The sequence below is a fragment of the Ranitomeya imitator genome, chromosome 5 (genome assembly GCF_032444005.1).
Source record: "Ranitomeya imitator isolate aRanImi1 chromosome 5, aRanImi1.pri, whole genome shotgun sequence".
Classification (NCBI taxonomy): Eukaryota; Metazoa; Chordata; class Amphibia; order Anura; family Dendrobatidae; genus Ranitomeya; species Ranitomeya imitator.
The window spans coordinates 130,828,243-130,972,421 of NC_091286.1; the positions used below are offsets into that span (position 1 = coordinate 130,828,243).

Genomic DNA, 144,179 nt, shown 5'->3' on the forward strand with positions numbered 1-144,179 from the left:
ATGTAATTGACGGATATTGAGAGATGTACGGTTCAACATCTTCATCTGCCAAAAGCACAGGCCAATATTTTCTCAAAATGTCAGATATTCCTCTCCACTCAGAGTTGAAGGTGGTAATAAACCATACAGGTTGGTTATCAGAACGTGTTCTAGACATATTATGTCCAGACTGGGCCAAGAGAATTTCTCTTGGCGTGAATTTCGCCCTCCTATACCCAGCACGTATGGCTCTATGATTATACCCTCGCTGCTTAAAGAGTCTGACGGTGTGGACTTCAAAGGAAGGAAATGTGAGTGAGGGAACCAGGGGGGATGACCTGGAAAGAACATTGTGATGAAAGGAGCAAACCAACACCTCCACCCTGTCGGTTCTCAGGTCTGGTGGTATGTGAAAATTTCAGCCCACCAAATGACAGTGCGGCAGCGGTGGTGGTGTCTGAATGCTGGATCCAGGTTTCTGTAATAGCCAGAAAGTTAAGGGAATTAGAGAGGAAAAGATCGTTAATGTAAGTTTGTTTGTTACACACAGACTGTGCATTCCAGAGTGCACAGTGGAAAGCGATAGGAGAAGCCATGCACTGAATGTTAATAAGATTAGCAGGGTTTCTATATGTAGCTGGAAGAGAGTAATGTATGCTGGTGGAGGGAGGCCCAGGGTTTGGGGAGATGTCACCTGCAACTAGTAGAAGGAGAAAAAACAGAAAGAGCAGGTGGTGGGATGATTTGTATGAACGTTTTGAGTGCTGTATGGTGGTAGTGTCTGGTTTGGAGTGGGTAAGAAATGTCAGTAGAGCCTCAGAGTTATACATGGGAGAAGGGAGGGTTGGATATAGAGAGAGTGCCCAGAATGTGTTAAAGGGTGGGCGAGTTGTGAGAAAGCAGAAGTAAAAACAAATAAGAAGCAGATTGATATGATCAATGCATAATTTAGTATGACTGACCAAGAAGCATGATTGTTTGAAAAACTTATGCACCTTACCTGTCTCCTGCCCTGTCCAACTGCCATTTTCTAACTGCCAAGCACTTTAAACTGTTGCACTTAAAATCTGTTGCACACGCAAGCCCGCACGCATGCTATCCCAGCCAGACTACATATATATGAAATGGAGTGACTGCTAGCATCAGAAACCAAATGGCCACAATCAGCAATCAACCAATTAGCATAAGGGCAGAGCATGCGTTACTATGGAGGGTAAACAGCCAATGCTGAACAAGGCCATAAAGCAGTGGGACAAAAGGAAAAAAAATTAGCTTTGAAAACTTTAAATCAGAAACCAACAACAGAAAAACAAAACGAAACACAGGAGTGATGGATAAAATACCATGTGCAAAGCTTGCTAAATATGGTTCAGTTCACACTTGCAGTCAGCAAACAAATGGATGGATGGATAAAATACCATGTGCATAGCTTGCTAAATATGGTTCAGTTCACACTTGCAGTCATCACACAAATGGATGGATGGATAAAATACCATGTGCAAAGCTTGCTAAATATGGTTCAGTTCACACTTGCAGTCAGCACACAAATGGATGGATGGATAAAATACCTGTCACGATCCAATTTTGGATTTGTGGCAGATCTGGTTTCCTCAGTTTTAGACCTATTTTCCTTTCTGGTCATCAGCGGTTAATGCAGTTTTTCCCCCCCGGTGGCCGCTGATGTTATTGCATTGCTGCTGGGTCGGCTGATGTTTCTAGTGACCACTCCCTCCATCCTTTAAGAGGCCACCTGGTTCATCAGCTGACTGTCGCTGTTAGTTCATTCTTCAGCGACCAAGTCGGGAGTAGGAGCTAGTTGGGAGCTATTGTTCTACAGCTGTGTCCGTTGTATCTGGTGTTTCTTCCTGCTGTGCTGTGCCTTGCAGCATTAAGCTAAGTGTGGTTTTCCTTTTCCTTGTCTGTATACTCTGTTATGGTGATATTTATACACTGGTACAGTCCACCTTTCTTGGGGGGAGAGGGGGTCACTGATAGGGCCTGCACAGGAGACAGGGATATGCTGGTGGCTCAGGCCTCCTAACCTTCATAGGTACCCCTGAGATAAGGGAAAGCCAGGGCCCATTATAGTGGCAAGGACAGGTGCGGGTTCCAGTACGCCGTCCTGCCCCTTTAACGCCGTAAACGGCGTGACAATACTTGTGTGAAGAAGAGAAGAGAGGATTATCAGCTTCAATGCCATTTTCTAACTGCCAAGCTCTTTAAACAGTTGCACTTAAAATCTGTTGCACATGCGAACCCGCACGCGTGCTATCCCAGCCAGACTAAATATATTGAAATGGAGTGACTGCTAGCATCAGAAACCAAATGGCCACAATCAGCAATCAACCAATTAACATAAGGCCAGAGTAGGCATTACTATGGAGGGTAAACAACCAATGCTGAACAAGGCCATAAAGCAGTGGGACAAAAGGAAAAAAAAATAGCTTTGAAAACTTTAAATCAGAAACCAACAGCAGAAAAACAAAACAAAACACAGGAGTGATGGATAAAATACCATGTGCAAAGCTTGCTAAAATATGGTTCAGTTCACACTTGCAGTCAGCACACAAATGGATGGATGGATAAAATACCTTGTCCATAGCTTGCTAAATATGGTTCAGTTCACACTTGCAGTCAGCACACAAAAGGATGGATAAAATGCCATGTGCAAAGCTTGCTAAATATGGTTCAGTTCACACTTGCAGTCAGCACACAAATGGATGGATGGATAAAATACCTGTGTGAAGAAGAGAAGAGAGGAACATCAGCTTCAATGCCATTTTCTAACTGCCAAGCACTTTAAACTGTTGCACTTAAAATCTGTTGCACACGCGAACCCACACACGTGCTATCCCAGCCAGACTAAATATACAGTATATGAAATGGAGTGACTGCTAGCATCAGAAACCAAATGGCCACAATCAGCAATCAACCAATTAGCATAAGGCCAGAGCAGGCGTTACTATGGAGGGTAAACAACCAATGCTGAACAAGGCCATAAAGCAGTGGGACAAAAGGAAAAAAATAGCTTTGAAAACTTTAAATCAGAAACCAACAACAGAAAAACAAACAAACACAGGAGTGATGGATAAAATACCATGTGCAAAGCTTGCTAAATATGGTTCAGTTCACACTTGCAGTCAGCACACAAAAGGATGGATGGATAAAATACCTTGTGCATAGCTTGCTAAATATGGTTCAGTTCACACTTGCAGTCAGCACACAAATGGATGGATGGATAAAATACCTATGTGAAGAAATGAAGAGAGGAACATCAGCTTCAATGCCATTTTCTAACTGCCAAGCACTTTAAACTGTTGCACTTAAAATCTGTTGCACACGTGAACCCGCACGCGTGCTATCCCAGCCAGACTGGGATGTTGTTCAGTTTCGGTTGTTCTGTGTACTATGACTGTTCTCACGTTTATTATTATTATTATCATTATTATTATACATTTTTATAGCGCCATTTATTCCATGGCGCTTTACATGTGAATACGAGGCAAATATAGACAAATACATTAAACATGAGCAGATAACAGGCACCATAAGGAGGGAGGACCCTGCCCGCGAGGGCTCACAGTCTGCAGGGGAGGGGTGATGAAACGCTAGGAGAGGGTAGGGCAGGTTGCGCGGCGGTTCAGTAACAGTTCTCATGTTTGTGGATATGTTTCAACCTTATTATTTTTCTCCTACTGCTTTCTCACTAACTGAAGTGTATAATGCCAGTCGGTGGGGTGTACACTGCAGAGGAGTTGACTTTTTTGTGCATAGTGTCAGCCTCCTAGTGGCAGCAGCATACACCCTTACGCCATACACGCCTTATAAATTCTATGCCTTGCTGCTGCTTTTTTTTCATGCACTTATTGACTGATTCATTTTTTTACAGTAATCTATACTCAAAATTCATCAAAACAGGCAAAATTAACTTATTTAATGTGTCCATCCACAGTTTCACTGTAGCATCTGTAGTGGTGGAAGTGGTGGGAGACATTACGCTACTGGAGCGGGAATGACTGCTTCTGAATTCTCAAGTGCTTTATTCCCATCTATTTCTGGGTGCTTCTTGAAGTATGCTTGGGGTCACTGTCCTGCTGTAAGACCCATGACATAGGATGCAAAACAAGCTTTCTGACCCGGGCACTACATTGCGACAAAAAATCCTTTTGGAATCTTCAGATTTCATGATGCCTTGTACATAATCAATTTAAGAAAAAAGGAGCGCACTCAGCTATCTTAAAGGGACACTGTCACCTGAATTTGGAGGGAACAATCTTCAGCCATGGATGCGGGGTTTTCGGGTGTTTGATTCACCCTTTCCTTACCCGCTGGCTGCATGCTGGCTGCAATATTGGATTGAAGTTAATTCTCTGTCCTCCGTAGTACATGCCTGCACAAGGTAATCTTGCCTTGCGCAGGCGTGTACTATGGAGGACAGAGAATGAATTTCAATCCAATATTGCAGCCAGCATGCAGCCAGCGGGTAAGGAAAGGGTGAATCAAACACCCAAAAACCCTGCCTCCATGGCTGAAGATTGTTCCCTCCAAATTCAGGTGACAGAGTCCCTTTAAAGAAGCCAGTGAGCTGTGCATGAGAGCATCTTGGGCATGGAATAGTTTCAGAGAGACATACAAGCAAAAACACAGAGCAGAAAGTGCATTTCCAGGTCTGCACACAAAAGATGTCAGCTGGTGTCATTTTGAGAAGGGGCAGCAGCAATTACTCAGTTCACACTTCAGTATATTTCAGTATTTTACCTCAGTATTTGTAAGCCAAAACAAGGAGTGGAACAGAGGAAAAGTATAATAGAAACACTTCACCACTTCTGTATTTTTGACTCACTATTGGTTTTGACTTATAAATACTGAGGCAAAATACTGACCAAACACTGAGAGTGTGACCACAGCCTAAGGCTGAAAAGTGCAAGATGCCATAATAGAGTGGGGCTATACATGCTGAATAATTAGGGTATGTGCACACGTAGCGTTTCCCATGAGTTTACAGTACAATGTAAACCTATGGGAAACCAAAAACACTGTGCCCATGCTGCGGAAAAAAACGCGTGGAAACGCAGCGTTTTATTTTCCGCCGCATGTCAATTCTTTTTGCTGAATCCGCAGCGTTTTTACATCTGCTCCAATAAAAAACTGCAGATGTAAATCCGCAGCGGAATCCGCAATAGAAAACGCAATAAATCCGCAGGAAAAAAACGCAGCAGTTTTGCCCTGCGGACTTATCAAATCCGCTGCGGAAAAATCCGCAGTGGACCATTCTACGTGTGCACATACCCTAACAGCGATACCCACAAAAATATGAACAATTACAGAACAAATGGTGGCAAGATGGGAAAAACTGCTAAATACACATTTATATTTTGCTACATTACTAATAACAACCAGCAGCTGGCAGTATTTACAATATTTATAACAAAGAAATACCAGCGCTGCCAGAAAACAGAAGATGCCCTTTGCTGCTGGTCGTCAGTGCATGTGCCAATAAAAATAAAATAGAATGATACCGCGCTGAGGGGATATATATACACTACTGATCATGTGCATAAATCAGTAGAAAGTACAAACAAAATAGCCACCACTCCTAATTGTCGGTTTCCTTCTTGGTCCCAGCGCTGCTCCATACTTTTTGTGACGTCACACAGCTAGCACTCCCGTCAGCCATTTTTTTCTGCTCCTTCACTATTTCCAGGGATGCCACCGGCCGGGGCGTTCCTGGTTTCCACGCCTACTCACCGCCTTCCCGTCTGGCTGCGGCCACCCTTTGTTGGCCTCCTCGCCTAGCACCTGTTTCTCAGGACCAGCGTCCCACGAGCCGGACTGATCAACTACATACTTCATATTCCTGGCATCCCCGGCACCACATCCATCACGGGATCTCGGTGACTCAGACTCGCAATGTCCTTACCTGCGGCATGTTAGCTCAATGTTATACCTAGTGCACTCCATTCTCATGTCCTTTAGTACACGCAGCAGGCATTCTATCTGGACAATTAGGAGTGGTGGCTATTTTGTTTGTACTTTCTACTGATTTATGCACATGATCAGTAGTGTATAAATATCCCCTTAGCGCGGTATCATTCTATTTACAATATTTAAATTTGCTAACCTGTTTCACAAATGCCTGCGAATGAGCAATAGCCTAAGGGCTCATACCCATTTGCGAGAAAAAAAAACAGTCCAATTTCGGGACCGAAAAAAAAGGACGAGTGTCATGTGAGTGTAATGCGATTTCCGTGTGATTTTTCCACGGAACATCCGTATGACATGAATATGCAATCTGTATGCAATGCGATTTTAACATGAGGTTTTACATACAGCACTTCTCTGTAACATAGTAACATAGTTATTAAGGTTGAGGGAAGACTTTAAGTCCATCTAGTTCAACCCATAGCCTAACCTAACATGCCCTAACATGTTGATCCAGAGGAAGGCAAAAAAAAACCATGTGTATGTAAAAGCTCATGTTAAAATTGCATTGTAAAATACAACTGTACACCGTTTTAAAGCCAAATAATCTTTAAAACATTATATTATATATAAACAACAGAATATAACTCCAAGTAAATCAAATTTATGCGAAATCAAACTGTCCACTTAGTAAGTAACACTGTTTGACAATCAATTTCACCTCCCTGACGAAGGCAGACGCCGAAACGCGCGTCGGGGCAGGGCGCATCCCGGGGACTCTGTTTGTACAGGCACAAGGTAATCTATTGGGAGGCTTATGGCTTACTTTTGGATGCGATTAATTACACTTTACTTGATGGATGCATACATATGCTTGGTGATTAGCAGTCTCAGTTCAGCCCCCATGTATGATGAATTTAATGTATACTGGTTTAATTCTTGAAATGCCTGTACACTGTTTACATTTGTGTCTCAATTAGATTACATTGCGCTTCCAATTGTTTGTGGCATAATTACTTTATAATACTATATAAGCATACCATGATGTAAGAATTTTTTTCTGGGTCACATTTTGTATATTTTTGTATACTTACATTGAGTTTTATACAATCAGTGTCCCCCAGTTTGCCCCCCTTTTTTCCTTTGGTACCTTCTCACCCCTCTTATTGGTTTATGTATCCTTAAATAAATGTTTTCTTTATTCAAAAAACTGGATATTTTGTTCGGGCTCTTGTTTTTCGTCGTGAACCGTTTTAAAACCAAATAATCTTCAAAACATGCTCAGAAAAATAAAGGGAACACTTAAACAACAGAATATAACTCCAAGTAAATCAAATTTCTGTGAAATCAAACTGTCCACTTAGTAAATAACACTGTTTGACAATCAATTTCACATGCTGTCGTGCAAATGGAATAGACAACAGAGGGAAATTATTGGCAATTATCAAGACACACTCAATAAAGGAGTGGTTCTGCAGATGGGGACCACAGACCACATCTCAGTACCAATGCTTTCTGGCTGATGTTTTGGTCACTTTTGAATGTTGGTTGTGCTTTCACACTCGTGGTAGCATGAGACGGACTCTACAACCCACACAAGTGGCTCAGGTAGTGCAGCTCATCCAGGATGGCACATCAATGCGAGCTGTGGCAAGAAGGTTTGCTGTGTCTGTCAGCGTAGTGTCCAGAGGCTGAAGGCACTACCAGTAGACAGGCCAGTACACCAGGAGATGTGGAGGGGGCCGTAGGAGGGCAACAACCCAGCAGCAGGACCGCAACCTCAGCTTATGTGCAAGGACGAACAGGAGGAGCACTGCCAGAGCCCTGCAAAATGACCTCCAGCAGGCCACAAATGTGCATGTATCTGCACAAACAGTTAGAAACCAACTCCATGAGGATGGTCTGAGTGCCCGATGTTCACAGATGGAGGTTGTGCTCACAGCCCAACATGGTGCTGGACGCTTGGCAATTGCCACAGAACACCAGGATTGGCAAATTCACCACTGGAACACTGTGCTCTTCACAGATGAAAGCAGGTTCACATTGAGCACATGTGACAAACGTGACAGCATCTGGAGACGCCATGGTGATCAATCAGCTGCCTGCAACATCCTTCAGCATGACTGGTTTGGCAGTGGGTCAGTAATGGTGTGGGGTGGCATTTCTTTGGAGGGCCGCACAGCCATCCGTGTGGTAACCAAAGGTATCCTGACTGCCATTAGGTAGATGAGATCCTCAGACCCCTTGTGAGACCATATGAAGGTGCAGTGGGCCCTGGGTTCCTTCTGATGCATGACAATGCTAGATCTCATGTGGCTCAAGTGTGTCAGTGTCAGCAGTTCTTGTATGAAGAAGGCATTGATGCTATGTACTGGCCTGACTGTTCCCCAAACCTGAATCCAATCAAGCACATCTGGGAGACCATATCTCATTCCATCCACCAATGCCACATTGCACCACAGACTGAGCCAAGAGTTCACTCATGTTTTAAACCAGGTCTTGAAGGAGATCCCTCAGGCGTCATCCGCCATCTCTTCAGGAGCATGCCCAGGCATTGTAGGCAGGTCATACAGGCACATGGAGGCCACACACACACTACTGGGCATCATTTCCTTGTCTTGAAGCATTTCTACTGAAGTTGGGTCAGCCTGTAATTTGATTTTCCACTTTGATTTTGAGTATCATTCCAAATCCAGACCTCTACGGGATATTAATTTTGATTTACATTGATCCTTTTAATGTTTTATTATTCTCAACGCATTACACTATGCAATGAATAAAGAATTGTAACTGGAATATTTCATTCAGTGACATCCAGGATGTGGTATTTTAGTGTTCCCTTTATTTTCTTGAGCAGTGTATATTAGATAGATAGATAGATAGATAGATAATAAGCCGGCAGATGCCGCGTAGAGTATAGAATAGAATAGGTTAGAATAGAATAGATAGAATAGATATATAAATATAGTATAGGTGTATATATATATATATATATATATATATATATATATACAGTGGGGCAAAAAAGTATTTAGTCAGTCAGCAATAGTGCATGTTCCACCACTTAAAAAGATGAGAGGCGTCTGTAATTTACATCATAGGTAGACCTCAACTATGGGAGACAAACTGAGAAAAAAAAATCCAGAAAATCACATTGTCTGTTTTTTTAACATTTTATTTGCATATTATGGTGGAAAATAAGTATTTGGTCAGAAACAAACAATCAAGATTTCTGGCTCTCACAGACCTGTAACTTCTTCTTTAAGAGTCTCCTCTTTCCTCCACTCATTACCTGTAGTAATGGCACCTGTTTAAACTTGTTATCAGTATAAAAAGACACCTGTGCACACCCTCAAACAGTCTGACTCCAAACTCCACTATGGTGAAGACCAAAGAGCTGTCAAAGGACACCAGAAACAAAATTGTAGCCCTGCACCAGGCTGGGAAGACTGAATCTGCAATAGCCAACCAGCTTGGAGTGAAAAAATCAACAGTGGGAGCAATAATTAGAAAATGGAAGACATACAAGACCACTGATAATCTCCCTCGATCTGGGGCTCCACGCAAAATCCCACCCCGTGGGGTCAGAATGATCACAAGAACGGTGAGCAACAATCCCAGAACCACGCGGGGGGACCTAGTGAATGAACTGCAGAATGCTGGGACCAATGTAACAAGGCCTACCATAAGTAACACACTACGCCACCATGGACTCAGATCCTGCAGTGCCAGACGTGTCCCACTGCTTAAGCCAGTACATGTCCAGGCCCGTCTGAAGTTTGCTAGAGAGCATTTGGATGATCCAGAGGAGTTTTGGGAGAATGTCCTATGGTCTGATGAAACCAAACTGGAACTGTTTGGTAGAAACACAACTTGTCGTGTTTGGAGGAAAAAGAATACTGAGTTGCATCCATCAAACACCATACCTACTGTAAAGCATGGTGGTGGAAACATCATGCTTTGGGGCTGTTTCTCTGCAAAGGGGCCAGGACGACTGATCCGGGTACATGAAAGAATGAATGGGGCCATGTATCGTGAGATTTTGAGTGCAAACCTCCTTCCATCAGCAAGGGCATTGAAGATGAAACGTGGCTGGGTCTTTCAACATGACAATGATCCAAAGCACACCGCCAGGGCAACGAAGGAGTGGCTTCGTAAGAAGCATTTCAAGGTCCTGGAGTGGCCTAGCCAGTCTCCAGATCTCAACCCTATAGAAAACCTTTGGAGGGAGTTGAAAGTCCGTGTTGCCAAGCGAAAAGCCAAAAACATCACTGCTGTAGAGGAGATCTGCATGGATGAATGGGCCAACATACCAACAACAGTGTGTGGCAACCTTGTGAAGACTTACAGAAAACAATTGACCTCTGTCATTGCCAACAAAGGATATATTACAAAGTATTGAGATGAAATTTTGTTTCTGACCAAATACTTATTTTTAAACCATAATATGCAAATAAAATGTTAAAAAAACAGACAATGTGATTTTCTGGATTTTTTTTTCTCAGTTTGTCTCCCATAGTTGAGGTCTACCTATGATGTAAATTACAGACGCCTCTCATCTTTTTAAGTGGTGGAACTTGCACTATTGCTGACTGACTAAATACTTTTTTGCCCCACTGTGTATATATATATATATATATATATATATATACCAGTGATACACATATATATATATATATATCTTTATATTTCATAGAGAGATAGATAGTAGAATAGCCGATAATTCATTTGTCGGCTACTGCAAAATCATTGCATAAGCTGACAGGATAGGAGAACATGGTTTATATACAGTAAACCATTGCAGAACAGATAGATTTATAGATGTCAGTGTTTAATACTGTTAGTAGTATGTGTGTGTAAGATTTGGGACCTGTATGTATTTAATAAAAGAATGTATTTTTCCACACACAAGTTCATATGAGTTCAGACCGGAAGGGAGCGCAGCTTCGGTGACGTCACCGCTAGTCTCTGAAGCTCTGCTCCCAGCATTTCATTCACTCCCCAGTAGTTTACAGCCGGGCTGGTAGCATTAGCACCGCTCCCGATTGTAAACTGTGTATACCCCAGATATGGATTACGGCATTGGCCTGATTTTATGCCGGACAGGTATGGGTATATTGTTGTTTCTTATTTTACATTTTTTACAGGAGATCGAGGGCGTTGCATGGATTACCTGTAACAATAAAATGGTCAAACAGTGTTTAGTGTTTTATTTCATTAAAAGACTTTATCCTGCATGTGTGTGTGTTTATTTAACGCTCAGTCTCTGCAAGATAAATTATACAGTCGATGTATAGGATGCGGTGAATCACCGCAAGTACAAAAGCTGGCATCTGTTTGGACGGAGCAGTTATCTGCTGCGTCCAAAGCGCGGCGTATCCGAACCGTGGAAACATACCCTAAAAGTACTGTGAAATGTACCATGATTTGTATGACCCATGCGTGGATTTATAGGTGTGCTTCCTAACAGACTACATACTGTACATAGATTGTTTATTTTCCCCTTTAATTAAATCATTGTCATAATGTATCTCAGTCCATACAAGCAGGGGTAGATATAAGGGGTAGATATAAGGGGGTAGATATAAGTGAATAAATTCAAGTGCAATTGAATTATGCTCAAATTATACAAAAATCCACATTCACTAAAATACGGATTTTTTGTAATTCGCTTGTGAGAAGAATCAACAAAATCACAGCAGCCGGTCACCATAATTATAAAACACTAGATTGTGGCCCGATTCTAACGCATCGGGTATTCTAGAATATGCATGTCCCCGTAGTATATGGACAATGATGATTCCAGAATTTGCGGCAGATTGTGCCCGTCGCTGATTGGTCGAGGCAACTTTTATGACATCATCGTCGCCATGGCAACCATTATGACATCTACTTCGATACTGTGCCCGTCGCTGAATCAGAAACGTGGGATTTCTACGTCCTTTATGACATCATCATCGCTGTGCCCATCGCTGATTGGTCGAGGCCTGGCGGCCTCGACCAATCAGGGACGCGGGATTTCCAGGACAGACAGACAGACAGAAAGATAGACAGGCAGACGGAAAAACCCTTAGACATCAAATGTTAGATAAAATCCTTATACCCATCTCTCCTGCCCCTCCGAGTCACCCATGCAGTCCTACCCAGATCATCAGTAGAGTTGAGCGAATTTTTCAAAATTTGGTTCCGATTACGATCAGCGGCGAATATTGTTTTTGAAATATTCACCGAATACAGCCAAACATCAATAGAGATTAGTTAAAGATTTTCTCTATCTTTTACATATTACATTATTAAGTGTGGGGTCCAGGGAGACCTCAAAGCATAATAAGGGACCTTAAATTTGTGCAGCATAATTGCTACACAAATCAAATTTCCTGGGAAAAAATGAGCAAATAGGCAAATTCAAATTTTTCCATATTCACTCATCTCCATTCAGGAATTTGAAATTTTTTTCTAAATTTTCCAAATTTTCTGTCAAGCAAGTTACTTAAGATTTCTTTTTCTAATCACCACATGCTAAGATTCTTGAATAATGTTAAAAGGTAGTATCCTTTTTTGACAATTTTTGGCTATTCTTTGTGGAATTTTTTGCAAATATTTGAGCTGCATGTTTCAAGCCTTTTCTCTACAGGATTCAAAAAATACCAATAAAAAAGCACTTTTAGGCCGGGATCACACATACGCGAGATACAGCCGAGTCTCGCAGGTGAAAACCCAGCTCTGGCGCTGACACTCCAGAGCGGAGAGTGCAGCTCCATGTATTGACCTGCGAGACTCGGCCGTATCTTGCGTATGTGTGGTCCTGGACTTAGGCTCTGTTCCCACGATGAGCTTTTGGTGAGATTTTATGTGGATGCAATAAACTTTATTAAATAAATACTGCAATAAACAAAACAAATAGAATTAAAAAGGAGATGCTAAAACAGAAATATATCTCACTACGGTAGATTATTGTACAAAAAGTATGAATCTGTCATGATCCGTTCCGGAGTTTAGTCTTGTCTGCTCTTTCGCTGGGTGGATCATGTCAAGGGTTAACTTTGCTCTGCCTCATTCTGGGCTCGGGTTTGCTATTTAGCTTCCAGGTATCCAGAGGGTGGTGTCAGCTATAGCTCTGTCTTTGGCGTGTGAACCTGACTCTGGAAGCCCTTGATTTGTCCTACTGTAAACCCTGACTTGTCATGTGTCTGTTATCTCCCCCTGCCTGTCCTTTCCCAGTGTCTCTTTGTTTGTCTGTATATCTGCTTGACTCCCTGGTTCTGATCTCTTGGCTAGGCTTTTTGACTCCGTTTCAGTTTGTCCCTATTGTACCGTATTTTGCCTGTCCTGGTTCACTGATCCCTTGCTATGTCCTGACTATCCATTCTGTCTAAATCCTTTTGTACTGTTGTGCTCTGACTTGCTTTTCCTGACCTCGCTCTCGCCACTAGGTGGCATCTGTTCAGTTGCTCTGTGTGTGCAGTCTGGCTTCCCTATCAGGCTCCCCCTGGTGGAGGTTGCGCTGTACTGCACTGCAGCTGCATGACAGAATCTGATGTTAGTTGAGTGTAAAAATGTATTCCAAGGATAGTTTTTTTCCTGCACAACAGATTTATGACCAATATCATTTACCGTATATGTCTAGGAAGGAATCTATTTTGTAGTGATGAGCGAGTGTACTCGTTGCTTGGGTTTTCCCGAGCATGCTCGGATGATCTCTGAGCATTTGTTAGTGTTTGGAGATTAAGTTTTCATAGCTGCAGTTGAATGATTTACAGCTATTAGCCCGGCTGAGTACATGTGGGGGTTGCCTTGGGAATTCCCACATGTAATCAAGCTGGCTAATAGCTGTAAATCATTCAACTGCGGTGATGAAAACTTGATCTCCGAACACTAACAAATACTCGGAGATCACCCAAGCGTGCTTAGGAAAACCCGAGCAACGAGTACACTCGCTCATCACTAGTTAATAGTAATGGGGCAGCAGTGCAACAACATTTATTTATAAATTATCTGTGGAAAAAATATCTTGCAAAAATTCCTATAACAGAGGGATTGATTTACAGTGTGTATACTCAAAGGCCAAAAAGGACTACAGCCTCTAGTAGAATATATGCTTAAGGGTATCCAGTGCATAAATTTGTCATCTTCCACACATACAGGGCTGCCACTAGGAATTTCGGGGCCCCATACTGGCAAAATTTTCGGGGTCCCCTTGAGACTTTACCCAGGCTCCACCTCAGCTCCGCCTCCACCCCTCGAACTGTCCACAGTCCCACCGCTCTCTCTTGGAAAAACTCCACTTCTCACAAATCACACATTAACAGTTCCCATCACCAGATCACACATATAGCCAGCAGCTTTTGTTTTGGCCAAAACATTTTTTAAGCCACAAAAACGACAAGGTCGGCACTTTCGGCCGGGCTCTACACTATTGTAACTTACTAAACATTTGTTAAAATATCCAATACAGTTTTAGGTATATTTTTATTTACTTTTCAATTTTTAAAATGACCAATAATATTACATACAAGGGACAAATACCTCCGCACCATGACCAGACACCATATTACCACCACATAGTGACCTACAATACCATATACAAGGAACAAAGACTACCACATCATGTCCAGACCTCATATTACCACCACAGTGATCGAATAATGCCACATACAGGGAATAAATACAGTGCTGTACAAATTCATTGGGACAAAACATTTTTTAAGTAAAATCGTAAGTTGGTTACCAGTCAGTGATTCAAACCAGTTTTAATATATAATAAATACATCTTGGTCAACTAGCCAGTGGAAAAAGGTAATTTTCAGAATTAGTTTGTAACAGTGCATTATAACATTTTATTTTATTTGCTTTGTCCCAATTAATTTGCACAGCACTGTACCACCACACTATGACCAGACAACATCTTACCACAATATAGTGACCAAATAATAACACATACAAGGAACAAATACCGCCACACCAATAAAACAGTGATCACCAGTGACATTATACACAGGAGCTCTGTATACAGTGTATAGTGTACAGGTAATACAGTGATCCAGGTGACATTATACACACAACTGTATATATTGTACAGTTTATACTGTGATCAATGACATTATACACAGGGGCTCTGTGTATAGTGTATATTGTAAAGGTAATACAATGATCACTGGTGATATTGTACACAGAACTGCTGTATATAGTAAATAGTGTATAGTGTCAGTGTACAGGTAACACACTGACTCACTGGTGACATCTCTAGGTGAGGTCCTTCATCTTTGCTTTTCACCTCATCCAGCCAGGGCTCATCTCTGCAGGAAATAACAGTTATATAGAGCTCTGCTTGCAGAACACATTACTTAATTTTTTCCCAAATTCTAAACTACATCAGATGAAGTAAATAAGGCGACACTGTCGCTCTGCACAGTAACAGGACCTCCTCCTGCATTTAAAACAGTATTCTCAAAAAAATAAAATAAAAACATCACTGCAGTAATAATATCCCTTAATTAGCCCCAATGGTAATAATATCCCCCATCCTGGTGCCCTTGTGTATCATTCCTGGCTCCAGACATATGTTCTCCCACCCTGCCCTCATGCGTATCCATTCTGCCCCCATGTGATATCCCATTCTGCCCCATCTGTCCCATGATCCTGTCTCATCTATCCCATGATCCTACCCCACCTGCCTCATGATCCTGCCCCATCTGTCTCCATCCTGTCCCATGATCCTGTACCATCTGAATCATCTTGCCCCATGATCCTGCCCCATCTGTCTCTATCAGGCACCATGTCTCCATCCTGCACCATGATCCTGCCCCATCTGTCTCCAATCCTGCCCTCCTGTCTCCAATCCTGCCCCATGTCTCAATTCTGCCCCTTGTCTCCCATCCTGCCCCCTTGTCTCCATTCTGCCCCTTGTGTCTCCATCCTGCCCCCTTCCCTTGTCTCCATTCTGCCCCATGTCTCCATCCTGCCCCTCATGCCTCCATTCCGCCCCATGTCTCCAACCTGCCCCCGTGTCTCCATCCGGCCCCCGTGTCTCCATCCGGCCCCCGTGTCTCCCATCCTGCTTTTGTCTCCATGGTCCATGTGTCTCCATCTTGCTGGTGAAACATTGTGGCTTGCCATTTTCAATAAAAATGTAAAAAAAAAAAAAAACCTTTCTTCTTACCTGGCTGCGCTCCTGCGGCGATGATCATTCCCGGCGAATGACAATGACGTCATACGCCAGCGACGTGCGAGCTGACTTCAGCTATCAGCCTCCTATTGGCTGGCGGCTTTAACTATTGCTGTGCGGGCCCGCACGGCAATAGAGTAACTGAACCTGCGTCTCGGATGCAGGTTCAGTTACTGCATCGGCACTGGGGCCCGGGTCCGATGAGCAGAAGAGACGAGGACCGATGAGGGCCCCCTCTGCCCATCGGGCTCCATACGCCAGTCAGGGCAATAATGCCCTGATGGTGGCCCTGCACGCATACAGTATGCAGGTTAAACAACATAATCAAGTCCCAAATGACATTTTATCCCTTGCTACTTTCTATCACCATGGGTTAAAATGTAACTTGAGATTTGATTATGTTGTTTAACCCTTTAGTGACCGAGCCAATTTTTACCTTAATGACCAGGCCAAATTTTTGAAATCTGATCAGAATCTGAACAGTATCACTTTATTTGGTTTTAAATCTGGAGCAGTTCAACGGATCCCACTGATTCTGAGAATGTTTTTTCATGACATGTTGTAGTTCATGATAGTGATGTATTCGATATGATTTGCGTTTATTTGTGAAAATATCGGAAATTTGGTGAAAATTTTGCATTTTTCAAACTTTCAATTTTTATATCCTTAAACAAGTTTGTCATGCTGTACAAAATAATTAAGAAATAACATTTCCTATATGTCTACTTTACATCTGCATAATTTTTCAAACTTAATTTTCTTTTGTTTGGATGTTAGGGGGGTTTAAAGTTTAGTAGCAATTTCTCATTTTTTCAACAAATTTAAAAAACCTGTTTCTTTTGGGACCTATTCAGATTTCAATGGACTTTGATCGGCCTTTTTATTTGAAACTTCCCAAAGGTGATACCCTTTTAAAAACCGCACCTCTCAATTTTAACCCTTCAGTTGCTACACAAGAAATAATGCAAACTGGAATGAAAAAAAAATAAGCTTACATCCAAAATCTTGAGATAGCTCCAAATTTCTCTCTTTTGCAAGAGGTAATGTAATAGGCCGGCGTCACACTTGCGAGTTTTACGGACGTAAGAGCGCAGAATCTACGTCCGTAAAACTCGCAAAAAATACGGCACAATTATTCTCTATGCCCCTGCTCCTATTTGCCGTATTTTACTGATCAGTATTATACGGCTTTCTACGGCCGTACAAAATCGCAGCATGCTGCGTTTGTCACCGTACTGCGCAAGAAATACGCCAATGAAAGTCTATGGAAGCGTGAAAAATACGGATTACACACGGACAAGCAGTGTGACTTGCGAGAAATACGCAGCGCTGTTAGAGAGAAAAGCCGGTAATTCAGTGTGGTGTACAGTAAAATCACACTGACAGCTTACAGTAGAATAGGTAGAATAAATGTGTACACATAGAATAGGTATATATATATATATATATGTCAGTGAGACACATATATGTATATATATTAATATTTATTCCAGCGCTAGACAGCTTGAAAGCCGGTAATTCAATTACCGGCTTTTTCCTTCTCCTTCCTAAAACCCGACATGATTTGAGACATGGTTTACATACAGTAAACCATGTCTTCTCTCCATTTTTTTTGCAGATTCCACACTACTAATGTCAGTAGTGTGTATCTGCAAAATTTGGCCGTTCTAGCTCTTAAAATAAAGGGTTAAATGGCGGAAAAAATTGGCGTGGGCTCCCGCGCAATTTTCTCCGCCAGAGTAGTAAAGCCAGTGACTGAGGGCAGATATTAATAGCCTGGAGAGGGTCCACGGTTATTGGCCCCCCCCTGGCTAAAAATATCTGCCCCCAGCCACCCCAGAAAAGGCACATCTGGAAGATGCGCCTATTCTGGCACTTGGCCACTCTCTTCCCATTCCCGTGTAGCGGTGGGATATGGGGTAATGAAGGGTTAATGCCACCTTGCTATTGTAAGGTGACATTAAGCCTAATTAATAATGGAGAGGCGTCAATTATGACACCTATCCATTATTAATCCAATACTAGTAAAGGGTTAAATAAAACACAAACACATTTTGTACAATTATTTTAATGAAATAAAAACAATGGTTGTTGCAGTATTTTATTCAACGCCCAATCCAGTCACTGAAGACCCTCGTTCTGTGAGTAAAAAAACATAATAAACCAACAATATACTTACCCTCCGCAGATCTGTAACGTCCAACGATGTAAATCCTTCTGAAGGGGTTAAAACATTTTGCAGCAAGGAGCTGTGCTAATGCAGGCTGCTCCTCGCTGCAAAACCCCAGGGAATGAGGCTAAAAATAGATCAATGATCTATATTTAGCTTCATTTGCGGTGAGGCGCCCTCTGCTGGCTGTTCATAGATCGTGGGAAATTACCTAGAAAGCTCCCTGGCTTTCAGTGACTGGATTGGGCGTTGAATAAAATACTGCAACACCCATTGTTTTTATTTCATTAAAATAATTTTAAATAATGTGTTTGTGTTTTATTTAACCCTTCACTACAATTGGATTAATAATGGATAGGTGTCATAATTGACGCCTCTCCATTATTAATTAGGCTTAATGTCACCTTACAATAGCAAGGTGGCATTAACCCTTCATTACCCCATATCCCACCGCTACACGGGAATGGGAAGAGAGTGGCCAAGTGCCAGAATAGGCGCATCTTCCAGATGTGCCTTTTCTGGGGTGGCTGGGGGCAGATATTTTTAGCCAGGGGGGGGCCAATAACCGTGGACCCTCTCCAGGCTATTAATATCTGCCCTCAGTCACTGGCTTTACTACTCTGGCGGAGAAAATTGCGCGGGAGCCCACGCCAATTTTGTCCGCCATTTAACCCTTTATTTTAAGAGCTAGAACGGCCAAATTTTGCAGATACACACTACTGACATTAGTAGTGTGGAATCTGCAAAAAAAATGGAGAGAAGACATGGTTTACTGTATGTAAACCATGTCTCAAATCATGTCGGGTTTTAGGAAGGAGAAAGAAAAAGCCGGTAATTGAATTACCGGCTTTCAAGCTGTATAGCGCTGGAATAAATATTAATATATATACATATATGTGTCTCACTGACATATATATATATATATATACCTATTCTATGTGTACACATTTATTCTACCTATTCTACTGTAAGCTGTCAGTGTGATTTTACTGTACACCGCACTGAATTACCGGCTTTTCTCTCTAATATATGTGTCTACTGACATATATATATATATATATATATATATATAGACAGTATATATATATTTTCTTTTCTTTTTGGGACACATGGATCACTTCTATAGCGGTATGTTGGTTTTGCTAGCCTGCGAGAAAACCACGCAGTACGGATGCCATACGGATTACATACGGAGGATGCCATGCGCAAAAAACGCTGACACACCCTGCCTACGGAGGAGCTACGGACCACTTTTTTCGGGACTTTTCAGCGTATTACGGCCGTAATATACGGACCGTATTGTTTTACGCTGTGTGTGACGCCGGCCATAGGATGCAGGTGTTGAATATGTCACCACGGAACAGACAGATCAACTGTTGAGGGGTTTATTAACAGGAATAAGGTTCTCCTCGCAGGGAGAAAACAGTGGGATATAAACTAATAATATAACTGTGCAATTATATGGAAAGTAGTATAATTCCCAGACAGTCAAACAGTGTAACAGTAGTAAACAGAATTTCTTGAGAAAATACTTATCAGTCTGATGAGGACTTGCTTGTCGTCCCTCTGTTATCCGTGGGCTGTGTAGTCTCTAGGAACCCACAGCCTGGGATTTAAGGGGTTACTGTGATAGACAGAGGGGATGCTAGGTAAACGGGGTCCCTTCTGCTCTGAGTCTTTTGCTTTAACAGTACAGCCTATCCAGGGAGAATGATGCTCAGTCTATTATTGAGTCTCTCAACAGGAATCAAGGGCTCTGCGCTAATACCGTGGGTACCAGGGGCCACTGTCTCTGCATGGATCACTGTCTCTGGACGGGTCACTGTCTCTGCACAGGCATCAGGGCGAACCTCTCCAATCACAGCAGAGTCCGCTTTCACATAGTCACAAGATGCAGTCTTTCTGGACAATCTCCCTGTATTCGTCCTCCGAGCGGGAGCTCTCTCTCCTCCCCGGAGCGCAGCTGCGTGCTGTACACGCTGCTCTCCTGCACTGCACCCACTGCTCTGCACTCTGCACATGCTGCCCTCACACTAGAGCGTGTGCCATTTTCCTCTCTCAGCCCGGCTTCCTTCCTGTCCCGATCTCTAAGTCTGCCCCCAGGGAAACCTGCTACACAGCTACATGGTTCCAGGCATGGAGCAGAGAAGGTAACCCCCTTACAGTAACACCAAAACGTGGACCCAAATGTCTGTTTCCTCTTTCATATGAGTGTGGTGATACCCCATACGTAGTCAAAAAGATCTGTTTCAAAAAACAGCAGGGCTCGGAGAGGAATAAGCAATATTTGAATTTTGTAACGCAAATTTGGCTGAAAGAGATTGCAGGCAGCATGTTGCATTTGCAGGGCCCCTACGGTACTTAAACAGGAGAAACCCCCACAACTGACCCATTTTGGAAACTACACTCCTCACGAACTTTATCCAGGGGTACAGTGAGCATTTTGAACCCACAGGTATGACACAGAAATTGATAACATTAGGTTGTCATATAGAAAAAGTTTATTTCTTTCACAAAACTTTTGCAAGAGTTGACAAGCACTAAAAAGTCCCACCCCCAGTTTTTTACCCACTTAATGATACCTCACATGTAGTAAAAAAAATTCTGTTTGGACAAACAGCAGGGCACAGAGCGGAAGGAGTAATATTTGAATTTTGGGACACAAATGGGCTGAAATAGATTGCGAGCTAAATGTCACATTTTCAGAGCCCCTAGGGCACCCAAACAAAAGAAATAACTGACCCCACTTTGGAAAGGATTTTATCCAGGGGTATAGTAAGGATTTTACACCTAAAAGTACTACACAAATTGATAACATTAGGTCATCATACTGAATATGTTGTTTTTGGTGTTGAGAGGAACTGTTCACTACTCAAGGCTTCATCGAGTGCTTGGGTATGCACTTCATCGGGTGCTCGAATGGCATACTCGAGCCCCCACCCATGTGCTGATAGACACCCAAAAACATGCTGGGATTGCCCGTGTATGGCAAGCAATCATCACATTTTTTTTCCTGTCAAACAGCTGCAAAACATACGGTTTGGAGACTCGTGCATGTCAGTTGAGCACCCATGATACTCGGTGCATTCCCGATCACCCGGATTCAAACTTGAGTAGCCAGCGCTTGCGCTCAGCACTAGTTGTCATTTCGTCATTAACTTTGGAAAAACCCCTAAACCTAAACCCGACCTTAACCCCAACATTAAGCCTATCTGCAACCCTAAGCCTAACCCCAACCCTAACAATAAGCCCAACCCTAACAATAAGTCCAGGCCTAAGTCCAACTCTAACCCTATAACTCAACCCTAACCCTAGAAGCTGAACACTAATCTTAAGCCCAAACCTAACCCTATAAGTCCAACCCTATCTCTAAGCCCAATCCTAAAGACAAAGAATGAAAGAAATACAAATTATAAAATAAAAAAAGTAATCTGACTAAAGAGATGACACAGAAAGGCATTACATACTAATTATTGGCTTTTAACCCCTTTCTGACATCGGACGTACTATCCCGTCGAGGTGGGGTGGGCCCCCATGACCACGGACGGGATAGTACGTCCAGCGCGATCGGCGGCGCTCACGGGGGGAGCGCGGCCGATCGCGGCCGGGTGTCAGCTGCCTATCGCAGCTGACATCCGGCACTATGTGCCAGGAGCGGTCACGGACCGCTCCCGACACATTAACCCCCGGCACACCGCGATCAAACATGATCGCGATGTGCCGGCGGTGCAGGGAAGCATCGCGCAGGGAGGGGGCTCCCTGCGGGCTTCCCTGAGCCCCCCGCAGCAACGCGATGTGATCGCGTTGCTGCGAGGGTCTTACCTCCCTCCCTGCTTGTTCCAGGCTCGGATCCAAGATGGCCGCGGATCCGGGTCCTGCAGGGAGGGAGGTGGCTTCACAGAGCCTGCACTGCTCTCAGATCGGTGATCTGACAGAGTGCTGTGCACACTGTCAGATCACTGATCTGTGATGTCCCCCCCTGGGACAATGTAAAAAAAGTAAAAAATAATTTTTCAAAATGTGTAAAAAAAAAATAAAAAAAAATATTCCTAAATAATGAAGAAAAAAAAAATATTATTCCCCTAAATACATTTCTTTATCTAAATAAAAAAAAAAACAATAAAAGTACACATATTTAGTAACGCTGCGTCCGTAACGGCCCGACCTATAAAACTGGCCCACTAGTTAACCCCTTCAGTAAACACCGTAAGAAAAAAAAAAAACCGAGGCAAAAAACAACGCTTTATTATCATACCGCCGAACAAAAAGTGGAATAACACGCGATCAAAAAGACAGATATAAATAACCATGATACCGCTGAAAGCGTCATCTTGTCCCGCAAAAAACGAGCCGCCATAAAGCATCATCAGCAAAAAAAAAAAAAGTTATAGTCCTGAGAATAAAGCGATGCAAAAATAATTATTTTTTCTATAAAATAGTTTTTATCGTATAAAAGTGCCAAAACATAAAAAAAATGATATAAATGAGGTGTCGCTGTAATCGTACTATATAAAATAAACCCGGCACTCAACTTATGGTGAATCTCTTGGGATTTATTAACAAGAGAGAAGATAAACGTTTCGGCCAATATTGGCCTTCCTCAGTAACGTACTGCTAATAGGAGCGGTGAATGGTGAGGCAGTGAAATTCTGCCAGTGCTGTGAGTTCAGGAAGTACTCCCTGAACTCACAGCACTGGCAGAATTTCACTGCCTCACCTTTCTCCGCTCCTATTAGCAGTACGTTACTGAGGAAGGCCAATATTGGCCGAAACGTTTATCTTCTCTCTTGTTAATAAATCCCAAGAGATTCACCATAAGTTGAGTGCCGGGTTTATTTTATATTGATATATGGTGTGGGATCCTACCCGGGCACCTTCACAGGGTAGTGCTTACGGTTCTTTTTCCCATAAGCTGTAATCGTACTGACCCGAAGAATAAAAATGATTTATCAATTTTACCAAACGCGGAACGGTATAAACGCCTCCCCCAAAAGAAATTCATGAATAGCTGGTTTTTGGTCATTCTGCCTCACAAAAATCGGAATAAAAAGTGATCAAAAAATGTAACGTGCCCGAAAATGTTACCAATAAAAACGTCAACTCGTCCCGCAAAAAACAAGACCTCACATGACTCTGTGAACCAAAATATGGAAAAATTATAGCTCTCAAAATGTGGTAACGCAAAAAATATTTTTTGCAATAAAAAGCGTCTTTCAGTGTGTGACGGCTGCCAATCATAAAAATCCGCTAAAAAACCCGCTATAAAAGTAAATCAAACCCCCCTTCATCACCCCCTTAGTTAGGGAAAAATTAAAAAAATGTATTTATTTCCATTTTTCCATTAGGGCTAGGGTTAGGGTTAGGGCTAGGGCTAGGGTTAGGGTTAGGGCTAGGGTTAGGGGTAGGGTTAGGGCTAGGGTTAGGGCTAGGGCTAGGACTAGGGTTAGGGCTAGGGTTAGGGCTAGGGTTAAGGCTACAGTTAGGGTTGGGGCTAAAGTTACGGTTAGGGTTTAGATTACATTTACAGTTGGGAATAGGGTTGGGATTAGGGTTAGGGGTGTGTCAGGGTTAGAGGTGTGGTTAGGGTTACTGTTGGGATTAGGGTTAGGGGTGTGTTTGGATTAAGGTTTCAGTTATAATTGGGGGGTTTCCACTCTTTAGGCACATCAGGGGCTCTCCAAACGCGACATGGCGTCCGACCTCAATTCCAGCCAATTCTGTGTTGAAAAAGTAAAACAGTGCTTCTTCCCTTCCGAGCTCTCCCGTGTGCCCAAACAGGGGTTCACTCCAACATATGGGGTATCAGTGTACTCAGGACAAATAGGACAACAACTTTTGGGGTCCAATTTCTCCTTGGGAAAATACAAAACTGGGGGCTAAAAAATAATTTTTGTGGGAAAAAAAGATTTTTTATTTTCACGGCTCTGCGTTATAAACTGTAGTGAAACACTTGGGGGTTCAAAGTTCTCACAACACATCTAGATAAGTTCCATGGGGGTCTAGTTTCCAATATGGGGTCACTTAAAGGGGATTTCTACTGTTTAGGTACATTAGGGGTTCTGCAAACGCAATGTGACGCCTGCAGACCATTCCATCTAAGTCTGCATTCCAAATGGCACTCCTTCCCTTCCGAGCCCTCCCATGCGCCCAAACGGTGGTTCCCCCCAACATATGGGGTATCAGCGTACTCAGGACAAATTGGACAACAACTTTTGGGGTCAAATTTCTCCTCTTACCCTCGGGAAAATACAAAACTGGGGGCTAAAAAATAATTTTTGGGGGAAAGATTTTTTTTTTTAATTTTCACGGCTCTGCGTTACAAACTGTAGTGAAACACTTGGGGGTTCAAAGCTCTCACAACACATCTAGATGAGTTCCTTAGGGGGTCTAGTTTCCAAAATGGTGTCACTTGTGGGGGGTTTCTACTGTTTCGGTACATTAGGGGCTAAAAAATAATTTTTGTGGGAAAAAATTTTTGTTTTATTTTTACGGATCTTCATTATAAAACTTCTGTGAAGCCCTTGTTGGTTCAAAGTGCTCACGACACATGTAGATAAGTTCCTTAGGGGGTCTACTTTCCAAAATGGTGTCACTTGTGGGGTGTTTCAATGTTTAGGCACATCAGGGGCTCTCCAAACGAAACATGGCGTCCCATCTCAATTCCAGTCAATTTTGCATTGAAAAGTCAAATGGCGCTCCTTCGCTTCCGAGCTCTGCCATGCGCCCAAACAGTGGTTTACCCCCACATATGGGGTATTGTCGTACTCAGGACAAATTGTACAACAATGTTTGGGGTCCATTTTCTCCTGTTACCCTTGGTAAAATAAAACAAATTGGAGCTGAATTAAATTTTTTGTGAAAAAAGTTAAATGTTCATTTTTATTTAAACATTCAAAAAATTCCTGTGAAGCACCAGAAGGGTTAATAAACTTCTTGAATATGGTTTTGAGCACCTTGAGGGGTGTAGTTTTTAGAATGGTGCCACACTTGGGTATTTTCTATCATATAGACCCCTCAAAATGACTTCAAATGAGATGTGGTCCCTAAAAAAAATGGTGTTGTAGAAATGAGAAATTGCTGGTCAACTTTTAACCCTTATAACTCCCTAACAAAAAAAAATTTTGGTTCCAAAATTGTGCTGATGTAAAGTAGACATGTGGGAAATGTTACTTATTAAGTATTTTGTGTGACATATCTCTGTGATTTAATTGCATAAAAATTCAAAGTTGGAAAATTGCGAAATTTTCATAATTTTCGCCAAATTTCCGTTTTTTTCACAAATAAACGCAGGTACTATCAAAGAGTTTTTACCATTGTCATGAAGTACAATATGTCACGAGAAAACAATGTCAGATTCACTGGGATCTGTTGAAGCGTTCCAGAGTTATAACCTCACAAAGAGACAGTGGTCAGAATTGTAAAAATTGGCCCGGTCATTAACGTGCAAACCACCCTTGGGGGTAAAGGGGTTAATTACTGGAGAAAAAAAACTTGCTGTTGCTGGGTGCCAGCAGATCTCAATGTTTTTTTTTTCCTGAAGAGGAGGCAGAGGGTTGACAGTGAAGGTACTGGGGGTAGGGAGATTGGGGACATAAATTCCCTCTCCTCTGACATGTATATCATGTCAGAATAGAGAGAAATTACTTTAATAGCGGGCACGCTTTTTTTATTTGATCTCCACTACAATGGTGATCAAGCGATTGTGGACCGGAAAATACATCCCTGATCATGTTCTCCAGGGTCTCAGCTACCTCCGGAAACCCCAGAGATTTTCAGACTCTGGAGGGTGCTATTATCTCATTCCAGATCACTGTTTTAAGACGGCATGAGAGAGTAATACCTCTTGGTGGCCGCCGTGTTAATGTGTATCGGAGGTCATTAAGGGTTAACCCCGAAGCTTTTTTCATTTTCGTTTTTCGCTCCCCGTCTTTCCAGAGCCATAACTTTTTTATTTTTCCGTCAATATGGCCATGTGGGTTCTTATTTTTTGTGGGAGGAGTTGTACTTTTGAACAATACCATTGGTTTTACCATGTCGTGTAACAGAAAATGGGAAACAAATTCCAAGTGCGATGAAATTGCAAAAAAAGTGCAATCCCACACTTGTTTTTTGTTTGTATTTTTTGCTAGGTTCACTAAATGCTAAAACTGACCTGCCATTCTGATTCTCCAGGTTATTACGAGTTCATAGACGCCAAACATGTCTAGGTTCTCTTTTATGTAAGTGGTAAAAAAAATTCCAAAATTTGCTAAAAAAAAGCGCAATTTTCCGATATCGGTAGCGCCTCCATTTTTTGTGATCTGGGGTTGGGTGAGGACTTATTTTTTGCGTGCCAAGCTGTCTTTTTAAGGATACAATTTTGGTGCAGATAAGTTCTTTTGATCGCCCGTTTCTGCATTTTAATGCAATGTCACGGCTACCAAAAAAACTTAATTTTGGTGTTTTGATTTTTTTTTCTCGCTATGCCGTTTAGCGATCAGGTTAATCCTTTTTTTATTGATAGATCAGGTAATTCTGAATGCGGCGATACCAAATATGTGTACTGTAGGCTTGAATTTTTTAAATTTTTTTATTTTTTTTACATTTTTGAACACATTTTTTTTAAATTTTGGCATGCTTCAATAACCTCAATGGTAGGCTAGAAGCATACACTACTCGATCGCCTCTGCTCCATAGAGGTGATGCACAGATAACCTCTGTGCAGCAGAATTGCAGGCTTGCTATGAGCGCCGACCACAGGGTGACACTCTTAGCAATCTGCCATCAACAACCATAGAGGTCTCAAGGAGACCTCTGTTTGTGATATCAATGCACCGATGACCTTCTGATCACGTGACGGGGTCTGCGATGCGAGTACTTCTGGTCGGGTGGCCGGCAGCGCTTGTTAAATGCTGGGGTCAGTTTGACAGCGGCATTTAACTAGTTAATGGGCGTGGGCGCCTATTGCGCGCATGTTGCGGCTTTGAGGTGGGCTCACCTCAAAGTGGGGGATACTGCCAGCTGACGTGCTATTCCGTCAGCTGGCAGAAAGGGGTTAAAAAACGTGAAATGTCTATTAATGCATTGCATTATTAAATGGTCTGTTGGTTACTATCAGAGCAAGACCTTAGGCTAGGTTCCCATGATGAGCTTTTTGTGCGGTTTTGACGCTGTGTGTTTTTGCTGCATCAAAAACGGAGCATCTTACAGTTTTAGCAAAGTTGATGGGATTTATAGAAATCTCATGCCCAATGTGCTTCTTATTAGCGCTACGTAAACTGACCTACATGCATTTTTCCAATCCGTGACATGTCAATTTTTCTTGCGGGTACACTGAGTTTTCTATGCAGTGTTTCCCCACAAACTTGCATTAGATGAGCAAATTCCGCAGGTAAAAAATGCATTTTGGTATATTTCTGCAGCAGAAAAACACATTAAAAATGCTTCTAATCCAAACCTTAGAATTACATCTGAGAATGTCAATTAAAAAAAAACGGAAGTATCAGAAACAGCAGCTTTATTTAAAGCATGACACACCAGAGATGAAAAAACGCAATAAAAATGTGTGTTAAAAATATGCACACATAAACGCAAAGTAAAACGTAAGTAGCCTAATTTAACTAATAGGTGCAGAAATGGAGCCAAAATTCTGCAACATCAAAAATGCACCAGCAGCTCAATGTGGGAAAATAGCTATAGCTTTCTATTCTTTGTTTTCCGTCTATGTTATTAAAAGGTTAGTCCATGACTGGGACAATATTCTGCGGTCACTCGATATGGTTGCAGACAGCTTTCAATCCCAGTATTCCCGACACGGGTGTGTGGTCATGTGACCACATATATGGGATTTGTGGGCAGCACGGTGGCTCAGTGGTTAGCGCTGCAGCCTTGAGTCCTGGGCTCAAACCCCACCAAGGACAACATCTGCAAAGAGTTTGTATGTTCTCTCCGGGCACTCCGGTTTCCTCCCACATTCCAAAGACATACTGATAGGGAATTTAGATTGTGAGCCCTGTCAGGGGCAGCGATGATAATGTGTGCAAACTGTAAAGCGCTGCGGAATATGTTAGCGCTATATAAAAATAAAGATGATTATTATTATTATTATTATACTTGCTGTCACATTTTGAATAGACTCAATTAGCTTCTCTCACTTCACTTCTACTCAGAGAAATGAAGATAACCTAAATGGCCCTTGACTGCAAATATTCGAATTGCATACATGTGGTGACAGCACTCTGTCACGATTCTATAGTTGCATAGAGTGACTGCAGACCTTTGACCCAAGCCCACTTTAAATTGTACTTACAGTGGGGCAAAAAAGTATTTAGTCAGTCGGCAATAGTGCAAGTTCCACCACTTAAAAAGATGAGAGGCGTCTGTAATTTACATCATAGGTAGACCTCAACTATGGGAGACAAACTGAGAAAAAAAAATCCATAAAATCACATTGTCTGTTTTTTTAAGATTTTATTTGCATATTATGGTGGAAAATAAGTATTTGGTCAGAAACAAACAATCAAGATTTCTGGCTCTCACAGACCTGTAACTTCTTCTTTAAGAGTCTCCTCTTTCCTCCACTCATTACCTGTAGTAATGGCACGTGTTTAAACTTGTTATCAGTATAAAAAGACACCTGTGCACACCCTCAAACAGTCTGACTCCAAACTCCACTATGGTGAAGACCAAAGAGCTGTCAAAGGACACCAGAAACAAAATTGTAGCCCTGCACCAGGCTGGGAAGACTGAATCTGCAATAGCCAACCAGCTTGGAGTGAAGAAATCAACAGTGGGAGCAATAATTAGAAAATGGAAGACATACAAGACCACTGATAATCTCCCTCGATCTGGGGCTCCACGCAAAATCCCACCCCGTGGGGTCAGAATGATCACAAGAACGGTGAGCAAAAATCCCAGAACCACGCGGGGGGACCTAGTGAATGAACTGCAGAGAGCTGGGACCAATGTAACAAGGCCTACCATAAGTAACACACTACGCCACCATGGACTCAGATCCTGCAGTGCCAGACGTGTCCCACTGCTTAAGCCAGTACATGTCCGGGCCCGTCTGAAGTTTGCTAGAGAGCATTTGGATGATCCAGAGGAGTTTTGGGAGAATGTCCTATGGTCTGATGAAACCAAACTGGAACTGTTTGGTAGAAACACAACTTGTCGTGTTTGGAGGAAAAAGAATACTGAGTTGCATCCATCAAACACCATACCTACTGTAAAGCATGGTGGTGGAAACATCATGCTTTGGGGCTGTTTCTCTGCAAAAGGGCCAGGACGACTGATCCGGGTACATGAAAGAATGAATGGGGCCATGTATCGTGAGATTTTGAGTGCAAACCTCCTTCCATCAGCAAGGGCATTGAAGATGAAACGTGGTTGGGTCTTTCAACATGACAATGATCCAAAGCACACCGCCAGGGCAACGAAGGAGTGGCTTCGTAAGAAGCATTTCAAGGTCCTGGAGTGGCCTAGCCAGTCTCCAGATCTCAACCCTATAGAAAACCTTTGGAGGGAGTTGAAAGTCCGTGTTGCCAAGCGAAAAGCCAAAAACATCACTGCTCTAGAGGAGATCTGCATGGAGGAATGTGCCAACATACCAACAACAGTGTGTGGCAACCTTGTGAAGACTTACAGAAAACATTTGACCTTTGTCATTGCCAACAAAGGATATATTACGGCAACAGACGGCAACAACCGTGGCACACGCTGCAAACACGTTTCCTGCAGCGGTGCTCCAGGTGCGCAGAACGTCTGTGGAGAAAATCTAATCTACCCGAAGATTTCATCCATTATAAGTTCATGCTAAAGACATACAATTCTGCCCTTCACCTCTCCAAACAAACCTACTTCAACACCCTCATCACCTCCCTGTCCAATAACCCTAAACGTCTCTTTGACACGTTCCAGTCCCTACTCAACCCAAGAGAGCAGGCCCCAACCACGGATCTCCGTGCTGACGATCTGGCCAATTACTTCAAAGAAAAAATTGACCACATTCGACAGGAAATCATCTCCCAATCTCTTCATACCATGCACTGTCCTCCCTCCCCCACTGCATCTAGTTCACTCTCTGACTTTGAAGCAGTTACAGAAGAAGAAGTAAGCAGGCTCCTTGCATCTTCTCGCCCGACCACTTGCACCAGTGACCCCATTCCGTCACATCTCCTCCAGTCCCTTTCCCCGGCTGTCACCTCTCACCTAACAAAAATATTCAACCTTTCCCTCACTTCCGGTATTTTTCCCTCCTCATTTAAGCATGCCATCATACATCCATTACTTAAAAAACCATCCCTCGATCAAAACTGTGCCGCTAATTATAGACCTGTCTCTAATCTTCCCTTCATCTCTAAACTCCTCGAACGCCTGGTCCACTCCCGTCTTACCCGCTATCTCTCAGATAACTCTCTTCTCGACCCTCTTCAATCTGGCTTCCGCTCTTTACACTCTACTGAAACTGCCCTCATTAAAGTCTCTAATGACCTACTAACAGCTAAATCTAATGGTCACTACTCCATGCTAATTCTCTTGGATCTCTCTGCAGCATTCGACACTGTGGACCATCAGCTCCTCCTCACTATGCTCCGCTCCATCGGCCTCAAGGACACCGTTCTCTCCTGGTTCTCCTCCTATCTCTCTGACCGATCCTTCACTGTATGTTTTGCTGGTTCCTCCTCCTCTCACCTTCCCCTTACTGTTGGGGTTCCTCAAGGATCAGTCCTAGGCCCTCTTCTCTTCTCGTTGTATACTGCCCCTATTGGACAAACAATCAGTAGATTTGGTTTCCAGTACCATCTCTATGCTGACGACACCCAATTATACACTTCTGCTCCCGATATCACACCGACCTTTTTAGAAAACACCAGTGATTGTCTTACCGCTGTCTCTAACATCATGTCCTCCCTCTATCTGAAACTAAACCTGTCAAAAACTGAACTCCTCGTGTTCTCTCCCTCTACTAACCTACCTTTGCCTGACATTGCCATCTCCGTGTGCGGTTCCACCATTACTCCAAAGCAACATGCCCGCTGCCTTGGGGTCATCCTTGATTCTGACCTTTCATTCACCCCCTACATCCGATCACTGGCTCGCTCTTCTTACCTGCATCTCAAAAACATTTCTAGAATTCGCCCTTTTCTTACTTTCGACTCTGCAAAAACTCTGACTGTTTCACTTATTCATTCTCGTCTGGACTATTGTAACTCTCTACAAATCGGTCTCCCTCTTGCAAAACTCTCCCCGCTCCAATCTGTCCTGAATGCTGCAGCCAGGATCATATTCCTCACCAACCGTTACACCGATGCCTCTACCCTGTGCCAGTCATTACACTGGCTACCCATCCACTCCAGAATCCAGTACAAAACTACTACCCTCATCCACAAAGCACTCCATGGCTCAGCACCACCCTACATCTCCTCCCTGGTATCAGTCTACCACCCTACCCGTGCCCTCCGCTCCGCTAATGACCTCAGGTTAGCATCCTCAATAATCAGAACCTCCCACTCCCGTCTCCAAGACTTTACATGTGCTGCGCCGATTCTTTGGAATGCACTACCTAGGTTAATACGATTAATCCCCAATCCCCACAGTTTTAAGCGTGCCCTAAAAACTCATTTGTTCAGACTGGCCTACCGCCTCAATGCATTAACCTAACGATCCCTGTGTGGCCTATTTATAATAAAAAAAAAAAAAAAAAGGTTCCTCGCATCATGTTCTCATACACTTTATGCAGTATTAGCCCTCTGTGTCTGTACTGCTACATACTTAGGCAGGTAACTGGTTCATGCAGCTTTACATGAACACCTGAGCCTTACACTATAGCTGGTCCGAATAACTAAAGCAATTGTTACCATCCACCTCTCGTGTCTCCCCTTTTCCCCATAGTTTGTAAGCTTGCGAGCAGGGCCCTCACTCCTCCTGGTATCTGTTTTGAACTGTATTTCTGTTATGCTGTAATGTCTATTGTCTGTACAAGTCCCCTCTATAATTTGTAAAGCGCTGCGGAATATGTTGGCGCTATATAAATAAAATTATTATTATTATTATTATATTACAAAGTATTGAGATGAAATTTTGTTTCTGACCAAATACTTATTTTCCACCATAATATGCAAATAAAATGTTAAAAAAGCAGACAATGTGATTTTCTGGATTTTTTTTTCTCAGTTTGTCTCCCATAGTTGAGGTCTACCTATGATGTAAATTACAGACGCCTCTCATCTTTTTAAGTGGTAGAACTTGCACTATTGCTGACTGACTAAATACTTTTTTGCCCTACTGTATATTTATTTGACACTTGTAAAACAAGTGAAATCCTCAGGCTGGAGCTTTCTATGTGTTGGCAGCAGAATGCACTCTCCAGCAACTACTACGTAATCCGCTCAGTGGGTGTGTGTGAGTGAGAAAACTCCCCTGCTAGTCCCTCACATAAAAAGAAGTGGCTGAGAAAGCTGCTACTTTCCATTCCTTTATACAAGGCAGAAAGATGTCGGAATCCAAGGAGGACAGCAAATCAGCCCGGGAGAAATTCCTAGCAGAAATGAAGAAGATAGTTGAGGAGGCCAAGACCAAGACTCCTGAAGAACTGCAAGTTTCCTACAAGGGGATTTTATACCCCAGCCTACTATGCAGTGAGACCACTTTCGAGGCTATGGAGACTTTGGAGGCCAGGGAAGATGATGTATTGATCATGACATACCCCAAATGTGGTGAGTGGGGAAAGAGGCTGCCCGGATTACTATATTCCATTTACAGAAAAGCTTTTAGGAGTTCAACACACAAAATCTAGATGCATGAACTTTGAAATAATCTATGAGCCCTTTATGGTTCCACGCATGTAGCAGTCTCTACTGCCTTATGTTGTCTCTGATGTGCTGCAATCTAACCAGAAGCAATGCGATTGCACTGTGACCGCAATGCAAAGGGTAAAATCCACATCAAATGTGCTTTAAAATTGGGATGTTGGGCCACATGCATTGAGTATTTGAATCTAAGCGGAATTATCAGAGAAAAAGTAGAAACATGTCACCACTTCTGGTTTTGGCTTACAAACACTGAGGTAAACTCACCGAATACTTAACGTGTGCACGTGGCCTCATACCTACAAAGTTTAAAGTGGATTTGCCTGCGTGAAAATTATGCCACACATTAAAATACATTCTTACGCCACGTACAGGGCTACTGTATCCTGGAGTTTAATCAGAAGCCAGACTTTATTGATGGGTCCGTTTTTTTTTTTTTTCTTTCAATGTGCAATCTGAGGTCTGTATTTAATTTAGACTACAGTCACACTGTCAGTATTTGGTCAGTATTTTACATCAGTATTTGTAAGCCAAAACAAAGAGTGGGTCATAAATGCAGAAGTGGTGATGTGTTTTAATAATATTTTTCCTATCATTTTTCCACTCCTGTTTTTGGCTTACAAATACTGATGGTGTGATCGTAGCCTTTGTGAGCTACAGTATCTGTATTTTGGTACTTGTAGTCTAAATATATTTTTTGATTCAAAGTAATTTGCAGTGCAGGGGGCATTGCCTATGTAAATGAGCAATATCACACAGCTACTACAGAATCTCTCCAATCTTTAGAACATAGAAACTGCCTAATGTGTTGCATATTTATCAAAATGTGTTTATACTGTTGGCATTTTATATTGTACTAGATGGTGGCCCGATTCTAACGCATCGGGTATTCTAGAATATGCATGTCCACGTAGTATATTGCCCAGCGATGTAGTATATTGCCCAGTCACGTAGTATATTGCCCAGTCACGTAGTATATTGCCCAGTGACGTAGTATATTGCCCAGTCACGTAGTATATTGCCCAGTGACGTAGTATACAGCGCAGAGCCACGTATTATATTTCCCAGCGAAGTAGTATACAGCATAGAGCCACGTAGTATATTGCACAGCGACGCGGTATATTGCCCAGCCACGTAGGTTTGTCACAGGTTTAAAAAATAAAAAAAAACCATATACTCACCTTTCCGAGGGAGCCCTTGTAGTCTGCGGCAGCTTCCGGTCCCAGGGTTGGTATAAGCGCAGGACCTGTGATGACGTCACGGTCACATGACCGTGACATCATGGCAGGTCTTTGTAGTGCAGGGCCTGTGACGACGTCGCGGTCACATGACAGTGATGTCATGGCAGGTCCTTCTCGCGCAGGGCCTGTGATGACGTCGCGGTCACATGACCGTGACGTCACGGCAGTTCCTTCTGCCACCGGAACCTGCAACGGAAGATGGCGGCCGGCGCGAGCTGCTACGGAGGGTGAGTATAGCAGGTTTTTTTATTATTTTTAACATTACATTTTTTACTATTGATGCCGCGTAGGCAGCGTCAATAGTAAAAAGTTGGGGACACACAGGGTTAATAGCGGCGGTAACGGAGTGCGTTACCCGCGGCATAACGCGGTCCGTTACCGCCGGCATTAAGCCTGTGTGAGCGGTGACTGGAAGGGAGTATGCGGGCGACAGGCACTGACTGCGGGGAGAAAGGAGCGGCCATTTTCTTCCGGACTGTGGCCGTCGCTGATTGGTCGCGGCAGCCATGACAGGCAGCTGCCGAAACCAATCAGCGAATGAATAACCGTGACAGACAGAAGGACAGACTGAAGTGACCCTTAAATAATTATATAGTAGATAAAATTCTGTAATGCTATCCTTTTAGTTGATTGTCTTGTTCTAACAACGTGTGGTGTTGTGTGTTTTTTTTTTTGTCCCTTTCTTAAGTGCGGTACTGTAGTCTCCTGTTATGTAAGTGACATTGGTACCTGGGACAACAGGTTCTGACATCATGTTGCTGGAGCTCTCCTCTTAGGCCAGAGTCACACTACCGTACAACACGGCCGAGTGCTATGTGATAAAACATTGGTCTAGTGTTACTATAAGGCAGTTCATATATGCGATTATTTTCTCATGCCAAATCGGCATTAGAGAACAAGCGATTGGCAGCGAGACTTGGCTCACTCGCACCCATACAAGTCTATGGGTGTGAGTGACACAACGAACTGCACTCGGATATCACCCGAGTGCAGTGAGATATACTCTGGCAGCAGAGGAGATGGTGAAATTAATTTCTCCACAGCTGTGCTCCGCTCACAGTACGAGAGGATCAGAGCACAGTAGTATGACACTCGGCTCACAGCAGAGCATGAGTCGAGGGTAATTACCATATTGCATCCGATGCCATATGCTGGTGTGACTCCAGCCTTAGCAGAAGCCTGGTGAACATTGTAGTCGTTGGATAGTCTATCATCAAAATGTGGATCATGGCTAGCTAATAGTGTTCAGATAACATGTTATCCAAGTATCTTGGGCGGGCTCGAATAATATGTTCAAGTCCTTGTGTTATGGAAATTTGGTTTGGATAAATCTATCGCTGTGTGTGCTGCGGCCGTTCCCAATTAGACTGAATATTTTAAGCGCTCAAGAATGAAACTGTACACCATTCTGACAATAACATTCCACCAATACTGATGATTTATTGTACATACATGGATTTATAATTGCATATAGAAAGGGGTGGTTAGTTAATTACCATATTGTCAATCTCCTCTGTTATTGGTTATCTAAATATATATAGAATATTGTGATAAATGCACATATGAATGCTGATTAAGCAACTCAAGTGTAGCTGTCTGCATCTAGGACAAAGTTGAGACATCTGATCATCACTAGAGGCTACTTTCACACTTCCGTCGGTACGGGGCCGTCGCAAACTGTCGGCCCGACGTACCGACGGACGTGGGCAGCGGATGCAGTTTTATAACGCTGCCCATTGTGATGAGTGGGGAGGAGGGGGCTGAGTTCCCGCCGCGCATGCGCGGTCGGAAATGGCGGACACATCGCACAAAAAAACGTTACAATGAACGTTTTTTTCTGACGACGGTCCACCAATTACCGACGCATCCAGTGCACGACGTATGGAACGTGTGTCCATACATCACGATGCATCGGTAATACAAGTCTATTAGCAAAAAAAGCATCCTGCGGGCAACTTTGCAGGATGCGTTTTTTGCTCAGAACGACGCATTGCGATATCTTTATAAAGATGGAAGTGTGAAAGTAGCCTAATACATCTGGTGGTGCTCCGCTTTTGGCTGGAGATCCGCGAACAGTGTGTCTGGCTTATATCAGTTTGTTAGCCATTTTAAGAAATTTATTATAGTGTATATATTAGCTGTGGATATAGAAGTCTATATAATTATATAGGAGTATATATGCAAGTGAGATTTATATGATTATATATTTCCATCACAATCCCCCCTTAGATATCACTTGCCCTAATCCTAGCCTCCTGTCCCAAAGCGCTACAACTCTTTCATGCTGCCAGTGAGCTGACGCATGCCTAGCGCATACACCCCCCTCCGTACAGCCTTTTCACAAATGGGCGGTCAGGAGATCTGTCCCTAACGGGGGTTCGTTGCAATCAGTCTTAATCAACAGCATGTGTAGTGAGCGGAGTGTATTCTTTATCAGGTAGGTCATCTATTCCGTCATATATTCCACAACATCATTCTGGCTTGGGTGTCATCCTCTGGTAGGGGAGCTTTCTTGCAATGCGATGCGTAGATCCAAGTGGGTCTTCCCTCCAGTTTAACAGAGGTTGGTGTCATCAGCAGCACCTGGAAAGGACCATCAAATCTGGGACAGAGTGGTGTTCTCCTTACAAACTTTTTCACCAACACCCAGTCTCCTGGCTTCAAGGAGTGGGTACCGGACACTGGATCTGGCAATGAAGAAAAAAAACTTGAGAATGGATGTTAGCAAGTTTCTTGGTGAGTTCAATTACATAAGCAGACAAAGTATCATATTGCATAGTCAGCTGCTGAGGGAAAGAATACCCCTAACCTGGGACTAGACCGAAACAAAATTTCATATGGTGACAGCTTTTCTGGGAGTGTGCCTAACACTAAATAGTGCAATTGGGAATGTCTCATGTCATGGTTTGCTTGTCTCTTAGGCAACTTTCAACACCCTGTTCTTAAGTGTACCGTTTAGTCTTTCTACTTTCCCGCTACTCTGAGAGTGGTAGGGAGTTTGTAGACCTAAGTCTGACCCTACTGCTGATCAGATCTCCCGTGTGAAGTTTGCTGTGAATGCGGGTCCCCGATCACTCTCTATCACTTCTGGGACCCCATATCTGAACATGATCCCTGAGAGTAGTTTCTTTGCAGTAGTCTTTGCTGACTGGTTACTCACTGGGAAAGCTTCTGGCTATCCTGAGAAAATGTCCACGACCACAAGGACATATACGAATCCCCCACTTGGCAACGTCTGGATGTGGGCGACATCTGGATGTGGTGTATCTGGATCCTCTGGAAGGGGTACAGTGGTCTGGCAAGATGATGTGTGGGAACTAGTTAGTGAACTTGGCTGTTAGGGTGGAGATCCCTGGAGCAAACCAGTAAGCACCAATCCGATCATTCATATGGGTCTTTGATCTGTGTGTGGGCCCATGTGCCCACTGGACCACCATAGGGTACATGCTTTGGGGTAAACAGGATTTATAGTCTGTTACGTATACCCTTCCTTCTTCATGTGTTGCTCCCTTCCGCATCCAGTATTCCTTCTTGTCCTTTGGGGCTTGCTCTTGCAGCTTTTTGAGCAGAACTTAGGACATCATCTAATCAGGTTTCTTGTCTTCAGTCGTCATGTAGTAGCCGTCCGTCTCTATGACCTCTCACACTTCTCCATATTGTATTGTAGCACCTTTGGAGTTGTTGGAGGAACCATCTTCTCCACTGTGGTCTTCCGATCATCTGTCAGGTGTTTTGTCTGGTGAGCAATACAGTGTCCCTGGAACGTAACTCGCTTCAGACACCACTGGACTTTGTTTTTTGAGACCTTGCGGTGCTGCTCTGCCAGGTAGAGTAGGTGAGACAAGGAATGGGCTTTACACGTCTCAAAGTCAACTGCACAAAGGAGTAGATCGTCCACGTGTTGTAGCAGGGTTACTTCTGCATGTTTTGTGACCCAGTTGGTGAGGACTGTGGACATTGGTTTGGTGAACTGTGAAGGGCTGTTCTGGGCCTGCTGTGGCATCATTGTCCATGTGTGCTGTGCCCCCTGGTGTGTTAAGGCAAACAGGTACTGGTCATCCGGGTGAAGGGGAACACTGAAGAAAGCAGTTTGCTCTCCAGGAATATTTAAAAAAAAAACACTCCTGTATGCCCATCTTACTCCCCATGACAAAAACAAAAAGCAAACAAGAAAGGAAAAAAAACAACAAAACTCCAAAAAAATTGGTATAAAAAGAAAATAAAAACTGTAAAAAAGTTGGTATGAAAAGATTGGTATAAAAAGCAAAAAAAGAAAAGAAAAACTTTCAAAAAGTTGGTATAAGAAGTTGATATTAAAAGGAAAAGAAAACCGTCAAAAACTTGGTACAAAAAAATTAAAATTTTGATTCAGAATGAAAAACTTCAAAGGGTAAAATGTTCAAACGCAATGACACACACACACACACACACACACACACACACATACACACACACTTCCCCCTTCTTATGCTGCTGTATCTAAAGTCACTGAAATCGCGTATCTAAAAACAAGTAGCTCACAGCAAAAATGATCGATACCACCGAGTTTCACTTCTTCAAAAATTGCTACACTGTAGCTAGCACTTATCTCAGAATGTAGAAACAGAAAACAGCAAAAACAGATGTGACAGTGTGATTTACAATGGATATATCTTTGCTAACAGCAAAAGGAAAAGTGCGGAAAAGAGAAAAAAAAACTTTCCTTTATAACTGTATGCACTTAAAGCAACAGTATATGGCATGAACAAAACAGATACAGACGTCCGGGAGAACCGATGCCCTCTTTATTATTCTGTGACAAGTGCAGGCTGCTCTGGGATCAGACAACTGTCAATCTCACTGAGCACACATATGCTCGGGCTGCCTGAGTGAGAAGCACAACAAGCGGGTATTCTACCACCCTCCGTCCGGTCGTCCTGACTGGCTCGCCGGCTACAGGAATCTGTGGTAGCCCTTTAAGCTATCACCATCCGAGCCTGGAGCCTGGGACTACCTGTCCCGGGACTACTTGTCCCTCCTATGCATGGGAATCTGTGATAGTTTATCGAGCGATTTCCTGCCATCTGTTTCCCAGCCACAACAAACAAAAACAGTCACCGTTCCAATTGCTGTCTCCCGGATCTACACAAACACAGAACACCTACACAGCAGACACCTTGACTTATATCCCAGGGTTTGGATACAGGCTTGGACTTTTTACACTACCTGGGAATGCGGTGATGACCATACCTGACTGGCAAGAGGTATAGACCTGGACTAGGCACAGGGGACTTTCAGGTAAGATGATAACATTTTCTTACCTTACTTATGGAGCTGCGCAGTCTCCATCCCGTGAACCAAGGCCGTGGCCAACACCTCTGTCTTTCCGGTCAGCAGGGTCCCTGTGCGTTTGTCCATTGCCCCACATTGGGCACCAGATGTTATGGAAATTTGGTTTGGATAAATCTATCCCTGTGTGTGCTGCGGCCGTTCCCAATTAGACTGAGTATTTTGAGCGCTCAAGAATGAAACTGTACACCAGGGGTCCCCAACTCCAGTCCTCAAGGCCCACCAACAGGTCATGTTTTCAGGATTTCCTTTGCATTGCACAGGTGATGCAATTATTACCTGGGCAAGACTAAGGAAATCCTGAAAACATGACATGTTGGTGGGCCTTGAGGACTGGAGTTGGGGACCCCTGCTGTACAACCATTATGACAAGAACATTCCACCAATACTGATGATTATTGTACATTTGTACATACATGGATTTATAATTGCATATAGAAAGGGGTGGTTAATTACCATATTGTCTATCTCCTCTGTAATTGGTTATCTAAATATATGGAATATTGTGATTGATGCACATATGAATGCTGATTAAGCAACTCAAGTGTAGCTGTCTGCATCTAGGACAAAGTTGCGACATCTTATCATCACTTAATACATCTGGTGGTGTTCCGCTTTTGGCTGGAAATCCCCAAACAGTCTGTCTGGCTTATCAGTTTGTCAGCCATTTTAAGCAACTGATTATAGTGTATCTATTAGCTGTGGATATGAGTATACACGAGTATATATAATTATATAGGAGTATATATATATATATATATATATATATATATATATTTCCATCACACCTGCGGTTGCATCTTTTGCATCGGTAGACAGTTGCAACACATCCAGGGATTGTCTGTTAGGCAATGTCCGCATGTGTTGTGGCTGACTACTGGTGCAAAACAGCCACAATAACTTGAATCTATTATCCGAGCGTGCCCAAGGTACTCGGATAACATGTTATCCAAGTACTTTAGTCCATCACTACTATCTAAATACAGTATATTTAATGCATGGTTTTGGCACAAATGAAGCTTCCCATACTGTACCAGAGGTGGGCGTGTGCTTCTGGTGCACTGCTGTAAGTGACTGGAGAGACCCGAATCTTCTCTATATCTGCCATTAGGGGAGAATAGAGAGGCTCCATATTTATAAATGGTTGACTGGTCTTATTGAATGTAACAGTCTTGGACGATATTAATCCAATGTGTATGGTTAGCTGCAGTCCTAGCTATTTTATGCAGGGAAACTTCCTGAGTATTGACCCAGCAACTGCACACTACAGACCCCAAAAATCGTATATGAGCTAAGGCCACCGGCATCAGGGGCTTATCTACAGCATTCTGTAATGCTGTAGATGAGCCCCCGATGTAACCTGAAAGGTAAGAAAAACAGGTTATATTATACTCACCCAGGGGCGGTCCCGCTGCGGTCCGGTCCGATGGGTGTCGCGGTCTGGGTCCGGCGCCTCCTTTCTTCATACGATGACATCCTCTTCTTGTCTTCCTGCCGCGGCTCCGGCGCAGACGTGCTTTGTCTGCCCTGTTGAGGGCAGAGCAAAGTACTGCAGTGCGCAGGTGCCGGTCCTCTCTGAAGTTTCACGGCGCCTGTGCACTGCAGTACTTAATAGCCCTACATGTTGCATAACTTCTTAAATAAGTAGTAATATAGCTCTGCATATACTGTATAGATCTGACTGAGACTATCCTGTTTGATTACTTCTGAAAATTGTAGTTCTATAACTTGAACGGGACATTCTGTTACTTGCAGTTCCACAACAGAAGAAGAGTGTGAACTGTTGTGTCCTGATAATAATGCAATCTAAATGAATGGATATGACTCCCCTCACCTGGAGTCACAGGAGAAAGCGTTAGAGCCATGTGACTACAGTCAGAGGTGGGGGTCTCTCTTTTGGCTGTGAAGTGAAGGATGCCTATAGGCGCAACGCATGAAGTAGGAGCTGGGAGCATAGAAGCTAAAGATGTAGTCTGGCTATGATCTATTATACAAGCCATTTCCATTTTTTTTTTGTGACCTGCTTATACACTAGCCTGTGAAGACCTTTTTCAGGTTGATGGTTCTGAATGTCATGTAAACCTGTTGCTAATTGATTGCCGGATGTCACCTGACTGATGCTATGTTCAGTCCCTTTTATGTAGATCGCAGGTGGGGAACTTTTTTTTTTGTCAAGTGCCATTTGGATATTTATACCATCATTTGGGCCGCCGCACAAAATTATCGACTTGAAAATGATCCTGCAATAGTTGTTCAAACAACCAACTTGCCTCTAATGTGATGGCTGGAGCTGCTCTGAAGTTGTTCTGTAAACAGATATATATTACGCAGCAGGTCTTCTCAATGGGGGAAATTCATCAGTGCTCATGATACATTTATAGATCTCAAGCAGTGGGAGGTATGCGGCATACATCTCATAGGAAACACTGAGGTTTCTGTATACCTAACATAGGAGACACCAAGATTGTCGTGCATATGTAATGTGTCATGGGGCAGTAGCCATAAGTGAGGTACTATTCATCTGTGTCATGGCACGCTACATAAAATGGGAGTCCTAGCTGGGTGTATGTGCCTTGTCTACGGGTGCACTACAGCCTTGCAGTTCGTTTGGTGCCGGTGACTTCAGCTGGCCAGGACCAGATGTTGTAAAGTTCTGTGAGCGAGAACACCACTCCAAATAAAATTCTTCTACTCAAAATCAACATACAGAGGAATATGTTGAGTGGATATCAGGTACAAAACTTCCTTGGCATTTCTATTAAAACACAGAATATCTTCATATACATTCTCTTTTCTTTCCTAAACTTGCTCGATTCTGCCTTCACCACCCAGCACAGTGCTTTGGGAGCTTCCCTTGTCCCCAATAACAGCACTACAGTCCAGTCAGCGAGAGTCCTGTACTCCAACCTGTGGTTCTGCACCTTTTTCCCCTTAGTGGGACTACTTGCGCCAATATGGCCTTTACTTAGTTTCCAAGGTGTCGACACCTTGGAACATCCCGCTAGATCTCCTGCTCTGGATCCCGTTCCCAGTAAATCACTCACGGCACTATAACTTTGCCTCGGTCTCTACTATGGCTTTCATTATCCGTTGCCTCAGTCTCCACTTACTTCAGGGACACCCAATTCATGCGGCTCTGTTCGCTGATCAGACCATAGGTCTGCTTCTACTGTGCGCTAAGCCCTATCTGACATTTTACCTGTAAACGCTCCATTGTGCCCAGGCTAAGTTGAGGTTCCCCACCCTTGATGTACACAGTGAGTGGAGTGCCAAGGCCTGGTCTCTGGATTGTATTATCAACTGTGCAGACACGTACAAGATGGACAGTGATCAGGTCTTTTATTTGGGCTCTGCATGCCACTATTTTGGATTTAAAATGAAAAAATTGAGATGCACTTGAAGCATAAACTTTCAGATTTAATTAAAATGGGTTTAAGACAATTATCCTGTGATACATTTAGGAACTTCAACCATTTTTCTACAAAGCCTCCTCATTACATGAGCTCAAAAGTAATTGGACAAATTGTATTTTTTTATGATAAATTAAATGTTCATTTTTGATATTTTGTAGAGTGTGGGAAATTGAAAAATCAAAACAGAATACATAATGACATAACAGCAAGGTCCTCTGCCTCTATTCCTAGGACCTGGGAAATTCCTACATGGACACTCCTCTAATAATTTTAAATCCAAAAGGACATGGAGTAAAAGTACAAATATTTTTTTGCAAACATGTATTAACATTATTAAATATAAAGGCACATAGATTAAAAAAAAAATGTATCAAGACAAGTGATCATATAGAGAGGGATGGATAGAAAAAGCGTGTGTCTCTCAATCTGTATCTGGCTCTACATTATTGCACTTATTATACAATGTGGCCACATTCTGCCCACAATGTGGGGTCTATGGAGTACTCAGATTTTATAAAGCGCACCTTATACTGCATATATCCATAAGTTATGAATTGCTCTTAACTATGATTCCCCAAGATAATTCAGGGGGCCCCCTGAAGAAGCCAACGTGAAACGCGCATTGGGGCTGTTCTCATGGTGTCTCTTTTGGAGAATCATGGGTAAGAACAACTCATGACTTATGGATATATGTAGCATAAGGTGTGCTTTATAGAATTGGAGCATTCCATAGACCCTACATTGTGGGCAGAACGTGGCCACTTTGGCTCTGCACTATTGCACTTACAGTGAAGGAAATAATTATTTGATCCTTTCCTGATTTTTGTAAGTTTGCCCACTGACGAAGACCTGAGCAGTCTATAATTTTAAGGGTAGGTTAATGTTAACATTGAGAGATAGAATATCAGAAATAAAATCCAGAACAATCACATTATATAAATTTATTTGCATTTTGCAGTTAGAAATATGTATTTGATCTCTGGCAAACAAGACTTAATACTTTGTGGCAAAACCATTGTTGGCAAGCACAGCAGTGAGACTTTTTTGTAGTTGATGATGAGGTTTGTCCCCTCCTCTTTGCAGATCATCTCTTAGGCTGGTTTCACATTTGCGTTTCAAAACGCAGCGTTTTAAACGCAAACGCAGGTGGTTAAAAAAAATGCATCTAAATGTGTGCAAACGTTGCATTTTTAGACGCATGCGTTTTTGCACAAACGCGGCGTTTTGATGCGTTTACATGCGTTTTTTCCTGTGTTTGCGTTTTTGAAACGCATGATGAGAAGTGTGTGACAGCTGCCAATCATCAAAATCAACTAGAAAACCCACTATAAACAGAAATAGCTAGGGTTAGGGTTAGGATCCCTAGTAACCCTAGGGATCCTAACCCTAACCCTAGGGATCCTAACCCTAACCCTAGGGATCCTAACCCTAACCCTAGGGATCCTAACCCTAACCCTAGGGATCCTAACCCTAACCCTTAGGGTTAGGGTTAGGATCCCGTTAAGGTTAGGGGGTGGCTTATCAGTGTGTATTCTTGTGTTTTTCTATTGAAACGCATGCGTTTAAAAACGCATGCAAACGCATGTGCTTAAAAACGCATGCGTTTACATAGACAGCAATACGTTTTTTTGCGGCAAAAAACGCCGCTAGAAATAACTACATGTTGCATTTCTGCAACAAAACGCAAGCGTAGAAACGACGCATGTGTCGTGAAAACGCGGCAAAACGCATGCAAAAAAACATGCGTTTTTAATGTTAAGTATAGGAAAAAAAATGCATGCATTTTTTTGCACTAAAACGCAGCGGCAAAAAACGCAAATGTGAAACCAGCCTAAGTCATTAAGATTTTGAGGCTGTCGCTTGGCAACTTGGATCTTCAACTCCATCCATAAGTTCTCTATGGGATTAAGGTCTGGAGACTGGCTAGGCCACTCCATGACCTTAATGTGCTTCTATTTGAGCCACTCGTTTGTTGCCTTGGCTATATGTTTTGGGTCACTGTCTTGCTGGAAGACCCAGCCACGACCTATTTTTAATGTCCTGGTGGAGGAAAGAAGGTTGTCACTCAGGATTTAAGGTACATGGCTCCATCCACTATCCCATAGATGCGGTGAAGCGGTCCAGTGCCCTTAGCATAAAAACACCCCCAAAACATAATGTTTCCACCTCCATGCTTGACAGTGGCGACAGTGTTCTTTGGGTCATAGGCAGCATTTTGCTTCCTCCAAACACGGCGAGTTAATGCCAAAGACCTCAATTTTGTATCATCTGACCACAGCACCTTCTCCCAATCACTCACAGAATCATCCAGGTGTTCATTGGCAAAGTTCAGACTGGCCTGCACATGTGCCTTTTACAGCAAGGGGACCTTGTGGGCACTTCAGGATTTTAAACCTTTACTGCGTAATGTATAACCAATAGTTTTCTCAGTGACTGTGGTGCCAGCTGCCTTGAGATCATTAATAAGTTCACCCCGTGTAGTTTTTGGGCTGATCTTTCACCTGCCTCATGATTAAGGATACCCCACGAAGTGAGATATTGCATGGTGCCCCAGATCGATGTCGATTGACAGTCATTTTGTATTTCTTACTATTGCACCAACAGTTATCTCCTCACCCAGTGTCTTACTTATGGTTTTGTAGCCTATTCCAACTTTGTGCAGGTCTACGATTTTGTCCCTGACATCCTTATAAAGCTTTTTGGTCTTGCCCATGTTGTAGAGGTTAGAGTCTGACTGATTAATTGAGTCTGTGGACAGGAGCCTTTTATAAAGGTGACTATGTAAGACAGCTGTCTTTAATGGAGGTAACAAGTTGATTAGGAGTGTCTAACTGGTCTGTAGGAGCCAGAACTCTGAATGGTTGGTTGGGGTTCAAATACTTATTTCTCACTGCAAAATGCAAATTTATACAATGTGATTTTTTTTATTTTTTTTTTTATTTTATTTTTGATATTCTATCTCTCAATGTTAAAATTAACTTGTCCTTAAAATTATAGACTGTTCATGTCTTTGTCAGTAGGCAAACTTACAACATCAGCACTAGTACTTTTGAAATGATGTATATATTTCTCATGACTGCTCCTCCCACCTCTTTATGTGATACAGTTTGAGAGAGCCACACTTTTTCTATCCATCTCTCTCTATATGATCACCTTGTCTTGATGATTTTTTTAATCTACCATATATACTCGAGTATAAGCCGAGACCCCCTAACTTTGCCACAAAAAAATGGGAAAACTTAATGACTCGAATATAAGCCTAGGGTGGAAAATGCAGCAGCTACCGGTAAATGTCAAAAATAAAAATAGGTACCAATAAAAGTAAAATTAATTGAGACATTAGTAGGTTAAGTGTTTTTGAATATCCATATTGAATCAGGAGCCCCATATAATGCTCCATTCAGTTCCTGATGGGCCCCATAAGATGCTCCATATTAAAAAAATGCCCCATATAATCCTGCATAAAGGTTAATAATGGCTCCATAAGATGCTCCATATTAATAAAATGCCCCATATAATGCTGCACAAAGGTTAATAATGGTCCCATAAGATGCTTCATAGAGACATTTGACCCATAGAATACTGCACAAATGCTGATTATGGCTCCATAGAGTGGGAGTGGAGTCGCATCCATATTCATTATTGTAAGGAGCGGTACCACGTGACCGCTCAACACAGGAAGAAGCTGTCAGCGCCTGGAGACCATCGGAGATGCAGGGACCATGCAAGGAGCAGATGAGTATGTCATAGCAACCGCTCCCCCTCCCACCCCCGGGACAATGGCTCGAGTATAAGCAGAGAGGGGCACTTTCAGCCTAAAAAAAATGGGCTGAAAATTTTGGCTTGTACTCGAGTTTATAGGGCTATGTGCCTTTTATATTTAATAAAGTTAATACGTGTTTGCACAAGAATATTTGGACTTTTTCTCCATGTCCTTTTGTATTTAAAATTGGGAGAGAGTGCTTTGCAATGAGTGCCTGAAGTCAGGGGACCAGGATGGGGCATATCATTATACTGGGGGCGAACACATGTATCTATAGGATCTAGAATTTTGAAGTGTCATCCCTTCAGCTGACAAGCCCTGTGATTCACTTTCTAATGAAGAGCACTGCTTGTCATCTGAAGGCATGGTACTCCAAAGCATCAGCTGGATACATGCAGAGGAGGACAGAAGTCTGATCTTAGCTAGCGTACACAGACAGCTGTTACTGACAAAGGTACCCCCACCAATGACTAGCCCTCCTGAGTTCATCTGATCCCGATTTCCAGACCTGAAGTAGCAGAGCCAGAATCACAACAGAGGAAAATGGCAGCCACACAGAGTTGAGCGTACAGGAGCAGGGAAGGTAATAGTTAGGACATATGAAAGGGGGTGAAATTAGTAGTGGAAAACCTCTTTGTGTTGTCTTAAGCATGTGAACTGCATGCTCGAAGGAATTGAGAACTGATGATTGAATCAGACATTGCAGAATATTCCAATTCTTTTAATTAAAAAATCATGGGTTGCTTTTGCAGTATGTTTTGGTTCATTGGATGGCACTTCATGGTACAGATGGACAATTAACCTTCTGATTGAATCTGATCAGAAAGTATAGCCCTGTACACATCAGAATTCATCTAGCTGCTCCTGAATTTAGTCATCAATAAACACTAGAGACCCAGTTCCATTGGAAGCCATGCATGACCATGCCGTCACACTACCTCCACCATGATTTATGGAGGATGTGGTAGGCTTTGGATGAGCCATTCCAGGTCTTCACCTTATTTTCTTCTCATTATTCTCGTACAGGTTGATCTTCTTTTCCTCTGTTTAAAAGAATGCTTTCACAGAACTGGGATGGTTTGTTTTATTTATTTATTTTTTTTTTTTGGCAGCGTCTAATCTGGCCTTTCTATCTTTCAGGCTGATGGTTTGCATCTTGAGATGAACCTTCTGTATTTGCTCTGAAGAAGTCTTCTCTTTATGGTAGACTTAGATACTGAAACACCTACTTCTTGGAGAGTGTTCTTCACTTGGGTGGATGTTGCAAAGGGGTTTTTCTTCACCATGGAATGATTCTGTGATCATCTACTACTGTTGCCTTCCTGTCATGCTCCACCAAGGAGCCAGACTGCGCACGGTCAGGTGGATGGGAAGGGAAGCACTACCACTAGGGAAAGATTTGAATTGCCATCTTTGACACTTTCCCTGATGTCCTTAGATGGTTTTTTTACCCTGTCTTGCCCCAAGTATGGCCTTGGCTAGTGCGTAAGGCATTGGCAACGCTTGTCCTGCTCTAGAATAAAGTAACAAAGGGAAACAGATAAGGGTAAGAAAAAGCAGGATGGAATAGGTCACTGCTCTTGCAAACCAAATGCAGGCTCTGTCTCTCCAAGTGACAGAATTAAAAGGGGTGGTTTTGCAGCAAGCTTATTCTGTCCTGGTCTTTGGATCATCACAGCCCAAACTGCCACTTCCAGAAAAATGTTCAGGAGAACACAGTAGGTTTGTGGTCCTGAGAGATTAGCTCTCAAGGAGTATAGAACTGAGAGTCTAGCTAAAGGACTCATTGGGCCTTCTTCTTAGCCAGTAGCAGCTGGATTCTTCTTTGTCAAAAAGAAGGATGGTGGATTTAAGGCCATGTCTGGGCTTCCAGGAGCTCAAACAAACAGTATGGGATCCTTATCCTCTTCCACTCATGCTTGACCTTTTAATCAGATATGGTTCTTTAAACTTGACCTTGGGGGGACTATAATCGGATTTGGGTCAAACAAGGGGATGAGTGGAAAGCTGCATTTAACACTCTGGAGGGACACTTACAAAACTTGTGATGTCTTACCAATGGAAGTTAGGTAAGTTAGGGAAGTTTGTAATTCTTTACTTAGATGACCTTCTTATATACTCATGGGATCACAAGTCTCATATGGTACATGTCAGGCAGGTACTTCAAATTCTCAGAGAGAATAAGTTGTATGTTAAACTCGAGGTGTGTATTAACCATACAAGAACTTCCTTTTTTGGGTTGTATAATTTCTTCTTCAGGTTTTTGAATGGATCCCACCAAATTACAAGTGTTCTCTAAGGCATCTCACTCTTGCCTTGAGTGTTCACAGTCAACCTTGGACAGACATTTCCATGGATTGTAAAACTGATTTGCCCTCCTCATCTGGTAATACGGCAATGTTGGTGATTGATAGGTTTTCTAAAATGACACAGTTTTTATGACATGCCAAGACTTTAGCCAAGGTCTTTGTTCGTAAAATTGTTAGTTCCCTTTAATATTGTCTCATACAGAAGAATGCAGTTTATTGCTAAATTCTGGAGAGCTTTTTCTTCTCGATTAGGGATTAAGGTATCCCATTCTTCGGTGTTCCACCCTCAGTCTAATGCACAATCAGAATGTGTGAATAAAAATCTGGAGCTGTATTTACATAGTTTTGTACTGGGGTTTCACCCTTTTTCTGTGTCTATGGTTATCATTCTCAGTTTTGGACTTTTCAGGAAGGAAATTAATCAGGGGTACTTGGGGAGGATAAGTTTGTTAAATCATCATCTTCTTGGGAGAGGGTTCAGCGACATTTGTGAAGCATGAGTACTAAATCTAAACTTTGGGCTGATTGTAAACATATGCCTGGTCCGGACGTGTGTGTGTGTGTGTGTGTGTGTGTGTGATCTGGTGTGGATGCCTACCAAGAACTAGAGGTTGCCAATCCTCTAGTATTAATTATTTTAGACAGCAAAAGAGGGTATTACATGCCAGAAGGCTAATTAAATTACCACAGTGTCCGCAGTAAAAAAAATCTCCATCTTGCTCCAAAAGATTAAATACAAGCGATGAAATTAGGATCCTTGTTTATCACAAGGAAATTCCTAGATACATTAAATTGAGTAGTCCATATTCGAGTCCATTGAAATAAGTGGCAGATCCTTCACAAAATGTTCGACACCACTCATGGGGAAAAGGTGATAACGATCCATGAGGCGACCTTGGAGGGGCATGTCCGGACTGAAGTAGTTCCGTGTTGACCCACCTGTAGATGATAACTTGTTCCTCAAGGTAGACCTCTTTCTTGGCAGGTCACAAGAACTGATGAAGTTGTTTTTCTTTGGCATTCCCATCATACACACACATTTTACTCTTGCCTACAGTCTGACATGAGAGAGAGATATAATTTACAATATGTCGCGACAAAACAATATCTGAGTCAGTGGGATCCGTTGAAACGTTTCAGTTATTACCTCATAAAGTGACACTGGTCAGATTTAAAAAATTTGGCCTTTTCATTAACATCAAAATTGGCCCTGTCATTAAAGGTACCTTCACATTAAGCGACGCTGCAGCGATATAGACAACGAGCCTATCGCTGCAGCGTCGCTGTTTAGGTCGCTAGGAGACGTCAAACATGGCAACAGCAGAACGATGCAGGAGCGATCCAGTGACGTAACGGCGACTCACTTATCGTTCTCGCTGGTTGTAAGCTCCATGAAAAAACATTGCAGGCATCATTGCTTTTGCTGTCAAACATGACGAATCACGCCGACCTGACGACCAAATAAAGTTCTGGACTTCTAGCTCCGACCAGCGATGTCACAGCGGGATCCTGATCGCTGCTGCGTGTCAAACACAATGAGATCGCTATCCAGAACGCTGCAACGTCACGGATCGCTGTCGTTCTCGTTCTAAAGTTGCTCAGTGTGAAGGTACCTTAAGGAATTAACGTACATGCAGATGTTCTATTGCTACAGTTTCCTACTATACACAAAGGAAATGCTACATTGTTTAAGGATCAGCGTGTTAAGGAAGTAATGCCTCCTTCATGGGGACCTTTTCCAAAATGATTGAATCATAAGGTATTTTAGAGTTTTACGATGGAAACATGGGGTTAAATCGCCTTAGGATTTGATTCTGCATTACCATAAGCCCCCTCAATGTGTGTTGCTTTTTGTTTTTTTTCCTCTATATTTTTTTTCAGTTAACACTTATTGTAAAGCTATACCTTATTGTGATAGAACTTTATAATAAGTGCTTCTGAATTTTATTAAGCCAATAATTTGGCCGTTTGTATACATGGGGTTATAAAACACTATCTATTGAATCATTATGACTAACATCAATTCACGTATTTAAAATGTTTAAATGAGTTCCAAATATTTGTTTGGATTTTCCAAGTCCTAAAATAAAGCATTGGCAGGATCATATCCACTGGAAGGTGTGTGTGTGTGTGTGTGTGTTCTGCAGTAGATTGGGGCTACTGTTACCCTGCCATAAAATGTCACACATCTTTACCATAGAATCCACACAAAATATTAGTCCTTTTGAATATTGCAAGTGTTAACAGAGCCAATCTAAGGTTGTTTTGGTGCATATTGATCTATATAGATAAGCTAAAATATATAACTCTTAATAATTTAGTATTAAAATTGTAACGCTGCAACAGACCTAAATAGAATCACCATAAACCTTGGTGTATAACCGCACAAGAAAGAAAGCAAGGGGGGTGGAGGTCAAGTGCCTCACATTATTCTATCACTATCTTGGCCCAGCTTGCCGCGGAAGTTGGCGCCCCCGTTCACAATTGGCTAGCCCTTCTGACCCTAGTTCAGGCGTTCTCACCAACTAGGGCCTACTATCAGATTTGGACCCTGGTGTACAAATAATATCTCAAAGTGCTGAAAGTCACACAAAACAGTTCCTCAGATGAATGCATGATTCTGCAAGGTTACATACTGTATATAGAAGACCAAAATGCTCTTGTTCGGCATGTCAGTCTGATAAAAATGACAGGCAAATTGGTTGCATGAAACCAAATGTATCCATAACTGGCTCATTAAAAGAAACACCTTCTTCTAAATGATATAGCTTATCAAGCCAATCTGTAACACCAACAACCTACACTTACATCCATATTAGGCACACCATCATAAGGGAAATGTCCTCACTACAGGTTGGCCGTACTATCTATTCTATTCTGTGAACAATCCTAGAATGTTAAGAGTTGGAAGAGACATCAAGGGTCATCGTGTCCAACCCCCTGCTCAATGCAGGATTCACTAAACCACTTCAATATGGACAACTATCAGCTAAGTAGTTTACAATACTTTGTACACACAGAGCCTCTGTACTATCAGTAACGTGGAAGCCCCCTGTATTTCAGTTAACAAATGACAGACCTGAGTGGGGACTTGCTTTTTTGTGGATTGAGTTGAAGCTTTTATTGGGAACATTTTACATAACGTTTGGGATCACATTTATCTGGCGCTCTATGTGGACATCGGGGTTTCCATTTAAATCTCCTAATCACATAATTTAGATGAAACCCCTGAGGGAGTCACTCACTATAACAAGGCAGCAGAGTTAGTCTGGACTCCGTCTGGCCTCTGAACAAAGGTGCACAAAACTGTTTGACTGTGCCGAGCCTTACTGAGATCTTTGGGAGGCAAGATGAATAAATCAACATCAGGTTTTATTGATGATTTTTTTTATATCCATTTTGACACTGTTCCTCATGCTGTATAAGTGATTAGATGGCTTTATTCTTCGGGTCAGTGCAATTACAGCGATACCAGATTTTATTTTACTTTTTTTTTTCTCAAAGTTTTTGCATCACCATATATTGATAGCTATAACCCTTAACCTTCATATATTTCTGCCGACAGTCATGTTGGAGCTTGTTTTTTCAGGGATGAGTTGACATTTTTATTTTTACACTCTTGCACACACACTTTTTTTTATTGCTTCCAATAGATTTTTGAGAGGCAGAATGAAAATACAGCAGTTCGGAAACTGCTTAGTGCGTGTGTGTGTATATTATTATATATATTTTTTTCTCCCCCTACCTTGTTAGGGGGTTTTGGCACTTGGACCTAAGTGGTGATATAAAAAAAAATCTATTCCGTGAATAGATAATTCATGATATTTAGGGGACAACCATTTCACTGTCCCATTGGTTTAGTTAAACATAGTTGTCTCTAGAACATCCAAAAAAATGTATTCCTGTATTATTGTAGTAACAAAAAAAAATGCGCAAATAATGGGAAAATGCTTTATGCATTGCATATTTTATTTTGTCATTGCATATTTTATTTTGTATAGTAACTTCTCTTATACATTGATATATCAACAGAACTTTTACATTTTGTTTTAGGAACAAACTGGTCAATAGAGATACTTCACCAAATGCTCTATGAGCAACAAAACAAAGAACCTACCATAGACAATGCTATGCTTGAATTTGGAAAACCAGAAAAATATGAGGTTTGTTACATTCTATTTCATCTAAGGCTTCTTATAAAATTGTCGTTTAAACTTAGTACTGCATATAATATTACTATTAATTAATTTTGATTAGATACATGAGCAATAAATGCAAAAAAATGTCGTCCTAGGCGTCATTTCCATCAAGACAAGAGCCCATAGCACTTCCCAGAATGTATGTTTGTTTGTTGGTGGACACCAGTGATTTCTTTAAAAGCATTCTTCAAGGGGTTGTGCACTACTCAGACAACCCCAGCTCAATTAGTATGTTTGCACTAAAAGAACAACACCTACACTCTGCGTCGTTCTAGTGGTGACCGCTCTCGCTTTCCTGGGGCACGTGTGAGATTGTGTGCAGGCCACGCTGGCTTCACTCTCCCCCATCGGGCATATCAGAGATCAAAAGGAAGTGAGTGGCTAGCTGCAGCTCTGACTTAGGACAGTGTCAGACTGCCATGGCACTGCACGGACTGGCCCAGCACCTCTCCTGACCTGAGCAACACAGCGTGATGGATTACTATGCAGCTGTCCAGCTTGGGTCAGGAGAGCCGACAGCTAGTACGAGGTTTACGTTGCGATTCTCAGACGAGAAGTACAGCAGTCTGCCTCTGCCCATACTCTTTATGTCCGATTTGTCTGAAGGTTGGGATTCTGCTCAAGTGACAACATCTCACGCGAGTTCTGAGAAAGTGAGTGTCGACTCCACTGGAACTGTATCAGAGGTGAGTGTAGGTGGTGGTGTGGTGGTTTTTTTTTGTTTGTTTGTTTTTTTTCTGGTGGAAACATGCTGATTGGGACTGCGTTGTCAGATTAGTGGACAACCCCTTTAGATATACGCCCCATACACTGCCCGTGTTTGGCTGGTCATTCCTCGGCAGAACAAATATTTTCAGACCACATCAGCCATATTGAAATGTATATTTTTTGTAGATGAGATGGGCAATACCTTCCATCAGCCCCCAAAAAATCAATATGTGCAATGTGTGTTTAGCGCCAAAATTAACATTTATAGGATGGATCCAAGCAACAGATGATTGTAAGTTATTTTCAAAATCTGACATTCAACCGTTTTTTGTATGTGTATGGGAAAAGGGTCCTGCTGAACTAGTTATATCTCAGTATTTCAGGATAACCTGAATTAAGTGTGTTATTACTCTGTGGGTGTTTGTCCATGACTTGGACCCATAGACTTGATTCCCCCCCCCTTTTTTTTTATATTCTTACTCAAATAAGTTTCCTCTCTTCCTTACTATTTGGACATTACTGCTTGGACTTTCACTAACGTGTTCCTTATTATATCTTGCTCTTAAGTTCCTGAAGCACCAACCTTCTCCAAGACTATTTGCCTCACATCTAACTTATGAAAATGTACCAAAATCTTTCTTGGAAAAGACAAAGGTACAGTAGCTGATTATGCATAGCTAGTTTTTTTTTCTGAATTACCAGATACTACATATAACTGTTAACATTATTGCATTATCTATATTTTTAATGTATTCAAATGTGAGACTAGTTGAAGCTTTCAAAATAAACATTGTACTTTAAAGGGGTTTTCTAAGTACACCCGATGCTAAAATATTAAACTGAGCCAATACTCCTCATTCCCAGGTCTCGTGCCAGGTCTCCTCCACTGCTCTGGTCTCTATTGACTGCAGTGGTGATGACATGACTGCAGTACACATCACTGCTACAGCCAACCATTGAGCTCGGGAGATTATGCTCTACATTGCCACTGCTGCTGAGCTCTGCAAGTACGAGAGGCAATGAAGTGTCCTCTAGTCATGATGGCACTGCTGCAGGCAGTACGCAAAGATGTGAGGGAAAAGGGGGGATATTGGGAAGGGGGAGTACAATCGGATCCAATGGGATAATCCAAGCAAAAGGAAAAGACTTTCCCTAAGGGATGTGAGATGTATTATCATAACAGCCCCACCCATATCCAGTGCAGGTCACTTTGTGGAAGATGTGAAGTCCGAACACCAGCGGCCGGACTGCTGTAGGCTTTAATTGGCTGCACGTGACATGAACAGCACATCATTTGATGACTTGCTGCTTAAAGTCAACTGATGCCTACAACCAATCACAGGCCACAGCAATCTGGCGGCTGGTGGAACTGTGACTTCACAGCTACTTGACCCTGTACAGGTCAATGGAGTCCCTGTAAAACGGCTCATGCTGCCCGTCATGCAGGTAACTGTCCCAGGACAGGAGAGAGCAGATTCCTTGCCAGCAAGCTACAAGCAGCAGGGACCTCGCCATCTTAGCGCAAGTAGGAAAGGCTCACGGACCTCAACTGGGAAAGAGATTCTCCCATTGCCTCCAAGCCAGCCAGACCACATCACTACCTGTGCCTGGTACCCTGGACTGTGGCCTACTAACAGTAAACCAGGTAAAGACTTTACAGCTTGTGTCCTCCACTTATTCGTCGGCATACACCATCTTTGCCACACACCTTGGGAGCCCTGGGGACCCCGCTTCACCTGTGAGAAGCGTCACCATCCTGCCGCCATACCATCACCCCAGGGGACCCCTTTAAGGGGCATCGGTCTTTACTGACCAAGAACAACAGGTGGCATAACGAACAATAGACTTTATTCACAATTCCCCTTAAAAGACCTTTCTCCTTTAATTGGGCACGTTGTCCGTGTGCAGTCCGTGTGCCATGCAGGAGACAGCGCTACATTAAGCGCTGTCCCCCCACTGGTTCTGAAGCCGCGATTCATATCTTCCCTGCAGCAGCGTTTGCTGTAGAGAAGATATGAATAATAGTGTGTAAAATCCAGATCCAGGTCATCACCCCCCCTCCCTCGCAGCGTCCTGTCCGTGCCGCACCATGTACGGTATGAGCGGTCACGTGGGGCCGCCGATTAAAGCATGAATATGCGGCTCCACCTCCCATAGGGGTGGAGCCGCATATTCATTACTGTAAATGAGCGGCCCCACGTCACCGCTCATACAGTACATGGTGCGGCCAGGACAGGACGCTGCAAGGGAGCCGGAAGCTAGATGAGTATTTTAATCACAGCGGGGGGGGGGGGCGCACAGGGGGTGGGAGGCGGGTGATGACCTGGATCTGGATTTTACACACTATTATTCATATCTTCTCTACAGCAAACGCTGCTGCAGGGAAGATATGAATGGGACTTCAGCACCAGTGGGAGGGACAGCGCTAAACTTTAGCGCTGTCTCCGGCACGGTGCATGTGGTACCCAGTGGGCACACGGGCGGCACACGTGTGCCGCACGTGTGCCACACTGATGTGCCACAGAAACGCACCGGCACACGGACACAGATAATTCCGGTACCGATTTTTCCGGTACCGGAATTATCTGGACGTGTGAGACTGGCTTAAGGAAGTGACAAAGCATGAAATAAGATATGTGTCATGGCTTCAGCTTTCACAAGTTAGGCTACTTTCACACTGGCGTTTTTTATAATACGTCCCAATGCGTCGTTTAGGGGAAAAAACGCATCCTGCAAAGTTGTTTGCAGGATGCGTTTTGCCCCATAGTTACCTTACTGACGCATTGCGACGTTTTGACACACGTCGCAACCGTCGTGCGAAGGTTGCGCCGTGTTGTGGCAGACCGCTGGGAGCAAAAAACTTTAAATGTAACGTTTTTTGCTGCCGACGGACCGCTTTTTCCGACCGCACATGCGCTGCCGGAACTCCGCCCCCACCTCCCCGTACCTCACAATGGGGCAGCGGATGCGCCGGAGAAATGCATCCGCTGCACCCGTTGTGCGGCGCATCAAAAGCTAGCGTCGGAATCTCGGCCCGACGCAATGCGACGGGCCGATTCCGACGCTAGTGTGAATGTAGCCTTACTGTACTTAAAGGAACCTCCTCCTTCTTATTTCATGAACAGGATAATCCCACAGAGCTGCTGTATAAATGACTGCTTGTATTCCAGATAATGTGTTCTTTATATTGGTGACTTACACAGTGAGTTGACCAGCATTAAGAGCTCTGCATAGGTTCCAGTCCCAGGGCCATGTGTCCCAGTAGAGATATTCTCTGCAATCTTTTCATGTACAGTGCCATGAACTAATGTATAAATTTAAGGTATAACCTAAAGCAATATTAAACACAAACAATGCACCCAGAAAAATATGTTTCTCCGGATCAAATGGTTTGTTATTCCTCTACTTCCTTCTTCTCATAAAATTACATGTTTTTTTTTTTTTTATTACAGATCTTGATAATTCTCCGGAATCCAAAAGATGCAGCTGTCTCTTATTACCATTTCTTAAACAACAATCCTGTCCTTCCCACAATGAGCTCTTGGGACTCGTTTTTTGAAGATTTTATAACTGGAAATGGTAACTTGAACAAGAAATGTTTTTATTATATTGAAATGGTCCTTAGAAGTACCTAACCCTCAATGCATCAAATTGATTGAGTCACCTGTAGTCTTCTCCATAAGCCAGAGTTCAACATGAACAATCAACCAATCCCACGAGGGAGACGAGCAAAAAAAACTGGCCATGTCCAGCTTCATTTCAGTATCCCCAGGGCAGCGCAAACCTCCATTCGGTACTAAAATTCATCTTGGGCGCATCTTGTGATTATTGGGCTTGTGATACACGTCATGATATCGCTTGAGGCATTTTGACAAGCCATGGGTCTAGTTATATATGAGGTGCAAAGGATGCCACCATTTGAGTGCCTTATCAGTTGTTTGCATTACCATGGTCTGTCACAAGGTACCAAAGTGAATGCTGGACCAGGGTAGTAAGAATCACTTTGCACTCATCTATCCACCATGTTTTGGTTATTGGTCTTGGTCAGTGGTTATGTTGTCAACAAAATATACAACCATTATTACTTTTTCCATTTGATAAAGGCCTTGCCTCGTAATGAATTGTGGCACTCATTTAGAAGCAGGGGTCATTTGCTTCTCACATTCTCTCCCATTTATCAGGTGCTTTTCAAATCTTAGTTTGCTTATCTTATCTGCGCTCTATCTGCGCTAGCGCGATGGAATGTTGGCACTTGCGTTAACGCAATGTGAACCTAGCCTTAACGTGTTAAAGGGTCCCAAGATGGCCTCGTGAGTCACCCATGGACAGTGGCCTGTCAGCTCATGCTGAGGACAATGTAGATAAGCAAAAAAAGAAAAAATGATAACACAAAAAAATCCAAAAAATGTATTTTATGTAAAAAAAAAAAAAAAAAAATGAACACTTTTTTGGTATTACCGCGACCTTATAAAAACTGTCCTACTAGTTAAACCCCTTTAGTAAGAAAGGCAAAAAATTATACATGCCTTATCATACTGCAGAACAAAAAGTGAAATAAAATGTGATGAAAAAGACAATGTACATAAAAATGGTACAGCTTGTCCTGCAATAAAATGAGCTGCCACTCAGATCCTTCAGCGGTAAAATAAAAAAGTTACAGCTCTCAGAATAAAGCGATGCAAAAAATTACATTTTCTGCAAAATAGTTTCGTGTAAAAGCCCCAAAACAAAAAACTATATAAATGAGGTGTTGCTGTAATCGTACTGACTCGAAGAATGAAGCTGCCTCATTAATTTTACTACACGCTTAACGGCATAAAATAAAAAACAAAAATAATTTCTGAATTGCTGATTTTTGTCCATTCTCCCTCCCAAAAATTGGAATAGAAAGTGATAAAAAAAATCATCTGCCCAAAAATGGTACGAATAAAATGTCATCTTACAAAAAACAAGTCCTCTCTTTGACATTCAGCTATAATTTTTCCATATTTTTGCTATCAAAAATGTAGTAACTAAATGTAAAAACTAGTTTTTTGTTTGTGTTTTTTTGCAATAAAAAGCGTGTTTTAGTGTGTGACTGTAGCAAAACCTAAAAACCCTATATAAATATGGTATCGCTGAACCGAAGAATAAAGTCGGCTAATCACTTATACCGCACAAGGAATGGCGTAAAAAAGAAATCATCACCTGCTGGTCCCCCTTATTATCCAGCAGTGTCCGTCTTTTTAGGCGTGCATAAAAACCCAGTCTACCAGTCTTGTCCACCTCTGAAATCATTGCACAAAAGCCAGACTGAGTGCTGAGTGACTCTGACGCATTATAGTGAATGGATCCCTTCGGGGGGGGGGTCTCCTCTGAATTGCATCACTGGGAGATTTAGATGTACGCAGAAAGCAATAGTGTAGAGTAACCACGCCATGAATATACCCTCTGGGTCAACAAGTAGAATCAGCTGTGGAGGATATCCAATATTAAAACATAACTTTTAATAATCTAAAATTACAATATAATGTACACCGATCACAGACACAAACAAAAACAAAGTGCTCAAGTGAACCAGTGCTCAAGAATAAAAATTGGATTGGTCTCACCAAATGAAGACGGACATATACTGGTATATTTCCCAGTCTCTTCACTGAAGGAACAGGGTCCAGAGCTGTAGAAGGGGGGTAGGGTTCAGTGTTACTATCTACCCTGTATAGCCCTTTGTAACTCCTGTCCTTACAAGGACAGGTCCCAAGTGGACCCTACTATGGACAACCACCACAACAGGAGTGTAGATGAAGTAAGGTTTCCTTTTTCTCCCACAACAGGAATCTAGATGAAACAAAGTTCCTTTTACTCCCAACGCGTTTCAACTCCAGTCCTGGAGAATCATCAGGAGAGTTTGAATAGAAATGTGTGCCAATAGGCACCAATAGTCCAAACAGAAGTCTGTATGTGTCATGGGTCCCTCAGTGGCTGGGTGCCTCAGAGCTAAAATGACTGTCTGTGTCCGCAGTCTACAATAAGTCCTCAACTACGTCTCAAGCAACTCTTCTTTTACACACCAAGGCCCGCCTCTTATTGATGGCGTAAGTAAGATTGTAACCTAAAAGGTATAAAGTCACCTCCCCTGTGTAACGCACGTGTTAGAAACAGGTGGAAGTGTATACTCGCAGTTCGTATAACCATTAATATACCAGCCCGGTGTACATACCCAGTGCATGGAGCGCACGTCTAACGGAAGTTGTAGCGCCACATTGACTATGTCATATCCTGGCCGGCACCTGCCTGATCCCTCAATCTATGCGCTCCGCATAGTGGCCGGATGTGGCGGCGCCATGTTATAGGAGGAAGTGTCCACCAGCAGTGCGAATGTGAGCTGGTATGCCTGCCCGATAATTGCGCCTATGTGAAAGAGGCACACGTATACCGGAAATACTAACGCCATCTTAAATACGTCACATCCTGGCCAATGTATGCCTATTACCCCGGCTTCTGCGCTCCAAATAGTGGAACGCATAAGGGCCGGATATAGTGACGCCATATTGGTGCGTCTTTTCTCATGTGACAACGGTCCCCAATAACCAAGACAATTGGACCGGAGGGCTGGGCCATCGGTACAAACGTAATCCAAACCGGCGGCGCAGCCATGGAGATTGTACAAAAGAAGGGGGAGGAGGGCACCATGTGCTAAATCACCGAGCGGGCAAAAAGGGTGGGGGGAGGTGGGGGCACCTCAGGCAAGTCGCCATATTCACCAGGGCCCAGATGCATGATACATTTGAAACCAAGTCAGATGTGCCATATGGCACCCGCAGATAGGTCCAGGGGGCATAATAAAGCTTGAGTGTATGCCCCACTATGGATTTGTCTGCTTACAGGGATACTGAGACGTTTATAAACAAATTGGTGGGGAGACCACATCAGATATATAAAAGTCGGGTGCCAGCATACATGAGAGTCCAGCATCACAATAATAATGTATGACATTGCAGTCGAGTCAACACTTGATGTAAAGATAAAAAGGGCTATCCTAGGGAACGGCAGTGGCTCGAACCCAAAAAGTCACTGTGGACTGACTCACAATCTTGTTTCCTTTGGTAGTTTGGCCCAACTACAGACGCATGATACAGAGCAAGAGGATACAGTGTTAGGCATGACACATAATTATCGAATAAGAACATATATAGAGAACAGGGGGAGGGGAGGGACACTACAGGTGTGGTTAGAGAGGGGAAAGGAGGAACGGTTCCTATCACAAAAAGCAGACAAAATTAAGCTGCTCATTCAAGCCCCGAGGGTGGCATGAATCCAAGAGGAAAATCCAGCTTGCTTCCCTCTGGAGAAGCATCCTATCAAAATCACCCGCCATAGGAGATATCTGTACTTTGTCAATTCCCATAAAGCGTAGCACTTTGGTATCACCTCCATGTGTGCCATTGATATGCTTTGCGATAGGGGTGTCCCTCTGATTGCGTATGTCGCCAAGGTGCTCACCCACCAGTCTTCTAAATTCTCTAATTGTTTTTCCTATATAGGTCATACCACACACTCACGTGGCACTATAGATGATACCCACAGTTTTACAATTAATAAACTCTCTAATCACAAAGGTTTTTGTGTGTTGTCATTAAAGAATTCTTTTCCAGTGTTAATAGATTCACATGCCACGCAGGTAACACATTTGTAGCAACCTGCTGGTCTCTTAGGCAACCATGTCACCTTCTTGGGTGTGGTGTAGTGACTATGTACAAGTCTGTCCCCCAACGTCCTACCCCTACGGTATGTGATATTTGGTTTTTTACCAAGAATGTCAGCAAGCTCCCCATCCATCCCAAGTATCCCCCAGTGTTCTCTAAGAATCTTCCTGACAGATGTTGCCCCATTGTGAAAAGTGCATATCAATCTGGTTTCTTTAGATGTAAACCACAAAGTGCTCAACGTAGAGTGCTGGATAAATGTGATCCCAAATATTTATGTAAAATATCAAGGGGCTTCCACTCTACTGGTAGCGCAAAGGCTGTGGAAAAGCACTATGGCGCTGCACAGCCCCCCCCAAACAAATTCTGCAAATTCTGCATTCCCAAATCCAAATGCTCCCCCCCCCCCCCCCTTCTGAGCCCCAGTGTGCCTAAACAAAATTTGGTGTCCACATGTTTGGCAGTTCTGTAACCATGACAGCGTGCCTAATTTACGGGTGCGTGTCTCCAGAAGCAACACCTGGTCGCTACCACGTACTGGTGACTGCAATGTTCTGGGGACTACAACGTACAGGCACCACAATGGCAGTTTACAATTTTTACTCGGCAACATCCACTGCTGCTTGTTTCTGGGAAACACCCATGGAGTCAAGTCCTCACTGCACCTGTAGATAAATTCCCAAACTGGTATAATTTCCAAAATGGGGTCACTTGGGGGGGGACTTTGTTCTTCTAGCACTTAGTGGCTCTGAATATGGCGTCCGCAAATTATTCTAGCAAAATCTGCGCTCCCAGAGGAAAATGGCGCTCTGTCCTTCCTGAGTCTCGCCGTATGGCTAAGCAGTACTGTACAGTCACATATGGGGGATTGGTGTACTGAGGAGAAATTGCGCAACAAATTTTGGGGTCCATTTTCCCCTGTTAACCGTGTGAATATCAAATATTTGGGGCTAAACCTTTTTATGTGAAAAAAATTAAATTTTTAATTTATTGCCTTATTCACTTCTGTGAAGGTGCTCATGCAACACCCTCTAGGGCTGTGGGGTGCTCGGAACCGGGTCACACAGCTCTTAAAAGGGTGGTCACGGCAGCGGTGACCCGGTCCATAGCCCTGGGCATGCAATTAAAAGGGATGGATGATGGAAAGGAGTAAAGTTTGTAGAGAATAAAGGGAATGTTCATGACGCCACCTGTGGTACTCTGCAAGGGATGGTCGATGCTGCTTAAAGGGACCACTGGGGCTGTTGGTGTTGACACAGCTTACCCTCATAGATAAACAGTTTGCCCTTCTCCTTCCACAACTGTTGAGCTTCCTGTGGAGCATCTGGATCAGGGTGTGAGTCAGCTTGTCAGTGGCTCCTTTTACTAGGCGGACTGCTGGATCGCTATCCTGCGTCTCTGCCCACTCATGGTGGGGCAATGGGTTTAACATGGCCTCCTGTATGATGCAGCACTTGTTCCTCACCACTTGGGAGCGTTGGGCCACCACTGGGCGGTGGAAGGCTGGTAACTATATTTCTTCGAATGCTTCCGGATCTTGTCACTCATCTGGTAAATTGGGCCTTCTCGACAGCTCATCAGCATTAATGTTCTTATGTCCCACTTGGTACTTGATTGTAAATTTGTTTTTGGACAACCGGGCCATCCACCGCTGTTCCAGTGCACCCAGCTTTACGGTTTCAAGGTGGGTTAGCAGATTATTGTCCGTATTAATAGTAAACTTCGCTGAAGCCAGGTAGTGTTTGAAGCGCCCTGTTACCGCCCAGACTATGGCGAGGAACTCCAGTTTAAAGGAACTGTAGTTGTCTGGGTTCCTTTCAGTGGGACAAAGCTTCCTGCTGGCGTAGGCAATCGCTCTCTCTGCCTTTCTGCACTTGTGACAGCACGGCTCCTAATTCCATGTTGCTGGCGTCTGTGTAAAGTATGAATGGTTGGTCATAGTCAGGATAGCAGGACTTCATCTCCTCTGATAGCCAGCTTCATCCTAGTGAAGGATTCTTCTACCCTGTCGATCCGCTCAAACAGATGACTCTTGTTCTTAGCCTTCTTGGATTGGCCCATTAGTAAGTCTTACAGAGGTGTGGCTAGCTAGGAACTGCTATACTTCATGAATGTTGTTGGGTTTTGGCCAATCCCTGAAAAAAGTGACTTTGTCAGGGTCTGGTGGTGCCACACATTCGGCGCTTACCATGTGACCTAGGTACTGCACCTTGGGCTTCAGTAGGTGCTATTTGGATGGCTTCATTTTCAGGCCAAAGTTGGACAGGACTTCGAACACCTCGGCCAGTTGCTTGAAGTGGTCTTCATAGGTTTTGGAGAAGATGATTGTCATCCAGGTACAACAGAACAGTTTAAAAGTTTTTTATGCCCGAGGCAACACTCCATCATCCTCTGGAACGTCCCTGGTGCATTGAAAAGCCCGAACTGCATGTAGTTGAACTCTGAGAGGCCCAGGGCCGTATTTGCCACTAGGCACTCGAGGGCATGTGCCTAGGGCGGGGATGAGGCGGGGGGCGGCACCTGAGCAAGTGAGCAAGGTGTTTTTTTTTTGGTTTTTTTTTCACCTCCCAACTGCCCCAACCCTCGCCCATCCCCCCGCCCAGCCTCCCACACTCCAGCCAAAATTCCCCCTGCCCCCTCCCCGCCCTCCTTGAAGATGATACTCGCCCTGCTCCAGCGATGCCTGGTCTCAGCTTCTGTAGCGCGTCCTGAGTGAGCGGTCACGTGGTGCCGCTCATTGAGGCTCATCAATATGCACATATTCATGAGCCTTAATGAGCGGTATCAAGTGACCGCTCACGCAGGAAGAGGGTGCTGCGCCTGTGCGCCGGGAGTCGGGACAGAGCCGGAGGGATGTCGACGCGCCCGCTCAGTGTGAGACAGCTGACAGGTGAGCAGGTGAGTATGAGGGACAGAGGACAGGGGGATGAAGGAGGACGGTAAGCCGCCCGTACCATGCAAGATGGGAGAAGGAGCGGGGAGCGGAGGGGGGTGGTGGAGTGATGAGCCATGCATACGGGGGGGGGTGGAGTGATGAGCCATGCATACGGGGGGTGGAGTGATGAGTCATGCATGGCAGGTGGAGTGATGAGCCATGCATACGGGGGGGTGGAGTGATGAGCCATGCATACGGGGGGGTGGAGTGATGAGCCATGCATACGGGGGGGTGGAGTGATGAGCCATGCATACGGGGGGTGGAGTGATGAGCCATGCATACGGGAGGGGGGGTGGAGAGATGAGCCATGCATACAAGGGGGTGAGGAGAGATGAGCCATGCATAGGGGGAATATGAGTCATGCATACAAGAGGTGGGGGGGATATGAGCCATGGATACAGGAGGGCGGGGGGTGGGGTTAGAGCCATGCATACAGGGGGGGAATTACGAGCCATGCATACAGGAGGTGGGGGAATTATGAGTCATGCATATGCGGGGGGATATGAGCCATGCATATGGGATGGGAGGAAGATGAGCCATGCATACAAGATGGGAGGGGGGCATTATACACTATTGAGCATCATGTGGGGTCATTATACAGTATTGAACATCATGTGGGGTCATTATACAGTATGGAGCATCATGTGTGGCCATTATACAGTATGGAGCACTGTGTGGCCATTATACAGTATGGAGCATCATGTTTGGCCATTATACACTATGGAGCACTGTGTGGCCATTATACAGTATGGAGCATCATGTGTGGCCATTATACAGTATTGAGCATCATGTGGGGCCATTATACAGTATTGAACATCATGTGTGGCCATTATACAGTATGGAGCACTGTGTGGCCATTATACAGTATGGAGCATCATGTGTGGCCATTATACAGTATGGAGCATCATGTGTGGTCATTATACAGTATTGAGCATCATGTGTGGCAATTATACAGTATTGAGCATCATGTGTGGCCATTATACAGTATGGAGCATCATGTGTGGTCAATATACAGTATGGAGCACTGTGTGGCCATTATACAGTATTGAGCATCATGTGGGGTCATTATACAGTATGGAGCATCATGTGTGGCCATTATACAGTATGGAGCATTGTGTGTATTTTTTTTTGGTTATAATTATTGTATATGAAACAGTGTGATCAGCAGTGCTAAATGGGTGTGGTTGGGACTTGGATATGGGTGTGACTATTTGTGAAATGGGTGTGGTCAGAGGCATGGCGTAAAATTTGCCGCTACGCACTACGTGCGCCGCAACCTTTTTACCTCTTTCCCTTCAAGAGTTGGGAGGTATGGTACTGCATGTGCCAGATCACAGCAAGTGCCGCAAATCCCATAGGGATTCCCATAGGGAATGAATGAGGCCAAACGCAGTGTTGCCGTAAGTGATCCGTTACGCGGCAGATGCGAAAAAACTGCCCGATCTGCTGCAAAAGGCTATTTTCACAACAGCGATTCTTGCCAAAGTCACTGCCGATAGTGTAATACTCACCAATGGGGGAGGCAGCGCTAAAAGTGCCTAGGGCAGCAGAAACTCTAAATACGGCCCTGGAGAGGCCCATTGGTGTCGTGAAGGTGGTCTTCTCTTTATCCGCCTCTGCTATGGGAACCTGCCAATACTCACTGGTGAGATCTAAGGTGGAGAAATAGTTAGCAGATTTCAGTGCAGCTAGTGACTCCTCAATTCTAGGTAATGGGTAGGTGTCCTTGTGTGTAATGCTGTTAATTCGACTGTAGTTAACACACATTTTCATGGTACCATCTTTCTTTCTAACGAAGACTAACTGAGCTGCCCAGGGGCTACAACTGTCTCTGATCACCCCAGCCTCCCTCATCTCCCATAACATATCCTTGGCTCATTGATGGCCGGTATTTTTCTTTAATGGGCGGATGATCTCCAGTGGGGATATGGTGTTGAACCCTTTTACCTGCCCAAAGTCTAGTGGGTGTTTGCTGAATACCCGCTCATATTCCTGGACCAATCGGTAAGCCCCATGCTTTTGGTGCAAAGGAGTGGAGTCCATTCCTACTTGCAGTTTTTGTCATCAATCCTCCAGTTGTTCTACAGAGCCATTGTCCTCCGCCTTGTCAGATGGGACCAAGGGTTCTGATGCTTGTATCGCATTGTTACTGACAGTGAACAGCTTAGCAAGGGCAGCATATCGAGGTAAATGGACCTCTTTCCCCACATTTCAGGATGTGTATCGGTACTCTCCCCTTGCAGACATCGACTACCCCCCTGGCTGTCAAGACAGTGGGTCTACTATCAGAGTACACTGGTTCTACCAGGGCCTGGTAATCTTGACCCCTGAGGACTATGGCTGCCCTACACCAAATTACACTCCTTGGGGGTACTGCAATTGGGAACGGATCAATCACTCTGAAACTGCCGACTTCTCCACCAGACAGCTCTACCTGTTGTCTCTGCATCAGTGCTTTTGATCTCCTTTTGCAGGACCCATTGCTCACTGGAACCAGCAGTTTCGGCTACCTATAGCAACAAAACAATAACCTCGCCAAGATCGTTTTCTATCACATTAGTACAAAGGTCATCATTAGGTTACATTACATTCTCGTCGATCAATGTCTACAATTATCAGGCCTTGGGCTTTCAATTCTACTCGCCCCACCTTAATGGTCACCTCCTTATACTTCACTTGTGGCAAAGGCTTACCATTGCTGGCGATTACAGTCAGATCATTATCTGGGCCGCTTGTAATATCAGTCAGCCCAGTACCATTTGTAAAGAATATATGGCATAGTCGTCACCTGAGAGCTGGTGTCCAGTAAAGCGTTCATCGGGATTCCGTCAATCACAACTGGGAGGACCGGTCGTCCTCCTCCGTACTTGGCTCACAAGCTTTGTGGGCCAGGTCATCCTACTCCTGGGGGTTGGCACTCTGCCTCAGGGGTTACCCGTTTAAATTGCAGTATCTTGCGATGTGTCCAACCTTGCTGCAGCGGCGACAAATAGGTCGTCCGTCTTGGTCGTAGTAGTCGTTGTCTCTCCCTCTGGTCTGTGGGATCCTCTTCTGCTGTTGCCACGGGACATCAACTGGACTGGAAGCCAGCTGGATCTTCTCCTTTAGGGACACTTGCATGGTTTTGGCTAGTGCAACTATACTTTTTGTCAAAGGTGTCCTTCAGCCTGGCCAAGATTTAACAGTTCTTTTATCAGTGTCCAGCCAGGACTTCACCTCCCATCGCGCTGCACCAGTTAACTGGCCAGTGAGGATGCTGACCTTTTGATTCTCAGACAGGGGGTACACTTCAAACAAACTGCAGAGTCTCTCCTTAAAATTGCTCAGGGGGTGTGTGACTCGCCTGAGTACTGCAGTAACCTGGCTGCTCCCGGTATGTACACAGCATTGATAGCGGCAATATGGAGGCTGTAGCTGCAGCTGCCACTGGATCTGGCCAGTTAATGGGGGCTGCAGCCGCAGCCACCCGGACTGGACATGTCCCCCCCAGTTAACCTCAGCCAGGCTCTGGATAGCGTTACCGTAGTCAGTGGCTGCTCCTCCAGCGGTATGTATTGCGCTACTGTCGGTTACTGGTTGGGGCCTCCGGCTTTCAACCTGCTGATAGCAGAGCATGGAGTGTGGCTTCATTCACGCTCTTTCTCCGGGCTCCGCCCATGATGTCACACCTCCCCTGCATCTCACGCCGCATGGCATGACAATGTCGGTGGTCAAACAGTTTAATAAAATCTATGGCGCACATGACCCAGTTTGCTGGGTCGGTCCATCCTGATCATGACGCCAGAAATGCAACACCCGCTAGGGTACTCGGAACCGGGTCGCATAGCTCTTAAAGGGGTGCCCTGGGCGCACAATTAAGAGGGATTGATGATGGAAAGTAGTAAAGTTTGTTGGGATTTACAGGGAATGGCCAGGGATGGTCGACGCTTCTTAAAGGGACCACTGGGGCTGTTGGTGTTGCAGCAGAGTTGGCATAGCTCCCCACAGGTGGAGTGGGGGGCCCCAGGGCTACCAGAACAGTCTGAGGGGTTGTGGATGTTGGTTGCCAGAATGATTGGAGGACACAGAGACTGTAGTTTCTTTACCTGTAATTATAGGTGCAGTCTGGAGCACAGGTAACAGGTGGTATTGGAGATCCAGGCAGCCTGGAAGCAGTTCAGAATTCACCTAGCCAGGTGAGGTTGGAAGCCTCCCTACTGTGCTGCTCTCTGGGTTCCTGATGCTTGTAGTTCTCCTCAAGTCCCTCTCTGTCTGTTCCTTAAGTGAAACACTACCTGTATGGCAGGCAGCTTGAGCCTGTTCCAAGTGTTACTCCCTCGTGGTGACTTCGGGCTCTAGTCTGCTGCTTTGCTTTCGGGTGTCAGTTGTGGCCAGGAGACCTACAATCTCCTGTTCTCTGGATTCAGTTGCTGGGCATGGAGTTCCCACACAACCACGGACTCCGGTGTCCGGTCTGTTGCGCTCAGTCGCAGCTCCTATCCCCAGCTTCTCTTCACTTTCTTCCTCTCCCTTCACTGTCTCACACTGAACTCTCTAACCCAGCATCCAGGCCAGAACTTATAGGGAAGCCAGCCTGAAACTGGCTTTAGAGCTCCCCCTTCTGGTCTGGAGTCAGGAAAGATGTTGTATGCCGGCGTACCTGCTAAGGGAATCTCTTCTTGCTTCCAGGCATGGCATCACCCCCTGTGAGGGAGGCAATGCCACTGTGGCAGCCGGACTCCTGAGGTGCTACACTCACCACACATCTAGATAAATGAGGAGACTTCTATTTATTTATTTTACTCATTTTTATAGCGCTACTAATTCCACAGCGATTTACCGACATTGTGAGCCCAATGGGGACAGTGACAATCTAGAATCTCTATCAGTATGGATTTTTCTGATGCTGGGGGGCGCTATAGCCTTATTTCTTATCGCCGTTAAAAAGCATCACTGAGAAATAAGTACTATTACCTATTGCAGTTAAAAGGCGCATTGGCGGTCATTAAGGGGGTTAATATATTGAAGTCAATATCTAGTATAATTCTACATCATTGCACAGTCCCTGGCAGCCCAGTGCCACCTGTCGTCAACTCCTGACCCTGCTCCACTCGTCCCCTCCTGACCCTGCTCCACTCGTCCCCTCCGCCAGGGACTTTGCAGTGACTGAGAGTTTTAGTTCTAATGATAACTCCTGCAGAGAAAAGACTTCATGTTTCTACATAGAGCTTAGATGGATTAAGCGAGTCTGTTTTTAATCACATGTTGTCATATACATAATGGAAAACAGAAGCATTAATTGGGTAGAAAGGCAAAATGAGCAATTGTAAGTACAGTGCTATATATTATGATTGAAATATATTAAGAGGATAAAAACTTTGATGGGAGGAGTTCTTCTTTAATATATTGTAATTTCTACTCACAATGCGGACTGATATTTATTAAATGGATTCTGGCAACCGTTTTTTGCTATTTAATCTGAGAGTGGCATAGTATAGGGCAAAGGAGCCTGATTCCAATGATGTTACTTACTGGGCTGTTGTAAATTCAATACAATCAGTGTTTTATCAACAAGAGATTATCACCGCCTGACGAAGTCTCACATGCAGGCTAATCTGTGTAACCCCGACCACCACCACTGATCCGCAGCTTGCCGACCATTCCGTGTACACAGGACGTCGCCAATCAGTGATGTGGGTGGGGTTATACACAGTTTAGCAATATGATCACTGTTGCATCTACAGCAGCTAAAACAGGGATTTTATCAAAACTAAGCCAAGCCATCCAGTAAGTGATAAATCATTGGAATAAGGGTCTCTAGCTGCTCTCTGATTAAATAGCAAAAAAAAACCTGCTGATGGATTGCCTTTAAGAGATGACAAATGTTGACTGACTGTTTTCTCTTTGTCTTAGTAATTTATGGGTCATACTTTGATTATCATCTTGGCTGGGAGAAACATCTGGATGATGGAAATTTACTTGTACTTACATTTGAAGACATGAAAACGGTAAGTAATGTGTTTTATACAAAGTTTAATGTTAGAAATCAGGTCTTTGTGAAGAGACAGTTTTGTATCGTCATTTCTCTTCAAAACATTGCCATCTGGAATCCATCAAAGGTAACGATGCACAGACTTTACACTAGCCACTCTACTTTCAGGTCTCAGAGCATCTGTGATGAGTTGAATGGGAGGGGGAAGATGTGCTGAATTGGAGACCGCAAGATTGAGAAAAGAACATTTTGAGCCAAGAGAGTAGTAAAGGGATGCAATTTCAAGTTCATTAACCCCTTTCTGACATATGACGCACTATCCCGTCGAGGTGGGGTGGGCCCATATGACCACCGACGGGATAGTACGTCATAGCGATCGGCGACGCTCACGGGGGGAGCGCGGCCGGGTGTCGGCTGACTATCGCAGCTGACATCCTGCACTATGTGCCAGGAGCGGTAACGGACCGCTCCTGGCACATTAACCCCCGGAATACCGCAATCAAACATGATCGCGGTGTGACGGCGGTATAGGGAAGCATCGTGCAGGGAGGGGGCTCCCTGCGGCTTCCCTGAGACCCCCAGAGCAACGCGATGTGATCGCTTTGCTGCGAGGATCTCTTACCTCCTCCTCCTTGCAGGCCCGGATCCTGGGTCCTGCAGGGAGGTGGCTTCACTGCGCCTGCTCAGAGAAGGCGCCGGGAAGCCAGGAGAAGTGCACGTCAGATCGCTGATCTGACACATTGCACAGCAAAGTGTCTTATCAGCAATCTTACACAATAACATGATGCCCCCCCCCGGGGCAATGTTATAGTGTAAAAAATAAATAAATAAAAATTCCCCCAAAAAAATTCCCCCCCAAAAAAATATTCTTCCTATAAATACATTTATTTATCTAAATTTTAAAAAAAACAATAAAAGTACACATATTTAGTATCGCCGCGTCCGTAACGACCCCAACTATAAAACTATATCACTAGTTAACCCCTTCAGTGAACACCGTAAAAAAAGAGGCAAAAAACAACGCTTTATTTAAGACTGATATACATAACCATGGTATCGCTGAAAACGTCATCTTGTCCCCCAAAAAACGAGCCGCCATACAGCATCATCAGCGAAAAAATAAAAAAGTTATAGTCCTCAGAATAAAGCGATGCAAAAATAATTACTTTTTCTATAAAATAGTTTTTATTGTATAAAAGCGCCAAAACATAAAAAAAATGACATAAATGAGGTATCGCTGTAATCGTACTGACCCGAAGAATAAAACTGCTTTATCAATTTTACCAAACGTGGAACGGTATAAACGCCTCCCCCAAAAGAAATTCATGAATAGCTGGTTTTTGGTCATTCTGCCTCACAAAAATTGGAATAAAAAGCGATCAAAAAATGTCACGTGCCCGAAATGTTACAAATAAAAACGTCAACTCGTCCCGCAAAAAACAAGACCTCACATGACTCTGTGGACCCAAATATGGAAAAATTATAGCTCTCAAAATGTGGTAGCACAAAAAATATTTTTTGCAATACAAAGCGTCTTTCAGTGAGTGATGGCTGCCAATCATAAAAATCCGCAAAAAACCCCGCTATAAATAGTAAATCAAACCCCCCTTCATCACCCCCTTAGTTAGGGAAAAATTAAGTTAAAAAAATGTATTTATTTCCATTTTCCCATTAGGGTTAGGGTTAGGGTTGGGGCTAGGGTTAAGGCTACAGTTAGGGTTGGGGCTAAAGTTAGGGTTAGGGTTGGGGCTACATTTACGGTTGGGATTAGGGTAAGGGGTGTGTCAGGGTTAGAGGTGTGGTTAGGGTTACCGTTGGGATTAGGGTTAGGGGTGTGTTTGGATTAGGGTTTCAGTTAGAATTGGGGGTTTCCATTGTATAGGCACATCAGGGGCTCTCCAAACGCGACATGGCGTCCGATCTCAATTCCAGCCAATTCTGCGTTGAAAAAGTAAAACAGTGCTCCTTCTCTTCCGAGCTCTCCCGTGTGCCCAAACAGGGGTTTACCCCAACATATGGGGTATCAGCGTACTCCAGACAAATTGGAGAACAACTTTTGGGGTCCAATTTCTCCTGTTACCCTTGGGAAAATACAAAACTGGGGGCTAAAAAATATTTTTTGTGGGAAAATTTTTATTTTTTTATTTTTACGGCTCTGCATTATAAACTTCTGTGAAGCCCTATGTGGGTCAAAGTGCTCACCACACATCTAGATAAGTTCCTTAGGGGGTCTACTTTCCAAAATGGTGTCACTTGTGGGGGGTTTAATGTTTAGGCACATCAGTGGCTCTCTAAACGCAACATGGCGTCCCATCTCAATTCCAGTAAATTTTGCATTGAAAAGTCAAATGGCGCTCCTTCACTTCTGAGCTCTGCCATGCGCCCAAACAGTGGTTTACCCCCACATATGGGGTATCAGCGTACTCAGGACAAAAAGGTACAACAACTTTTGGAGTCCAATTTCTTCTCTTACCCTTGGGAAAATAAAAAATTGGGGGCGAAAAAAATCATTTTTGTGAAAAAATATGATTTTTTATTTTTACCGCTCAGCTTTATAAACTTCTGTAAAGCACTTGCTGGGTCAAAGTGCTCACCACACATCCAGATAAGTTCCTTAGGGGGTCTACTGTCCAAAATGGTGTCACTTGTGGGAGGTTTCAATGTTTAGGCACATCAGGGGCTCTCCAAACGCAACATGGCGTCCCATCTCAATTCCTGTAAAATTTGCATTGAAAAGTCAGACTGCGCTCCTTCACTTCTGAGCTCTGCCATGCCCCCTACATATGGGGTATCGGTGTACTCAGAACAAATTGTACAACAACTTTTGATGTCCATTTTCTCCTGTTACCCTTGGTAAAATAAAACAATATGGAGCTGAAGTAATTTTTTTGTGAAAAAAAGTTAAATGTTCATTTTTATTTAAACATTCCAAAAATTCCTGTAAAACACCTGAAGGGTTAATAAACTTCTTGAATGTGGTTTTGAGCACCTTGAAGGGTGCAGTTTTTAGAATGGTGTCACACTTGGGTATTTTCTATCGTATAGATCCCTCAAAATGACTTCAAATGAGATGTGGTCCCTAAAAAAAAAATTGTGTTGTAAAAATGAGAAATTGCTGGTCACATTTTAACCCTTATAACTCCCTAACAAAAAAAAATTTTGGTTCCAAAATTGGGCTGATGTAAAGTAGACATGTGGGAAATGTTACTTATTAAGTATTTAGTGTGACATATCTCTGTGATTTAGTTGCATAAAAATTAAAAGTTGGAAAATTGCAAAATTTTCAAAATTTTCGCCAAATTTCCATTTTTATATAAATAAATGCAGGTAATATCAAATAAATTTTACAACTATCATGAAGTACAATATGTTGCGAGAAAACAGTGTCAGAATTGCCAAGATCTGTTGAAGCGTTCCAGAGTTATAACCTCATAAATGGACAGTGGTCAGAATTGTAAAAAATGGCCCGGTCATTAACGTGCAAACCACCCCTGGGGTTAAGCAATACCAACAGTCAGAGAGCGAGAGGTCCAGCAGTCCAAGGGTGAATCCAAAGGGTCATCCAGGTGTTAAACAAGAGTTGTGAAAACCATGACTATTGGATATGGGACGGACCCCCACTCCATATTAAAGCAACCATAACTGCAGTAAACCAAGACACTGGAATAAATAGCCAAAATACTTTTATTTCGGGTATTTAAATGGCCACAGCTCTATTTAATTCACAGGATTAAAGCAATCACAGTAGCAGTCAAATGAAATGCCAGGACAGACAGCCATAAAGTGGTGGCACGCACTGGCTTGCCACTCCATCAGTGCCAGTAAACTTTCATAAACTTTCAGGGCACCAATGACCCCATTATCCTCACTCCTGTGCTTAACCACCGTGCCCGCCCCTGATTGACGTTATCATTATGATATCCTTCAGGCTGGCCACCAAAGACAAGTTTGTTCACCACAATGAGGTTTTACATCCTGTACTACTTAAAACTTTTAACACCTTTAAAAACTGGTCTCCAACTTCCACCTAACTCCTAAACCGCCACCAAAGATGTCATTTGATACCTTAAATGCACTCAACCTCCATCAGCCACCCATCATCCATTCTTTAAGGCTAGGTTCACATTGCGTTAGTGCAGTCCGTTCAACGCATACGTTAGACGGACTGCGTTAACGCAAGTGCCGGAAAAGATCGCGTTTATGCAATTGTGCTAGCAGTGACGGACCCGAAAACGCTGCAGACTGCGTCCGAGGGTCCGTCACAGAATGACAGCACATCGCTAAGGCTGGGTTCACATTGCGTTAATGGCAATGCGCTGATGGCATAATCGGCATGCGTTAGCGATGTGCCGTCATTCTGTGACGGACCCTCGAATGCAGTCTGCAGCGTTTTCGGGTCCGTCACCGCTAGCACAGATAGATCATCTGCGCTAGCGCGATCGCATAAACGCGATCTTTTCCGGCACTTTCGTTAACGCAGTCTGTTTAACGTATGCGTTGAACGGACTGCACTAACACAATGTGAACCTAATGCATGCCGATTATGACATGCGTTAGCAATGCGCTACATAATGGCAGTTAATGGGTGCGCTAACGCATCCGTTACATAGCGTTAGTGCCGCTATGTAACGGATGCAGTCAGCGCATTGCCATTAACGCAATGTGAACCCAGCCTTATAAACCTTCAATCCGTTCTGCATGCTATGGAAAAGCTATTCATACAGGTAACCTTTTTTATCTTTATAAGAAAAAAAAAATGATTGTTAGAAACAAAAAATTGTTAGAAATATTGCTGATAAACGTTTACCCTTCTAACTTCCTAAAATAAAAAATTAAATATGTATAATTGTTTGCAAAAATGATGTAAATTACATAACACAAAATGGGTAATAACTGGTTACAAAATGTTCAATTTTCTAGAGTTTCATAAATAAGGAAACACAAATCATATCAACCAGAATTTACCACTTTCATGAAGCACACGATGTCATGGATGGAAAAAAAAAATCAATCACTGGGATATGCTGAAGCATTTCAGAGTTATAGCCTCATAAAGTGACACTGGTCAGAATTGAAAAAAATGGCATGGTCCGAGAGGTGAAAACGGGCTGAGGGAAGGGGTTAAATAACATTTATAATATTTAGATATATTAATTGACAACCTATAGCAGAAAGTCTACAAAGGCATTATTAATAACTTTGCAACTCCTATGTCAATTGGATTTCTGGACTTGATGACCTTCACCCTTAGCCGCTCCCACTGACTCAAGGGGGCCCAGCTTAGGTTCATTTTAATGCTAGATTACTGCATTGTCTCGATAACCACCTTGAAAGAAACGGGAGTTGGTCAGTATAAACAGTCAAAAATCGTACCTCTGATTAGCCTGAGCTGGCGAGACATCTGTGCATCCTGCTCATCACTAGTTGGGACCTGTGGATTTATTCTTTGTTCATTCAGTCATAGCCTCCAGAACTTTCTCCTCTTTATGTAGCTTCACTATGACATCTGGCTTTTTTGGTGTCTGTAAGGCCAGCGTCACACTAGGCGTATAAAAATACGGTCCGTTTTTAAGGCCGTAATACGCAGAAATGTTCCCAAAATGGTGATCCGTATGTCATCCGTAGGAAGGGTGTGGCAGCGTATTTTGCGCATAGCATCCTCCGTATGTAATCCGTATTGCACCCGCACAGCGAGATTTTCTCGCCGGCTTGCAAAACGGACATACAATGGATCTATATATATGTGTGTGTGTGTATATATATATATATATATATATATTAGTATAATGTCAGTGAGACACATCTACTATATAATTGTCTAAGAGTCACTTCCATCTGTCTGTCTGTCAGATATTCGTTGGACGTAGCCTCTGTCTGTCTTGGAAATCCAAGTCGCTGATTGGTCGTGGTAAAACGCCCAAGACCATTGCCACGACCAATCAGCGACTGGCACAGTCCGGCGGAAAAAATGGCCGCTTCTTTCTCCCCGTCTCCGCAGTCAGTGCCCGCTCCATACTCCCCTCCAGTCAGCCCTCACACAGGGTTAATGGCAGCGTTAATGGACCGCGTTATGCCGCGGTGTAACGCACTCTATTAACGCAGCTATTAACACTGTGTGACCAACTTTTTACTATTGATGCTCTGTATGCAGCGTCAATAGTAAAAAGATCTAATGTTACAAATAATAATAATAATAATAATAATAATAAAAAAAAGGTTATTCTCACCCTCCAACGTCGCCCTCTCCTCGGCAGTGCCAGCGGCAGGTTCCGGTGGCAAGGATGCTATGCGAGAAGGACCTTCCATGACGTCACGGTCATGTGACCGCGACGTCATCACAGGTCCTGCGCTCATACCAACCCTGGGACTGGAAGCTGCAGCGTGCACCGCACACAAGCGCCAGGAATACAATGGGCCCTCGGAACGTGAGTATATGTGTTTTTTTATTTTAAGTCTTTTTTTAACCTGTTACATACGTGGCTGGCCAATATACTACGTGGCTGGCCAATATACTACATATATATATATATATATATATATATATATAATTAGAACACCGCTGCGTATTTCTCGCAAGTCACACTGTTGGTCCATATCTATTCTGTATTTTTCTCGACCCCATTGACTTTCATTGGCAGATTTTTGGCGCAATACGGTGACAAACGCAGCATGCTGTGATTTTCTACAGCCGTACAAGACCGTATAATACGGATGCGTAAAATACGGCAGATAGGAGCTGCCCCATAGAAAATCAATGGTCCGTGTGCAATGCGTATTTTCTGCACCTCTCATACATCCGTAAAACTCGCTAGTGGGACGCCGGCCTAAGGCCGTGTTAAGACGTTGCAGAAATACTGTGTTTTTTTTTTTTTTCTGCAAGTGTCCACACCAAACTACACTAACCATTTTCTCTCCTTTTATTTGATGCGTTTCAGTTGTAGATGTAAAGCCTTGTTTTTTAATGTGGTGTTTTTTGTTTTTTTTTTAGTACAGAAACCCCTTTTTGATTCTGCATTCATGTATAAAACTGCAGATACACTATATATTAACATCAAAACTAGGCAACATATTAGCAGGGAATTTAAAGCACTAAATAGCGCTGAAAAAGCCCAAAGCCAAGAAGGCAAACTACAGTAACTCCATATAGATCATTAAGAAGAAGGAGTATAAACGGAGCAAAAGAGTAGTGCAGTGTGAAAGGCTGGTGGAAAGCATGCCAAGACACATGAAAGCTGTGACTAAATATCATGGTTATTCCACAAAATATTTTTTTCTGAACTCTTCCTGAGTTAAAACATTAGTATTGTTGTTTCTAAATGATTATGAACTTGTTTTCTTTGCATTATTTGAGGTCTGAAAGCACTGCTTTTTTTTATTTTTATTAAACTTTGACCATTTCTCCTTTTTAGAAAAAAAAAATACAAAATGTATTGTTTGGAAATTCGGAGATATGTTGTCAGAAGTTTATAGAATAAAATAAAAATTTAGATTTTACTCAAAAATATACCTATAAAGAGAAAAATCATCCAAACTGAACATCTTACAGGGGTCTCTCTTTTTGCCAGAGCTGTATATATGTATATATATTATTGCTTGGACAGTTAAACACAGCAGAATTTTTGTGCAAAAAACATGTGAAAAAAGTCTAAATTTTGGAGCAAAGTGGATGTTATTTCATGAAATCTCCATCCCTTGTGCTCTGAAGATTCTGCTGAACTCTGCAGTTTTTTAGTGCATTTTTTCTCTATACACTTCTTCTGAAAAAGTGCTCTTAAAAATGCAACTGCATTTTTTTCATGCAGTCAAACCTTGTCTGTACTGTTAAAAACTTTGCTTCCTATCTGCCCTCAAATCAGATCAAACATAATGGTATAAAAGAAACGCAGCAAACACGCAATAATCATAGAAGACTGTTTTTGCTTTGTATACTGCGGATACCTGCAGAAGAAAAAGCAGAACACTGCTTCAACATTAGTTTTATTGCAACTTTTTTTTGTCATGGGCTTAATATAGAAAAACAAATCAATCATGCCATTTATTTTACATCATTTACCCCCTTTACTCCTCGTAAATAATCTGATTGCTGTGAGGGTTGTTACGATTTACAGGGACGCCAAATATGTCCGTGGTCTTTGCTGATGTGATGTTCATTATTTAAAAAAAAACACGTTTAGGGTATGACACAATAAAAACGCATTAAAAACGCATACATATGCATCCTATCATTTAGAATGCATTCTGCTATTTTTGTGCACATGATGCGTTTTTTTCCGCAAAAAAAATGCATCGCGGTAAAAAAAAGCAGCATGTTCATTAATTTTGCGGATTTTTCGCGTTTTTCCCGCTATTCTATGCATTGGGAAACAAAAGCAAAAAAAACGCAAAAACAAAACGCATGCGGATTTCTGGCAGAAATGTCCGGTTTTTGATAGGAAATTTCTGCTAAAAAATCCTGACGTGTGCACATACCCTAAAAGTGACTGACTGACTATATATATATATATATATATATATATATATATATATATTTATTTTTTTTCATTATTTGGTACTAATTTTATAAGATGAGAATCTTATTCTCAAATACATACACTGCTGTGTACGATGTATTTTTGTCAATAATATAATCTGCTTCCGGAGTCAGATCCAGCAGTACAGATCAAGTACACAAAATTCTCCCCATTAAATCACCAGAACTTGTGGCTTAAGAGCCTTCCTGCCATGTTAAAGTTGTGGGCTTATGAATTTGAGACCTGGGGAGACTCGCAGAAAAACATTTATTTATTTTTGTTCCCATAAAAGTGGTAAAAATAATAGCAATTACAAAAATCTTATTCTTCTTCCACTTACAGGTACCATGGAAATACATTGTTCTATACAATTTTTATCTATGGACATATATAACCTGCTTCTGGGTTCATTGCCTGCCATAGAGGTCCAGATTACCACAATCTCCTATCTACATCATTGTTGGCTGTTGCTCATTGGTAGAGCATCAGCCTGGAAGCAGTGATGCTAGTTCAAGTCCCAGAGAGACCTGGCCGCATGACGATTAGTGATGAGCGAATGTGCTCAGATAAGGTGTTATCCGAGGCATGCGCGTGTGCTAACCAAGTATCTTTGGCATGCTTGAAAAACAGGTTTGAGTCACCGCGGCTGCATGTCTACCTGCTGTTTAATTCAGGGGGGACATGCCTTTGGGAGGAGTGGACCTTTTATACGGCTATACAAACAAAACTGCAGGAGTTAGACTTTAACCACTTTACGTGTAAGGCCGGGATCACACATGCGAGAAACACGTCCGTGTCTCGCATGTGAAATCCAAGCTCTGGCGCCGGCACTTGGGAGCGGAGCGTGCGGCCGCATAGGAACACATGGAGCTGCACGCTCCGCTCCCAAGTGCCGGCGCCAGAGCTTGGATTTCACATGCGAGACACGGACGTGTTTCTCGCATGTGTGATCCCAGCCTTATAATGGACATAGCACATCATGAGCGGGTGTCAGTTCCTGCTCCATGACATGCTATGTCCATCATGATTTTGAACTGTCAGTGCACACAGCTGTAAGACAGCTGTCAAACAGCTAAGAGGCATTGAAAGAGGTGCGGAGACCCATGCTGTGGGTCCCCTCTCCCAGATCGCTGTACTTGGTCATTCTGACTGACCAATTACAACATGATCGCACAGGAGATGCTGAAATGACTGATCAGTGCAGGATCTCAGCGATGCCAGTGACCGAGCTTCTGGACTACCAGGCAGGAGCAGTGTCGGCGCCGTCCCTGGCTGCTAACGCCCTAAATCAGGTGTCCCCAACTCCAGGCCTCGAGGGCCGCCAACAGTGCAGGTTTTCAGGATTTCTTTAGTATTGCATCGGTGGTAATGTGATCATCTGCACCGGTGATGATTCCAACCCCTGTGCAATACTAAGGAAATCCTGAAAACCTGCACTGTTGGCGGCCCTCGAGGCCTGGAGTTGGGGACCACTGCCCTAAATGGTGCGATTGCAACATTCAGTAGGACGTGAGCTTCCTCTGCCTTCAAATTGGCGCCCCAGCAATGACGTCATGCTGACCCCATGGTGTCAGAAGCTTTCAGTATAGGTGCATTGCAATGCTTTATACCTGCAATCAAAGTAAAAAAAAAATGAATTAACCCCTTCAGTGAACAATGTAAAAAAAAAAAAAGCACACAAAAAATAGAAAACTATGCTTTGTCATCACACCGCTAGAAAAAAGTCTAATAAAATGTGACCAAAAGACAAATATAAATAAAAATGGTACCGCTGAAAACCTCATCTTGTCCTGCAAAAAACAAAACAAAAAAATATAGCTCAATCAGCGGAAAAATAGTCATCGCTCTCAGAATAAAGCAATGCAAAAAGTTATTTTTTCTATAAAAGTTTTTATTGTGTAAAAGCGCTAAAGCATAAAAAAATGGAAATGTGTTATCGCTGTGATCGTACACACCCGGAAAATAAGGCTGCCTTATCAATTATACCACACGCAGAACAGAGGAAAACAAAATTCCTGAATTTATATTTTTTTTTGCCTCCACAAAAATCTGAATAGAAAGCGATCAAAAAAATCATGTGACCGAAAATGGTAACCATAAAAACGTCAACTCGCCCTGCAACAAACAAGCCCTCACATGTCTGTCAGCCGAAATATGGAAAAAATTATAGGTCTCAAAATATGGTGTTGCTTTTTACAATAAAAAGCTTCTTTTAAGTGTATGACAGCAGTCAAACCTAAAAACCCGATATAAATTGGGTATTGCTGTAATTGCACCGACCTGAAAAATAGTCTTCCAGTCACTTATACCGCACGTGTAATGGCGTAAAAAAGATATGGCGAGTTCTTCAACTGCTGTGTTTTGGTTTTGATTTTTTTGTTTTTGTTTTTTCTTCTTTCTGCCTCCCAAATATCACAGTAAGGCTAGGCGCACATTTATCCTGTGCTCTACGGTGAGCTCTTACATCGGGGTTTTCATGTAAATCTCTGAAATACGTGCTGTTCCTCTCGCTAGTCTTTTTAATACATGTGACTGCCCAGCTCACCATAGAGAGCATAGTAATGGCACAGTCACATGTAAGAAAGGAGTAGTCAGGGGAAGGTATAGGTATGATAGGACAAAGCATGGACACATACAGTGTCTGCCATTACTATGCTCTCTATGGTGGAGCTGGCAGTCACATGTACTAGACACTGGTGAGAGGGGAGCACTCGGGGATAGTATATGTATGATGAGAGGCTGCACTTCATGTCAGTGCAGCTATAAACACCCTACTGTGTGCTGACCTGTATGTGACCCACATCTCTGCTATCTACGGATCATGCTGTGTATACAGATCTGATGGTACAGGTTATTATCCTTGCTCTACATATAATAATCTGTACATGACTTCCAGCTCAGTGCTTTATCTCTGGAGATTTGGCAGCCTTTTGTCCTCTTATGTTACGTGCTGTCCTGCCTAATATACCCATCCAGTTTCTTTATATTGTCCCACTCGTATGTTTGCATGACCGGTGTATACCAACCGAGTGCTTATTTTACATTATCTACGATGGTGGATCGTACAGACCTGAGAGGATTACCTGGAGCATTTCACATGTTTTGCTCATATATAAAATTAATGAAATATTTGGGTAGTAATTCAGCACATGGCGGGCATTGATGGGTCACTAATAACTCTGCACATGGCGGGGTGGTGAGGGGTAACTAATAACTGCATGGGTGGTGCGTGGGCACTAAACTATAGGGTGAAGTCCATGGGTTCAATCATATTTTGCATGTCTACAGAATAAATTGCCTCATCTGAGCTAGAAACAGAGGCTGGAGGGGAGAAGAAAGAGAGGTAGGCATGTTTTTCAATACAATCTGTAGCTTTAAGGACCCTCTTTTTTTCAAGTGACTTGAGAATTCTGAGGCTTGGATTTTGACTGTTGCATTGACCAACTCTTGTTTCTTTCAAGGTTGTTGTCAGGACAGTGCTCTTCATAATAGTACGCCGATGTTTGACACCCTCCCTTTGATGTGGGCTGACATGTGCCCGGAACATCCACGGGTGGAATCTTGATCCACCCGTGGCTATTAACCAGACTATTGAAGCATGCCAAAAGTGGGGGGGGGGGGGGGGGCGGGGAAGCTATTAAATATATAAATGTTCAAATCACGCCATTCAAAATAAAACCATAAAAAAATCAAACATGCATATATTTAGTATCACTGCGTTCATAATTGACCGATCTATCAATAAAAAAAAAAAGGATTAACCTGATCGCTAAATGACATAGCAAGAAAAAAGTCAAAACGCCAGAATTATGTTTTTTTTGGTTGCCACAACATTGCATTAAAATGCAATAACAGGCGATCAAAAGATCATATCTGCACCAATATGGTATCATTAAAAATGTCAGCTCAGCATGCAAAAAAATAAGCCATCACCCATCCTGAGATCACGAAAAATTGAGATGCTACGGGTATCTGAAAATGACACAATTTTTTTTTTTAACAGTTTGGAATTTTTTTCACTACTTGGATAAAATAGAACCTAGACATGTTTGGTGTCTATGAACTCATAATGACATGGAGAATCATGATGGCAGGTCAGGTCCGTTTTAGCATTTAGTAAAAAAAGCAAAACAAAGAACAGTGGGACTGCACTTTTTTGCAATTGCACAGCACTTGGATTTTTTTCCCGTTTTCCAGTACAAGATATGTTAAAAACCAAAGGTGTCGTTCAAAAGTACAACTCGTCCCACAAAAAAACAAGCTCTCATGTGGCCATATTGAGTGAAAAATAAAAAAAGTTATCGCTCTGGGAAGTAGGGGAGCAAAAAAACGAAAACGCAAAACCGAAAATACCTCTGGTCATGAAGGGGTTAATGCACTAGATTACTGCAGTGAACCTTATCTGGGTGCCCTTGAGTCCGTGGAAGCTGCTAACTGTAAATGTCTTAATGTGCGTGAGAAACAATTGACAATGGTGTGGCAGGGTTATTAACCCCTTAGCGACCGCCGATACGCCTTTTAACGGCGGCCGCTAAGGGTACTTAAACCACAGCGCCGTTAATTAACGGCGCTGTGGAAAAAGTAAATAGCGCCCCCCAGAGTCGGATTTTCTCCGGGATCTCGGCTGTCGGGGGTAGCCGAGACCCCAGAGAACATGATTCGGGGGTTTTTTAACCCACCCCGCATTTGCGATCGCCGGTAATTAACCGTTTACCGGTGATCGCAAAAAAAAAACCCGCGATCTCTTTTTAATTTCTCTATCCTCCGATGTGATCGCACATCGGAGGATAGAGAAAAGGGGTCCCAGGTAGCCCCCCAATACTTACCTATCTCCCCCGATGCTCCTCGTGGCTCCCGGTGGGCGCCGCCATCTTGAAAATCGCGGGCGCATGCGCAGTGCGCCCGCCGGCCGGCCCCGCGAGAATCTTTGGGGTCTCGGCTGCCGGGGGTAGAGACCCCAAAGAGCATGATCGGGGGTCGGTTTTAGCGACCCCTGTTTTGCGATCGCCGGTAATTAACTGTTTACCGGCGACCGCAAAAAAAAAAAAAAAAAAAGCTAAGTGTAATTCTCTGTCCTCTGATGTGATCGCACATCAGAGGACAGAGAAATAGGGGTATTCGGGGACCCTATCATACTCACCTGTGTCCCTGGATCCTCCTGCTGCTCCTCCTGGCCGCCGGCATCTTCTGGGCAAAAGAAAATGGTGGGCGCATGTGCAGTGCGCCCGCCATCTGTCTCCATCTACCAGCCGGCAGGAGAAGAGCAGTTGGGGCTAAAATTAGGGTTAGGGTTAGGGTTAGGGGTAGGGTTAGGGGTAGGGTTAGGGTTAGGGGTAGGGTTAGGGCTAGGGGTAGGGGTAAGGTTAGGGGTAGGGTTAGGGGTAGGGGTAGGGTTAGGGGTAGGGTTAGGGCTAGGGGTAGGGTTAGGGGTAGGGTTAGGGGTAGGGTTAGGGCTAGGGTTAGGGGTAGGGTTAAGGCTAGGGTTAGGGCTAGGGTTAGGGGTAGGGTTAGGGCTAGGGTTAGGGTTAGGGGTAGGGTTAGGGCTAGGGTTAGGGTTAGGGGTAGGGGTAGGGTTAGGGCTAGGGTTAGGGGTAGGGTTAGGGCTAGGGTTAGGGTTAGGGCTAAATTTAGGGTTAGGGTTGGGGCTAAATTTAGAGTTAGGGTTGGCGCTAAATTTAGGGTTAGGCTTCTTTCACACTTACGTCGGTACGGGGCCGTCGCAATGCATCGGCCCGACATACCGACGCACGTTGTGAAAATTGTGCACAACGTGGGCAGCGGATGTAGTTTTTCAACGCATCCGCTGCCCAATCTATGTCCTGGGGAGGAGGGGGCGGAGTTACGGCCACGCATGCGCGGTCAGAAATGGCGGATGCGACGTACAAAAAAACGTTACATTGAACATTTTTTTATGCTGACGGTCCGCCAAAACACTGATGCAGTGCACTACGGACGCGACGTGTGGCCATCCGTCACGATCCGTCGGCAATACAAGTCTATGGGCAAAAAACGCATCCTGCGGGCACATTTGCAGGATCCGTTTCTTGTCCAAAATGACGGATTGCGACGGACGCCAAATGACGCAAGTGTGAAAGTAGCCTTAGGGCTAGGGTTAGGGTTGGGGCTAAAGTTAGGGTTAGAGTTGGTATTAGGGTTAGGGTTTGGATTAGGGTTGGTATTAGGGTTAGGGTTGGCATTAGGGTTACGCTTGGGATTAGGGTTAGGTTTGGGATTAGGGTTAAGGTTAGGGTTGTGATTAGGGGTGTATTGGGATTAGGGTTAGGTTTGAGGTTAGTGTTGAGATTAGGATTAGGGGTGTGTTGGATTTAGGGTTTTGATTAGGGTTATGGTTAGGGTTGACATTAGGGTTGTTTTGGGGTAAGGGTTGGGATTATCGTTAGGGTTAGTGATTAGGATTATGGATCGGGTTGGGATTAGGGTTAGGGGTGTGTTGGAGTTGGGTTGGAGCTAGAATTGGGGGGTTTCCACTGTTTAAGTACATCAGGGGGTCTCCAAACACGACAGCCAATTTTGCGCTCAAAAAGTCAAATGGTGCTCCCTCCCTTCTGAGCTCTGCCGTGCGCCCAAACAGTGGGTTACCCCCACATATTTGGCATCAGCATACTCGGGATAAATTGGACAACAACTTCTGGGGTCCAATTTCTCTTGTTACCCTTGTGAAAATAAAAACTTGGGGGCTACAAAATCCTTTTTGTGGAAAAATATATATATATATTTTTTTATGACTCTGCATTATAAACTTCTGTGAAGCACTTGGGCATTCAAAGTTCTCACCACACATCTATATAAGTTCCTTGGGGGGTCTAGTTTCCAAAACGGGGTCACTTGTGGGGGGTTACTACTGTTTAGGTACATCAGGGGCTCTGCAAAACGCAACATAACGCCCACAGACCATTCTATCTAAGTCTGCATTCCAAAACGGCGCTCCTTCCCTTCCGAGCTCTGCTGTGCGCCCAAACAGTGGTTTACCCCCACATATGGGGCATCAGCATACTCAGGATAAATTGGACAACAACTTTAGTGGTCCAATTTCTCCTGTTACCCTTGTGAAAATAAAAACTTGGGGGCTACAATATCTTTTTTGTGAAAAAAAAATATTTTTTATTTTCACGACTCTGCATTCTAAACTTCTGTGAAGCACTTGGGCATTCAAAGTTCTCACCACACATCTAGATAAGTTCCTTGGGGGGTCTAGTTTCCAAAATGTGGTCACTTGTGGGGGGTTACTACAGTTTAGGTACATCAGGGGCTCTGCAATCGCAACATAATGCCCACAGACCATTCTATCAAAGTCTGCATTCCAAAAAGGCGCTCCTTCCCTTCCGAGCTCTGCCGTGCGCCCAAACAGTGGTTTACCCCCACATATGGTGCATCAGCTTACTCGGGATAAATTGTGCAACAACTATTGCAGTCCAATTTCTCCTGTTACCCTTGTGAAAATAAAAACTTGGGGGCTACAATATCTATTTGTGGAAAAAAAAATATTTTTTATTTTCACGACTCTGCATTATAAACTTCTGTGAAGCACTTGGGCATTCAAAGTTCTCACCACACATCTAGATAAGTTCCATAGGGGGTCTAGTTTCCAAAATGGGGTCACTTGTGGGGGATTTCTACTGTTTAGGCACATCAGGGGCTCTCCAAACGCGACATGGCGTCCAATCTCAATTCCAGCCAATTCTACATTGAAAAAGTAAAACGGCACTCCTTCTCTTCCAAGCTCTGTGGTGCGCCCAAACAGTGGTTTACCCCCACATATTGGGTATCAGCGTACTCAGAAGAAATTGCACAACAACTTTTGTGGTCTAATTTCTCCTGTTACCCTTGTGAAAATAAAAATTTGTGGCCAAAAAATCATTTTTGTAGAAAAAATGCGATTTTTTTTTTTTCACGGCTCTACATTATAAACTTCTGTGAAGCACATGGGGGTTCAAAGTGCTCACCACACATCTAGATAAGTTCCTTAAGGGGTCTAGTTTCCAAAATGGGGTCACTTGTGGGGGGTTTCTACTGTTTAGGCACATCAGGGGCTCTCCAAACGCGACATGGCGTCCAATCTCAATTCCAGCCAATTCTACATTGAAAAAGTAAAACGGCGCTCCTTCACTTCCAAGCTCTGCGGTGCGCCCAAACAGTGGTTTACCCTCACATATGGGGTATCGACGTATTCAGGAGAAATCGCACAACAACTTTTGTGGTCTAATTTCTCCTGTTACCCTTGTGAAAATAAGAATTTGTGGGCGAAAACATCATTTTTGTGTAAACAAAAGCGATTTTTTATTTTCACGGCTCTATGTTATAAACTTCTGTGAAGCACTTGGGGGTTCAAAGTGCTCACCACACATCTAGATAAGTTCCTTTAGGGGTCTAGTTTCCAAAATGGGGTCACTTGTGGGGGGTTTCTACTGTTTAGGCACATCAGGGGCTCTCCAAACGCGACATGGCGTCCAATCTCAATTCCAGCCAATTCTACATTGAAAAAGTAAAACGGCGCTCCTTCACTTCCAAGCTCTGCGGTGCGCCCAAACAGTGGTTTACCCTCACATATGGGGTATCGACGTATTCAGAAGAAATCGCACAACAACTTTTGTGGTCTAATTTCTCCTGTTACCCTTGTGAAAATAAAAATTTGTGGGCAAAAAGATCATTTTTGTAGAAAAAATGCGATTTTTTTTTTTCACGGCTGTACATTATAAACTTCTGTGAGGCACATGGGGGTTCAAAGTGCTCACCACACATCTAGATAAGTTCCTTAAGGGGTCTAGTTTCCAAAATGGGGTCACTTGTGGGGGGTTTCTACTGTTTAGGCACATCAGGGGCTCTCCAAACGCGACATAGCGTCCAATCTCAATTCCAGCCAATTCTACATTGAAAAAGTAAAACGGCGCTCCTTCACTTCCAAGCTCTGCGGTGCGCCCAAACAGTGGTTTACCCTCACATATGGGGTATCGACGTATTCAGGAGAAATCGCACAACAACTTTTGTGGTCTAATTTCTCCTGTTACCCTTGTGAAAATAAGAATTTGTGGGCGAAAACATCATTTTTGTGTAAACAAAAGCGATTTTTTATTTTCACGGCTCTACGTTATAAACTTCTGTGAAGCACTTGGGGGTTCAAAGTGCTCACCACACATCTAGATAAGTTCCTTATGGGGTCTAGTTTCCAAAATGGTGTCACTTGTGGGGGGTTTCCACTGTTTAGGCACATCAGGGGCTCTCTAAACGTGACATGGTGTCCGATCTCAATTCCAGCCAATTCTGCATTGAAAAAGTCAAACGGCGCTCCTTCACTTCTAAGTTCTGCGGTGCGTCCAAAAAGTGGTTTACCCCCACATATGGGGTATTGGCGTATTCAAGAGAAATTGCATAACAAAATTTATGGTTACATTTCTGTTTTTACACTTGTGAAAATAAAAAAAATGGTTCTGAATTAAGATGTTTGCAAAAAAAAGTTAAATGTTCATTTTTTCCTTCCACATTGTTTCAGTTCCTGTGAAGCACGTAAAGGGTTAATAAACTTCTTGAATGTGGTTTTGAGAACCTTGAGGGGTGTAGTTTTTAGAATGGTGTCACACTTCATTATTTTCTATCATATAGACCCCTCAAAATGACTTCACATGTGATGTGGTCCCTAAAAAAAATGGTGTTGTAAAAATGAGAAATTGCTGGTCAACTTTTAACCCTTATAACTCCCTAACAAAAAAAAATTTTGTTTCCAAAATTGTGCTGATGTAAAGTAGACATGTGGGAAATGTTATTTATTAACTATTTTTCGTGACATATCTATCTGATTTAAGGGCATAAAAATACAAAGTTTGAAAATTGCAAAATTTTAAAAATTTTCGCCATATTTCCGTTTTTTTCATAAATAATCGCAAGTAATATCGAAGAAATGTTACCACTAACATGAAGTATAATATGTCACGAAAAAACAATCTCAGAATCAGCGGGATCCATTGAAGCGTTCCAGAGTTATAACCTCATAAAGTGACAGTGGTCAGAATTGCTAAAATTGGCCCGGTCATTAAGTACCAAATTGGCTCTGTCACTAAGGGGTTAATAATGCGTTAGTAATTGAAATAAACATAGCAGAAAAAATGACGATGTGCAAATATTAAAGTTATTTAATGGACTGTTATAATGTTGATGTTACATTGTGTATAGCTTTTAACTACTCTCTATTTATAATATTGTCCTCTCTATATATACTCGTTACTTTTTGGGTAGTAGTAAGTGGGTTTAAGAAACTATTATGGCACAGCTACTGTACATAAATGGTGGTTTCTAAAAAAAACAGTGAAGTAGTGAATTATTAGAGCTGGCTAAAATACATGCGGTATAATTTTGAGGCATGACAGATGTCATTATACAGGTATTCAGACTGTGGCTCCCCCCTTTGTTATGGTTTAATTTACACATTACCCCTTATGGGATCCTCATTTCAGAATGTTTAGCTGTTGTTTTTTCGCTTTATTTATTTTCATTGCTCTGGAATTGTTACTTGTGTGCACAGTCTTTCCATAGCATGTAGAACTGTCTGATGGCTTTATTAGGCATGGGTGGTGGTGGTTGAGTCCATTTAAGGTGTCAAATGGCCTCTTTGCTGGCAGTTTAGGAGTCAGTTAAAATGAGTCCACCTTAACTTGTCTGCAACTTCCACCTAAGGCCGGTTTCACACGTCAGTGGCTCCGGTACGTGAGGTGACAGTTTCCTCACGTACTGGAGCCACTGACACACGTAGACACACTGAAATCAATGCATCTGTGCAGATGTCATTGATTTTTTGCGGACCGTGTCTCGGTGTGCCAAACACAGAGACATGTCAGTGTTCGTGGGAGCGCAAGGATTATACGGACCCATTAAAGTCAATGGGTCCATGTAAAACATGTACCGCACACGGACATTGTCCGTGTGCAGTCCGTGTGCCATGCAGGAGACAGCGCTACAGTAAGCGCTGTCCCCCAACTGGTGCAGAAGCCGCCATTCATATCTTCCCTGCAGCAGCGTTTGCTGTAGAGAAGATATGAATAATCGTGTGTAAAAATAAATATCCAGGTCCCCACCCCCCTCCCACCTCCTGTGCGCCCCCCTGCTGTTATTAAAATACTCACCTGGCTCCCTCGCTGGCTGGCGCTGCTTCCTGTCCTGGCCGCACCTTCTCCTGTATGAGTGGTCACGTGGGGCCGCCGATTACAGTCATGAATATGCGGCTCCACCTCCCATAGGGGGATGTTGATTTTACACACGATTATTCATATCTTCTCTACAGCAAACGCTGCTGCAGGGAAGATATGAATGGTGGCTTCAGCACGATGCAGGGGACAGCGCTAAACTTTAGCGCTGTCTCCTGCACGGTGCGTGTGGTGCCCAGTGGGCACACAGGCGGCACACGTGTGCCACACTGATGTGCCACAGAAACGCACCGGCACCCGGACACGGATAATTCCGGTACCGGAATTATCTGGACATATGAGACTGCCCTAATAGAGGATGTAAAACCTCCATGGTGGTGAGCAGGCTCTGTTTTGGTGGCCAGCCTGAAGGGTGTTGCAATGGTAATGTCAATCAAGGGTGGGCACAGTGGTTAATCACAGGGGTGAGGATAAAAGGGTCACTGGTGCCCTGAAAGTTTACTGGCTCTGCTTGAATTGCAAGCCAGTACGTGCTGCCCCTTTATGGCTGTGTGTCCTGGTGCTGTATGTCAGACAGCTGGGGGTATCACAGTACTTGCGAATCCCAATGTACTATAACTTCACCTCACTCCCACTATGATTGTTTTAATCCTGTGGTTTAAATTAAGCTGTGGCCATTTTGACAACCAAAATATGTATTTTGTGTATTTATTTCAGGGTCTAGGTTTACTGTAGTTTTGGTTGTTTTAAGATGGAGTGGGGGTCCGTGACATATCCAAAAGTAATTTATAGAGGCCCACCGCAGGATTCTCCTGTGGGCCCATCCAAGCGTGACCATATCCATAGAGGTGTTCTTCCTTTAAAAACAATGTTCTGTACATGACCCTCAAAGTAGCACAGGACTTTGTATTCACTTTCCATACTAATAGCTTTGGTGTGTCCATGAGGTTTGGTAACCCTTTGTCTGAAATAGAATACAAAACCTGCTCTAAAACTGCAAAGCGTGAACTATTCTTTAGTTTAGTGCAGTTTTTGTCACTTGATATTCTACCCAAGATGACATGAGTGGCAAAGATGTAATAAGTTGTTCTTGAGTAGATTTTGTTACCCAAATAACATAGCTGCAGTGGTGGATGAAGGATTTATGAATTGCAGTGCCCAAGCACCAACTGCAAAGATACTTTTACCTGTCCCTGCCTTTAACCCCTTCACGACATATGATAGAGATACATATCATATCTCGTTGTGTCTTCCAGCGCTGAGCCTGCATATTTCCCGGCACATGTCAGCTGATTTCATCAGCTGACATGTGCCTCTAACACCCGATCCACCCGCAACTGTTAACATCCTGTTAAATGCCGCTGTCAATATGACAGTGTTAATTAACATGATTGCGAAGCTCAGATGGGTTTGAATGACAACTTGGGGTCTGTAGGAGACCCTCGTGGTTGTCATTGCTGATCTGCTATAGGCGCCACCCTGTGGCTGATGTTCATAGCAGATGATCGCTTGTGCTACACATGGCAGGGCTTCAGCCCTGCAACGTGTAGCAGAATTGATCAGGAGATGGCAGCTTCAAATCTCCAAAGACTGGTAAGGCAAGTTAAAGAAAAAAAAAATCTAAATAAAACCATTAAATACAGATTTGGTATCACAGTCTTCAGAAATGCCCCATCAATCAAAATATAAAAATAATTAATCCGATCAGTAAATGGTGTAACGAGAAAATTAAAATATCCAGAATTACGTTTTTTGGTCGCCACAACATTGCAATAACAGGCTATCAAAAGATTGTATCTGCTCCAAAATGGTATCGATTAAAAACGTCAGCTTGCAAAAAATAAGCCCTCACCCAGCCCTTCATCCCGAAAAATAATTTTTTTTTTAATTTTTTTTTTTTTTTTTCGTCCACTTAAATAAAAAGGAACCTATGCATTTTTGGTATCTGCAAACTAATGTCTTGGAGAATCATGATGGCAGGTCACCTTTAGCATTTAGTGAATATAGTAAAAAAAGAGAATTTGTGGGATTGCACTTTTTTTTAATTTAACCGCACTTGGAATTTTTTTTTTCCATTTTATGGTTCATAATATGGTAAAATGAGTGGTATCGTTCAAAATTACAACTCTTCCCTCATAAAACAAGCCTTCACATGGCCATATTGACAGAAGAGCAAAAAAGCTCTGGGAAGAAGGGGAGCGAAAAAGGAAAATGGCCCAGGGGTTTTATTTAGTACCTTTTTTTTGTTATTCCTTCTAAGCTCTTTGCAATGTTTTTCAGGATCTCCTTGCAGAACTAAAAAAAATTTCTGAATTCTTTGGGATAATTTTAACTGATGAGCAACTACAGAGAGTTGAAGAAAAATCTACTTTTAAATCCATGAAAGGAAAAGGAACGGAAACACATGGGAACATGGCAAACGTTTTTTTCCGAAAAGGTATTTACTTTAAACTGCACCTCCTATGTTTCTTCTTTCTTAGGCAAAGTGCACACCAATTGTGAGATGTACTGTTAAATGCTAATTACAAACTCTTGACATCTACACTAATGTGCAAATAAACTTTAATGGTCCGTTTTTCCATTTAGTCCCACAGACCTAGGGCCTCATTCAAACGTCCGTTTTTCTCACGTACATTAAAAATGGACCAATTTTATTTTTCTCAAAATGTGGTTTCAGTGTCATCAGTTTTTTTCTTGTATGTAGAGAAAAACTAAAGTTTCACCACCTTCTCTTTTTTGACAATTGGTAAAAATCAGACTGTGCTCAAATGTCATCTGAATGCAGCCATTTTTTTTTTTTTAAATATAGTATTCACTAAAATATAAACATTACTGATGAGTGAGTATACTCGTTACTTGGGTTTCTCCGAGCATGCTCCGGTGGTCTCCGAGTATTTCGGCGTGCTCGGAGATTTAGTTTGTCGACGCAGCTGCATGATTTGCGGCTACTAGACAGCTTGAATACACGTGGGGATTGCCTGTTTTGTTAAGCAACCCCACATGTATTCAAGCTGTCTAGCAGCCGCAAATCATGCAGCAGTGTCGACATAAACTAAATCTCCGAGCACGCCGAAGTACAGTCATGGACAAAAATTATGAGAATGAGACAAATATTCATTTTTCCAAAGTCTACTGCTTCATTTTTTCTAATGGCAATTTGCATATACTCCTGAATGTCAGAGTGATCAGCTTAACAGCAATAAGTCAATATAAGTCAATAAGTCAATATTTGCCCAGATAATGAACTTTAACCCCCAAAACATATTTCAACATCATTGCAGTCCTGCCTTAAAAAGAGCAGCTAACATCGTTTTAGTGATTGATCCATTAACACAGGTGTGGGTGTTGATGAGGACAGGGCTGACGATCAATCACTCATGATTAAGTAAGAATGACATCACTGGACACTTTAAAAGGAGGCTGGTGCTTGGTATCATTGTTTCTCTTCAGGTAACCATGGTTATCTCTAAAGAAACACATGCAGCCATCATTGCACTGCACAAAAATGGCCTAACAGGGAAGAGTTTCGCAGCTACAAAGATTGCACCTCAGTCAACAATCTATCGCTTCATCAAGAACTTCAAGGAGAGAGCTTCCATTGTTGTCAAAAAGGCTCCAGGGCGCCCAAGAAAGACCAGCAAGAGCGAGGACCGTATCTTAAAATTGTTTCAGCTGCGGGATCGGACTACCAGCAGTGCCGAGCTTGCTCAGGAATGGCAGCAGGCTGGTGTGAGTGCTTCTGCACGCACTGTGAGGCGGCGACTTTTTGAGCAAGGCCTGGTTTCAAGGAGGGCAGCAAAGAAGCCACTTCTCTCCAGAAAAAACATCTGGGACCGACTGATATTCTGCAAAAGGTACAGGGAGTGGACTGCTGAGGACTGCGGCAAAGTCATTTTCTCTGATGAATCCCCTTTTCGATTGTTTGGGACATCTGGAAAACAGCTTATTCGGAGAAGAAGAGGTGAGCGCTACCACCAGTCTTGTCTCATGCCAACTGTAAAGCATCCTGAAACCATTCATGTGTGGGGTTGCGTCTCAGCCAAGGTAATCGGCTCACTCACAGTCTTGCCTAAAAACACAGCCACGAATAAAGAATGGTACCAGAATGTCCTCCAAGAGCAACTTCTTTCAACCGTCTAAGAGCAGTTTGGCGCCCAACAATGCCTTTTCCAGCATGATGGAGCACCTTGCCATAAAGCAAAGGTGATAACTAAATGGCTCATGGAACAAAACATAGAGATTTTGGGTCCATGGCCTGGAAACTCCCCAGATCTTAATCCCATTGAGAACTTGTGGTCAATCATCAAGAGACGGGTGGACAAACAAAAACCAACAAATTCTGGCAAAATGCAAGCATTGATTATGCAAGAATGGACTGCTATCAGTCAGGATTTGGTCCAGAAGTTGATTGAGAGCATGCCAGGGAGAATTGCAGAGGTCTTGAAGAAGAAGGGTCAACACTGCAAATATTGACTTGCTGCATTAACTCATTCTAACTGTCAATATAACCTATTGGTACTCATAATATGATTGCAATGATATTTCTGTATGTGATATAAACATCAGACAAGCACTAATAAAACCCAGAGGGCAGCAGATCATGTGAAAATATAATTTTGGTGTCATTCTCAAAAATTTTGGCCATGACTGTACTCTGAGACCACCTGAGAAACTGAGAAACCAGAGTAACGAGCATACTCGCTAATCTATCTATATAATTGTCTAAGGGGTGCTTCCGTCTGTCTGTAACTAACTTCCGTAACGGAAATCCCGCGTCGCTGATTGGTCGCGCCCGGACGGGCGCGACCAATCAGCAACAAGGTTAGTCCGGCCGCGAATTGGCCCCTCCCTACTTTCCTCAAGTCAGTGCCCCTTCCCTACTCCCCTCCAGTCAGTGCCAGTGTGTCGCCCCATCCTGGACCAACTTTTTACTATTGATGCTGCCTATGCAGCATCAATAGTAACAAGATATAATGTTAAAAATAATAATAAAAAAATAAATTGTGCTATTCTCACCTTCCGCCGTCCACCGATGCGCGCGATGCTGCCGCCAGCTTCCGTTCCCAGTGATGCATTGCGAAATTACCCAGATGAGTTAGCGGTCTCGCGAGACCACTAAGTCATCTGGGTAATTTTGCAGTGCATCACTGGGAATGGAAGCTGGCGGCAGCATCGCACGCATCAAAACTGCTTCATTGGACGCCGGAGGGTGAGTATAATAACTATTTTTTATAATTTTTTTTTTTTAACCGGGATATGGTGCCCACACTGCTATATACTACGTGAGCTGTGTTATATACTACGTGGGATGTGCTATATATTACGTGGGCTGTTATATACTGCCTGGCTGCTATTTATTACTTGGGCCGTGCTATATATTACGTGGGCTGTGCTATATACTACGTGGCTGTGATATATACTATGTGGCTGGCTGTGTTATATGCTATGTGGCTGTGCTAAGCGCTACATACATACATGCATACATACATACATACATATTCTAGAATACCCGATGCGTTAGAATCGGGCCACCATCTAGTCACTAATAAACATGCATTTCCAATTTTGATCAAAAGTGGACATATCTCTGACATTTTCTGTGGGCCGCTTGGTTACCGAAAATCGCAAACCTTTTGAACAGGTGAAAATCACAGATGGCACTCATGCAAAAAAAAAAACCTACGTCTGACTGAGGCCTAAGTGTATTGAAAAGAATAGTTGACTGCAGTTCTCAATACAACTGTATATGGCAGACACATGCAACCCAAACAGTTGAAGTGGTCCTGCTGATTGTAAGAACCAAATATGAAGTGAATTTATCTTTTTTGTCAATTAACTATTTTTTTTGTATGTTCTACTTGCTCTTTCAGTGATTTTAATAAAATCTTGTAATATAAAAATGTTACAATTAATCATTCCAGCAAAAGTAGTGGAGATGACTTTATGTACAAATGTATTGGCAAATGGCTGGAACAAGTCTATGACCTGATTGGCCGTATTCACTTGATAATTTGCCTCATTGTGGCTTAGTCATATAATCTTTATGTACGTAGTGGGAGGAGTTACCGGTGTAAAATGAGCGCTACCAGACAGAGCAGGAAGAATTCCAGGGATGACGTTAAATGGATATATACTATTTTTATTAGTGAGTTTCAGGGCCCTATCTGGATCCTTCATCAGGCAAGACTTACCTGATGAAGGAGCCAGATAGGGCTCCGAAACGCGTAATTAAGAATAGTTTATCCACTTAACATCATCCCTGGAATCCTTCCTGCTTTGTCTGGTAGCACTCATTTTACACCGGTAACTCCTCTCACTATGCTTCCATGTGGATCTTTGTGAATCCAGTGGGTGGAGCAGCAACTGACAGTAGATTCCATTCTCGCATGCATCACTATTGTGCCTGGATTGCACATCTTTCATGTGAGTACGCTCGCCGCAGGGACTTGGTCTAACTTGGTTGATCTTTTCAAGGTGCACTCGCTACTTTCTTGTTATCACAATCTTATGTGCATGAAAGTGTCTGGCTAAGCAAATCACTTATGACCCTGAATTCTGCATTTTTCCCACTTTTCACTTTAACTTGAGATGTAACAAAAGTAATAGTTATAGAAGATATCAGGTCTCATAAGTTGCGAAACACTACTTGCATAGAGGCAGACTGGCCAATTGAAACAAATAAGCTAAAGAGAGGAAGTGGAATATGAGTTGATGTGCATGCAGCTAGTAGACGCGTGTTCACACTGGCCACTGGAAAGACCAGACCCAAGATAAAAACAATATTTAATGCAGGGCATTAGCTTATTAATAGCAATAATGCATGGAAATATGTCTAGCTCAAAGGAAAGGTTGGCCACACCTGCAAAAAACTGAAACCAAGGAGTATCCTCCCTTTTCTTTGAGCTGAACATTAAAGGGACACTGTCACCTGAATTTGGAGGGAACAATCTTCAGCCATAGGGGCGGGGTTTTCGGGTGTTTGATTCACCCTTTCCTTACCCGCTGGCTGCATGCTGGCTGCAATATTGGATTGAAGTTCATTCTTTGTCCTCCGTAGTACATGCCTGCACAAGGCTGCATGCTGGCTGCAATATTGGATTGAAGTTCATTCACAATCTTGCCTTGTGCAGGCATGTAGTACAGAGGACAGAGAATGAACTTCAATCCAATATTGCAGCCAGCATGCAGCCAGCGGGTAAGGAAAGGGTGAATCAAACACCCAAAAACCCCGCCCCTATGGCTGAAGATTGTTCCCTCCAAATTCAGGTGACAGTGTCCCTTTAAGTTTGTGCAGTTCCCCATGCCTATGTATCTATTACCAGGGTCTCGATCCTTCTCAGCCCTTATCCACACGCACGTTACTTGACAAATGGTAGTTTTAATACTTGAGCTTGAGACCGTCCTGAATAAGGTCACCATGATGTGGTGGGATGGCTTTTACATTTTTTATTTTCATGCACTTTTGCTATTTATGTACTGCAAGGTGTTTGCTTGTTATGTTTTATCTTGGGTATTACACTGGCCAGTTGGAAGAGTGCACCTTTCTAGGAAAACAGAATGACCAGTAATCTATCAAATAACAATCGCTGGCATATGTAGGAAGTGATGGTATATTTATTCACTTACATAATGTTTAATTCAATATACTGACTATGCCACTGAATTGCAGTAATAACTCGCAGATATTTTTACCTTGCATTATTTTTACTAGTACTTTAGATATTACATTAATTTTATTTTTTTTTCAAGGGGAAATTGGAGACTGGAAGAGTCTTTTCACTGAGGAACAGAGCAAACAGGTGGATGCCAAGTTTGAGGAATGTCTTGCAGGAACAAAACTTGGAGCAAAGATAAACTATTCCAAATATTGTACATTTTAATCAGTCATTTTGATTTAGATTTTGTACTTCTCCAATCTGTTAACAGTTTAATAAAATGTAATGAGTTTTACAGCTACATTGTGTTTTCTACAGTATGTTATTTAAAACACATCAGCTCTAGTAACCGACAGATCATTTAACAGTTACTGTAACTGAATATAAGCTTATCGAAGAGTCAAAGCATTGCATGTCATCTTAAAGTACTGTTGTTGGTTTTTCCCCCTGTCACTTAATATAGAAATATTAATTCAGCTAGTATTACAAACGAACATGTAACTAAGGGATCATCTGATAAATCGATGTATATTTCTCTTCATTTGCTCCTGCAATCTCATGTTGAACCAATTCCCACCCACATCTGGATATCTTTACAGAAACTTCTATCACAATTACTGGTAAGTAGTTAATGGCCTGTTGCACAGTTACAATAAAGGAGATGACTGTTCAGCCTCCCAACTGTAGACTTATAATTTTAGTTTATTTAGGGAAAATATACAGAAGAAAAATCCCATTGTCTCCTCATGCCATGTGATACTATACTGATGCATCATGCGAATGATGGAGCATATATCGTCTCATATTTTTTTGCATTTTAAAGTCATACCAAACCATCTCAATCAGATTAAGGTCAGGACTTTGACTAGGCCAATCCAGTCTTAATTTTGTTAAGCCATTTAGAGATGGACTTGCTGGTGTGTGTTTTAGATCACTGTCCTGCTGCATAACCCAAGTGCTGTTTACCTTGATGTCATGAACAGATGGCTGGACATTCTCCTTCACAATTTTTTTTTTTTTTTTGGTAGACTGCGAGAATTCACGATTCCATTTACCGCAGCAAGTCTTTCAGGTCCTTAAGCAGCAAAACAGCCCCAGACCAGCACACTACTACCACCACCATATTTTACTATTGGTATGATGTTCGTTTTCTGAAATGCTGTGTTACTTCCAGATGTAATGGGACATACACCTTCCAAAAAGTTCAACTTTTGTCTGATCAGTCCACAATATTCTCCTAAAAGTCTTGAGGATCATCAAAATGTTTTTTCTGGTAAAACTGAGATGAGCCTTTGTTCTTATTGCTCAGCAGTGGTTTTCATCTTGGAACTCTGCTATGCAGGTTATTCTTGCCCAGTATTTCTTATCCTGGAGTCATGAACACTGACCTTAACTGAGGCAAGTTAGGCCTGCAGTTCTTTGGATGAGTTGTTGCTGTGCTTTTGGGTTATGTTTGGTCAGCGGCCACTCCTGGGAATGTTCACCACTGTTCCAAGTTATCACCATTTGAGGATAATGGCTCACTGTGGTTTGCTGGAGTCCCAAAGCTTTAGAAATAACTTTATAACCTTTACCAGACTGATAGATCTCAATTACATGGTTTCACATTTTACTACAGAATTTATTTGGATTGCGGCATGATGTCCAGCTTCTTATTAACTTTTGGTTTACTTCACTGCATGCAAAACTGCATTTTGTGATTACTTGTATTATCATTGTCTAATATTTAAAATTTGTTTGGTGATCTGAAACGTTTGAAGTGTGACAAATATGCAAAAGAATAGGAAATCGGGAAGGGGCAAACACTTTTTCACATAGCTGTAGAAGTAAAATATAAAACATGTATCTGGGAATCTAAGATGGAGGTTGACGAGAAACCAGAGAGGAGACTTGATAAGGTAGCCGATGCAGGAATAGGAAAAAAAATTCTGGACTGCTTCTTTAATAAACAGACTTTATTTCTCTCTCTTTACACATGGGTGCATTTAAGGATAAGTTTTCAATTGGACTTCAGCCAGTGTCTGTCTTAGCTTGCATTTTAATCGGGATCCATTTTATTTATTTTTTTTATCTGGATAAACAGCAGCTTTTTTGTCATGCTATACAATATAAAAAGGTTTAACACAAGAAGAAGTTTACAGCAGATGAATTAAAAATAAACCATGGGCCCTGTTTCATTTTCTTTTTTTTTCCAAAGAATTTTTCTTTTTACCATTGCTGCTTTATTTGCCTTTTTGTGTGAACTGTTGTAGCTTTTAGAGCAGTTGAAGACTAAATATTTTACATTTTGGAAAGCCTCAAATGATGAACCATCCCCAAAATATCTGGATGATGAAACCATGGCCGTTGTTTAATAAATATATATATAAAAAAGAAAAAAAAACATGAGCACTCCTAAAACTAGTATGAAAGCCATGAAGGAATAATAGTCAAACTTCCATCTAAAGGGAATCTGTCACCTGATTCATGCTGCCCAAGCCACAGGCATCAAGGATTAGAGCCTAGCTGTGTAATTCCCGTCAGGTATGTATTCCTCTGAAATGCTTAGGTGTTTCAATGAGAGCATAGTTTTGTAGAGCCAGATACTTAATGTTTGGAGACATAGCTAGCTCGGCACCGATCCCGGCTGGTATCTCACCCTCAGCTCCAGCTCATTATCTGACCTTCTCTTCTGTGCACAAATGGACAAGCTCTGTCAATCAGCTGGAGTTGGGCAGAAAAGCCAGCTGGGGACCACATCTGACTGGTCTGGTCTTTCCCTGTGGTACCCCACTGGCAGTTAAAACTTTTTCTCTGAAATCTCATATCAATTCAAGGAAAATCATACCGGATTTACATTGCCTGTCGTTGAGGCAGCTTGTTTCAAGTGACTGATTTTCTTAAAATAAAAAAAATACGAGAATGATTGATTAATTTGGGCCACTGTGTTTCAAGCAAAATAAATAGGGTTGAGCGAAACAGATCGGACAAATTCAGAAATCAACGACTTTCGGCAAAGTCGGGTTTTTTGAAACCCGACCCGATCCTAGTGTGGGATCGGCCATGAGGTCGGCGATCTTCGCGCCAAAGTCGCGTTTCGTATGACGCTTTCAGCGCCATTTCTCATCCAATGAAGGAGGACGCAGAGTGCGGGCAGCGTGATGACATAGGTCTCGGTCCTCACCATCTTAGAGAAGGGCATGACAGTGATTGGCTTGCTTTCTGTGGCGTCACAGGGGCTATAAAGGGGCGTGCACGCCGACCGCCATCTTACTTCTGCCGATCTTAGCATAGGGAGAGGTTGCTGCAGCTTCATCGGAAGAAGGGATATAGTTAGGGAGGGAAGATTAACCCCGAAACTGCTTGTGCTGTAGCGGTTTCCACTGTCCAACACTAACTTTTCTTTGCAGGGACAGTGGAGTTTATTTTTTGTGCATCAGCTCTGTAGCTTATTAGGCTGCCCTATAAGGCTTCCTGATGGCTGCATTGCTGTTTGTACGCTGCTGTGCAAACCAACTGCTTTTTTAAAAGCCAAAATACTGTTGCTCCTTTCTGCACAGTTCTCTTGTTTCTTTGTCCACACTTTTGTGTGCAGCAGTCCTTTTTATTGCTGCCATACTTGTCCTTTGATCATTGTAGGGAGATTGAAATTGTACTACAGCCCTTGTATTTTTTGATATATCTTCCAGCCACGTTCTGCCACTTACATTGTGTATTGTAATACACTGGGCCTGAGTTTTGTTGCAGTCTCCCCCCCCCCCCAAAAAAAAAGGGAGCTTTAAATTGGCACTAAGTGGATCTACGTCAGTTCTGTTAGTTTGTCTTATATATTCCAGCCACGTTCTGCCACTTACATTGTGTAGTGTAATACACTAAGCCTAAGTTTTGTTGCAGTCTCCCCCCTCAAAAAAGGAGATTTAAATTCTCCACAAGTTTATATACACCTTCTACCTTGTTTTACAGTACCATGTAACGGTTGTTATTTTGGTTAGATTTTTCCAAAAATGAGGAAGTCTGGTGGAAGAGGCCGTGGGTGGGCGTTGCCAGCTGGTACTGATGGTTGTGGTGGTGGAGCATCTGGTGGTAGTGGGAAAAGCAAAATAGCACCAAAGGCTCGAGGTGTTGAGCCAGCATCATCGTCTGGCTACACAAGGCCTCGAAGGCTCCCTTATCTGGGAGTAGGAAAACAGGTTTTAAAGCCAGAACAGCAGGAAAAAGTTTTGGCTTTCCTTGCTGACTCAGCCTCTAGCTCTTTCGCCTCCTCTTCAGAAGGTTCGATATCTAAAAGCAGTGAGTCGTCAGTGGATGCTCCCGGTCAGGAACAAGTCGCTTCCTTGTGTCCTTCACGCAAACCAAAAGTGAAGGATGTGGCAGGTGAAACTACAGTTGACTCCATGGGTGCCTGGGTTGGAGAGGGAAATGGTTAAAAGCCCATTACAAGATGAATCGGACATGGAGTGCACAGATGCACAGCCACCGCTAGGTTATTATGCTGTTCCAATGACTCAGATCACTACATTGCCCTCGCAGTGTACTGAGCCAGAATCTGACCCTGATGAGACTATGGTGCCCCATCATGAACGCTATACCACCTTACATGGTGACACAGAGGAAGTTGCACATGAAATTGAAGAGGAGGTGATAGATGACCCAGTTGTTGACCCAGATTGGCAGCCGTTGGGGGAAGAGGGTGCCGCTGCCAGTAGCTCAGAAGTGGAGGAGGATGATCCGCAGCAGCCAACTACATCGCAACAGCTTTCATCTGGCAGGCCCGTATCTGGCCAAAAATGTTTGTCAAATCCAATAACAGTTTTAGGACACCGTGGCCATCTGGTGAAAGCAGCACAGCGTGCAATACCTGAAAAGGTAATCCATAGTAGGAAGAGTGCAGTGTGGGCATTTTTTAACCAAGATCCGAATGATCAGTGCAAAGTTATCTGTAAGAAGTGCTCAAAGACCTTTAGCAGAGGGAACAATCTCCTAAATTTAAATACAATGTGCATGCGTAGACATTTAACCAGCATGCACTTGCAAGCCTGGACTAACTACCAAACGTTCAGTAACATTGGTGCACCTGCTCAGAATGAAGATTGTCAGCAACGCTACATTGCTTCCCTCACAGTAAGCCCACCGGTTAGGACACCAGCAGCAGCAAATGTGGAGGTATCGTTGCAAGGCCAAAGCAGTCCGGGAATCACAAGGTTCTTGGTAGGAAACACTGTATGTAGGCCAACATCAAGAATACCATCACCAACCCTCTCTCAATCTGCCATGTCCACCACCACCCCCGCTAGTTCCACCATATGCAGCTCTCCAGTCCAGCTCACTCTACAAGAGACTCTCGTTAGGAAAAGAAAGTACTCATCCTGTCATCCGCGTACACAGGGTTTGAACGCCCACATTGCTAGACTAATCTCGTTAGAGATGATGCCCTACCGGTTGGTTGAAAGCAAAGCTTTCAAAGCCCTGATGGCCTACGCAGTACCATGCTATGACCTACCCAGTCAACACTTCTTTGCGAGAAAAGCCATCCCAGCCCTCCACCAGCATGTCAAAGACCGCATTGTCCATGCACTGAGGCAATCAGTCAGTAGAAAGGTGCAGCTCACAACAGATGCATGGACCAGTAGGCATGGCCACGGACGTTAAGTGTCCATCACGGCACACTGGGTTAATGTGGTGGATGCAGTGTCCACAGGGGACAGCCATAGTGGGACAGTGCTGCCTAGCCCACGGTCTAGGAAACAGTTGGCTGTAGGCGTTCGCCACTCTTCCTCCTCCAGAAGTGAAAGCTCGTCCACAGAGCGAAGTTGCACGACCACTCCATCCGTAGCTGCCAGTGTTGCACACGAGGTGTCCCATTATGGAACAGCTAGTGGTAAGCGTCAGCAGGCTGTGCTACAAATTAAGTGTTTGGGCGACAACAGACACACCGCGGAAGTACTGGCCGAGTACTTGCAGCAAGAAACTCAGTCATGGCTGGGCAGTGTACATCTTGAGGCAGAAAAGGTAGTCAGTGATAACGGAAGGAATTTTATGGCTGCCATATCCCTTTCAGAACTGAAACACATTCCTTGCCTGGCCGACACCTTGAACCTGGTGGTGTAGTGCTTCCTGAAAAATGATCCGGAGTTACCAGCCCTGCACCTGAAGGTGCAAAGGCTTTGCTCGCACATCCGCCGGTTGCCCATACACTCCAGCCGTATGCAGAACCATCAGCAATCGCTGAATCTTCCCCAGCACTGCCTAATAATCAACGTTGCAACAAGGTGGAACTCCACATGCTTCAGAGGCTGTGCGAACAGAGGCATGCTGCCATTTATTTGTGGGAGGATACACATACACGGGCAGGCAGTTGGATGGCAGACCTGGAGTTGTCTGGTGTGCAGTGGTCGAAGCTCCAAGACCTCTGTCAAGTCCTTCAGTGTTTTGAGGAATGCAGACGGCTGGTAAGTGCAGACGACACCATCATAAGCATGAGCATCCCACTAATGCGTCTGCTGATGCAAAGTTTGACGCACATCAAGGAGCAGGCGTCTGCAGCCGAGGAGGAGGGAAGCCTTGATGACAGTCCGCCATTGTCTGCTCAGGGAACTCTCCTGGACGAGGTGGCGGACGAAGAGGAGGAGGAGGAGGATGATGGGGATGAATATTTATGGGAGGAGAATTCTCAGGGGCAATAGAAACTGGTGGCGTTGCAAGGTCAGGTACAGGGTTTTTGACGGGACACAAGTGATGTTGATTTGCAAGAAAGTGCTCCTCAACCCAGCACAAGCAGTGAATTGACACCTGGAACATTGGCCCATATAGCAGAGTATGCCTTGCGTATCCTAAAAAGGGACCCCTGCATTATCAAAATGATGACCGATGACGATTACTGGTTGGCCTGCCTCCTGGATCCACGATACAGAGGAAAATTACAAAATATCATGCCACATGAGAACCTGGAGCAAATATTGGCTACCAAACAAGCAACTCTTGTAGACCGTTTGGTTCAGGCATTCCCAGCACACAGCGGCGGTGATAGTTCTCACATGAGCTGCAGGGGGCAACATGGCAGAGGTGTTAGAGGTGCACAAATCCGAAGTGGCGTTGGACAGAGGGGTTTTATGACCAGGTTGTGGAGTGATTTCGCAATGACTGCAGACACGATAGGTACTGCTCCATCAATTCAAAATGACAGGAGACAGCATTTGTCCAATATGGTTACCAACTATATTTCCTCCCTTATCGATGTTCTCCCTCACAGGTCATTCCCCTTTGATTACTGGGCATCTAAAATAGACACCTGGCCAGAATTGGCAGAATATGCATTACAGGAGCTCGCTTGCCCAGCTGCTAGTGTGCTATCAGAAAGAGTCTTCAGTGCTGCTGGTTCAATGCTGACCAAAAAAAGGACACGTCTGGCTACCCGAAATGTTGATGACCTAACCTTCATTAAAATGAACCAATCATGGATTTCAAATTATTTTGCCCCACCTTCCCCTGCTGACACGTAGCTTACCTTAAAAATGTCTTGCTTTTGGCCTCCTCTTACTGACTGCTCCAATTCCTCCATTTGCAGCTGCTGAATGTCCACCATAGGCCATTTTTATACCTCCTTAAATGGGTGACTCCCCCCACAGGGCCATGGTCACCACTTGGCGCAAGCACCCGTGCGAGTGCTGTTTGCCTGGACAGGTGTGTGTGCCCACTCTTGGGCGACGGCACTGGCACAGGGTCCCTCATAGTACAATGAAGTGTCTCTGATGGTGGTGGTGCACAACAAACGGCAGACACACCGTCGTAATATGAGGGGCCCTGTGCCAGTACCGCCGCCCACGAGAGAGTGTTCCCTGTTATGCAAGGCAATTTCAGTAACACAATGTACATAGCGATCAGAGCACATACAGTGATCTGACAATAACCCAAAATAATAGAACGAGCTCTGAGACGTGGAAACTCTGTAGACCGCAATTCCTGATCCTCTCCAAACACAACTAGAGGCAGCTGTGGATTGCGCCTAAGGCTCCCTATGCAACTCGGCACAGCCTGAGAAACTAACTAGCCTGAAGATAGAAAAATAAGCCTACCTTGCCTCAGAGAAATACCCCAAAGGAAAAGGCAGCCCTCCACATATAATGACTGTGAGTAAGATGAAAAGACAAACGTAGGGATGAAATAGATTCAGCATAGTGAGGCCCGATATTCTAGACAGAACGAGGATAGGAAAGATAACTTTGCGGTCTACACAAAACCCTAAAGAAAACCACGCAAAGGGGGCAAAAAGACCCTCCGTACCGAACTAACGGCACGGAGGTACACCCATTGCGTCCCAGAGCTTCCAGCAAAACAAATAGACAAATAGCAAAGAAGCACTTAGCTATGCAGAGCAGCAGGCCACAGGAATGATCCAGAGAAACACAAGTCCAACACTGGAACATTGACAGGAAGCATGGATCAAAGCATCAGGCGGAGTTAAGTAGAGAAGCAGCTAACGACCTCACCAGATCACCTGAGGGAGGAAACTCAGAAGCTGCAGTACCACTTTCCTCCACAAATGGAAGCTCCCAGAGAGAATCAGCTGAAGTACCACTTGTGACCACAGGAGTGAACTCTGCCACAGAATTCACAACAGTTCCCCCCCAGCTCGAACAGTGCTCTACCACTTGCAATACTTACCTCTCCCTGCTCCACCACTGTGTAGTCTGTGCTGTTAAATCCTTCAATGGCACTGCCAATACAAATTTTTTTAAATGATAGATGATAGTAAAAATATACAGGGGCCCTGGCCTCCATTTAGACCAGTTCTCCATTTGCGCCAACTTCTACTGTCTACTACTCAGCAGAGGAGCCCACCCCTGTACCTAGCTATGCCACCAGTTTATTTATGAACATTTTTTTGGCTGACATTTAGCCCACTTTATTATTTTGGCCTACTAACTGTCAGCCACTTATTACAGTTGTCCTCTACTGAACAAAGCAATGCCGCCTGTGTACTCCTCTTACCTATTTTGAACTGCATTTAGCCTACTTTTTTATTTTAGGCCTTCTAAGTCTGTCTGAGCCACTTATTACAGTTGTCCTCCACTGAACAAAGCAATGCCACCTGTGTACTCCTGTTACCAATTTTGAACTGCATTTACCCTACTTTTTTATTTTAGGCCTACTAAGTCTGTGTGAGCCTCTCATAACAGTTGTCCTCCTCCGCTGAAAAAAGCTATGCTGCCTGTGTACTCCTCTTACTAATTTTGAACTGCATTTAGCCTACTTACTTACTTGGGCCTAGTAACTGTGTCAGCCTCTCATAACAGTTGTCTTTCCGCTCAACAAAGCAATGCCGCCAGTTTAGTCCTGTTAGCAACTTTGAACTGCATTTAGCCTACTTTCTTATTTGGGCCTACTAACTGTGTCTGCCCCTCATTACAGTTGTCCTCCTCTGAACAAAGCAATGCCGCCTGTTTAGTCCTGTTAGCAATTTTTAACTGCATTTAGCCTACTTTCTTATTTGGGCCTACTAACTGTGTCTGCCCCTCATTACAGTTGTCCTCCGCTGAACAAAGCAATGCCTCCAGTTTAGTCCTGTTAGCAATTTTGAACTGCATTTAGCCTACTTACTTTTTGGGGTCTACTAACTGTGTCAGCCTCTCATTACAGTTGTCCTCCTCCGCTGAACAAAGCTATGCCACCTGTGTACTCCTCTTACCAATTTTGAACTGCATTTAGCCTAGTTACTTACTTGGGCCTAGTAACTGTGTGAGCCTCTCATTACAGTTGTCCTCCTCCGCTGGACAAAGCTATGCCACCTGTGTACTCCTCTTACCAATTTTGAACTGCATTTAGCCTATTTTTTTATTTTGGGCCTACTAACTGTGTCTGCCCCTCATTACAGTTGTCCTCCACTGAACAAAGCAATGCCGCCTGTTTAGTCCTGTTAACAATTTTCAACTGCATTTAGCCTACTTTATTATTTGGGCCTATACAGTTAGGTTCATATATATTTGAACAGAGACAACATTTTTCTAATTTTGGTTATAGACATTACCACAATGAATTTTAAAGAAAACAATTCCGATGCAGTTGAAATTCAAACTTTCAGTTTTCATTTGAGGGTATCCACATTAAAATTGGATGAAGGGTTTAGGAGTTTCAGCTCCTTAACATGTGCCACCCTGTTTTTAAAAGGACCAAAAGTAATTGGACAATTGACTCCAATGCTATTTCATGGACAGGTGTGGGCAATCCCTTCGTTATGTCATTCTCAATTAAGCAGATAAAAGGCCTGGAGTTGATTTGAGGTGTGGTGCTTGCATTTGGAAGGTTTTGCTGTGAAGTAAACATGCGGTCAAAGGAGCTCTCTATGCAGGTGAAACAAGCCAACCATAAGCTGAGAAAACAGAAAAAAACCCATCCAAGAAATTGCTATAATATTAGGAGTGGCAAAATCTACAGTTTGGTATATCCTGAGAAAGAAAGAAAGCACTGGTGAACTCATCAATGCAAAAAGACCTGGGCGCCCACGGAAGACAACAGTGGTGGATGATCGCAGAATAATCTCCATGGTGAAGAGAAACCCCTTCACAACAGTCAACCAAGTGAACAACACTCTCTAGGAGGTCGGCGTATCAATATCCAAATCTACCATAAAGAGAAGACTGCATGAAAGTAACTACAGAGGATTCACTGCACGGTGCAAGCCACTCATAAGCATCAAGAATAAAAAATGCTAGACTGGACTTTGCTAAAAAACATCTAAAAAAGCCAGCACTGTTCTAGAAGAACATTCTTTGGACAGATGAAACCAAGATCAACCTCTACCAGAATGATGGAAAGAGAAAAGTATGGCGAAGAAGTGGTACAGCTCATGATCCAAAGCATACTGCATCATCTGTAAAACACGGCGGAGGCAGTGTGATGGCTTGGGCATGCATGGCTGCCAGTGGCACTGAGTCACTAGTGTTTATTAATGATGTTACACAGGACAGAAGCAGCCGAATGAATTCTGAGGTATTCAGAGCCATACTGTGTGCTCAGATCCAGCCAAATGCAGCCAAACTGATTGTCCATCTGTAGTATGAAACGACGACCAATGACCCAAACCATAATGCCAAAGCAACCCAGGAGTTTATTAAAGCAAAGAAGTGGAATATTATTGAATGGCCAAGTCAGTCACCTGATCTCAACCCAATTGAGCATGAATTTCACTTGTTAAAGACTAAACTTCAGACAGAAAGGCCCACAAACAAACAGCAACTGAAAACCACCACAGTGAAAGCCTGGCAGAGCATCAAAAAGGAGGAAACACAGCGTCTGGTGATGTCTATGATTGCTAGACTTCAGGCAGTCATTGCCAAAAAAGGGTTTTCAACCAAGTACTAAAAATGAACATTTTATTTTAAATTATTGAATCTGTCCAATTACTTTTGGTCCCTTTAAAAACAGGGTGGTACATGTTAAAGAGCAGAAACTCCTAAACCCTTCATCCAATTTTAATGTGGATGCCCTCAAATGAATGCTGAAAGTCTGAACTTCAACTGCATCTGAATTGTTTTGTTTAAAATTCATTGTGGCAATGTCTATAACCAAAATTAGAAAAATGTTGTCTCTGTCCAAAAATATATGGACCTAACTGTATCTGTGTTTCCTCCTCATCCTGCCCATTGCCCAGCCACTGCTAGATGAGTCTGCTGGTACATTGACCCAGACCGCTACATTCCCCTTGCACTCTACAGAGCCAGAATCTGACCCTGCTGAAAGTCAGGTTCCCCTTCCCGCATACTATACCACCTTACACGGGGACAAAGAGGAAGGTGCAGATGAAAGTGCAGGTTCCTTCATCAGGTGGGGGGGCATACTCGTTGGCACTGGCACAGGGCCCCTCATAGTAAGCAAAAGTGTCTCTGGCAGTGGGAGGCACCGCCCGCCATCAAACACATCGCCGTACTATGAGGGGCCCTGTGCCAGTACCAACTAGTAAGCCCTCCTTGCTTGCTCAGGATCACAGCACTTGCAAAGTAGAAATACTTACCTCTCCCTGCTCCACCGCCATGAAGTATTTCGCGTATCCTGGGCCCACGAAAATCTTGAGCCAGCCCTACCCCCCCACAACTTTAGCCAAATGACCCCCAGTTTTCAATGCCTAACTATTATTATAAAGTAAATTAAGATTGACAAGCTTAAGTAATAAGAATTGATGTTTTGGGCATTAAAATGGGCACTGTAGGTGTTTTCCTGTCCTCCACTCACTGCCGACTTTGATTCCCCATTGACTTGCATTGGGTTTCGTGTTTCAGTCGGCCCGCGCTTTTTCGCAATAATCGGCCGATTTCACCAGACCCGACTCGGGTTTCGCGAAACCAGACTCGATCCTAAAAAAGTAAAAGTCACTCAACTCTAAAAATAAACATTTCTTCTATGGATGCTGTCAGCTATGTTTAGTTCACCTCTTCGAGATTAAAGTTAATTTGACAAGCACCAAACATTGCTTGTTTTAAGTCAATGGATGTGCTGCTTTTAATGTCTTCAGTGCAGGTGTACATATAATGTTTACATGGATAGATTATATGGCTGTATACTTTTATTTTATATGGCAACAATGTTAATATACATCAGCCTCTGCTAGAATAGAAATTTACATGACTATCCTAATGCAATTGTTCCTCAAAAGCTTCACATTTGCATTTATATTAGTAAATGCAAAGATTAAACTGCATACAAGTTATGAAGATAAAAGTCTGAGACCAATGATTCCTCACAGAAAATATTCTCAGTGGAAATGAGAAAAATAGTGTGAGATACTAATATGGCTTTGAACATGTTCCCTCATTGTCCATCAATATGCACACACAGGAACCACTTACATTCAAAAAATAAGTAAAATGTGTAGATAGACATTAGAATAAGTTATTAATGTTACGGTAAATGCTTTGTCCTCTAGCAGTTAGGAAAAGTGCACATGGGAGTGATCCATTCTCTGTAGGAAAATCTGCTGGGGCTACTTTCCCACCAAATCTAGCAGATTTTTGTTGAAAATTTGGTCTTAGATTTTATCTTTGCGATGCGGTGGAAATCAGACAATGTAGATTTACCAGCTGAGAACTATACATTTGCACAACCTGGCAATTTAGATGCCTGATTTTTTTTTCTACACAGCGAGTGGATGAGCAAGTAGAAAATCTCATCCATAATTCTGCTGCTGTAATATGTTCTGGAATTTCTGCTCACATATCCAAAGTGAAATTCACACTGTATTTACTACATGGGAACATACCCTAAAGATTAATTTTCATATTAAAGGAGATCTCGGATACAATTGATCTATAATTTTGTGATTCTTTTTATTTCCTATTTGGGGACATTTGCACACTTCATGTTTTGTTTATTTCATGACAGTTTGAGAAATTTCTGCAACAAATCTGCCACATGTAAATTCACCTTTTGGTTTTCACATAATTGTGTCTTGGGCTATCGCGATATCATTCGGTACAAAAGGTGAAGTGGGATGTGTCCTGTTTTACTGCCCAGGTTATTGAAGGTAATGTAATATTAGCTTTGCCATGTGATGTTGTTTCTATGTTTTTACACAAATTAAAATAATGTTTTACTTGAATTTTTGATTTTTTTGGTTCCTATTGTGAAGAAATGCAAATTTATTTTGAAGCGATTGTATTATCTTAATGGGTGATTATCAAAATCTCCGTTTAGGATAGGTGATAAGTATCTGATTTCTGTAGGACCTGCATGATCACCAGGAATGGGGTTTATTGTCTCCTATTTGAATGGATCAACAGTGTATATATAAATATGTATATATATATATATAATATATATATATATACAGTACAGACCAAAAGTTTGGACACACCTTCTCATTTAAAGATTTTTCTGTTTTTTCATGACTATGAAAGTTGTACATTCACACTGAAGGCGTCACAACTGTGAATTAACACATGTGGAATTATATACTTAACAAAAAAGTGTGAAACAACTGAAATTATGTCTTAAAATTCTAGGTTCTTCAAAGTAGCCACCTTTTGCTTTGATGACTGCTTTGCACACTTTTGGCATTTTCTCTTGATGAGCTTCAAGAGGTAGCCACCGGGAATGGTCTTCCAACAATCTTGAAGGAGTTCCCAGAGATGCTTAGCACTTGTTGGCCCTTTTGCCTTCACTCTGCGGTCCAGCTCACCCCAAACCATCTCGATTGGGTTCAGATCTGGCGACTGTTGAGGCCAGGTCATCTGGCGTAGCACCACATCACTTTCCTTCTTGGTCTAATAGCCCTTACACAGCCTGGAGGTATGTTTGGGGTCATTGTCCTGTTGAAAAATAAATGATGGTCTAACTAAACGCAAACTGGATGGAATAGCATGCCGCTGCAAGATGCTGTGGTAGCCATGCTGGTTCAGTATGCCTTCAATTTTGAAAAAATCCGCAACAGTGTCACCAGCAAAGCACCCCCACACCATCACACCTCCTCCTCCATGCCTCACGGTTGGAACCAGGCATGTAGAGCCTTTTCTGCGTCGCACAAAGACACGGTGGTTGGAACCAAAGATCTCGAATTTGGACTCATCAGACCAAAGCACAGATTTCCACTGGTCTAATGTCCATTCCTTGTGTTCTTTAACCCAAACAAGTCTCTTCTGCTTGTTGCCTGTCCTCCTTAGCAGTGGTTTCCTAGCAGCTATTTTACCATGAAGGCCTGCTGCACAAACTCTCCTCTTTAACAGTTGTTGTAGAGATGTGTCTGCTGTTAGAACTCTGTGAGGTATTGACCTGGTCTCTAATCTGAGCTTCTGTTAACCTGCGATTTCTGAGGCTGGTGACTTGGATAAACTTATCTTCAGAAGCAGAGGTGACTCTTGGTCTTCCTTTCCTGGGGCGGTCCTCATGTGAGCCAGTTTCTTTGTAGCGCTTGATGGTTTTTGCCACTGCACTTGGGGACACTTTCAAAGTTTTCCCAATTTTTCGGACTGACTGACCTTCTTCATTTCTTAAAGTTATGATGGCCACTCTTTTTCTTTACTTAGCTGCTTTTTTTTCTTGCCATAATCCAAATTCTAATAGTCTATTCACTAGGACTATCAGCTGTGTATCCACCAGACTTCTGCACAACACAACTGATGGTCCCAACCCCATTTATAAGGCAAGAAATCCCACTTATTAAACCTGACAGGGCACACCTGTGAAGTCAAAACCATTTCCAGTGGCTACCTCTTGAAGCTCATCAAGAGAATGCCAAGAGTGTGCAAAGCAGTCATCAAAGCAAAAGGTGGCTACTTTGAAGAATCTAGAATATAAGATATATTTTCAGATTTTTCACACTTTTTTGTTAAGTATATAATTCCACATGTGTTAATTCATAGTTTTGATGCCTTCAGTGTGAATGTACAATTTTCATAGTCATGAAAACACAGAAAATTCCTTAAATGAGGTGTGTCCAAACTTTTGGTCTGTACTGTGTGTGTGTATGTATGTATGTGTGTGTAATATATACCGTATATACTCGAGTATAAGCCGACCCGAGTATAAGCCGACCCCCCTAATTTTGCCACAAAAAACTGGGAAAACTTATTGACTCGAGTATAAGCCTAGGGTGGAAAATGCAGCAGCTACCGGTTAATGTCAAAAATAAAAATAGATACCAATAAAAGTAAAATTAATTGAGACATCAGTAGGTTAAGTGTTTTTGAATATCCATATTGAATCAGGAGCCCCATATAATGCTCCATACAGTTCATGATGGGCCCATAAGATGCTCTATATAAAAATGTGCCACATATAATGCTCCATACAGTTCATTATTGCCCCATAGATGCTCCATATAAAGCTGTGCCCCATATACAATGCCCTGCACCGTTCATTATTGCCCCATAGCTGTGCCATATAGTGCTCTGCACCGTTCATTTTTGTCCCATAGCTGTGCCATATAGTGCTCTGCACGGTTCATTATTGCCCCATAGCTGTGCCATATAGTGCTCTGCACCGTTCATTATTGCCCCATAGCTGTGCCATATAGTGCTCTGCACCGTTCATTATTGCCCCATAGCTGTGTCACATAGTGATCTGCACCGTTCATTATTGCCCCATAGCTGTGCCATATAGTGCTCTGCACCGTTCAATATTGCCCCATAGCTGTGCCATATAGTGCTCAGCACTGTTCATTATTGCCCCATAGCTGTGCCATATAGTGCTCTGCACCGTCCATTATTGCCCCATAGCTGTGCCATATAGTGCTCTGCACTGTTCATTATTGTCCCATAGCTGTGCCATACAGTGCTCTGCACCGTTCATTTTTGTCCCATAGCTGTGCCATATAGTGCTCTGCACCGTTCATTATTGCCCCATAGCTGTGCCATATAGTGCTCTGCACCGTTTATTATTGCCCCATAGCTGTGCCATATAGTGCTCTGCACTGTTCATTATTGTGCCATAGCTGTGCCATACAGTGCTCTGCACCATTCATTTTTGTCCCAAAGCTGTGCCATATAGTGCTCTGTACCGTTCATTATTGTCCCATAGCTGTGCCATATAGTGCTCTGCACTGTTCATTATTGTCCCATAGCTGTGCCATATAGTGCTCTGCACTGTTCATTATTGCCCCATAGCTGTGCCATATAGTGCTCTGCACCATTCATTATTGCCCCATAGCTGTCAATGTTTTTGCATTGGTTCAGTTCGCTCCTGGATCTCTCTGGTGACCTGCCTTCTCCTGCAGAAGCTAAGTTCCTGATAATCATTATTTGTTCATTGTTTTCTTGTCCAGCTGGTTATCATGATTTTGCCTTGCTAGCTGGAAGCTCTGGGATGCAGAGTGGCCCCTCCGCACCGTGAGTCGGTGCGGAGGTCTTTTTTGCGCACTCTGCGTGGTCTTTTGTAGGTTTTTGTGCTGATCGCAAAGTTACCTTTCCTATCCTCTGTCTATTTAGTAAGTCTGGCCTCCCTTTGCTGAAACCTGTTTCATCTCTGCGTTTGTGACTTCCATCTTTACTTACAGTCAATATGTGTGGGGGGCTTCCTTTACCTTTGGGGAATTTCTCTGAGGCAAGGTAGGCTTTATTTTCTATCTCTAGGGCTAGCTAGTTCTTAGGCTGTGACGAGGCACCTAGGGAGCGTCAGGAGCGCTCCACGGCTATTTTTAGTGTGTGTGATAGGATTAGGGCTTGCGGTCAGCAGAGCTCCCACATCCCAGAGCTTGTCCTGTGTGAGGTTTAACTATCAGGTCATTCCGGGTGCTCCTAACCACCAGGTCAGAACACAGCTCCCAGCGTCCGGTCCCGGCGTCTCTCCGCACTGACTGATCAGGCAGAGGGCAACGCGCACACTATATGCGTCATCGCGCCCTCTGACCTGCACAGTCAGTGCAGATTGACGCCGGGAAGATGGAGCGGCGCCCGGCGGCTGGAACGGGGACAGGTAAATATGCAATACTTACCTGGTCCCGGCGTCCGGCTCCTTCTCTCGCACAGCTGGTCTTCGGTGCCGCAGCTTCTTCCTCTATCAGCGGTCACCGTTACCGCTGATTAGAGAAATGAATATGTGGCTCCACCCCTATGGGAGGTGGAGCCGCATATTCAATTCTCTAATGAGCGGTCCCATGTGACCGCTGACAGGAAGAGCTGCAGCACCCGAAGACAGTGTGACAGGCAGGGGCAGCGTCAGGATCGCTGGGACTAGGTAAGTATGCCTCAGCGCCCTCTCCCCCTCACCCGCCGACCCTGCCACCCACCTTGACTCGAGTATAAGCCGAGAGGGGCACTTTCAGCCCACAAATTTGGGCTGAAAATCTCGGCTTATACTTGAGTATATACGGTATATATACAGTGGGGCAAAAAAGTATTTAGTCAGTCAGCAATAGTTCAAGTTCCACCACTTAAAAAGATGAGAGGCGTCTGTAATTTACATCATAGGTAGACCTCAACTATGGGAGACAAACTGAGAAAAAAAAATCCAGAAAATCACATTGTCTGTATTTTTAACATTTTATTTGCATATTATGGTGGAAAATAAGTATTTGGTCAGAAACAAACAATCAAGATTTCTGGCTCTCACAGACCTGTAACTTCTTCTTTAAGAGTCTCCTCTTTCCTCCACTCATTACCTGTAGTAATGGCACCTGTTTAAACTTGTTATCAGTATAAAAAGACACCTGTGCACACCCTCAAACAGTCTGATTCCAAACTCCACTATGGTGAAGACCAAAGAGCTGTCAAAGGACACCAGAAACAAAATTGTAGCCCTGCACCAGGCTGGGAAGACTGAATCTGCAATAGCCAACCAGCTTGGAGTGAAGAAATCAACAGTGGGAGCAATAATTAGAAAATGGAAGACATACAAGACCACTGATAATCTCCCTCGATCTGGGGCTCCATGCAAAATCCCACCCCGTGGGGTCAGAATGATCACAAGAACATTCCATATAGTAAAAAAGAAGAATATGTGGCACTCACCCAGAAAAGCTGCTGAATTAAAGTCCTTTATTCATGATGCGATAAAACGGAACACTTTTGGAGAGGCGGCTGGGATCGGGAGATGGTGCTGGGAGGAGGAGAGGTGGACGACGATCGTTTCGCGCAAATGCGGTGGAATGGACTTGATTTTTCTATGTGGAGCACCGCCGTAGTCTGCTTTATCTGTGCTTGCTACACGAATCCTGCGCAGACATTGTGCTGCTTTGCGTCAAAGATTGGGTGCATTTTGAGCCTGGTGCCGTCTATATTCTTTGTTTTGTCAATTTTATATGATCACAAGAACGGTGAGCAAAAATCCCAGAACCACGCGGGGGGACCTAGTGAATGAACTGCAGAGAGCTGGGACCAATGTAACAAGGCCTACCATAAGTAACACACTACGCCACCATGGACTCAGATCCTGCAGTGCCAGACATGTCCCACTGCTTAAGCCAGTACATGTCCGGGCCCGTCTGAAGTTTGCTAGAGAGCATTTGGATGATCCAGAGGAGTTTTGGGAGAATGTCCTATGGTCTGATGAAACCAAACTGGAACTGTTTGGTAGAAACACAACTTGTCGCGTTTGGAGGAAAAAGAATACTGAGTTGCATCCATACCTACTGTAAAGCATGGTGGTGGAAACATCATGCTTTGGGGCTGTTTCTCTGCAAAGGGGCCAGGACGACTGATCCGGGTACATGAAAGAATGAATGGGGCCATGTATCGTGAGATTTTGAGTGCAAACCTCCTTCCATCAGCAAGGGCATTGAAGATGAAACATGGCTGGGTCTTCAACATGACAATGATCCAAAGCACACCGCCAGGGCAACGAAGGAGTGGCTTCGTAAGAAGCATTTCAAGGTCCTGGAGAGGCCTAGCCAGTCTCCAGATCTCAACCCTATAGAAAACCTTTGGAAGGAGTTGACAGTCCGTGTTGCCAAGCGAAAAGCCAAAAACATCACTGCTCTAGAGGAGATCTGCATGGAGGAATGGGCCAACATACCAACAACAGTGTGTGGCAACCTTGTGAAGACTTACAGAAAACGTTTGACCTCTGTCATTGCCAACAAAGGATATATTACAAAGTATTGAGATGAAATTTTGTTTCTGACCAAATACTTATTTTCCACCATAATATGCAAATAAAATGTTTAAAAAACAGACAATGTGATTTTCTGGATTTTTTTTTCTCAGTTTGTCTCCCATAGTTGAGGTCTACCTATGATGTAAATTACAGACGCCTCTCATCTTTTTAAGTGGTGGAACTTGCACTATTGCTGACTGACTAAATACTTTTTTGCCCCACTGTATATATATATATATATATATATATATATATATAATTATACACACACAAAGCGGGTTTATGCAGCGGGCTCACTCAGCAAGACTGCCCCATACCCAGCAGGCGAAAGCTGTGTATTACACTTCACCCACAATTGTTAACCTGTTTAAATGCTGTTGTCAATCTCTAGCGGCATTTAACTCGCGCTGACAAGTTTGTGTGTCCTTATTTGCGCCCTTGACGTGATTACGGGTCGACAATGAGTTGTCATGACAGGTGGGAGTCAGCTGATGAACCCCGTGACTGTCATCACAGAACTGCTTTGAAACCCTGCCTATAGCACAAGCAATCGGACGATCGCATCTTCAAGTCCCGTAGGGACCTAACCAAATAGAGAAAACATTTTTTTTTTTTAAACAAAAGTTCAAATCACACCCCTTTCCCCCCAGTGAAAATAAAGGTATTAAAAAAAATACACATATGTGGTATTGCCATGTTCAGTAAAGTTCTATCAAAGTGTAAAAACAATGAACCCGATCGGTAAACACCTTAAATGGAAAAAATTCTAGAACGCCAAAATTACTTTTGTTTTGGTCGCCACAATTCTGCAAAAAATGCTGTGACAAGCAATCAAAAAGTCACATCTATCTCAAAATAGTACTAATAAAAACATTGTCTCGCCCTGCAAAAGATAAGCTAACATATAGCTCCTTCGGAAGAAAAATTACAAAAATTTTACAGGTCTCGGAAAATGACGACACCACTCTAAAAAATTTTTTTGCAAACACCAGATTTTTTTTGTCATGAGTTGACTAAAATAATAATAAAAAAATGTTTGGTATTGATGAGGGGAATCATATTGCATGGTCATTTTTACCACAAAATGCACTTCGTAAAAACAATTCCCAAAAAAACAATGTCAGAATTGCTAATTTTTTTCCCAATTTCACCGCACTTGGAATTTTTTTCCCATTTTCGAGTACACTACGTGGTAAAATAAAAAAAAGTACAACTCATCCTGCAAAAAACAAACCCTCATATGTCTACGTCGGCAGAAAAATAAGTTATGAAAAAAAAGAAAATGGACTTCAGCGTGAAATAGTTAAATATTAGACTAATGTAATCTGAACCCGTTGATACTGCTATGTGTATGGGCGCGCTGGACAACTGTTCATATGGGAGATGTAGATTGGGCATGTGCCATTTCTGATTGCCGATTGCATTTTCACCCGGAGATAAGCCAAATATGACTTACTTATCCTAGAACACAGGAGAGCTTGTCAGAACGAGAGTTCCTGCATATGGGAAAGTGGTGTGAGATATCTGACAGCTAAATGATGGCCATCTAATATGTGTCACCTGCTTAAATGAGTGGTGGCAAGCGCTGTGGTCAAACACTTCTCAGTGATTCTGATAACACATTTTATTGTTTTGTATAGATATTTTCTCTGCAAAGGGAATCTGTCACCCCCTGGATGATTTTGATCTATTAGGCTGGAGTCACACACAATGTATAAAAAATCTGTCTGATTTTGTCTGCCGAGAATTGCACAAATGTTCTCCGTATGTCATCCGTGTGCAATGCCAGGATGCGTTTTTTTCTCAAAAAAGTATCTGTGTGTCAACCGTATGGTGAGATTTTCTCACACACTTGCAAAATGAGCAAATAATGGCTGAGCCAATTTCCTGTCACCTGCCCAATGCCTGAGAATTTCTCGCAAGTCACACGCATGGTCCGTGTGCTGTGCAATTTTATCTTGCACCTATAGACTTGCATTGGCGTTTCTCGGCTGACATATGCGGACAATCGCAGCATGCTGCGATTTCACTCGCAAGTATAATACGGATGAGAAAAAAACAGATGATGGGAGCTGCCCCATAGATTTACATTTGTCCGAGTGCTATACAGTGCCTACAAGTAGTATTCAACCCCCTGCAGATTTAATAAGATGCAAATAAGTTAGAGCCTTCAAACTTCAAACAAGAGCAGGATTTATTAACAGATGCATAAATCTTACAAACCAAAAAAGTTTTGTTGCTCAGTTAAATTTTTATAAATTTTAAACATAAAAGTGTGGGTCAATTATTATTCAACCCATAGGTTTAATATTTTGTGGAATAACCTTTGTTTGCAATTACAGCTAATAATCGTCTTTTATAAGACCTGATCAGGCCGGCACAGGTCTCTGGAGTTATCTTGGCCCACTCCTCCATGCAGATCTTCTCCAAGTTATCTAGGTTCTTTGGGTGTCTCATGTGGACTTTAATCTTGAGCTCCTTCCACAAGTTTTCAATTGGGTTAAGGTCAGGAGACTGACTAGGCCACTACAACACCTTGATTTTTTGCCTCTTGAACCAGGCCTTGGTTTTCTTGGCTGTGTGTTTTGGGTCGTTGTCTTGTTGGAAGATGAAATGACGACGCATCTTAAGATCCTTGATGGAGGAGCGGAGGTTCTTGGCCAAAATCTCCAGGTAGGCCGTGCTATCCATCTTCCCATGGATGCGGACCAGATGGCCAGGCCCCTTGGCTGAGAAACAGCCCCACAGCATGATGCTGCCACCACCATGCTTGACTGTAGGGATGGTATTCTTGGGGTCGTATGCAGTGCCATCCAGTCTCCAAACGTCACGTGTGTGGTTGGCACCAAAGATCTCGATCTTGGTCTCATCAGACCAGAGAACCTTGAACCAGTCAGTCTCAGAGTCCTCCAAGTGATCATGAGCAAACTGTAGACGAGCCTTGACATGACGCTTTGAAAGTAAAGGTACCTTACGGGCTCGTCTGGAACGGAGACCATTGTGGTGGAGTGCGTTACTTATGGTATTGACTGAAACCAATGTCCCCACTGCCATGAGATCTTCCTGGAGCTCCTTCCTTGTTGTCCTTGGGTTAGCCTTGACTCTTCGGACAAGCCTGGCCTCGGCACGGGAGGAAACTTTCAAAGGCTGTCCAGGCCGTGGAAGGCTAACAGTAGTTCCATAAGCCTTCCACTTCCGGATGATGCTCCCAACAGTGGAGACAGGTAGGCCCAACTCCTTGGAAAGTGTTTTGTACCCCTTGCCAGCCTTGTGACCCTCCATGATCTTGTCTCTGATGGCTTTGGAATGCCCCTTTGTCTTTCCCATGTTGACCATGTATGAGTGCTGTTCACAAGTTTGGGGAGGGTCTTAAATAGTCAGAAAAGGCTGGAAAAAGAGATAATTAATCCAAACATGTGAAGCTCATTGTTCTTTGTGCCTGAACTACTTCTTAATACTTTAGGGGAACCAAACAGAATTCTGGTGGGTTAAGGGGTTGAATAATAAATGACCATATAATGAGAAGAAAAATGATGCAGCACTCACCCTTGCGCTTCTTCCAAGTGTGCTCTTTATTCAGCAAAACATACTATGCATAGTATGAACTGGCATACGCAGTGATCTGTGAGGGAGCGGGAGTGAGGAGAGACCGGACTCTCCTCACTCCCGCTCCCTCACAGATCACTGCGTATGCCAGTTCATACTATGCATAGTATGTTTTGCTGAATAAAGAGCACACTTGGAAGAAGCGCAAGGGTGAGTGCTGCATCATTTTTCTTCTCATTATATGGTCTTGTACAAAACTCTGACGATTGCATAGCACCACCCGCAGCTCACAGCAAGGGAGACCTCATCTGTCCTTCTGAAACAGATCGTTTAAGCGAATCTCCAATTGCGCTATAGTGAAGCTCTGTGCCGATCATCTTTCTGTTTCTTGGTGTGACGAAGTTGAATAATAAATGACCCTCTGAAAAGACTTTTCACAATTTAAAAAAAAAATAAAATGAAATAACATTATTTTTGCTGCAGTGCATTTTACACTTCCAGGCTGATCTACAGTCCAAATGTCACAATGCCAAGTTAATTCCAAATGTGTAAACCTGCTAAATCTGCAGGGGGTCGAATACTACTTGTAGGCACTGTACGTTTTTTTTCTCTTTAATCTATCGCTTAGCACTCGTACATATTATGCTGTAGTGTGACCCCAGCCTTACTCTGAATAATAATAGATGAATAATACAATAGAATAATAATAGAATAATAGAATGGTTAAACCAGTCTTACCGGTATGCCTCATAGCTGTGGTGTAGATCTTGAGAAATTACCGTAATTTATAATGTTTTGCATTTGCTACCGGGGCGTTAGTGATCAATCATTTAAGCCATTAGTGTATCCATTTATACAGTAAAACCTGTATACTTACAGAATAAATTAATGTGCATTAGCAATTTTTATGTATTTAATACAAGAGGAACGTACTGTATATAACCGATTGGACACACCATTCATCATATGCCGATGGGAGGGGGGTACCATTATAATGAAGCCAGGGATTTCTTCCAGGCACCGAACGCACCGTGCCTGGGAGTCGAACGCACCAAATGAGCTCGAGCCTGGGAGCTTTCCAGGAAAGTTCCCAGGCTCGAGGTCATATGAAGACATCCAGCAGAGGGCGCATCACTGCGAATGAAGGTAACTACAGGTCATTGACCTACATTACCTTCATTCCCCGGGGTTTTACAGCCACGAGCACAGCTGCATTACAGCAGAGCTCCTGCCTGTAAAATATTTTAACCCCTTCAGATGGATTTACATCGTGGGACGTTACAGATCAACGGAAGGTATGTATATTGTTGGTTTATTATTTTTCCTTTGTTACAGAGCGAGGGTCTTCAGGTGGATTGAGAGAGCAATAAAATATTAAAACAACCTGTGTGTTTATTTCATTAAAATACTTTTTAATAATGTGTGTGTGTTTTTTAACCCTTTCATACAATTGGATTAATAATAGATAGGTGTCATAATTGACGCCTCTCCATTATTAATCTGGCTTAATGTCACCTTACAATAGCAAGGTGACATTAACCCTTCATTACCCCATATCCCACCGCTACACGGTAATGGGAAGAGAGTGGCCAAGTGCCAGAATAGGCGCATCTTCCAGATGTGCCTTTTCTGGGGTGGGTGGGGGCAGATGTTTTTTGCCAGGGAGGGGGGGCAATAACCATGGACCCTCTCCAGGTTATTAATATCTGCCCTCAGTCACTGGCTTTACTACTCTGGCGGAGAAAATTGCGCGAGAGCCCACGCCAATTTTTTCCGCCATTTAACCCTTTAATTTAATAGCTAGAGCGCCCAAATTTTGCACATACACACTACTAACATTAGTAGTGTGGAACATGCAAAAAAAATGGGGATATGAGATGGTTTACTGTATGTAAACCATGTCTCATATCATGTCGGGTTTGTGAAGGAGATAGCAAAAGCCGGCAATTGAATTACCGGCTTTTAAGCTATCTAGCGCTGCATTAAATATAAATAAATATAAATATATATACATAGGTGTCTCCCTGACATATACAGTTAGGGCCAGAAATATTTGGACAGTGACACAATTTTCGCGAGTTGGGCTCTGCATGCCACCACATTGGATTTGAAATGAAACCTCTACAACAGAATTCAAGTGCAGATTGTAACGTTTAATTTGAAGGGTTGAACAAAAATGTCTGATAGAAAATGTAGGAATTGTACACATTTCTTTACAAACACTCCACATTTTAGGAGGTCAAAAGTAATTGGACAAATAAACATAACCCAAACAAAATATTTTTATTTTCAATATTTTGTTGCAAATCCTTTGGAGGCAATCACTGCCTTAAGTCTGGAACCCATGGACATCACCAAACGCTGGGTTTCCTCCTTCTTAATGCTTTGCCAGGCCTTTACAGCCGCAGCCTTCAGGTCTTGCTTGTTTGTGGGTCTTTCCGTCTTAAGTCTGGATTTGAGCAAGTGAAATGCATGCTCAATTGGGTTTAGATCTGGAGATTGACTTGGCCATTGCAGAATGTTCCACTTTTAGGCACTCATGAACTCCTGGGTAGCTTTGGATGTATGCTTGGGGTCATTGTCCATCTGTACTATGAAGCGCCATCCAATCAACTTTGCAGCATTTGGCTGAATTTGGGCTGAAAGTATATCCCGGTACACTTCAGAATTCATCCGGCTACTCTTGTCTGCTCTTATGTCATCAATAAACACAAGTGACCCAGTGCCATTGAAAGCCATGCATGCCCATGCCATCACGTTGCCTCCACCATGTTTTACAGAGGATGTGGTGTGCCTTGGATCATGTGCCGTTCTCTTTCTTCTCCAAACTTTTTTCTTCCCATCATTCTGGTACAGGTTGATCTTTGTCTCATCTGTCCATAGAATACTTTTCCAGAACTGAGCTGGCTTCTTGAGGTGTTTTTCTGCAAATTTAACTCTGGCCTGTCTATTTTTGGTATTGATGAATGGTTTGCATCTAGATGTGAACCCTTTGTATTTACTGTCATGGAGTCTTCTCTTTACTGTTGACTTAGAGACAGATACACCTACTTCACTGAGAGTGTTCTGGACTTCAGTTGATGTTGTGAACGGGTTCTTCTTCACCAAATTAAGTATGCGGCGATCATCCACCACTGTTGTCATCCGTGGACGCCCAGGCCTTTTTGAGTTCCCAAGCTCACCAGTCAATTCCTTTTTTCTCAGAATGTACCCAACTGTTGATTTTGCTACTCCAAGCATGTCTTTTTTTTCAGCCTCAGGATGTTCTGCTTCACCTCAATTGAGAGTTCCTTTGACCGCATGTTGTCTGCTCACAGCAACAGCTTCCAAATGCAAAACCACACACCTGGAATCCACCCCTGACCTTTTAACTACTTCATTGATTACAGGTTAACGAGGGAGACGCCTTCAGAGTTAATTGCAGCCCTTAGAGTCCATTGTCCAATTACTTTTGGTCCCTTGAAAAAGAGGACGCTATGCATTACAGAGCTATGATTCCTAAACCCTTTCTCCGATTTGGATGTGGAAACTATCATATTGCAGCTGGGAGTGTGCACTTTCAGCCCATATTATATATATAATTGTATTTCTGAACATGTTTTTGTAAACAGGTAAAATAACAAAACTTGTGTCACTGTCCAAATATTTCTGGCCCTAACTGTATATGTATATATACCTGTTCTATGTGTATATATCTACTCTAATCTAACCTGTCAGTGTGATTTTACTGTACTCTGCGCTGAATTGCCGGCTTTTCTAAGGACACGGGTGCGTAAAAATCGGACAGCACTCGATTTCGGCTGAGAAAAAATCGCAAATGGAATGTTACATATTAAATAACATTGGTCCGAGTGCAATCCGATTTTTTATCGGACTGCACTCGTCTGTTTACCTCGCAAGTGGAAAGGGGCCCTTAACCTGTTAAATGCTGCTGTCAATCTCTGACAGCGGCATTTAATGAGATTGCGCCGAAAGCTCATCATTAATCCCGCCCAACTCACGTCACTAATGTGTTGGCATGACAACCTGGAGTCTGCAGCAGAACCCTGTGGTTGTCATTGGCAGATTTCTATGAGTGCCGCCCAGTGGTTGGCACTCATAGCAAGTGAGCATTTTTGCTATATAGAGCAGGACTGAAGCCCTGCTCTATGTAGCACAAGCGATCGGATGATTGCAGCTTCTTGTCTCCCATTGAAGCAAAGGAAAAGTAAAAAAGAAAAATGTTTAAAAAAAAAATTAAAAGTTTAAATCTCCCCCATTGAAAATAAAATAATTAAAAAAACAAAAAAAACATATCTGGTACTGCCGCATTCAGAATCGCTCAGTCGAAACGCAAAGTCGAAACGCCAGAATTACTTTTTTTGGTCGCTGCAACATTGCATTGAAATGCAATAGTGGGCGATTAAAATATTATATCTACACCAAAATGCTATCAATAAAAACGTCAGCTGGACGCACAAAAAATAAGCCCTCACCCAAGCCCAGATCATGAAAAATGGAGACACTACAGGTCTTGGAAGATGATGTTTTTTTTTTAACAAACTTTATATTTTTTTTCACCACTTAAATAAAAAAGAACCTATACATGTTTAGTATCTCCGAACTCATAATGACCTGGAGAATCATAATAGCAGGTCAGTTTTAACCCCTTTACCCCCAAGGGTGGTTTGCACGTCAATGACCAGGCCAATTTTTACAATTCTGACCACTGTCCCTTTATGAGGTTATAACTCCGAAACGCTTCAACGGATCCTGGTGATTCTGACATTGTTTTCTCGTGACATATTGTACTTCATGATAGTGGTAAAATTTCTTTGATAGTACCTGCGTTTATTTGTAAAAAAAGCGGAAATTTGGCGAAAATTTTGAAAATTTCGCAATTTTCAAACTTTGAATTTTTATGCAATTAAATCACAGAGATATGTCACACAAAATACTTAATAAGTAACATTTCCCTCATGTCTTCTTTACATCAGCATAATTTTGGAACCAATTTTTTTTTTTGTTAGGGAGTTATAAGGGTTAAAAGTTGACCAGCAATTTCTCATTTTTACAACACCATTTTTTTTTAGGGACCACGTCTCATTTGAAGTCATTTTGAGGGGTCTATATGATAGAAAATGCCCAAGTGTGACACCATTCTAAAAACTGCACCCCTCAAGGTGCTCAAAACCACATTCAAGAAGTTTATTAACCCTTCAGGTGTTTAATAGGAATTTTTGGAATATTTAAATAAAAATGAACATTTAACTTTTTTACACAAAAAATTTACTTCAGCTCCAATTTGTTTTATTTTACCAAGGGTAACAGGAGAAAATGGACCCCAAAGGTTGTTGTCCCATTTGTCCTGAGTACGCTGATACCCCATATGTGGCAGTAAACCACTGTTTGGGTGCATGGGAGAGCTCGGAAGGGAAGGAGCGCCGTTTGACTTTTCAATGCAAAATTGACAGGAATTGAGATGGGACGCCATGTTGCGTTTGGAGAGCCCCTGATGTGCCTAAACATTGAAACCCCCCACAAGTGACACCATTTTGGAAAGTAGACCCCCTAAGGAACTTATCTGGATGTGTGGTGAGCACTTTGACCCACCAAGTGCTTCACAGAAGTTTATAATGCAGAACCGTAAAAATAAAAAATCATATTTTTTCACAAAAATTATATTTTTGCCCCCAATTTTTTATTTTTCCAAGGGTAAGAGAAGAAATTGGACCTCAAAAGTTGTTGTCCAATTTGTCCTGAGTACGCTGATACCCCATATGTGGCAGTAAACCACTGTTTGGGCGCATGGGAGAGCTCGGAAGGGAAGGAGCGCCGTTTGACTTTTCAATGCAAAATTGACAGAAATTGAGATGGGACGCCATGTTGCGTTTGGAGAGCCACTGATGTGCCTAAACATTGAAACCCCCCACAAGTGACACCATTTTGGAAAGTAGACCCCCTAAGGAACTTATCTGGATGTGTGGTGAGCACTTTGACCCACCAAGGGCTTCACAGAAGTTTATAATGCTGAGCCATAAAAATAAAACAAAATTTTTTTCCCACAAAAATTATTTTTTAGCCCCCAGTTTTGTATTTTCCCTAGGGTAACAGGAGAAATTGGACCCCAAAAGTTGTTGTCCCATTTGTCCTGAGTACGCTGATACCCCATATGTGGCAGTAAACCACTGTTTGGGCGCATGGGAGAGCTCAGAAGGGAAGGAGCGCCGTTTGACTTTTCAATGCAAAATTGACCGGAATTGAGATGAGACGCCATGTTGCGTTTGGAGAGCCACTGATGTGCCTAAACATTGAAACCCCCCACAAGTGACACCATTTTGGAAAGTAGACCCCCTAAGGAACTTATCTGGATGTGTGGTGAGCACTTTGACCCACCAAGGGCTTCACAGAAGTTTATAATGCTGAGCCATAAAAATAAAACAAAATTTTTTTCCCACAAAAATTATTTTTTAGCCCCCAGTTTTGTATTTTCCCTAGGGTAACAGGAGAAATTGGACCCCAAAAGTTGTTGTCCAATTTGTCCTGAGTACGCTGATACCCCATATGTGGGGGGGAACCACCGTTTGGGCGCATGGGAGGGCTCGGAAGGGAAGGAGCGCCATTTGGAATGCAGACTTAGATGGAATGGTCTGCAGGCGTCACATTGCGTTTGCAGAGCCCCTAATGTACCTAAACAGTAGAAACCCCCCACAAGTGACACCATTTTGGAAACTAGACCCCTCAATGAACTTATCTAGATGTGTTGTGAGAACTTTGAACCCCCAAGTGTTTCACTACAGTTTATAACGCTGAGCCGTGAAAATAAAAAATCTTTTTGTTTTCCCACAAAAATTATTTTTTAGCCCCCAGTTTTGTATTTTCCCAAGGGTAACAGGAGAAATTGGTCCACAAAAGTTGTTGTCCAATTTGTCCTGAGTGCGCTGATACCCCATATGTGAGGGTAAACCCCTGTTTGGGCACACAGGAGAGCTCGGAAGGGAAGGAGCACTGTTTTACTTTTTCAACGCAGAATTGGCTGGAATTGAGATCGGACGCCATGTCGTGTTTGGAGAGCCCCTGATGTGCCGAAACAGTGGATACCCCCCAATTATAACTGAAACCCTAATCTAAACACACCCCTAACCCTAATTCCAATGGTAACCCTAACCACACCTCTAACCCTGACACACCCCTAACCCTAATCCCAACCCTATTCCCAACTGTAAATGTAATCTAAACCCTAACCCTAACTTTAGCCCCAACCCTAACTGTAGCCCCAACCCTAACCCTAGCCCTAACCCTAACCCTAGCCCTAACCCTAGCCCTAACCCTAGCCCTAACCCTAGCCCTAACCCTAACCCTAGCCCTAACCCTAGCCCTAGCCCTAACCCTAACCCTAGCCCTAACCCTAACCCTAACCCTAACCCTAGCCCTAACCCTAGCCCTAGCCCTAACCCTAGCCCTAACCCTAACCCTAGCCCTAACCCTAGCCCTAGCCCTAACCCTAGCCCTAACCCTAGCCCTAACCCTAGCCCTAATGGGAAAATGGAAATAAATACATTTTTTTTATTTTTCACTAACTAAGGGGGTGATGAAGGGGGGTTTGATTTACTTTTATAGCGTGTTTTTTAGCGGATTTTTATGATTGGCAGCCGTCACACACTGAAAGACGCTTTTTATTGCAAAAAATATTTTTTGCAATACCACATTTTGAGAGCTATAATTTTTCCATATTTTGGTCCACAGAGTCATGTGAGGTCTTGTTTTTTGCGGGACGAGTTGACGTTTTTATTGAAAACATTTTCGGGCACGTGACATTTTTTGATCGCTTTTTATTCCGATTTTTGTGAGGAAGAATGACCAAAAACCAGCTATTCATGAATTTCTATTGGGGGAGGCGTTTATACCGTTCCGCGTTTGGTAAAATTGATAAATCAGTTTTATTCTTCGGGTCAGTACGATTACAGCGACACCTCATTTATATCATTTTTTATGGTTTGGCGCTTTTATACGATAAAAACTATTTTACAGAAAAAATAATTATTTTTGCATCGCTTTATTCTCAGGACTATAACTTTTTTATTTTTTTGCTGATGATGCTGTATGGCAGCTCGTTTTTTGCGGGACAATACGACGCTTTCAGTGGTACCATGGTTATTTATATCTGTCCTTTTGATCGCGTGTTATTCCACTTTTTGTTCGGCGGTATGATAATAAAGCGTTGTTTTTTGCCTCGTTTTTTTTTTTTTTTTTCTTACGGTGTTTACTGAAGGGGTTAACTAGTGGGACAGTTTTATAGGTCGGGTCGTTACGGACGTGGCGATACTAAATATGTGTACTTTTATTGGTTTTTTTTTTATTTAGATGAAGAAATGTATTTATGGGAATAATATTTTTATTTTTTTTTCATTATTTTGGAATATTTTTTTTTATTTTTTTTACACATTTGGAAATTTTTTTTTTAACTTTTTTACTTTGTCCCGGAGGGGACATCACAGATCAGTGATCTGACAGTTTGCACAGCACTCTGTCAGATCACTAATCTGACATGCAGCGCTGCAGCCTTCACAGTGCCTGCTCTGAGCAGGCTCTGTGAAGCCACCTCCCTCCCTGCAGGACCCGGATCCGCGGCCATCTTGGATCCGGGGCTGGAGGGAGCAGGGAGGGAGGTGAGACCCTCGCAGCAACGCGATCACATCGCGTTGCTCCGGGGGTCTCAGGGAAGCCCGCAGGGAGCCCCCTCCCTGCGCGGTGCTTCCCTGCACCGCCGGCACATCGCGATCATCTTTGATCGCGGTGTGCCAGGGGTTAATGTGCCGGGGGCGGTCCGTGACCTCTCCTGGCACATAGTGCCGGATGTCAGCTGCGATAAGCAGCTGACACCCGGCCGCGATCGGCCGCGCTCCCCCCGTGAGCGCGGCCGATCGGCTATGACGTACGATCCCGTCCAGGGTCAGATAAGCCCAGGGCACCTCGACGGGATAGTACGTCTAAGGTCACAGAGGGGTTAAGATTTGGTGAACATGGTAAAAAAAAATTTGTGGAATTACACTTTTTTGCAATTTGACCACATTTGGAACTTTTTTCCCATTTTTCAGTACAAGATATGGTAAAACCAGTGGTGTATTTCAAACGTACAACTCTTCTCGAAAACAAACAAGCCCTCACATGGCCATATTGAAAAATAAAAAAGTTGTCGCTCTGGGAGCAGGGAAGCAAAAAACAAATATAAAAACAGAAAGTGGCCCCGAGGGTGAAAGGGTTAAGTGTGCAGTTCCTTCACTCTCTCTACTATTGGTCTATAGGGGCTCAGTGGTTGGCTCCAGAGGAACTAGCACCCATTTCAAGCTAACGCTATTTAACTAGGTGTGTCACCTACGTGATTGATATCAACCAAATAGCACGTGAGATTCTATGAGATTCCTGGGTCGTCTTGCATGCATTGCTACTTTGAGGTCTAGCCACAAATGTTCAATGGTGTTCAGATCAGGGGACTGTGAGGGCCATTATATAACCATTGAGGTAGTCTATTGTGTATTTTGACACGTGTTTGGGATTATTATCCTTTGTAGAAGTCATCCTCTTTTCAACTTCAGCTTTTTTACAGATGGTGTTATGTTTGCATTAAGAATTTGTTGAAATTTCATTGTATCTATTCTTACCTCTACAATTGAAATGTTCCCTGTGCCATTGGCTGTAACACAACCCAAAATCATGATTGATCCATGCCCATTCTTATTGGTTAGCGAGATGTTCTTTTCCTGAAATTCTGTATGCATACGCAACATCAATTATAAAAAGTTGATCACACAGGGTTAACAGCTGTGTTAATGGAGTGCGTTACACCGCGGCATTAACCCTGTGTGAGCGCTCAGCGCTGACTGCAGGGCAGTAAAGCAGTGGCCATTTCGCTGCCAGACTATGGCCGTCGCTGATTGGTCGTGGCAATGGTCGTGGCCGTTTTGCCATGACCAATCTGCGACTTGGATTTCCATGACAGACAGAGGCCGCGACCAATGAATATCCATGACAGACAGAGGAATGTGACCCTTAGACAATTATATAGTAGATTAATATAATTATTTATTTATATAGCACCATTAATTCCATTGTGCTGTACATGAGAAGGGGTTACATCAAAATACAAATACCACTATATTATAAACACTGGCGCTCACCCAGAGAAACTGCCTAGTGATATTGCAGCTGCTGGCATCAGTCAGGGTAGTGCCCCCCTGTGTAACAATATAAACCAAAAAACAAACAGATAGATGCCGCGCTAGCAAATGTGGAAAACAATATCACTTATGGGTTATAGCACACGATAACCGACTAAAAGCAATAAACAAAGACAGAAAGCAAACAGACAAAACTCCCCGTGGATTCACGTCAGTGGAACCCCCTGACCCAGAAACAGATACTCCCCCCACCACTATAGTACCGCACCAGCAGCACAGTCTATCCTGCAATGAGTTAAGTGCCAATATCTCTAACTTACCAATGGTATGACTGACACAGCTAAGTGCGGGTCCGCGTTGCGTGAGGGTAGATGTGCCTCTGTCCAATGTAAACCGCCAAGGGTTCCGGCGTGGTGCGCGTCAGATGACGCTATGCAGCGTACCTCAGGGATGCCCCGGCCGGTAGCATTCCCCGGATACCGCACACAAAAACAACAATGGCCGATAGGCTCCTCCTACCTAGTGACGTCACCTGCAGTAAGGAGCGCTGGATCGCTCAAAAAAGGGAGGGGAGAGGGTTTAAACCTACGCGTTTCAAAGAGCAGCGCTCTTCTTCACTTAACTCATTGCAGGATAGACTGTGCTGCTGGTGCGGTACTATAGTGGTGGGGGGAGTATCTGTTTCTGGGTCAGGGGGTTCCACTGACGTGAATCCACGGGGAGTTTTGTCTGTTTGCTTTCTGTCTTTGTTTATTGCTTTTAGTTGGTTATCGTGTGCTATAACCCATAAGTGATATTGTTTTCCACATTTGCTAGCGCGGCATCTATCTGTTTGTTTTTTGGTTAAAATACAAATACCACTTACAGTAAACAAAACTAACAATGACCAACTGGTACAGAGGGAAAAGGACCCTGCCCTTGTGGGCTTACATTCTACAGGATTATGAGGAAGGATGATAGTTGGTCGAGGGTTGCAGTAGCTCCAATGGTGTTGAGGTGGCCGTGTGGTGTTTACAGGCTGTAAGCTTCTTTGAAGAGGTGGGTTTTCAGGTTTCTTTTGAAGGATCCAAAAGTAGTGGATAACTGGACGTGTTGGGGCACTGAATTCCAGAGGATGGGTGATATTCGGGAGAAGTCTTGGAGTCGATTGGGTGAGGAGCAAATAAGCGTGGAGGAGAGGAGGTGGTCTTAGGAGGACCGGAGATTATGTGAGGAAAGATATTGAGAGATTAGTGTGGAAATATACAGAGGAGAAAGGTTATGGATGGCTTTGTAGGTCAGTGTTAGTAATTTAAACTTGATATGCTGGGAAATTGGGAGCCAGTGAAGGGATTTGCAAAGAGGGGAATCAGGAGTGTAGCAAGGAGAGAGATTAATTAGGTGGGCAGCAGAGTTAAGGATGGACTGGAGGGGTGCAAGAGTGTTAGAAGGTAGGCAACAGAGGAGTATGTTGCAGTAGTCGAGGCGGGAGATGAGTAGGGCATGCACAAGCATTTTGGTAGAGTGTGGGTTGAGGAAAGGACTGACTCTGGAAATATTTTTGAGCTGGAGGCGACAGGAGGTGGCGAGAGCTTGGATGTGCAGTTTGAAGGACAGGGCAGAGTCAAGGGTTACTCCGAGGCAGCAGATTTTGGGGACAGGGTAAAGTGTGATTTCATTTATTTTGATAGATAAATCAGGTAGGGAAGATATGCGTGATGGAGGAAAGATAATGAGTTCAGATTTGTCCACATTGAGCTCGAGGAAGCGAGAGGAGAAGAAGGAGGATATGGCTGATAGACACTCTGGGATTTTGGAGAGCAGAGAGGTGACATCTGGGCCAGAGAGGTAGATCTGAGTGTCATCGGCATATAGATGGTACTGGAAGCCATAGGACCTTATGAGTTGTCCCAGGCCGAGTGTATAGATTGAGAAGAGTAAGGGTCCTAGGACAGAGCCTTGGGGGACTCCAACAGAGAGGGGGCGAGATGAAGAGGTAGTATGGGAGTAGGAAACGCTAAATGTGCGGTTGACAAGGTATGAGGAGATCCAAGATAGGGCAAGGTCTTTGACCCCAAAGGATGAGAGGATCTGTAATTTTCAAAATATAAAAAAATGAAAATTTTAATTTGCCTAAAATACAAAGGCAATGTGTAATCTTTAACTTTAGGCCTTTTAGAGATCATCTTATCTTCAGGTTGCTTAACTGTTTAATATCACTAATTTTGACCAAGGGTGCCCAAACGTTACAATGCCACTGTATGCACTGTATCACAAGTCCTTATTGAGTACATTATTTTGTGCGTCAGTTAATATTTTAGATGAGATATTTACCCCAAAGTCCTTTTACTCAAATTATTGGTCCTCTCTAGTGATGAGTGAGAGTACTCGTTGCTCGAGTGCAGTGGCTTATCCAGGGGGGCAGCCGGGGCATGTGGCCCGGGCGCAGCCGGCAGGGGAGCGCAGTCAGTCCGCCTAATTCGGCGGTCCGCAATGTCTCCCCTGGCAGCTGCATTCTGCCCCCCCCAGATTGAGAGTCGGCTGTTCTTTGTGCCGACTGTCAAGCTGACAGCCGGCACAGAGAAGCTGCAGCGCGCCGGCTCCAAACATGTGCGGACATACCGCATGTGCAGCCTGTGCGGCTGCACTGGGGTCCAGCAGAGATGGAGGGGGGCCCCTGCAGGGTGGCTGCGGTGGGCAGGGAGAAATCCCTGCAGCTCCGCTGCCTACAAGAGAAAATAGCAGCAGAGCTGCAGCGATCTGTCTTCCTGCCCACGCTTCCTCTCACACAGGCAGTGCCGCTGAATGAGATGTTGCAGCAGAGCATGTGGAGAGGTGAGAGGTTATGTGTGTGTATATATATATAGGTGTTGTGTGTGTGTGTGTGTCAGTATAGAGAGGTGAGAGGTGCTGTGTGTATATATAGAGTTCCTTATACTATATGGAGGCCTATGGAGAGTGCAGTATACTATATGGAGGCCTATTGGGAGTGCATTATACTATATAGAGGCCTATGGGGAGTGCATTATACTATATAAAGGCCTATGCGGAGGAGTTCATTATACGATATAGAGGACTTTGGGGACTGCATTATACTATATAGAGGCCTATGGGGAGTGCAGTATACTCTATGGAGGACTATGGGGTACATTATACTATATGGAGGCTATTAAGGGGCCATCATACAGTGTGGAAGCAAATGTGGAGTCTTTGTACAGTGTGGGGGTCATTATACAGTGTTAGGGCCATCAAACAGTTTGGCAACTACTAATGGGTGAATACACTGTGTGGGAGCAACTATACTGTGTGGGGACTCATAATAGTGTGTATAGGAGAGCATCATTCTGTGTAAGGGGAGCTGTACACGGGGGAGACTTGGGACATTATTAAATGTTAAGTAGGCACTTGCTATAGGGGCACTCTGGTTATTGTGACTGTCAGAGGGGCACACAGAGTGCACTATTACTTTTTAGGAGGAAAAATGTGGGCACTGTTTTCTAGGGCACTTGCACAGGTCATTAATATATTCTAGAGGTTTGTTTTACCATCTAGAGGGCACACAGTACCACACAGAAGGTGCAGTAATTAGGAAGCATACAGCAGCAGCCAAAGGTCATACTTTTACTCATATACCACCTGAAATTAGCAGCACCATCATTCTTTATAGTATTGACATGAAGCACGATAGGTGTATACAGCCTGGATTTTGCCTAAGTGCCTCTTATATTCGGAGTGACGCGCTGACGTTGCTACGATCTGGCTGGGTATTACCATTGTGTCCCTGACAACAGATGCTCCTTCAGCCATGATATTTCTGGTTGTTTGTGCGCCGGCGTCCAGCATGATACACAGTATCTACTGAAGGCACAGGATTAGTCCACAGATTAGTACCTCCCTCCGCCTAATTAGATTCACAGCCACTGGGTATTAACAGACATATGGGTTTTTAACATACTTATTGTGGATTTCTTTGCATATTGGGGGGCAATACTATGCTTTATCAGTGTATTTTCCAATTTTATATTATTGTTGTTTATACTGAGAGAGACTGAATTTCATGATCTCTTCCATTATACTGTATATTTAGTTACAGCCTCCTTTTATTATCGATGTACTATATAATGATTTCAGCATTGTATATTATAGGTGATACATTACATACTGTTCTATAGCCTTTTTTTGGTGGATGTTGTATTCGTTTTGCATGTAATAACTATGATATCTATTACTGCCAGGATAATATACTATATTTTTTGCAATTAGTGCATTGTGCATGGTGTGTGCTATTGTGTGTATATTTTATACATTGCTGCTAGGTGTAATTATATCAGATCATGATACTGCATTACGCAGTTTATGTCATTCTGACCATGAGTGATTGGCCTGTTTTTTGGACCTTATTAGATGTGTTTCAGGTTTTCATACTTACATTTTATAGGGTTTTTTTTATGTATTGTGCATTAATAGAATTTGTCAGCTTTTCGGTGTGCCCACCAATGTTGTATTTCTTTTCTGTGTTGTTTGCTAATGATACATGATAGAGCCCATTTTTTATGTTATACATACGGCGGCAGCAGCTCAGCATTGGGGTATCAGCAGGATAAGGAGTTTGTGCAGGTTGGGGATAGATGGAGACGGTGCTGGAAATGTGAGGAGTCATATATGTCTTTGTTCTACTCTCTACAGCCGAGTCCTGGCTAGTGAAGCTGTCATGTCGGTATGGGCCTTATGGAAAAGACGGGAAAAGTTAATAACTCCATCAGAAAGATTGTCAGCTGTAAGTCACTATCTGACGGTACTCTAATCTCTTACATGTTCTGCAGCACAGGTATCTACAACTATATGGACACCATATGGCAGTAATATCATTATTGGTCTTTGTATAGTGATGTACTTACTTTCAGTAACAGCCTGGTCATCTGCCGAGGTTAACTTATATCTATTATTAGGGTGCGCCCCCATAGCTGTAGTCAGGGTTACCTGATAGGGGCCACTCAGAAATTCCAACCGCCTTAAACCAAAACCCTAGCTACTCCTCTGGGCTGACACTATGGAGTTTTCTCCATCCCAGTAGGGTGACGCTCCTCGGAAGACCCCCAAATCCCAGCTTCCTCTAATTTTGCTGGCTTTGTAAGATTCCTGTGTTCCCATCTTCCATGTGGGTGACTACCCTTTAGGCCCCTACTCCTTCTGTGTCCACAGCATAATGTTTCTTTTAGGCTAAGGGTGCTGTGCAGACCAGGTAATTCCATCTGCCTCTTGGGTGCTAGTATTCAGGCTATCCTACAGGTTTTTTCCGGTCAGTCTGTCACAATACAGTCAACTGGATCAGGGAAAATATGTCCATCACATGTTTTCTGATTGTCCCTTAGCTGATCTCCAACTGACTCTTCTAACAGTTGAAACAATAGTGCACCCAAAGACTTCACTCACCAAGCGATTCTAACTGCTTCAGTGGGTAGGTTAACTGTTTACTGCGCAAACTGATAAAATTAATGTGTACTCACAGTGACTATAATACAAACTCCTACAGGAAATAGTGCAAAACTCCAGTATTACAAATTACAGTATGCAAAATTATAGCCATGCCCAACTCTGGGGTATAAGGCTATGTGCCTACGATTAGGAACAGTAGCATTTTGGAAGCAGCCTATTTTCACTGCTTCCACTGTGCTTCTTTTTAAGGCTGTCTAAGCTCACTCGCGGCGCAGGTTCCCGAGCCGCAGCATGTAAACTTCGGCAGCGGAGACGCTAGTCTCCTCTGCCTATTTTCCCCAATGGACTAGCACTAGATGTGGCAAATCCACTTACTTCCAAAACACATGTGTTTTTTATAGAACACAACATTTTGAACGCAGCGACAGTACACTGTGTCCAAAATGCTATTATTCCTGATCATGGGCACGCACCCTTACACATGTAGGGCCAGAGTGCCAGTGTGTAGGGCCAGTGTGCATGTGTTCTCATTAAGTATCTGTGAAACTATATTTGGAAGTGAAGGGCACAGTTTATTGTATTTTTTTGTTTTTTTGCAAGAAATCAATGTAAACCAAAGAGCATCACTTGTACAAATACTATTCTGGTTTTATATGGTGAGTAAAGCAGCATTTACAGATAGTACTGCAATATACTGGGTATGTAGAAAGGTCATTACTTTGTCTTCACACTATGACATTGCAGGGCATAACTCTTGCACTTCTAATCTTTAGTCACGCAACAAAATATAAAACAACTCATATTACTTCACTACTTGAAATCGCATGCAATGTAGGATATGTCACATCAGGTTCAGGTATGAACTAGTTTCGCCTGCTGTACTTGTGTGACAAGGCTGTGAACCCTGACACAACAGGCCGTGTTCTACAATTATCCACCTACTTCACATAATCATTTACTCCATTACACGCTTGCAAACATTAGTGTCCACTAAGTTTTTGCCCATTGTACTTGATACAAAGTTTTATTTGCTTCAAGATGTGTGACGTGTAGTTCATAGGTCCCTGTGCAATACTTGTACTCAAGTGTTAGAGCCCTGGTGTACCTGGTCTACCTCTGCAACCCCGATAGCTACTGTATGTCAATTTGTTTTCTTTCTTTTCCTTTTTATAACTTTTAAGTTAAAGGGTTTAGGACTAAATTATTTTTTTACTCTTAGCCAAAAAACTAAAAGGCAGGTATTTGCTAACTAGTTAACAACAACCTGCCTGTTCTATCCGTCGCTGGCTCAGAGCAGTCACTGACCGCTCCTGCCGGTGATTCAGCTACACCACACCAACAGAGCAGCCTCTACCAGGCTGCTACATCAATGAGGCATGACTACCGATGTCATTCTGATTGACATCCTGCTTCCCTCAGTCACAGTTCATCAACAGAGCAGAGCTGAAGAGAAGCCACTGCTCTGTGGATGTTACAGCAGCAGAAGCCACTGAATCAACGGCAGGAGAGGTCAGATACCACTGTCTGCTGGTACAGATCTGAGATTGGCACAGGGCATAATAGGCAGCATGAGGACATCAGCCACAAACTTCAGCAGACCTTCCTTGAACATCCAGGGCTTATGGCCCAGTCGAGGTACTGAGAAGTGTGCGTTGTTATATTCCTATGAGAGAAAGTTGAATGAGAAATCGCACAAGGAAGTTGGAGTGGGACTCATGGAAGCTGCAGAGCAGGACGGAGTATCCCAGGGGCCAGAGATGCCAGTGATGAAAGGGAAAGCTCAGGGTGAAGAAACAGTGAATACAACATACTGTGCTGTAACAACAATTGATCTTGGACTGCTCAGTAAAGTTAATCTGTTGAACAGAACGGGGTGACCCGTATAGAATGTGCTGTTGTTCCTGGATCCAGGATCATGGAGACAGCGGAGATCTGTAGTCGAAATGTGAGTGTTATGCAGTGCACACACAGCACATGTGAGGTGGGAAATTGATTATGTGTGGGGTGCCAGGGAGAACAATTGTACAGTATGGGGGTTGGCCTGGGTTTAATGGGATTTAGATCCGGAATGCTGGCCACCTCAGAACTCTCCAGTGCTTTGTTTCCATCCATTTCTGGATGCTTCTTGAACAATGTTTGGGGTCATTGTCATGCTGGAAGACCCATGACCTAGGACACAAACCCTGCTTTCTGACACTGGGCACTACATTGTCACCCAAAATCATTTGGTAATATTCCGATTTTATGATGCCTTGCACACAATCAGGAAACCCAGTACCAAAGGCAGCAAAACAACCCAAAAACATCTTTAAATCTCCACCATATTTGAATGTAGTTACTGTGTTTTCATTGTAGGCCTCATTTTTTATAAAAAAGTAGAATGATATACTTTACCAAACAGCTCAATCTTGATTTAATCTTTACACAAGACACTTTCCCAGAAGGATTTTGGCAAGCTGCAATCTAGCTTTTTTATGTCTCTGTAAGCAGATGGGTCCTCCTGGGTCTTCTGCCATAGAGTTTCATTTAATTCAAATGTCAATGGATAGTTCACGTTGACATTGATGCATCCTGAGCCTGCAGGACAGCTTGAATTTCTTTGGAACTTGATTGGGGCTGATTATCCACCATCCGCAATATCCTGTGTTGCAACCTTTCTTCAATTTTTTTCTACCATCCATGTCCAGGGAGATTAGCTACAGTGCCATGGGTTGTAAACTTCTTGACTATGTTGCGCACCATGTACAAAGAAACATCAAGCTCTCTGGAGATGGACTTGTAGACTTGAGATTGTTAATATTGTTTTATCTGGTTTCAGATGTGATTTTCATATTGTCATACCTGTTACTTGCCATAGCTGCGTTTGAACAAGCATCACATGCTTGAAACAAAGTTCTTTAGCCACAATTTTGAAAAGGTGACAAAAATTTTGTTAGGCACATTTTTGTGGTTTTGCGTGAATTTCTGTCCAATTTGCCTTTTTTTCTCCTGTTTATTTTTGTGTTGTCCCCATAAACACACAGGAAATGAGTAAGGGTACAACTAAACATGTGTAATTGCAATTTTTTTTTCTGGGAGAAATACTTCATTTTCTGTAACATACAAGGATGGGGGGGGGGACCCCAGTCCTAATCTTTCACTGGGGCCCATCAGACTTTAACTATGCCACTGACCAAAAGTGACCTCTGCACCTCTTAATGAAATCATCTAGGGGTGCAGAGAGCCATGGGCGGACATGCCGCAGGTGCAGCCTGTGCGGCTGCTGCATCGGGACCCGGAGGTGGAGGGGGGCCCCAGCAGGGTGGCTAATAATGAGGGCAATCTGGCCTGTTTATCCGGCCCCAAGGTCCAGATTGCCCTCATGTGTGGCTCCGCTGCCTACAAGAGAAAATAGCAGCGGAGCTGCAGCGATCTGTCCTGCTTCCTCCCACACTTCCTCTCACACAGACAGAAGCCGTTGGATGATGTCATCATTCAGCGGCTGGCTGTGCCAGAGAGAGGAAGGTGATGGTGATGCTGCAGCAGAGCATGCTGAAAGGTGAGAGGTGCTGTGTGTGTGTGTGTAGCGCTGCGGGGGAATGTGCAGAGAGGAGATTGGTTCTGTGTGTCTGTGTGTAGGGGAGGAGAGGGCAATGATGGGTCTCAAGGGGAGAAGGCAATGATGGGGTGATGGAATGGGCAAGGATGGAGATGGTGGGGGAGGAGGAAATGATGGATGTGGTGGAAAGGGCAATGATGGTGGTGGGGGATAAGGCAATGATGGAGGTGTGGAAAGGGCAATAATAGGGGGTGGAGGGGGGAGGAAATGATGGAGGTGGTGGAAAAGACAATGATGGGAGTGGTGAGGAAGGAGGCAATGATAGGGGTGGTAGAGGAGAAGGCTGTGATGAAGGTGGTGAAAAGGGCAATGATGGGGTGATGGAGAGGGTAATGATGGGGTGGTGGAAAGGGCAACGATGGGGTGGTGGAAAGAACAATGATGGGGTGGTGGGGTGGTGGGGGAGAATGCAATGATGATGGTGGTGGAAAGGGCAATAATGGGGGTGGTGGGGGAGGAGGAAATGATGGAGGTTGTGGAAAGAGCAGTGATGGGGAAAAAGCAATGATGGAGGTGGTGGAAAGAACAATGATGGGGTGGTGGGGGATAATGCAATAATGGTGGAGGTGGAAAGGGCAATAATAGGGGTGGTGGGGCAGAAGGAAATAATGGAGGTGGTGTAATGGGCATTGATGGGAGTTGTGGGGAAAAGACAATGATGGTTAGTGGGGGTGGACGAAAAGATGGCCATGTAACAGGCAATGATATGGGAGGGGGAGAAAGCAATGATAGTGGTGGTAGAGAAGGCAATGCTGGAGGTGGGGGAGAGGACAATAATGGGATGCGGGGAGTGGAGGACAATGAGGGGTGTGGGAGATTGGGATAGAAGGAAGGGGGACTTATAATGGACTTAGGAACAGGGGGAGGTGGAGGAAGACATTATTATCGCTTATTATGTATAACACAGTCCCTTAGTATATAGTTTACTCACTAGTTCTGTATAATACCATCCTTAGTTACATAGTTTCCTCTTTTATTATGTATAACATCGTCCCTTATTATCCTCTCTAGTTATATATGATGCCATCACTTACTATATACTGTAACTTCCTCTGCAATTATGTACAGTACTGTCTCTTACATAGTGTATTCTTGTTAATTTTACTATTCACAGCACCCTCTTTTATTACATAGTCCTCTCTCTTTTTAGTTAGAAAGTGACTGCTGATGGAGGAGCCGGTGACGAGACGACCAGTCCATCAGCTCCTCCATTAGAAAAGAAGCTTTCCCATGCTCCATCAGCCATCATTGCATTATACAGCTAACAAGACAGGACGGTATGTAATAAAAAAGAGGGCTCTATATAATCCAATATGTAAGGGACGGTACTGTACATAACAAGAGAGGGCACTGTATAATAAGAGACGGCAATATACTGTACATAATAAGGGAGACTATGTAATATATATACACATGAAGGTGTGTGGCTATATACATATATACAGTATAGCTTTGTTGCCATAAAAGGAGGGGGGCCCAAACACATTTCTTGCACAGGGGCCTCAAACTGTCAGTGTCCGCCCCTGCAGTGAGCATATTGACCCCACACGTGTTATACAAAATTCTATTTCATTGAGCAGTGAAGACCATTTTTTACCACTATAATGTTATTTTAGCCCCAGATTTTACATTTTCACAAGGAGAAATAGGTAAAAATGACCACATAATTTGTTACACAATTTCTTGCAATGCCCCATATGTGGCTGTACAGTACTGTTTGGCCACAAAGTGAGACTCAGGAGGGAAGGAGAGCTATTGACTCTTATAGAACAAATTTTCAAACACTAGTTTGTGGACTCCATAGACAAAGTACCTAATGTCGGAAGAGCAAAATTCCCCTCCTCAAGTGACTACATTTTGGACATTACACCCTTCTCACAATTTATCTACAGGTGTAGTCATGATTTTCACTCCTTGGGTGTTTTTCAAAGATGAGCAGCAATGGATGTTGCCAAGTGAAAATGCAAAGCTGCCATTGTAGTACCCATACGTTGTAGTACCCAGTGTTGGACCGTAGCACCTGGGGCCCGCCAGAGAAAATCATTCATGGGGCCCACTGTGTAGCTGCATAAAAATAAATACAAGACCACCCATTGTGTGGTAAAACACGCTAATATCAGGGTATAATACAAGGTAGTACACATCTTAATTATGGAGCAGGGGTTGGGGTAACCCCCTCAAAGAATATAATGTAGCCTCCCTCATGGAATATAATGCAGCCTCCCTCATAGGGTATAATGCAGCACCCCACAAAATATAATGCAACCCCCTCATAAGGTATAATGCAGCCCACTCATAGGGTATAATGCAGCCCCCCTAATACAGTATAATGCAACCCCTCCACACAGAATATAATGTAGCCCCTCAGAATATAATGCAACCCCATCATAAGGTATAATGCAGCCCCCCATAGAATATACTGTAGCCCCTCATAGGGCATAATGCAGCCCCCCTCATATAGCATGATGTAGCCCTCCCAGGATATCATGTAGCCCCCTGAGAGAATAATGCAGCCACCACATAGAATATATTGCACCCCCCACAGAATATAATGTAGCGCCTGCAAAGTATAACACGGCTCCCCTCATAGGGTATAATGCAGCTGCCCTTCACCTCTATCATTGTCCTCTTTACCACCTCCATCATTGCCTTCTCACCCACAACCCCAATCATTGCCCATTCTTCCACCTCCATCATTGCCTCCTCCCCCACAACCACTATTGTCCTTTCCACCACTACCATCATTGTCCTTTCCACCACCCCATCATTGCCGCCCCCCACCACCACCACCATCATTGTCCTTTCCACCACTACCATCATTACCTCCTCCCCCACCACCCATCATCCTTTCCACCACCACCAACATTGCATTAAACCCCACTATTCCCATCACTGCTCTCTCCATCACCCACATCATTGTCAATCTCCAATACTCACACAGCAGCACACACACACACACACACACAGCACTGCACCACATACACTTATGCAGGCAGATAAACAGAGACACAGCAACACTCACCTATCCGCACGTTCCCAGCAGCCGCAGCACATCCAGGAAGCAGCATCTTCGTCGTCGGCAGCTTTCTCTCTGAAACAGCCGCGCTGAATGATGACGTCATCCAGCCGGGCTGTGTCAGACAGGAAGCGCCGGGTAGCAGACTGGAAGCAGGATGGCACCTGATCCCTGCAGCTCCGCATCACTGCCAAGCTGCAGGGATTAGCTACCCTGCAGGGGTCCACCTCCGTGGCCCCAATGCAGCCTCTCCAGATTTACATGCTGGCAGTGTAAGTCACAGCCTGCGGCTAACACTGCCCACTAAGTGAAATGAATACTCACTCCTCTCCATGCCCATGGGGGCGTGGGGAAACACGAATATTCATTTCTCTTTTTCTCAGTGGGGACAGGCTCCTGTCTCCAGCTGCTGCTCAGCTGATACCGAGTGGGCCCCTCTGACTCAGGAGCCCCATAGCTGCTGCTTGTGCCGCTATTAGCGACACACCACTGGCTGGGGGCCCCTGGAGCAATGGGGGCCATAGGCAGCTGCTGGCCAGTATGCCAGCTGGTGTCAGTGCCTGGGCCCACCGGAGAATCCTCCAGTTCTCCGGTGGGCCAGTCTGACCCTGGTAGTACCCATAAATTCTTCCCAGCTCATGCCTCTGGAGACACGGATCCGGTAAATTAACCTCACCATGGTAATGCCAAACAAGTGGTCACTACCTGTGGTTTAAGCACACTGGGGTCATCTACTGTATATTTTGATTTGGGAGCACAGATTTTGCTGGATTTCTTTTGCTGAGAGCCATGTCACTTTTCTAGAGCTTTTGTGTTACCATTAATGTGAGCAACTGTAGATTTTTGTTCACATATGACGAAACTGAGTGGGGATTTCTTTTTGTGGGTTGAGTAGAAGCTTTTATTGGTGGAATTTTGGGTACAGAACATTTTGGATCAGTTCACATTTAGGCTGTGTGTTTCTTGTGTGTTTTCATGGTGTTTTTGCCTAGTGGAATTGAACCAAAAACCACCGGTAAGACTGTTATTGCCGGTCAGAGCGCTGCTGGGTCACACTG

General features: G+C 43.3%; 1 protein-coding gene across 1 annotated transcript; it reads left to right on the plus strand.

Moving 5' to 3' along the window:
- Positions 1-32,647: 32,647 nt before the first annotated feature.
- LOC138681555 (sulfotransferase 6B1-like) lies at positions 32,648-98,196 on the plus strand. The gene is made up of 7 exons (XM_069769154.1): positions 32,648-32,932; positions 53,133-53,242; positions 54,554-54,640; positions 57,439-57,565; positions 70,499-70,593; positions 92,521-92,677; positions 97,990-98,196. Exons 1-7 carry the CDS (start codon positions 32,710-32,712, stop codon positions 98,118-98,120), a joined length of 930 nt encoding a protein of 309 aa, XP_069625255.1. The 5' UTR covers positions 32,648-32,709; the 3' UTR covers positions 98,121-98,196.
- Positions 98,197-144,179: the final 45,983 nt, after the last annotated feature.

Excerpts from the sequence above, each read along its gene's own strand:
- LOC138681555 (XM_069769154.1), top strand. The coding sequence starts at position 32,710 with ATGTCGGAATCCAAGGAGGACAGCAAATCAGCCCGGGAGAAATTCCTA. Across the intron at positions 54,641-57,438 it reads CTTTCTTGGAAAAGACAAAG|ATCTTGATAATTCTCCGGAA; the intron begins GTACAGTAGCTG and ends TTTTTATTACAG. Across the intron at positions 57,566-70,498 it reads AGATTTTATAACTGGAAATG|TAATTTATGGGTCATACTTT; the intron begins GTAACTTGAACA and ends TCTTTGTCTTAG.